Below are 144,179 nucleotides of genomic sequence, written 5' to 3'. Positions count from 1 at the left end.
AAGCCGATGGTCGGTCAACAAAGTTTTGTACAATGCGGATCCGAGCATTAATGACGTAAAGTACTTGGATACATAGAGTCATTACACATAATTTGTGATTTTACTATGGATATTGATCCTTAATTCGGCCACCTGTGCCCGCATTAAGGCTCGGGGGCTACTGGGCTTCGGGCTTATTATTTACAAATATTAAAGGGGCACATCGATCCCCTGATCTGGTGTTGCCACCCGACCAGTGTCTCGGGGGCTACTGCATTGCTTGTCCAATGCAGAAAATTTTATGTGCAATAAGTTTCCGAGGAGATTTTGATCCTCAGGTTGGTCGGCCGCACCCAACCTGAGTCTTGAGGACTGAGCACGCCGCTTTTGTGTCCCGAAGTATTCTGCCGAGCTAGGACTTGATCCTCAGGCCGATTTTGCAAATCAACCTGAGTCTCAGCGGCTACTGGGATCAGCGGTCTTATGTCATCCTTCATGTGCATCTCGGGTTTTAGACCGATACACACCTTGAGGGCTACTGGCTATATATCTCGGCAGAGAATAAATTGCACCAATAAAAAATATTGACAAAAATAGGCCCATAGTCGGGGTGGTGCACCACCTCGGAAGCAGTCCGGCATAAATCTCGAGCGCTAGTGGCTGGCTCCATAGAGGGCATTTCCGGCATTAAGCTCGGCTAAACTCCTTCAACTGTTTTGAACTAAGGTGATATGACACCTCGGGTATAGTCCGGCATTGGAGCCTGGACACAGTCCGGCGTTGGAGCTCGGATATATTTCGGCGTTGGAGCTTGGATATACAGTCCGGCGTTGGAGCTCGGATACATAGTCCGGCGTTGGAGCTCGGATACATTCCGGCGCTAGAGCTAGGAAGCGGTCCGGCGTTGGTGCTCGGCTACAAAAGATACCTCGAATGCAGTCCGACGTTGGAGCTCGGACGCAAGAGGACCCTGCCTCCCGAGAACAACTTCAAACCCGAGGTGTGGCATAAAAATAAACAAGGCATTGATAAAGGCCGGAAACTTAAAGGGGCTCCTCGGATACCCGACGTGTAAACTCGTCGAATGCATTTCGGTGATCCTCAAAATCGAAGATAAAGAAGATTTGTTGAACCAGTTATGAAGACCGGCAACCGAAGATGAAGAACAGTTTGGAATAATCGAGGAGCGTCCCTAACTTGAAGACCGGTTCAGGGGGCTACTAACGGTGTCCTGGACTAGGGGTTACTCACCACGTCGTCTCCCGATCTATTAGATTGGGCCGAGGACCCCCGTGGCCGTATACTCATGGTCCAGTTCGGACGGCTACCGCATACAAGGAAGATTCCACAAGACTTGGCGATCAAGACAAGGACTTCTCCCCACCGGCGTATTCGGCTAGGACTCTTGTTATCCTAGGCCTTCGGTGCATTATATAAACCGAGGCCAGGCTAGTCGATAGATATACAATATATACAATATATACAACAATCATACCATAGGCTAGCTTCTAGGGTTTAGCCTCCTTGATCTCGTGGTAAATCTACTCTTGTAATACCCATATCATCAAGAATAAATCGAGCAGGACGTAGGGTTTTACCTCCATCAAGAGGGCCCGAACCTGGGTAAAACTTCGTGTTCCCTGCCTCCGGTTACCATCGATCCTAGACGCACAGTTCGGGACCCCCTACCCGAGATCCGCCGGTTTTGACATCGACAACGGCAAAAGAATATCGCATATAGGTAGGTATAGTGGACTCATGTGGCAAAACTGGTTTAAAGGATTTAGGATGCACAAGTAGTGACCATACTTAGTGCAAAATGAAGGCTAGCAAAAGATTGGGAAGCGACCAACCAAGAATCAAATAATCTCATAAGTGAGCATTAAGCATAATTAAGAAATACCGAATAATGCACCACAAGTAGGATGTAATTTCATTGCGTAACTATTGACTTTCGTGCTTGCATAGGGAATCACAAACCTTAACCCTAATATTGTTACTAAAGTATAATTACTCATCAATATGACTCACATATCACATCATCATATCTCAAAACTATTACAAGGAATCATGTTTTTTTTGTCCAATGATCTTCATGGAAGTTTTTATTATATCCTTCTTGGATAACTATCACTTTGGGACTAATTTTCATGTGTTGCTTTTGATAAGCTCAAACAAATATAAGTGAAGATCATGAGCATAATATTTATTTCTTTCAAATTAATTTAAGTGAAGCAAGAGAGAATTTCTTCAAAAATACTAAAGCACACCATGCTCAAAAAGATATAAGTGAAGCACTAGAGCAATTCCATGGAAAAGAGCTTCGTTGACGGGATGTGAATGCCGCTTACTTAGCCTCCCTGGCAACTATTTAGGGCTCTATTCTATTAAAAAAACTTTCAGGTCTAAGTATTTTATTAAAAAAGCAAGCAAAATAAAATAAAATGACATTCCAACAATAGCACCACTCATGTGGAGAAGCAAAAACTTAGGCTCAACCGATACTAACAGATAATTGTTGATAAACAAAGGTGGGATGTGAAAGTGCGTTAAGTTGAATAGAGGGGGGTGAATAGGCGATTTTTATGAATTCTTCACTGAGGAATTTCAGTGTGAGGAAATTCCTAAGAGAAGAACTACTTGCAGCGGAATAAGTACTCAGAAGTAAACATAACAGAGCATGAGCATGGTCTTCATGATGAAATGAAAACAAGCATAGAGTACCGAAAGCATAAACACAGGATAAACAGAGTGAAGACAAATAGACTGAAGAAATTGAGCTAAGGAAATAGAGAAAGTCTTCAGTCAAAGTCTTCAAACAGATATGAACAGGCATACAATACAAAAATGAGGAAATGGAAGGGTTGAGGAAATGGTACCAGTTAGCTCGGTGAAGACAATGATTTGGTAGACTAGTACCAACTGTTGTGACAGTTATACGTCTGGTTAGGGCGGCTAGATATTTAAACCTGAGGACACACAGTCCCGGACACCCAGTCTTGAACACGCAGCTCAGGACACTTAGTCCTCACCATATTCCCCTTGAGCTAAGGTCACACAGACCTCGCCCAATCACTCGTGGTAAGTCTTCAGGTGACTTCCAAACCTTCACAAACTCGGTCACTCGGCGATCCACAATTTCCTCTTGGATGCACTAGACCATGATGCCTAACCGTGTGGAAGACGCACATTCTTCAAAGGTAACAAGCGTCGGATCCACGCAGGATCAATCTCTTCAGTGATGCTCAATCACTTTGGGTTTGTAGGTGTTTGGGTTTGGGTTTTCCTCACTTGATGATTTTTTCTCAAAGTCCTCGGAGGATGGGATGCTCTCAAATGACAAGTGTAAGTTTCTCTCGGAGCAGCCAACTAGCTAGTGGTTGTAGGGGCGGCTATTTATAGCCTAGGGAGCAGCCCGACATGATCAGAGATAAATGCCCTTCAATGATATGACCGTTAGGTGGAAGGATATTTTGGGACAACTGGCGCGTAGGACAGCAACGCTCGGAAATTTGACTATCAAATTCCGCACGGCTATCATGTTCCTCACTTGTAGGAAATTCGCACTGGCGAATTCCTAACTCCTCAGTCAGAACAAATTCCTCAAAGACCAGAAGAGCTTCGTCTCTATCACTGAAGAAATTTGACTGAACTGTATGAGATTTCCAATGGCTTCACTCGAAAGGATTGGTAGGTGTAGGATTTTGAGTTGAGCATCACTTGGAAATTTTTTCCTTAGTATTTCCTCGACCCCCTGTAACAGTACGGTGTTTCCTATGACTCAAGAAAGAGAAAATGAAACTACGAAAACAAAGTCTTCACGCTTCATGTTCCTTGAATGAATTCCAAGTCTTCCGGATCATACCAATTTCTTCACTTTCAAAGTCTTCCGCATGTCTTCAGTAATCCAAAATCTTCAGTCGAAAAACTTCATTTTTAGGGGTCGACTTTCTCTATAAATATCAAACTCCTCATAGACTTATAGACTTGTGTACAGTCACAATCGCATCAGTCCCTTAACCAATAAGTCTTCAATACACCAAAATCACTAAGGACACTAGATGCACTTATAATCTCCCCCTTTTTGGTGATTGATGACAATATAGGTTAAGTGTTCAACGGGGATAAACATATAAAGTGTAAATACTAATATTGAGGAATTTGATTGCAAGATATAGAAGAACTCCTCCTGAAGATGTGCATAGTGAGGAATTAGCTTTTGAAGCAATGCACACTTGAAGAGTAGAATCATGGAGATCTCCCCCTATATATATCTTGTAATCCAGACACGCATTTAACAAATAATATGAAGAATTTGAAATGCATGATGAAATATGGTGACTGATGTAATTCAGCATGCGTGCATGAACATATATGAGGAATAAGCATGCAGATGAACACAGCAAAAGTATCAGACCACCATCGGTTTTAAGTTTATAACTCAATCCAGAAAAGTCTTCAAAAGAACGAGAGTTGTAACTTAGAAAAAAATGCCCATATAAGTAGACCCGCTTGAAGACCAACTAAATTTCTCCCTTTTGTCACCAAATGACCAAAAGGGATGAAAAATGAGGACTAACGCCCCTGAAGAATATCATCACTGAGTCGATGAAGGAGCGCCAGCATTGTTGGGGTCGGTTGTTGAAGTAGGGCCTGCCGAAGTGTCGTCCAAGTCTTCATGTTCATATGTCGCGCGTGATGAAGAATATGAGATGGCTACCAACGAAGGAACTTTAGTCTTCTTGAATTTCTTCATCGGTGGCGGCTGAGACCATTCAAAGTCCTGCTTGACACCCATTTTCTTCAGATCATCTTCACCATACAGATGTGACAAAATAGCCCAAGTGTGACCGAAGACTTCATGGAGGTAGTAATGGTTTTTCTTCACTGCATTGTGTGTGGCAGTCATGTTGTGAAGAATAGAACCAAACTGGCGCTTAACCCATTTGTGGTTGCGATCGACCTTCTAGTGAACACCGAGGAGAAGCTCATGACCAGTCATCACCCTTGGAGTTGTGCCTTGAGGATTTTGCTTTGAAGCATTTGCGGCAGAGTCATGAGTGGCAGAGTCATCATTGGTGGAGTAGGATGCAGCTTTTCGGAATAGACCATCCAATGGACGAACGCCTACATCAATAATTGCAGTAGCCTTGCCCTTTTCATCAGATGAGGAAAATGTCCGCTTGAGGACTTCAATGGGGGGCAAGTAACTGACATGATTCTGAAAATAAGCCTTGTAGTTCAGTGAAGACCTTGTTCTGAGGAATCTCATAATCCAAGGAGCATAAGGAACTCAAATGGAGAGAGGGCAACATTTTCCAGAGTCCTCATGAAGAAATCATGGTAGTTGATAGGGATGCCATGTATGATATTGAATAGCAGATTCTTCATGATGCCAACAACGTCTTCATCATTTGAATCGTTGCCTTTGATTGGACTCAATGTCTTCGTCAGAATGCGATAGGAAGTTCTAGGCACAAACAACAATTCCTTCACGAGGAATTTGGTCCTTGGAGCTTGGCCGGGCTTCAGCGGCTTCATCAACACTTGCATGTAGTGAGCAGTGAGTTCAGGTTCACGATAGATGCAACGAGCGCCTTAAAGGGGAGGGCTGACAGGAAGGGCATGAAGTAATTCAGAGGCCGGTGATTTGAAATGTGTGTTCTCTGTCATCCAGTCCAAAACCCAAGTGTTTACATCTTCATCTTCTCCTGTGATGTGCAGCGTTACATAGAACTGAAGAATTAGCTCTTCATTCCAATCAACAATATTCGTGCAAAAGTTGAGCAGTCCAGCATCATGAAGAACACTGAGGACTGGCGCGAAGCAGGGCAGTGATTCCATGTCCACATGAGGAATATGCTCATGGTCGAAGACTTTGTCTTTGTTGAACAGCAGGGAAGAATAGAAGTTTTCTTGGCTAGCAGTCCAGAAGCTCTTCCTTGTAAGGCGAGCAGAGTCATAGGGGTTGTAGTCTGTGAAGAAAACATGCTCGTGAAAGAAGTCATCAGCCTTGAATTTTTTCTTCTTTGATAAAGGATCCTTTGGCTTGGGGTGAGGAGTGTCAGTCAATTGCATCACAACCTCAGGAATCACGATCTCATGTTCCGCAGGCTGAGGAATTTCAGTTTCTTCTTCAGTGGCAGCCTGGGACTTCAATTCTTCAGCAGCAATGTCATCAGTGCTAGTGTCTGGAATCTCTTTACTGATGGACGGAGTGTGGTGTGGTTCTTCAGAACCCATTTGAACTTCAGTAGTCACTAGGGACTGAGGAATTTGTTGCAGAAGAGTGAACAATGGAGAATTGGGGTGCTGACTTTCCCAAAAGTCATCATTCAGAACTGGCGTTGTGCACCCAATGTCCACATCCTCATCTTCTCCACTCATTCCTTCAATGTCGGCCTCTTTAGCAGTAAACTAAGGCATGGGCAATGAAACAACTGGGGTTGAAGGGATTGCATCCACTTCAATTTCTTCATCCAACTGCTCTATGGAAGCACCAGAAGGAATGTCTTCATCGGATCCGCTTGGGATCATGTATTCTTCATCAAAAGGAATGAGTTCCTTTGATGGCATGCTTGAGACTTGAACAGCATCAATAGGATTTTCAAATGAGCTGGTCAATTTCTTCATCTTCTTTGGAGCTGAAGAGTCCGATGAAGTTGATGCTTTCCTTTTCTTCACAGCTGCACGCTCCGCAGCCTTGGTCTTCTTAGCTTCTGTTGCAGAAGGAAGAATTGGACTTGGTGCAGGTGCAGGAGGTGCAGAGGAAATTGGTTCCGTTTCTTCAGGCACAACTGATGCAGTTGCCCTGGTATAAGCAGTTTCTTCAGGCACAGCGGTTGAAGCTTCAGTTGGCCTGGCAAATTCTTCAGCGGCTGGAATGCAGTCATCAGCCCTGGTACTAGCATTTTCTTCAGCAGCCTTAGTATCATCAGCGGTGCTGGCATTTTCTTCAGCAGGCTGAGTAGATGCTTCAGCCTAATGAATTTCTTGTTGCATAGGGGCAGCAACATTGGTAGTAAACATTTCAGATATCTTTACAAATCTGACTTTGGCTCCAAGCTAGTCAGGATAGTAGCGATCAAATTCATCACTCAGTTTCTTGATCTCTGATTGCAGAGCAACAAGTTCTTCAAGTGAAAGCTTCAAGAAGTTTTGCTTCAGAAAGCGCTCTTTCTTGTACTGCGCTTTCTTCACCTTCCTCCGCTGTTCATATTTCCATTTTTATTCGTCAATAAAGTGAGTCAGCACATTACTTTGACCAGGAGTGAGGTTGAGCTCAGGCAGAGGTGTGTTGGGGTCCTTGTGCCACAAGTCAATGAAGTCGAGGATCAATTTTGGGTCCAGAATCAATGGCACATTACTGCCTTTGGCTCTAGCGGCCCTGTGCTGCCTACCTCTGATGATTTCAGTGAGTTCTTCATCATCAGCTTCGTCGTCATCGAACGGTACTTGGAAGGCGACCTGTTTCTTTTGAGGACTTGGTCTAGTGCCTCGTCCTGAAGTGGCCTTGGTCTTTAGTAGAGTGGGGACAGTTGAAGAGTGCAGAGGAACTGATGAACTTGCATAGGCTCCTAAGGAAATAGAGATGCCTGTTGTCCTTTGGAACGAGGCGAGATGCGCAGGTGCTGAGGACTTGGAAGGAGGAGCTGAGGATTTTGAAGGATCTGGTGCGGCTTGAGGAATTGGCCGTGAGGGCTTAGCAGACGTTGGCCGTGAGGGCATTGCAGAAGAGCTTGGCTGTGAGGGCATTGAAGAAGAAGGAGCACTGGGCTTATGTGCGGGCTTCTTAGGCATGGCCTTCTTCGGCTTGCTAGCAGAGGCCTCAGCAGTGGCAGCAGCAGTAGCAGAGTCTTCATTGAATTTTCTCACTTCTTCTTTTGCTACTCTGGCCAACTTAGCTTGACGCTTGGCCCATTCATCAGGATAGTCCTCATAGCACTTGAGGCTAGTGGGATCAGCTTCTTGGCCCGGTGCCAATGGAGGTCTTGGGCAAGGAGGGTGAAGAGCAAATTTCTTCATATATTTTGGAGTGACAAAGCGATATTCCCTCCATTCTCGTGCACATCTCCTCTCTATCCTTTGTATGCGCACCTTGTGCTGATTTTTGTCCTCCTTTCCATGTGTGGCCTCATCAGGAGGCAATAATCCTTGTAAATGTCATTAGGGATCTCAAAAGCTGTGTTGACTTCCAGTTTCTTCCCTCCCTTCTGAGGTTTCTTGCCATCTGCCATTTTCTTCAGCTGAGGGTTTTGAACAATTGAGTTCTCTGAAGAGGTATGCAACTTTTCTTTGAGGAACGCTTCAAATGAGTTAAGTTGATGAGAACCTAGAGATTCAGTAGCTGACATGAGTACCTGTGAACAGAGTATTGGTGCGAAGAATTTTTAGAGGTCATATGCATTCTCAAAAGTTTTTGCAAAAAGAACATGTCCGAGGAATTTGACCGGATGAGTCTTGAGGAATTTCACTAAGCGTTCTTTGACTTAGGTTCCAGAGTTGTACATATTTGAAAATCCACACAATTGAGGAATCTTGAAGAAAAATGTTGCTTAGAGAAACAGATCAAGAGAAGATGATATGTGAGGTGTTTAGTGTGTGAAGAATTAAGGAATAAACACCTTTTGAAGATTTGAGGAAAACAACAGAATCAACAAGGGCAGTAAAAGTAACTTTTAATTACCCTTGATGAAGAACACGACGAACTCTAAAGTGTAGATTTGAAGCTCGTCAATTCAGATCTTCCACGCCCTAACTTGGCTGAGGAAGACAGCTATGGCGGCGGCGGAGTGAAGAAATCCGCGACTGGCATGAGTACGGCGGCGACGAGGTCGAGGCAGTGAAGCTCTTCCTCGCCGGCGATGATGGAAGTAGCGGCGGCGCTAGGGTTTGAAAGCTTGAGCGAGGGAGTAAGGTCGAGCGGAGTAAAAACAAAGTGAGGAAGGGAGAGGGGTATTTATAGCCAAAGTGAAAAACTGCTCGCCCGGGGAAATTGGACGAACGTGCCCCTGACCCTTCTCATTCGTGTGACATGTGTCACCCACGTACTGAGAGGTGACGATCATGTGCGATCATGGGTGAATAGGTTAAGTATTATCGTGGAATGTGTAACAGTTTGAGCGGGAAAAGCCGAAAATTCAGATAAGATAAGTTTAAAGTTTCGTTCACGGTTTCTTCAGCTAACAAGGACATAGTGAAGATTTTGAACAAGTTTCAACTAGAACGCACATGAATAATTTGTGAATAGACTGGGTTGAGTTTAGCATAGAGGGGGAAGGGTCCGATCACATTCACTTAGCAGAACAAGCAACTTGAAGAAAATAGCAATAAGTGAATGTTGTAGAGGACATAAACTCATACATATATATATACATAAACACTATTATGATCACGGGATCAGAATAATATTCTGATCACAACCTGACTTGCCCCGCTAGTAGTACGTTGAACTTCCGTGTGAACTAGGTTGAACTTCCACCTACATTGCCCAAATGGGGCTTGCGATATACCGTTAGAAAGCTATGGACACCAATATCATGACCCAACTTAAATTTTTGGAAAAATATAAGCGGTTTAAGAGCAGTTTTGAAAACTGTTTTTTCTTCGCACAAAAAACGTGAATCATATTTTCAATCGCATTTCTGAACCGTTTATCGGAATGAAGCATATAATATGGCCTTGGAAAGCTGCTGCAAAACCGCTCCTTCTACATGTTGAAAGTTTTCTCTAATTCCCTATGGTTAAAGAGTAATTTGAAAAAACGTAAAATTTCGTAAACTGAATAGCTGAGTTCGTTTTTTCGATGTCATTTCTAAATGGCTAATCCAATGGAGGCATATGATGCGGCATTGGAAAGCTTATGAAAATGCGCTACTTTTTCATCTTGAAAGTTTTTTTCTAATTTTGTATGGTTTAAGAGTAATTTAGAAAATGGTCCAAGTCCTATCGAGTTCGTATTTTTGAGCTAATTTTTTAACCGTGCGTCCGAATGCAGCAAATGATATGGTGTTGGAAAGCTTGAACAAATGCGAAACTTTTTGGTATGTATTGTTTCTCCCAATTCTTTATGGTTTTAAGTCAGTTTCGAAAATGACAAAAAACGTATTTTCGCCGTAATTTCTAAACTTTATCAGAATGGGGCAAATAATATACCGCTGAAAAGCTACGGAAAATGTGAAACATTTTCATGTTGATGGTTTTCTCTGATTCCTAGCCATTTTCAAGTAATTTCGAAAACGGCGGGATCATGCGTTCTGCCTTTATCGTGAAACATATTCTTCGAAAATGCACCGCGTGAAGAACCTGAACTTCTCGGCGCGTGTACCTAAACTTCACTCTGTTTTTCATGTGATTTTTTTGCTCGTAGGTCTCCATCCACTGCTCGTAACTCTCCATCCATTCACCGGAATTGAGCAGGTGATATATCGATGGAAAGCTGATGTAAGCACAGAAGTTTCCTGTGTTGATCATCTTTTCATACTCGCGACAATTTTAAAAGTTCTTCATCTAAACTTCATTCAGCGTAGTAGTTGAACTTCCTGCTGTTTTCACGTTGAACTTCTGTGACGTATTTTTGTTTGTAATTTTCTCATGCATTCGTTAGTGTTACACAAATAATATTCCTTTTGTACAAACGTCTCTCACAATAATTTTTTTGAACTTTTTCCGACCGAGGACTTGAACTTACACAAATGATATTCCTATCGTTTGGAGGTAAATTAAAAAATGGCGAGACCATAATTTATGCGTTCATCACGAACGAAAATGCACTGTGTGAAGTAGTTGAACTTCTGGGGCATGTTTGTTTGAACTTCACTCTATTTTTTGACATGTTGTTTTTTGCACCGCGTGAAGTAGTTGAAATTCTCGGACATGTCTGTTTGAACTTCACTCATTTTCACTTTATTGTATTTTTATTATATGAAATACACACCATGTAGTGCGTGAACTTCTGATCGTTATCACTCTGAAGTTCTCTCTGGTTTGAGAGAATGATTTTAAAACACAAAAAACAACATATTTTTTTTGTATTTTCGACATCTAAATACACGGTGAAGCTCTCACAAGAATTTTTTAAACTTTTCCTCGCCGAGCACTTGAACTTCTAGCAACCATTTTTTTCCGTATATGAGTTGTTTTTAAAAGTGCAAAAAATATCTTGTGTTTTTTATTTTTTTAACAGGTAAACCCTATGTTCTAATAAACTCTGAACTTCTCTGTTATTTCAATTTAAACTTCACCTTTTCATATTTTGAGTAAAGAATTGTATTCAATTTTTATACGGAAAAAATCGAACACGGAAATACAAGGTGAACCTCTCTCGCAAGAATTTTTGAACTTCCCCGGACAGAGCACTTGAACTTTTTCAACAAACCTTTTAAGCTTTTACTTTTCTATACATTTTATTCTCACCTGAAATGCATTCCTTGTAGTAGTTGAACTTCTCGTTGTTTTCACCTTGAACTTCTGTCACATATTTTTGTTCAACTTCTCTCACAATTTTTTGCACCGCGTGAAGTAGTTGAACTTCTGGGACATGTCTGTTTGAATATTCACTCAATTTCCCTTTATTGTATTTTTATTATATGAAATACACACCATGTAGTACGTGAACTTCCGATCGTTATCACTCTGAACTTCTCTCTGGTTTGAGAGAATTATTTTAAAACATAAAAAACAACATATGTTTTTTTGTATTTTCAACATCTAAATACATGGTGAAGCTCTCTCACAAGAATTTTTTAAACTTTTCCTCGCCGAGCACTTGAACTTCTAGCAACCATTTTTTCCGTATATGAGTTGTTTTTAAAAGTGCAAAAAATAGCTTGTGTTTTTTATTTTTTTAACACGTAAATCCTATGTTTTAATAAACTCTGAACGTCTCTGTTATTTCAATTTGAACTTCACCTTTTCATATTTTGAGTAAAGAATTTTATTCGGTTTTTATACGGAAATAATCGAACATGGAAATACAAGGTGAACCTCTCTCGCAAGAATTTTTGAATTTCCCCGGACAGAGCACTTGAACTTTTTCAACAAACCTTTTAAGATTTTACTTTTCTATACATTTTATTCTCACCTGAAATGCATTCCTTGCAGTAATTGAACTTCTTGTTGTTTTCACCTTGAACTTATGTCACGTATTTTTGTTCAACTTCTCTCACAATTTTTTTAACTTTCTCGGGCCGAGCACTTGAACTTCTAGCAAAAAAACTTTAGGCTTTGCATTTTCATTCTTTTTTTAAAACAAAATGCACACCGTATAGTACGTGAACTTCTGGCAGTTATCAACCTCAACTTCTGAGATCATGCGTTCTGCCTTCATCGCAAAAACAAAGTCTCCGAAAATGCACTTCGTGAAGAGGTTGAACTTCTGGAGTAGTTCTTTTGAACTTCAGTCTATTTTTTTCATTGTTGTTTTTTACCCGTAACTCCCCAACCAGTTATCCAGAATAGAGCAAATGATACACCGACGGAAAGCTGCTGAAAACACGCAAATTTCACGTGAAAAACAAAGAAAATATGGTTTTTAAATAGGCATCACACAATTTCTTTAAAGATTGAACTTCATACCATTATTTTTTTCTAAAACCGGAAATAATTTGAGTTTTGTGTATACATTCCATAATTCTAAACTTCTTGATTTTATTTCTCTAATAACAAGCAAAATTTAGGTTTTTTATAAATATCAAACTTCTCTATTTTTGTAATTTGGACTTCTTGGATTATTATTTTTGTAACGGAAAAATGATAGGTTTGTAATAAATATTGAACCTGACCGTTATTTAAATTTGAACTTCCCACGTTTCTTTATTTAGAAATGGTGAAAATCCTTTCTTATGAATTTTTGAATTGCTCTATTTTTAAAATTTTGAAGTTCTTGTTTTTTATTTAGAAATGTTTAAGTATCTGCTTCAAAGTTTTATGTTTTTATGAACTAGTCATTTTTTTGAATTTCTTATGATCTGCCAATCAGGAGATTTGGATTTTCCATGATTTCTCAACACACCATTTCTGAATGTACAAAATTTAAATTTTTCTGTGAATATGGCTTCTATACACTTGTTTTTCGCACCCACATATACTATTGAACTTCAGAAAGCAATAGCAAAGCTAGAACAAAACACGACCTTTTTTAACTAACAAATGTGAGAGATGGTGAATTGAAGGACATATGCACTGAACTTCTGTTTTCTCTGCAAATCGACAGATGGCATCCCGATGCAAAATAGCGATGAGAGATGGCTGGTCGCACGAACTGCTTGCCAGCGAGGCGGCGAACTTCTTGTGCAGAGGGAGAAGGTTACGATGGTGTCCGCCCCAAAGTGTTGCAGGTCGCGGCGGTGTAGTGGACGACGCACTGGCCGCACGGGAGACATTGTACTTCCTAGAAACTTCACCACCGCCTCCCAACTCCGGCATAATAGCGCCGACGACCTTGGATTGCGACGGCCGCATGTATCAAAATCACGTACTAGTGGCATCAGGGAGATTCAGTAGCTAGGCAGCCTCCTGGCCGGAAGGGCGCGTGCAAGATCCATGACCCAGCCACCTCTATCTTCTCTGCCGGATGTGGCCACGCAACTGCAGGTCGTGCCCTCCCCTTGCTGCAGGTCGAGCCCTCCTCTAGCTGCAGGTGTATCGCAGGTAGGCATGGTGGACATCGGGTGGTGGCATCAATAGGGACAGCAAGGCTCGCCGGTTGACAAGCTCGTCGGATTTGGGCTCGGGGATGGAAGAGGGAACAAGGAGGAGGAGGATGCCATCGCCATGGTCGAGGATGAAGGAGCTCGCCGGAGTAGCACAACCCTCGCGTGAGCATCCGCAGAACTAGTGGCCAGTGCTTAGATCCAAGGCCACCGGCGGTGTCCCGATGCAGTATGGGGTGGGGGGCGCTGGGGGAAGGGGGCGGAGGTGGGCGTCGCGTCGCTGCGGCCGGTGGATCCGATAATAGGGCGTGGGGGCTTCGCCGGCTGTGGAGGAGCTCACGAGTTGGGGCGGCGGATCCGGCAGCCGGAAGCGGGTAGGCGTTGGGGTTGGGTGGCTGGCGGCAGGAGGTGGGCGTTGGGGTCGGGTGGCCGGCGGCAGGAGGTGCGTCGGGGTTGGGGGCGGCGGCGGGAGGCGGGTTGGTCCAGGGGCTGCGGCGGGATCCAGGGGCGATGATGGGATGGTGCGGGACCCAGGGGGAATCGACAGAGGTGGTGCAGGAGGTTGGGGGAATCGGGAAAGGTGGTGCGGGAGGTTGGGTATTTTTTGGGGGGAGTTCGGGATCCACTCCGCGTAGTCTATATAGGACACTCCGTGATCCAAATAGTTATTCTAATCCTGGGATTAGAATAGTGCTACTATATATATATATATATATATATATATATATATATATATATATATATATATATATATATATATAGCCAGTGAAGGAAAACGACGGAAAGACTAAAGACAATGCAAGTTGAAGAACAACTGAGGAATTTCAAGGTGAGGAAAAACTCAGATTTAGGATTTTCAACTTTTGGTGGTGGCGTGACCCATCATATAAGAGTGATGATTTCAGACACTACGTACAATTGTCGTAGGGTTCTGAGAATCAAATTCTTCGTTAATTTCTTCACACTTAGATGGTTAGTCTTCATTGATTGAAGAAAAAAGTTACTTTGTGTGTTGCACATCTAAGTCATCAATTTTGCATAAGTGTTAGGATGTGTGTCCTTTTCAAAGGACATTCGAAGATTCTAGGATATTTAGCTCACACCTGAACTTGCCAAATCTCTTCTCATCCAAGGGCTTAGTGAAGATAACGGCTAGCTATTCTTGAGTCTTCACATGCTCAATAGAGATGTTGCCCTTCAACACATGATCACGAAGAAAATGATGATGGGTCTGAATGTGCTTTGTCTTCGAGTGCTGAACTGGGTTATGAGCAATCTTGATGGCACTCTCATTGTCACAGTAGAGAGGTGCATTCTTCATGTTGACGCTGTAGTCCTTGAGGGTTTGTTTCATCCATAGAAATTGAGCATAGCAAGAACCAGCATCAATGTACTTAGCTTCAGCAGTAGACAGTGATACGCAGTTCTGTTTCTTCGAAGACCAACAGACCAAGGATCGTCTGAGGAAATGGCATGTTCCAGATGTTGACTTGCGGTCCACACGATCACCAACATAGTCAGAGTCTGAATATCCAATGAGATCAAAAGACGAGCCCTTGGGATACCATAATCCAAGTGTTGGTGTGTGAGCTAGATATCGAAGAATATGCTTCACAGCCTTATGGTGTGATTCCTTCGGTGTAGCTTGAAATCGGGCACACATGCAAACACTAAGCATAATATATGGCCTAGATGCACATAAATACAATAAAGAGCCAATCATGGAGCGGTATACCTTTTGATCGAAGTCAATACCATTTTCATCAGTGCATAGATGGCCATTTGTGGGCATAGGGATTTTGACTCCTTTGCAATCTTGCATGCCGAATTTCCTCAGTACATCCTTGAGGTATTTCTCCGGAGATATGAATATGCCATTTCGCTGTTGACAAATCTAAAGACTTAAGAAGAATTTCAATTCTCCCATCATAGACATTTGATATTCTTCACTCATCATATAGGCAAATTCATCACTGTAATGTTGGTCAGTACAGCCGAAAATGATATCATCAACATATATTTGGCACACAAACAATTCACCATCATAAGATTTAGTGAAAAGAGTTGGGTCAAGTGAGCCGGATTTGAAGCCTTTCTTCATGAGGAATTCCTTCAAAGTGTCATACCACTCCCGAGGGGCCTCCTTGAGGCCATAGAGGGCCTTATTGAGTCTGAAGACTTTGTCGGGATGCTTTGGATCTTCAAAACCTGGGGGTTGAGCAACATATACTTCTTCCTCAAGCTTACCATTGAGGAATGCACTGTTCACATCAATTTGATATAAGATGATATCATGATGATTAGCATAAGCAAGTAATATGCGAATAGCTTCAAGTCTAGCAATAGGTGCAAAAGTTTCATTGAAGTCAATTCCTTCAACCTGTGTGTAGCCTTGCGCTACAAGTCATGCCTTATTCCTCACCACAAGGCCATTTTCATCTTGCTTGTTGCGGTAGATCCATTTTGTGCCAATGATATTGTGCTTGCGAGGATTTGGACGTTTGACCAGTTCCCAAACATTGTTGAGCTCGAATTGATGTAATTCCTCTTGCATAGCTTGAATCCACTCAGGCTCCAAAAATGCTTCATCTACCTTAGTGGGCTCTGTGATAGAGACGAAGGCAAAGTGCCCACAAAAGTTAGATAAATGTGAAGCTCTTGAGCGTGTGAGAGGACCTGGAATGTTGATGTCACTGATGATTTTCTCAATTTGCAGTTCATTTGCAATGTGAGGATGAGCTGGTTGTCGTTGAGGAATTTGATGAGCATTTTCTGCAGCACCATTTTTCTCAGGTGCATCAGCATGACGTTCTACACGTTCTGGAACGACTTCTTCAGCAGGTTCTTCGGTAGGAATGACATCCTCAGTAGCTTTGAACTTAATAGATTCCTCAGGAGGTATTTCATCTGTCATAGGAGGTAGGTGCTCTCTTTGCGATCCATTAGTTTCATCGAACCGCACATCTACAGTTTCAACAACCTTGTGGTGATGGGTGTTGAGGACTCTGTAGGTGTGCGAGTCCTTACCATAACCAAGCATAAAACCTTCATGTGCTTTCGGTGCAAATTTAGAATTGTGATGAGGATCTCTAATCCAGCATTTAGCATCGAAGACTTTGAAATAACTCACATTGTGTTTCTTGTCAGTGAGGAGTTCATATGCAGTCTTCTCAAGGAATTTGTGAATATATACCCTGTTGATGATGTGGCACGCAATATCAATTGCCTCGGGCCAGAAGCGAGGAGGCGTCTTGTACTCATCAAGCATAGTGCGGGCCATCTCAACAAGAGTCCTGTTCTTGCGCTCCATGAGGCCATTTTGCTGAGAAGTATAAGGAGCAGCTAACTCATGAGTAATACCAAGTTCATCAAGATAGTCATCAAGACTAGTATTCTTGAACTCGGTTCCATTATTACTTCTGATGTGCTTGATCTTCACACCAAAGTTGGTTGAAGCCCTCGAGGAAAATCATTTGAAGACTTCCTGCACTTCAGTTTTGTAAGTGATGATATGCACCTGTGTATATCGAGAATAATCATCAACAATGACAAAGCCATATAAAGATGCAGCATTAGTAAATGTGGCATAGTGAGTAGGGCCAAAGAGATCCATGTGAAGCAATTCAAATGGACGAGTGGTAGTCATGATGGTCTTTGAGGGATGCTTGGCCTTGGTCATCTTTACGGCTTCACAAGATCTACACAAATGGTCCTTGAGGAATTTGACACCCTCGATGCCAATGACATGCTTCTTCTTCGCGAGCATGTGTAAGTTCCTCATCCCAGCATGACCAAGTCGTCGATGCCATAGCCAGCCTTCTGAAGCTTTTGCAAGTAGACATGTAGCAGGTTGTGGTCCTGTAGAGAAATCAACAATATACAAATCTCCTCTCCTAAAGCCTTCGAAGACTTTGGAATTGTCAGCTTCCATGATCACAACACAACAATACTTGCCAAAGACAACAACCATATCAAGATCACAAAGCATTGACACAGACATGAGGTTGAACCCTAAGGACTCGACAAGCATGACTTTGTCCATGTGTCAATCCTTCGAGATTGCAACCTTACCTAGACCCAATACCTTGCTTTTGCCTTTGTCAGCATAGGTGATATGCTTCAGATGTGATGGAGATAAAGTAGAGTCCATCAATAAGCTCCTGTCACCAATCATGTGATTTGTACATCCACTATCGAGGACCCACTCAGTGGCTTTGGGTTGATCATCCTGCAGATGAATTAGTGCAACTTATGAACTCATATACTTCATTAGTGAATAATATGATATCAATTTCATTAGATCAATTTCATTAGGCAATAGAAAAGATAAGGCAGTATGAGGACGTGAGAAATGAAAATTCATTTCTTCATGATTAGCTTGCGTCCTTTCAAGCATATTCAGGTCTCCAGCAAATTCTTCAGACGATTAAGTTCATCTGGAGACCTGACCCTGCATAAGAGATTAGTTCCTTCTCTTTACCACCGACATCTGAAGGGGTGTCAAAGAGTTCATCATTCTGCAAGCTCCATAAGAGAAAGGTGGCATATATGCCAATCCACTTCGCTTCACATAAGAGGGATTAGGGTAAGCATAAGAGTAAGCAGAGAAATTCTTCGAGGATTTATGAACATAATGATTTGAAGAATAATGCACATATCCATAATCCTTAGATATTCCCTGCGAAACAGACGGGTTAGCACGATGATATTCATATGAGGACTTTGATCCTTTGAGGAATTTTATCCTTGTGAGGAGTTTGGTCCGTATGAGGACTTGGATCCATATGAAGAATTTGATCTGGGGTTCCTATTCTTCACAGGTGGGGTCATGATGACATTCACCTGAAGATTTTTAAGGCACCTTTTGGGAACCCAGATTTTCTTCATAGGAGAGTCGTTCCTACAGTTAGTGCCAACATAGCTAGCAAATACTTCACCATTCTGATTTTTGAACAGTTCATAGTTGGTGTCAAATGACTCATCAGAAGAATATGAAGATTCACATGTAAAGCCAGATAAAGTAGATGGACCACTGAAGGTCCCTTTGCAGCAACCCATGAGGTTTTGGGATACTGCTTAGGTTTCCAGGAGGTCCCATCAGCATTAAGTTTCCTCTCAAAGGAAATACCCTATTTCGTAGGGTTCCTGTTGAGGATTTGCTTTTTAAGCACATCACAAAGAGCCTGGTGCCCTTTGAAGCTTTTGTACATGCCTGTCATATACAATTCCTTCAGCCATGCATCATCAGTGATACTAGCAATGTCCTCAGATGAGGAATTAGTAATACAGAGACAGTTGAAGAAATTGCAGCAATGGAAGCATTTGAGCATTCAGGTGAAGAATTAGCAGTTTCACGTTTAATGCACTTCAAACATGGAGGAACAAATTCATCCTGAGTAGCGCTGATTTGTTGAGCAAGTAATGAATCATGCTCCTTCTGAAGATCTTCATAACTCACTCTTAACTGCTCAAGATCTTGCTTTCTTTGAAGAAATTCATAAGAATGCTTTTCATGATCAGATAAGAGATTGTTATGATGACCTTGAAGATTGTCAAACTTGGACTGAAGTCTCTGAAGATTTTCAGTCAAAATTTTAGTGTGATCCATTTCCTCGCCCAACATGTCATCGCTTTTATCTAGCATGTTTTGAACTTTTTCCAGAGCCTTTTGCAGTTTCACAGCAATCTTAGCAAGTTTAGAATAGCTGGTTTTGAGGTTTTCATCAGATTCATCCTCACTAGATTCAGAGGAGGGATATTTGAGTACCTTTGAGCCTTTTGCAATGAAGCAATAGGTGGGAGCGTAGTCCTCATCGCCGTCATCAGTAGTGTTGGGGAGGTCCTTTTCCTCAGAGTTGAAGATGAACTTGCTGACGAACGCGGTAGTGAGGGCTAGGCTCGCCACACCAGAGTCTGACTCCTCAGATTCCTCCTCTTCCTCATTTTCCTCAAATTCAGCCTCAGAGTCCATTTCCTTGCAAATGACTGCCTGAGACTTCTTGGAGCTGCTCTTCTTGTGAGATGAAGACCTTGAAGGTTTTGATGAAGAGGACTTTGAAGATTTCTTCTTCCTCTTTGAATCCTCAGAACTGTAATCCTTGTACTTCTTCTTATTTGATTCCTTTTCCCACTGAGGACAATCTTGAATGTACTGTCCGGGTTTCTTGCATTTGTGACAGAGTCTCTTCTTGTAATCATGGGATGAGGAATCTGATCTCATGTCACCACTTCTTGAGGATCTTCCAAAACGACCATGTCTTGAGAACTTCTGGAATTTCCTCACGAGCATTGCTAGCTCCTGGCTCAGTTCTTCAGGGTCACCAAGGCTGCTACCAAAATCTACACATTCTGATTCATACACCGCCTTGGCCTTCAGAGCTCGTGATCTGCCATAACTTGGTCCATAGAGATATCTCTTCTCAGCAAGCTGGAACTCATGAGTGTTTAGTGTCTCGAGGATATCAGTGGGATCAAGTGACTTATAGTCTCCACGTTCTTGTATCATCAATGCCAAAGTATTAAATGAGGAATCAAGCGATCTCAGCAATTTCTTCACCACCTCATGATCAGTGATATCAGTGGCACCAAGTGCTTGAAGCTCATTTGAGATGTCAGTGAAACGATCAAAGGTTTGCTGAACATTCTCATTGTCGAGTCTTTTGAAGCTGTTGAAGAGATTGCGAAGAACGTCAACTCGAGAGTCACACTGTGTTGAGACTCCTTCATTGCCTTGGACAGCCTGTCCCAGATAAGCTTTGTTGTCTCCAAAGCACTCACTCTGCCATACTGCCCTTTGCTCAGATGGCCACATATGATGTTCTTCGCTTGAGAGTCGAGTTGCTTGAATCTCTTCACATCAGCAGCATTGATGGTAGGAATGACAGAGGGAATGCCATTTTCCAAAACGTACCAGAGATCGTTGTCAATTGCCTCAAGATGCATGTGCATCTTATTCTTCCAGTAGGGGTAGTCCGTCCCATCGATCAAAGGTAGGACACCCAGCAGAAACCTTGATCATATCTGCGATCGACATAACTAAAAACTCCAGGTGGTTAAACCAAAATCACACAGAACAAGGGAGTACCTTGCTCTGATACCAATTGAAAGTGCGTCAAGTTGACTACAGGGGGTGAATAGGAAATTTTTATCAACTCTTCACTGAGGAATTTCAGGGTGAGGAAATTCCTAAGAGAAGAACTACTTGCAGCGGAATAAGTACTCCGAAGTAAACATAACAGAGCATGAGCATGGTCTTCATGATGAAATGAAAACAAGCACAGAGTACCGAAAGCGTAAACACAGGATAAACAGAGTGAAGACAAACAGACTAAACAAATTGAGCTGAGGAAATAGAGAAAGTCTTTAGTCAAAGTCTTCATACAGATATGAACAAGCACACAACACATAAATGAGGAAATGGAAGGGTTGAGGAAATGGAACCAGTTAGCTCGGTGAAGACAATGATTTGGTAGACCAGTTCCAACTGATGTGACGGTTATACATCTGGTTAGGGTGGCTAGGTATTTAAACCTGAGGACACAAAGTCCTGAACACATAGCTCAGGACACTTAGACCTCCCCGTATTCCCCTTGAGCTAAGGTCACACAAACCTCGCCCAATCACTCGTGGTAAGTCTTCAGGTGACTTCCAAACCTTCACAAACTCGGTCACTCGGCGATCCACAATTTCCTCTTGGATGCACTAGACCATAACGCCTAACCGTCTGGAAGATGCATAGTCTTCAAAGGTAACCAGCGTCGGATCCACACAGGATCAATCTCTTCAGTGATGCTCAATCACTTTGGGTTTGTAGGTGTTTGGGTTTGGGTTTTCCTCACTTGATGATTTTCGCTCAAAGTCCTCGGAGGATGGGATGCTCTCAAATGACAAGTGTCAGTTTCTCTCGAAGCAGCCAACTAGCTAGTGGGTGTAGGGGGCGGCTATTTATAGCCTAGGGAGCAGCCCTTCAATGATATGACCGTTAGGTGGAAGGATATTTTGGGACAGTTGGTGCGTTGCACAGCAACAGTCGGAAGACTATCAAATTCCATAGGGCTATCATGTTCCTCCCTTGTAGGCAATTCACACTGGCGAATAACTAACTCCTTAGTCGGAACAAATTCCTTAGAGACCAGAAGAGCTTTGTCTCTGTCACTGAAGAAATTTGGCTGAACTGTATGAGATTTCCAATGGCTTCACTCGAAAGGATTGGTGGTGTAGGATTTTGAGTTGAGCATCACTTGGAAATTTTTCCTTAGTGTTTCCTCGACCCCCTTTAACAGTATGGTGTTTCCTATGACTCAAGAAAGAGAAAATGAAACTACGAAAACAAAGTCTTCACACTTCATGTTCCTCGAATGAATACTAAGTCTTCAGGATCACACAAATTTCTTCACTTTCAAAGTCTTCAGCAAGTCTTCAGTAATCCAAAGTCTTCAGTCAAAGAACTTCATTTTTAGGGGTCGACTTTCTATATAAATATCAAACTCCTCATAGACTTATAGACATGTGTACACTCACAAACGCATCAGTCCCTTAACCTATAAGTCTTCAATACACCAAAATCACTAAGGGGCACTAGATGCACTTACAAGATGCCTATCGGGCCATCCCCTGCTTTGATGCTTGAGACTTCTTGAAATATTATCTTGGGGTGCCTTGGGCATCCCCAAGCTTGAGCTTTTGTGTCTCCTTAATTCTTCTCATATCACGGTTTTCCTAAATCTCAAAAGCTTCATCCACACAAAACTCAACAAGAACTCGTGAGATAAGTTGTTATAAACCAATGCAAAAACCTTACCATTCTCTACTATAGCAAATCACTAAAATTATTATTCAACATTGCATACTAAATGCCTCTGCTTATTTAATACTCATATCCTAAAATAGAATCATTAAACAAGCATACATATGCAAACAATGCAAACATAACAGCAATCTGCCAAACCTGTACAGTCTGAAAAGAATGCAAGAGTATCAATACTTCTTAAACTCCAAAAATTATTTTTAAAATGACAAACTGTATAAGATTTATCAGAGCTTATTTTTCAAAAAAATTCAACATTTTATCATATTCTAGGGAATTTTTTCAACATTGATAAACTTCCTGTTTTAAAACAACAACATGTAGACTTTTATTGCAGCATAATAAAGGCTACCATTGCCATTTTTATTGAAATAAAAGACGCAAAACAATATTCTAAATAACATAAAGAAAATACTAACAAAATACATTGACGCTCCAAGAAAAACTCATATCATGTGACGAATGAAAACATAGCTCCAAGTGAGGTTACCAGTAATGTTGGAGACGAAAGAGGGGATGCCTTCCGGGGCATCTCCAAGCTTAGTTGCTTGGATATTCCTTGAATATTACCTTGTGGTGCCTTGGGCATGCCCAAGCTTAGGGTATTGTCACTCCTTATTCTCCTCATACCGACATCTCACCCAAAACTTGAAAACTTCAATCACACAAAACTTAACGGAACTTCGTGATATAGGTTATTATGATAAAGAGCAAACCATTTTACTTTTGGTACTGTAAAAGACAAGATTCATAATTGTTATCACACAATGCCTACTGTATCATATCATTTTCCCAATGTATATTGAGCAATATAAGCCATGGAAATTAGAAAACAAGCAAACTATGCATTGAAAACAGAATCTGTCAAAAACAAAACAATCTGTAGTAATCTGTACACCAACCAAACTTCCGTTACTCCAATGTTTTTTAAAAAATAGAAAAATCTGGGAAATTTGTCTATTAGTCTTGTGCAAAAAGAATCAGCATTTTATCACGCTTCTGTTAAAAATGAGAATTTTTTTCCTTAGTGCAAAAGTTTCTATTTTTCAGCAAGATCAAATCAACTATCACCGTAAGCCATCCCAAAGGTCTTACTTGGCACTTCATTGAAACAAAAAGCAATAAAACATGATTACTACAGTAGCATAATCATGTTAACACACAAAAATAATAGGTAAAAGTGTTTGGTTGTCTCCCAAAAAGCACTTTTCTTTAATGCCTTTTAGCTAGGCATGATGATTTCAATTATGCTCGCATAAAAGATAAGGATTGAAACATGAAAAGAGCATCATGAAGCATATGACTAGCAAATTTAAGCCTAACCCACTTCCTATGCATAGGGATTTTGTGAGCAAACAACTCATGGAAGCAAGAATCAACTAGCATAGGAAGGCAAAACAAGTGCAACTTCAAAACATTCCCTCAAGTAGACACGTGTTGGGCCTCCAAGTCTACTATGCAACTTTATTCTTGTAGACATGTGTTGGGCCTCCAAGCGCAGAGTTTTGTAGGATAGTAGAAATTTTCCCTCAAGTGGATGACCTAAGGTTTATCAATTCGTGGGAGGCGTAGGATGAAGATGGTCTATCTCAAACAACCCTGCAATCAAATACAAGAAATCTCTTGTGTCCGCAACACACCCAATATGATGGCAATTTGTATAGGTGCACTAGTTCGGCGAAGAGATGGTGATAAAAGTGTAATATGGATGGTAGAAATATATTTTTATAATCTGAAAATAAAAAAACAGCAAGGTAACAAATAGTAAATGGGCACAAAATTGGTATTGCAATGCCTGAAAATGAGGCCTAGGGTCCGTACTTTCGCTAGTGCAATCACTCAACAATGCTAATATAATTGGATCATATAACCATCCCTCAACGTGCGATGAAGAATCACTCCAAAGTTCCTATCTAGCAGAGAAGATAAGAAGAAATTGTTTGTAGGGTACGAAACCACCTCAAAGTTATTCTTTCCGATCAATCTATCCTAGAGTTCGTACTAAAATAACATGAAGCTATTATTTTTGATCGATCTAACCAAGAGTTTGTAATAAAATAACACCAAAGCAAAATTTAGATTCATAATATTCAATCCAACACAAAGAACTTCAAAGAGTGCCCCAAGATTTCTACTGAAGAAACAAAGACAAGGACGTGCATCAACCCCTATGCATAGATTACCCCAATGACACCTTGGGAATCCGCGAGTTTAGTGCCAAAACATATATCAAGTGAATCAATATGATACCCCATTGTCACCACGACTATTCATATGTAAGACATATATCAAGTGCTCTCAAATCCATAAAAGTATTCAGATTCCGATAACAACGAGATCTCAAAGGGAAAAACTCAATTCATCACAGGAAGATAGAGAGGGGAAAACACCATATGATCCAACTATATTAACAAAGCCCGCGATACATCAAGATCGTGACATCTCAAGAACACGAGAGAGAGAGAGAGAGAGAGATTAAACACATAGCTACTGGTACAAACCCTCAACCCCGAGGGTGGACTACTCCCTCCTCATCATGGTGGCCGCCGGGATGATGAAGATGGCCACCGTAGATGATTCCTCCGTTCGGTAGGGTGCCGGAAAGGGTCTAGATTGGTTTTCGGTGGCTACAGAGCCTTGCGGCGGCGGAACTTCTGATCTAGGTTAACCCCGGGGGTTTTCGGAATATTTGGGAATTTATAGGTTAAAGAGGGGGTGCGGAAGGCCACCGAGGGGGCACAACCCACCTGGGCACGCCTGGGCCCCCAGGCACGCCTTGGTTGGTTGTGCCCCCCTCGGAGCACCCCCCCCCCAGGTGCTGCTCCAGCCCATTGGTGGTCTTCTAGTCCATAAAAAATCTACAAAAAGTTTCCTAGTGTTTGGACTCCGTTTGATATTGATTTCCTGCAATGTAAAAACATGCAAAAAAACAGCAACTGACACTTGGCGCTATGTCAATAGGTTAGTCCCAAAAATGGTATAAAATGACTATAAAATGATTATAAAACATCCAAGAATGATAATATAACATCATGGAACAATCTAAAATTATAGATATGTTGGAGAAGTATCAGAAATGTCTCTACATTTCAGTGCGACTGCACAAAGGGAGATTGGTTTTGCTCTATCCTCCTCATCCAACTCCGAGCCTAATATTCTCCAACTATTTGCATAATCTTCTCGAACTAGTTAGTCTTAAGAGAGACTGCAAAGGTGACCGGCTTCTATTTGTGTGTTTATTGTTTCATCAACAGTCCTTTATTATTGTAATCACACTTAATATTTTTGGAACAGGGACGCTCAGCTCTATTTTAGTGGAACTGCACAAAATGATCGGAATGTTGCATGCTCCAGACAGCTACTTTTTTCCCAACATGCCTTGTTGATTTAGACAGAGCTGGGAGGGAAGTTGCTGCCAATGAAAACATGGATAAATTTTAATTTAACACCATGTCACAACTTTGTCTTCAGTTGTGATGTAAATATTAGCTCTAATATGCTAATCATTGAGATGCATTAGCAAGGAAGTTAGCTTTTTATTTTTTTCCAAAAGAGCATGGATGGCAAGACACACGAAACAAAAGCTGAAAGCTCAGAGCATTGTACAATTTCGTGTCACTGGAAAATTATTTGTATAGTACGTCAATTATGTAAACAAATGCTGGAAGCTTGATAGCATTGCCAGAAGCCTCTTCAGCATTCGGGTCCATGTGTCATGCACAAAATTATACTCCCTCTATTCCTAAATATTTGTCTTTTTAGAAATTTCAAATGGATATATTTTAGAGTGTAGATTCACTCATTTTTCTTCGTATGTAGTCGCTCGTTGAAATCTCTACAAAGACACATATTTAAGAACGGGGGGAGTAGTGCACAACCGCATGGGAGACTCAGCCCGGTCGTTGCGCCGCGCTAATAGTGAGTAATGAGCAGTCAAATCATAAGACCCACCTTTCCCACTGTAAGTTTCTCGGAAGAAGCAACCATCCATACGCTCTTCTTTGAACCCGCTCATACAACTCCCTCCGTCACTGTTTCTAGAGCACGCTTCAACAATCTCTAGGACCAAGGCGACTAGCGATCGGCCTGAAAAATAGCATTGGTAGTTACAGCATGGTGTCTATTACCAGAGGAAATAATGCGTGCACACATGCATGTAGTGCTTCCACCCCGGATACACACATGCATGCACTTACTCCACTCCGTGTACACACCTAGTACTCCCTCCGTCTAGGTGTATAAGTCATCTTAAGTTATGCACCGTGACCATGAAGGAGGGGAAAACGAGAGAACTTAATGTTTTTTGCTAATTAATAGCTTTGCATGTAATGAACTAACCACCGCATGTCATGTTTGGTAGTTGCAAGTCATTTAAAGCATGCACGGGTCACATCTCTTATTGGTTGACATGTCATAAAACAAGAAACGAGGTGAGAGGTAATGTACCGTGCCTAAGTGTTTTTGGATTATTTGGTTTTCGTAAGGTGACTTATACACCTAGACAGAGGGAGTACATCGAGAGAAAATTGTGGACTTGATTGCGGTTATCATGCCCGAATTAACTCAGCATTAAACCAAACGCGTCTAAAGTCTCTCTAGTGGTGGAAATGCATGAGAATGAAGCACGCCCTATAAACTGTGACGAAGGGAGGAGTAGTATGAAGGTGCAAAACCAAGTACGCATATGGCCAGTCGGTCAACTTACTTCCTCTTGACATATCACTGACATGTGGGACCGGAGAGTGAGCAAACCGATCTCAATTGACGGCAAAATGGCCAACCCGTCGTTCCTTGAGGGAGACGAGGAGCGAGAACACACAGACGGGCTCGCACAGAGGCCAAGATATATTCGAGCATGGTTGATCGATATCATCATTACATGTTCGATGTTTCTTAATAGTACTATTGGGCTGTCATTTTCCGCACTTCTCCCAAATAAATGTGTACTTTATCAGAGATTAAAATAAAATAAGAGTATAGAAGCTCCACCATGTGGTTCCTAGTTCCTATATACTAGTAGTAGTACTACTACTCGTACTATGAAACCTTGCGCTTGGCACTTCGCCTCTTCGTGAAGTCGAACAATGATGGTACTATAGTGTATGCATCTAGCAGTTTGACACCGAATGAATTGCTCCAGTCCACCGCCTGGGCGAGGGTAGGTTGCATTAGTCAAAAGCTTCTCCTCATCTTGCGAGCCACCAGGCTTGAGGCAGACGAAGAGGGCGTAAGCGAGCTTCACCTTGTCCTACAAGCTTCTCCTCGTTCTACGAGTTGACGGGACATGCCAAAAAGTAGTGCTAGTCCATACTCCCTCCTTTTCGGTTAATATGGCTTAACATTTTTTGTGGGGAAATGAGAGAGCTTTATTCATTCTTAGGACGACCAGCCAAGAGACTGGTCACTATTAAGTGAGGTACCCCGCAAAAAAAAGAAGGAAGCGAGGTGTTTCATCAAGCGAGCTCTTGGTCTCGTTCAATGTGCGGCAAGCACGGTTCCAAAAAGATGCGTCGCAAGGTTTGCTGACCTGTTTACATGCTAAATAACAAAAAAACAGAAAATATTACCATGCGCTCCTATTTGTAACAGGATAGGAGCCAGAATTAAGCGAGAATTGTGGTGAGTGTTCCATGCAATCAACTTCCATTATCACATGCGAGAACCCTCGAAGATAACCAAATGTGTTGAAGATTTCTTTATCACATTTTAAAATAAAATAAGAGTGCAGATGCTCCACCATATGGTTCCTAGTAGTGCATACCTCTATAGTAGTAGAACTAGCAGTAAACTTTGCGCTTGGTTGTTCGCCTCATTGGCAAGTCAAACAATAATGGTACTAGTATAGTGTATGCTTCTAGCAATTTGACGCTGAATTAGCTGTTGCACGTTCACCGCGTGAGTGAGGGAGAGGTTGCATTAGTCAAAAGTTTCTCCTTGTCCTGTGAGCCACCGTGCGCAAGCTTCTCCCATCCTGCAAGCTTCTCCTCGTTCGGCAAGTTGACGGGACACAACAAAGTAATGCTAGTCCATACCGCCTCCTTTCCGGTTGGCTTAATTTGAAATGATATAAATACAATGTTTGTCACTGTATATTTATAGAAATACGGTCAGTGGACTTCATAATACGCTCATTGGGCTCAATATATACATTTCCGGTGTTTATACGGTCACTAGCTCACCCTGGCTGAGTATATGTGTGCATGCACATGTAGGTTGAGCACTTGAGCGTGACCGTGTGTGTACCGTCGTGTGCTCGGACATGCATGCATTAGGGCGTCATGCGCATTTTTGCGTCCATGTGTACGTGTGATTGTTGCATGCATGCATGAGGTTGTAGTCCCTCACATTCACATGTTCATAAGTCAATGCTTTGTCAAAACGTTGCATGCAAGGTTTTATCATTCGTTGTTCACGCATGCATTCCCAATATTAATTTGTTGGTAAAGACAAGTTCTTAAGGAAAATGAGCCCATGAATTGAGTACAAAGGGGACCAATAAGCCAGGACGGAGGGAGTACTAGTAGTGAACCGGAAGGAGGGAGTAGGTACTAGTAGTACTACGTAACAACATGCAGTAACAAAATTCCTCTATGTGCATCCTATCTACGTGTCATGCAAGAAAATAGACATAAGTACAAGTGAGACTCAGGAACGGTCATACACGTAGGGGGAGTGCGTGTAGGGGCCACTGAGGAACAGTCTAATTACACAATAAGTTAGTCGGCAGAAGCAACAATCATTTCACTCTTCAATAACACATACACAATATAAAATGATTGATATGGAGAGAAAAAGAAAACTGCTCCACTATATATACACTAGCAGGAGCCTAAGCTACAAGCCTACTTTCTTGGGTTGGTCTCTTCACAAGCATAGAACGACGGTGGCCACACCGCTAGTCAAAGATCCAGCCTGATCCCGCCACTGGGGGAAGGGGACGATGTTCTACATAAATGTAGTTGACAGCGGCGAGGGAGAAAACCCGATCAGGGTCCCCGCGGTATGGGCTGATGCCGCCTCCCAACCACCCTTCTAGCTACAACCCGACGTCCCAGGTACAACTTCCTTTTGGAGCCATCTTGCTCCACTACCGCAGCTCCCCATGTAGCTCCATCTCCATGTGGATCTTTCTCTACTTCTACCGGCTTGTATTTGTGATGAGTTTATGTCTGATGAACTAGTGCCAGTACTATTTTCTAATCACACTTCTTCAATATCTTTGCCAATAGGGATGTTCAACTCGATTTTAGTGGAACTGCACAAAAGCATCGTATGATCCGAGGGTGCCAGCCTTCTTTCCTTTGACATGTTTTACCTAGCCAGGAAATTAAATCTTGTTTAGGGTTTAGTGTTTACGGCGTAGAGACCCCATGACTAGTTTTTTTGTACACACTCTCACAACTTTTGTCTTTAGTTGTGAAGTAAATATTGGCTATGATCTGTGAATCATTGAGATGCATTAGCATGCGTGTTAGTTTTCCTTTGTATTTGATGGAATGTTGTAATGGGGCAGCCTTGGAGTAGGAATGAAAATGGAGTGGAAAGTTTCTGCTTTTCCGGAGACAAAATGGAAACAGAGAGAAACCAACGTTTTGTTTTGTTGGATCATGCCATCGAGCAAAACCAACGTTTAAATCATGTATGTCGCGTTACGTGTCCCACCCTCCTCCACGGCTCCACCCCACACGGTCACTCGACATTCCACTCACCGCAAACCGAGTATACGATAACTTTCCCGCCTGCTTGTTGATGGATCGCGCCATGGAGTACTAGCACTACTAGAAGAGATTGACGAGGAGGGGAGGACAGCTAGCTGTAGCACGGACTCCCAAGAACTTTTTACATGCATGTTGTGGCCGGCTATTGCGACCTTTGCACGTGGAGCAGTCGCATGCACCGGGAAGAGGAGCATGCTACGCTCTCTTGGCCGGCATGCACTTCAATGCTGGCACCAGTGAGAGGTCGCGTCCGCTCTGGCTGGGCATGAATGCGGCACTGACCATTTCAGGCGGCAAGCACGCATGGGTCATGAAGAGGGTTCGGGTTGGTCAAGAGCGGGCGTGGCAGCAGTCCGGACGCCCGCAAACAAGAGATGATGTATGTAAATATTACTGCATATATAATTAACAACGTAAATAATGTGCAAGTTTGACAAATATGATTGGAGATGGAGATGGAGATGGAGATGGAATTTTACGTAAACACGGATATGCATGTCTATGTCTATGTGTGTGTGTGCGATGACTCTCGCGACTACTCGTACACACCATGGATTTCTTGTTCTCTCTACACACACAAACTTAGTACCACCTCATTTTTCCCTAGGATAGGAATATCATAGGAGTGGGAAACAATATGAAGTGAGATAAATGGAGTAGGACATACAAGAAGAAATGTACATGCACTCACTCTGCCTCCGAGATACCTGTGAGTACACGATGGAGCACATTTGTACACGAAGAGGTAGCTTACGTACATAATAATTTTACCCTTTAATTTGTTCATGTAATAATGGAGGGTCGGGGACCACACGTGAGCGATACAAACTGCGACCTGTAAGCGGGGGTGTGTTTTTATCAACTTCTCTTTCTTGGTATGTTAAAAAAATTGTACGCCCATTTTCATTTATTTTTTTCGGGAACGCGTGTATTCTATTTAAAACCACTACTACAGAGAGAATTTTTTACTCCATTGTATATTTAGCCTCTTGTTTGATAGGGTTTCTGGCATCTCGCTCTCTCACCCTCTCCATATCTAAACAAGATGATAGTGTCCAATCTATCTCTCTCATCACCGGTAGTCACCGATCCAGCCGAATCTCGTCCGCTGCGGGAGGTGAGGAGGTGCAGCATTGACGTTGTCGTCATCGGCGATGGAGGAAGCCGATGCGCACCATCCTATCTGAGCCAGCACTGGCACAGACAAAGGTCCTCCGCGCCCTTGTTCACTGCCGTCGTGTTGGCAGATCCCTCCCGCCTGCCTAAGCGACATCTCAGCCACCTGAGGTATAACTTCTTTTGGATTTCATGCTTCATTGTACTGGTCCAGCTCCCCAGGTTGCTGCATGCAGGTTTTCTTCTATGCTACTACTTCCCAACTCCCCATGTACAGTAGCTAGGGTTCATCGGCTGGTTTAACATCACCTATTTTTTACTATTATAGAGGAAAGGTCACTCGAAAAGTTGTCCTAGTTTATGCCTCGGTGGAGGTATACATGTTATTTCGACAAAAAGTAGGTGGTGGTTCTGCGGTCATTGTCCATATGCCCCTATTGTTGCTGCTAATCTAATACTATCACTGGTTAAATGAAGCAATGCCCATGGTAAAGTGAGATCCCTTCTAAGTACTTTTCATTAATGCTTCTGTCCTGCTTTTTTTCTCGGGTATCCTGGTTTAGTTCCCATCAAGATAATCATGATGCTTCTGTTTGTTGGTGTACTTTTCATTAATTCTTATTGACAATTGAGATGTCACTATTAATCTTGTACCACTGCCAAAACAATGTAATAACACTATATCCCTTTTTTCTATTCTTGCAAACAACAATGTGTATCTCCATACCCGGGCATGTCTTCCTCAATTTTAGTGGAACCACATAAATTTGGATGGCCATTGTTGTTCCGCCTCAGTGTCCTCTGCCACGTGGTTCTTCCTTCCTCGAGCTCGATTACTGAGAAGAAACAGACCACAATGAGGATTTGTTGAACTTCATTGGTGCCTCACCCAAACTTGATGCCAAATAAATGATGCATCACCACGATGACCTATCGATGCTCATGGTTGCATCGGTCGGTGATGCTGATCGATTTTCCATGAAAACAAGCTGTCTTCCATCAGTGCCCTTTGCTTGTTACCAACAAAGATGATATCCTTCATCACTTCACCTTGGTTGTGTTGGAGATGTAGTCGTCTTTCACGTTGGTGCAATTTTATCACACAATTGGCTATGAACCAAATGTTTCCTCGAAGAAGGATCGACGTTGGTACTAAGAGCATAAGTTTTGTATTGATCTCTAAGCCTTCTCACAACTTTGTCTTCAACTCCCATGTAATTTTATTTGTCCAGCTATTAACTAAATATGTGGTCAAACTTTGATTAAAAAATGGTGTGGACTAAAAACCCGGATGGACGTAGTAGCGGTGTGTTTTTATTTACTCTGAAACTTTGTAAAGTTTAACCAAGTTTAGGTTAAACACAACAAACCATAATTATCGAGAAAGGGCAAACTGTACATACTCTCAAACCTTTCCGATAATTGAAATTAAAATTCTTTATTTGTACACACTCTCACACCTTTCCGATAATTTAGCGCATGTGTGGTCGTTCACTTAACAGAGGGTAGTGTACCGCTCGTGAAGGACAGGAAGTGCGACCAGGACGCGTGCATCGTTAGTTGATCGTAAGTAGTTTTCTTCACTGGTACGTTAAATAAAGAGTTTCGTTTCGTACATACACAATTTAAAACGATTGTTATGGATAGAAAAAGAAAACCACTCTACTATATATTAGTAGTATACACGAGTACTATATAAGTACTATATAAGTTGGAGCCTCATCGCTTGTTCGCTAGGGTTTGCACTCTCCACCCTCTCGCCGCACTACATATATGTGTACATGCTGGAGGCTCAGAGTTCCTTTGCTAGGATTTGCTATATTCACAGTCTCTCACCCTCTTCACTAGATCTAAACAAGACTGTGTTGGCCTTTGTCTCTCTCTCCCCCCTCACAGCTGGTGAAGGAGCCGTCCGGATCTCGTCACACCGAGAAGGGGAGGAGGTGCAGCGTTCACTCTGTCGCCTTCAATGAGGGAGGCCATCGACTGCCGGCTGCGTTGTTCTCTTTCACCCAGCGCTTGTGTGTGGGGGGCACCGACCCCTTCTTCCACATCCCGATGACCCTAAGGTAGTGTGGGCAGATCCGGCCTCCCGCCGCACGCCTAGCCACATCTCGATGACCCTAAGGTATAACTTTCTTTGAAACCGTCATTGCTCTAGCTGCATGCAGATCTTTTTTGATTCTGTAGTCGAATCTAGGTATTGGTTCATAGAGGAAAGAAGGGTGGGGTGGGGTCGAGCATGAATCTAGGATGTGGTTCAATGAGGAAAGGAGGGAGGGAAAGTAGTATAGACTGGCTATCCAACCACTTTGTTGGTTGAAAAGGGAAAAGGGGGGTAACCCAGTACACACATTTGTAAGGAACCGATCTCTTTGTTGGAAAAGGAAAGAAACTGGGGGGTCGGGTAGTTTGTGCAGGACTAGATTTGCTGCCCTCACATAGGAAAAATGTTCAAAGAGAACAAATATGGGACCAACGCAGATATGCTGCTTGGCAACATACTCTGCATCACCCATTTATACATGTGGACGCACATGGTGCTGGCATGTCCCATGTCCCATACAACTATTTTTCTATTGCTAATCTAAGAATGCCGCTGGAAAATTGAAGTAATGCCACTGTTAAAACTAAAATACAGTTTTAATGAATGTTGTTTTAAGAGAATGTCTCTGTTATTATGAATCAATGCAACCGTATTAGAAATGCTACTGTCCTACTTTGTTTTCCATCAAGATAAGTTAGATGCTTATTTTTGTCGTTGTATGTTTCATCCTCCTTTATTGGCCAGTAATTGCTTCCTTTTTTGCCTCTGTTAAAACAGGGATATCTATTCAACTTGTTGCTATAGCGAACTTAAATGTCACACCGACGACTTTGCTTGATTTAGTTCAACTGCACAAAACGAGATTGGATTTCATATTCGTGTTGGCAGATTCATAGGTGATCTTGTCTGCGTCATGAAAGGTCAGTACCTGCCTTCATCCACATGATCGTGTAGTGTGCTTTGAGATGCTGTGCTACTTGTATTGGTACTGTTTTAAATAAACATTGAATTGAAGCAATTGAATTGTTGTCTTTTCCCATTAAGTGAATAAAAATTGGACCAACCCAGACATGTTGCTTGTTGCTTTGTTACAATAAACTCGCCGTCACCCCCTTTATAAGTAGATGGAAGCACATGGTGTTGTTGCGCCCACTCTCCCATGGAACTGTTTATGCTTTTTGTTAATCTAATGACGCCGGTAAAATTAAGCAATGCCACTCTCAGAATTGGCTATGGAATCTTATCTCAAAACTACAAAACTTGTTAGGGATCAGCGGGAGTACCATTTCTATTAGGGATCGGCCGGAGTACATGTTTAAGAAATGTATTGTTGAGCTAACGTCTCTTTTATTATATATCAGTTATAGTGTTTTACAAATGGTACTATCCTGCTCTGTAGTTCTTTCTACATGTTTAACCAAGGTATTGTTAAGATAATGTCTGTGTTAATATGAATCAGTTGCATTGTTTTAGGAATGGTAATTTTCTTCTTTGTCGTTATTTATACACATTGAAACAAGGCATTGTTAAGATAATGTCTCAATTAATATGAATGAATCACACTGATTGAGAATTGCTACTCTCCTGCTTTGTTTCCCATTAAGATAAGGTAGATCAGTAGATATTTTTCTTCCAGTAGTATAAGTCATCAACCGTCATTTCTTAGTAATTGTTTCCCTTATACCTATTATTGCATACAGGGATATCAAAACTTCTGCTCGGTTTTATTTCGACTTTGATTTTAGTTGAACCGCACAAAAGGAGCAAATGTCTTTAAGGCAAACTGTTGCATTAGTGGGTCTAGTTGGTCTTACCACTTTGTAGAAAGAAGCAGTCACTGTTTGCACTACATTACAGAAGGAATGATCGAGAAGCTTTAGAGTATTATAGACGCTGGTGACATGACTAGTCTGCAGACCAAGGAAAACTCAAGTCAACAACACGTGGGGTGCAAAATTCACTCAACAAGGAAAGGTATGACCAAGTCAGTCACCGGCGCAGCTGTAACAAACGAGATTAGTAATGGCCTTCATCCACATGATCGTGCTTTGTTATGTTGTGATGATTATATTGTTGTATTATTTTGAATAAATGTTTAATTCAAGCTATTGTATTGTTATGTTTTCCCGTTAAGATAATGAAGATGATTATAGTTGTAAGCGTATGTTTAATCTACTAGTACCACTATTATATTCATCATGCTTTTTCTGTATTTATGCAGACATAGATGCTCAGCTTGATTTCAGTGGAACTGCACAAAATGTTCAGATGGTTCGTGTCCTCCATAATACTTCATCATGCAAAATTCATCGAATGGTTCTCTAATCATTCGTCCTCACCTTGAGCCACCGGACAATCTACTTGAATGGAGCTACCAACATGTTTAATGCTTTGCAACATATAAATACGAAATCCACCATGCTACTCAAGACATTGTTTGATTTCAGTGGAACTGCACAAAAATATACGCTGGTTAATCTGGCTCCATGTGCCATTTCAATGTGCAAACTGATGACAAATCATGCCCGTCTGAATGGAGCTACCAACGTCTTCAAGGCAGAAGAATTTCCACAAATTCAAGGGAAAGGACTCTGTCCAGCAGAATACTACCTTTAATAAGGGTAAGAAGAAAGACAAAAAGAGAGATGGTTGCTTTACTTGTGGTTCATAGGAACACTGGGCAAACAAAGTGCCCGAACAAGTACAAGAAGACAGGACATGACTCCAAGTCTGTCAATGTCACTCTAAGCAACAATGATGTGGCATATGGGTATGGTAATATGTTTACTATACTTTCAGTTTGTCAGTCCATCGATTGGTGGGTTAACACTTGGGCCAATATTCATGTGTGTGCTGATGTGTCTTTCTTTTCTTGCAGCATATAAATACTAAATCCACAGGGATGCTCAGCTTGATTTTAGTGGAACTGCACAAAATCTTCAGATGGTTCGTGTCCTCCATAATAATTCATCATGCACAATACATCGAATGGTTCTCTAATCATTCATCGTCACCCTGAGCCACCGGACTTTCAGATAAAAACCTGATGACAAACCCTACCCGTTCCACAATCATAGGCATTACATATTTTGAATGGGAAAAGCTTGTCAAAGTTTAATCAATGATGTTAGCGAGAAGACATCAGTTTAATATACTGGAATTGGAAAACTTTGTCAAATTTTGCTCATTAACATTAGCCAGAAGACATGCATTTGATATTTTTGAGTGGGACGCCCTTTGCTATGAGCAACGTCAATCGTTTTTTACTATTCATGTCTTCAGTTCAGAAGTAAATATTTACTCTCCTGAGATGCATATTCACATGAATGTTAAATTATGTAAGGTATTTTAAGAGTTTGTTCTGAATGTTGTCTATGTAATGCCAGGCCTTGTGAGTTTGATCGCAAAGTTGAGTTTGGAATGCTATGGCATGCGGCATCACGAGCTGTTCACCCTGCCTCCTGAGAATAATGCTTCATATTGTTTTGCATGTTGATCAAATGCCTCTGATTTGCATGTTAAGAAGATCATCATCTTCTGTTGTTTCTATGCTTAAGAAGTTCATTGTGTTATGTTTCATTCATAGCCTATACGACAACTCAGGTAGGTTAGAGGTGAAACCATATGATCTTCCGACCAACTCATCATCTTAGGCTGTGATTGGATGGTCGTTTTCCAACCAAAACCGCTTGTAAAACAGACGCTTGTAAATAAAAGAAGATAGTCTTGGGTGAAGTGCTTGGTTGGTCGATTTCGACTAGTAAAATATACACTAGTCTCTCAAATTATACGCATAACTCGCCAGTATTTGTTACAGACCTCAGGCCCTCGGTTTCATTACGCCTATATTTTACACGTTGTTTCCGATTACGAGTAAATTACACTTGTATCTTAATACAGGTGTGAAACAATCCAGAGCTCCCAAGCGCGGCCTTACCATTTGATGTCGTCTCAGTCTCTTGAAGGTGCTCATAGGTGTCCGATGATCCTGGCTTCCCGAATGAGCAGCGGGCGCTGTATTAGAGCGTCCGTAGGGCCCGTGAGGCCCTCTCCATCGTCCTTTGAGTTGTTGCACTCGCCGTGGCGCCGAGCATTGTCAACATGGTCAAAGAACATGAGGAATCAGGAGATGACTTTACTTGGAGAGGATGACAGTAGGGACCCACTAGGGCCATAGCCGTACATACGCAAGTTTCTCCTTATTATATACAACTATAATTTTTTTTCTTCCTCCTGGTTTCCTGACATCACGGTCCCACACCATCGTCAACCTATATAGTCAATAAACGAGGGAATTGCACAAGGAGTGGCCGACAGTTGGGACCCAGCAGCTCGAGCAGTATTTTTTTAGGTGTAAGCAGAATTTTTCTTGAGCGATGTTTTTTTGTTGTTCATAGGGGCAGGGTATCAACTGGGCGGGCTATGGCCCGTCTAGCCCAGGCTATTATTTTATGTCGACCAAATATCCAACCTAGATATTATTTTTTCAAGGTGAAGATGGCTAGCCTAGCTATACTTTTTTTTTGCGGAATACCAAACCCAGGTCACGTTGTTATTCTCTGCCCCGCTGGGCTGTAAATCTTTCCTATGACGGATGCATTAGGCCTAACAAGAAAATGGGCTTTAAGAAATAATAAATGGGATGTAATTATAAAAACTGGGCTGTAAATATACAAAAACGCACCAAAGAGGTAATTAGTTTCAAAAATATATTTTTTGAATTTGGAATTTTAATTCATTACTTATTGCGCGTGTAATATTTCTTTAGATTTTTACCTAATACAAATTCATTTTGAAATTATATTAAGTCTAACTCGAAATTTCAGGATAAAAATATTTCAGATCCCATCAAAATGTGGGATTTTTGGTTGAATTCTGCTTTGAGAGGTTGGTTGAAATTATTAATCATTGTCCTATCTAGAAAATGGGCTGTAATTTTAACAGATTGTAAATGGGTTGTAGTATATTCTATTAGAATTCAAAAATGGTATGTACATTATTACAAATAGCAAATGGGCTATATGTTATCTGCCACAGATGTGATGCTCACTTGTGGGCCTACTATTTTTTTGAGAATTATAGTTAGTGACCCGTACGAAAGTCTTGTGGGCCTACTAAGGCATACAGAAGGCTTTGTAAATTGATAGTCAATTCTAGCAGCAGTGCCCGTTGGATGTCCATCCAACAGCTGTAGTGCTTCTTCAATCTCGGATATTCTTGCTTCAGCCGCCCAAACCACCGCCAGCGGTACCACCTGCTACCGCCTCCCGTGGCCGGTTGTGCTGCCGCGCAGGCTTCACCGGCCCACTCCACTCCCAAACAACGTCCAGGCCATTCCTCTACTCACCAACACCTGTTGTTCTTCTCCGGCGATAGCAGCCTCACAGCGTAGCCGAACTAGTGAACCCTCGTACTCCTCTCTGCGTGGGCCACCACTGTTGTGTCTTCGCCGGCTCCGGGTTGCTCCCTTCGTAATACTCGCCATCATTCACTATGTTGGTTTTCTCGGCACGACGTGGTCAAGTTTGTCAACAAACGACAGCCATCGAATGAGGCATGTGCGTGGAGTGGCTGACAGTAGGGACCCACATGGCCCGTGGCCACACGCAGCAAGTGCCCCCGTATTATGCGAAAACAAATAATTTCTCCCCCTGACAGGTTTGACCCACCAGCTACATCTTCGCAGGCAAGGAAGTGCTTCCTTTATTACGCGGAAATAAAAAGTTTCCTCTCCCTGACAGCTGGGACCCACCAGCTTTATTATGATCCTTTTCGTGAAAATATAGATAGTATCGAAGATGCTGAATTGTTTTATTTTTATTATATCTCGAAAAATAAGAAATAAAAAAACCAGAAAATATCTTCGCATGCAAGGAAGTGCCACCTTATTATGTGATTTTTTTTGCTTCCCCCTGCTAGCTGGGACCCACCAGATTTGGAGGCTGACTTGTCGGCCTACTAAGTTAACGCGTACGTAGGGCTTTGTCAACTTAGTCAATAAATGATTCTAGATACATTGACTGTTGGTTGTTAATCCAACGGCCAAGCTGCATCTTCAACCTCTGGTCCTGTTGCTCTAGCCGCCCAAACCTGCGCCCGCCATACCGCCTGCTCCAGCCTCCCGTGGCCAGCTGTGCTGCCACGTAGGCCTCACCGCCCGACCATGCTAATACTGGCCAGGCCTTCCCTCTACTCACCCACACCCCCTGTTATTCTCCGGAGACGACAGCTTCAAACTGTAGCCGAAGCAGTCAACCCTCGTACACCCCTCTACATGGGCATCCACTGCTCTGTATACCCCGGCTCCGGGTCGTTCCCTTCCTAGGTCGCACCGTCGTCCACCACCTTGGTGCTCTCGGGCGGTACGGCATCGTCAACGCGGTCAATGAGCGACAACCCTTAGAAGAGGACTGTAAGTGGAGAGGCTGACTGCTGGGTCCATGGCCGCACGCCAAGAAGTGCCTCCTTATTATGCGCAAAATAATGATTCCTCCACCTGACACCTCGGACCTACCGAAGGGCCTCTGTATTTCACGAAAAAAATGTCCCCCTTGACAGCTGGGACCCACTGGCTTTATCTTCGCATGGAAGGAACTGCCTTCTTACCCCTTGACATCTGGGACCCACCAGGTTGAAGCTAAGGTAGCATTATATGTCCGGCCGCAAACTTGTACGTACGTAGCGATCGATCGGTGTCTCTGTAGCGATGTACCGTGACCGAGTAAAGAGCCGCACGTGTTGAAGTAGAGGCGCCAATGTAGCATGTCACGCGGTCCCATCTATATCATGTACACATACGTACGACCATGCTGCATGATAATAAATACGGCTACATACGTACATACGGGCGGGGTCTCTAATGCGTACATCGACTAATCCTATTCATCGGAAGCCAACTGGCTGGGTCGGAACAGAGAAACTACGTCATGTTCATGGGGAGGCAACAGAATGCGTCATGTTCATCGGGAGGCAACGGAATACGTCGTGTTCATCAGGAGCCAACTGGCTTGGACGGAACAGCTGAAACAAGGTCGGGCGTACCGCAGAACGGAGGAAACGGGCCTTCTATTCGACCGCGTACAGTTGAAACGGGGTCCTATTCATTGGGAAGGGTCTAGCATACCGCAAAACGGAGGAAATGGACTTGTGTTCGATCGACTATGATCGAAACGGGGTCCTATTGATCAGGAGGGGTGTGGCGTACCGCAAAATGGAGGAAACGGACTTGTGTTGGAGCGCCTACGGTCAAAACGGGGTCCTCTTCATCGGGAGGGGTGTGGCGTACCGCAAAATGGGACTCTATGAGCTACTGTTCATCCACCGTCGACTTCCTCCATCCTCCACCAACTACTGTTCATCCACGGGGGTCCTGTTCATCCAACTTCCACCGGCTACTATTCATCCAGCCTCCACGGGGGTCCTGTTCATCCAGCCTCCACCAGCTCCTGTTCAACCAGCCCTCCATGGGGTCCTATTCAACCAGCCCTCCACGGGGTCCCTCCATCGGGTACTGTTCATCCACCCCCACCTCCTCGATCGGGGTCATGTTCATCCAGCGGTAACGTCCTCTACTACCACGGGATCCTGCTCATCCATCCCCCACCGGGAACTGTTCATCCAACCCCCACCGGGAACTGTTCATCCAATCCCCACCGGGACCTGCTCATCCAAACCTCACCGAGAACTGTTCATCAAGAGGCAGCTTCGATCGGCTTCAGTTAGCAGTAGTAGCGAAGGAATCACTCGGGTTCAGTTAACAGCAATGGATCGATCGGTGTTCAGTGACGTAGCTAGTGCAATCGCTCGGGTTTAGTTGGAGCCCAACGCCTCGCTCAGGTTCAGTTAGAGCACAACGCCTCGCACTCGCGCGTACGTGTACGAGGGAAACACGCAAACCTCAGTGCATCGCTCAGCCCTGACCACCCACCATAACCGGGAACTCCCTGATATTTTCCTTACCCTCGCTTCTACCATGAGTTTTTCCGTCATGGATGACCCAAAGAATGTCATGCAGTTATGTCTCCGGCCCGCCCAAGACAAAATCCCATTTTTTGTCATAGAAGTAGGAGCCCACCACATCTATGATGATACAGGGTTTTGTCACAAATATCGTCATAGAAGTGTCATAAGCATGACAAAAAAATTCCGTTTGGCCCAAAATGTCACAGATGTGTCTTCTTTTGTAGTGAGGTGAGCCTGGTCAGGTCGAGGCCTCACTAAGAACAAGTTGCAAGATTTCCCTGGGAGGCTTGTCGGGGCCGCCAAGGGCAAGTCTCCCCGCCAAGACTCCACCGCTCCACCACACGACGACACAAGTCACTTATCAGTGTGCTGTGTCGAGCCCCCAAGTGATTAAGTGGATGTCATTTGGCACATGGCAGCCATTTGGAAGGGAGATTCCCCCTATATGACACCCGTCGAGAGGCGTTTCATGTAGACATGTAGAAGATCGTTAAGCGGCGCAGCAGGCTTACCAGGCTGCATCCTCAGCGTGACACCTAGCAGTGCATTTAATGTACTTTGTCCTAACTGCCTGAGTTAGGTATGATAGCACTGGTGGCTATCTAATCAGTAGATAATGACTAATTTTCCACCATGGTAACCCCTTAGCCTATAAAAGGTGGGCCATGGCAACCTAAAAGAAGATTCAGAACCTTGTATACCTGTACACACGTAGCTGCTCTCCCCGAGGCAACCTTGCCGGGCTTGAGCGTTGTGTGTCCACCATAGTCCTCCCTTCAATCTACCAAAGCAGGAGTACGGTTTAGCACTTCTCAACGGCCCGAACCTGGGTGAAAACTACCAGGGTTACCCCTGTCGTGTTGTTCCATGGCTTCTGCTCTTTGTGCAATGCGATCTCCCCCTACCGAACCACAAGGGGATGATGGCCCCATAGGTGATCGTGCTCCACCACGACATAGAGTATTAGACATAGAGTGCCTATTCTTGATGGGGAGTTTTATGGTTCCAATGCTTAGAAGAGTCTTGGTGGTAACCCTTTCGGTTTGGTCATTGTTGATGATTTTTCCAGATTTATGTTGGCGTTCTTTCTTGATGACAAATCGCAGGTCCAAAAGATCTTCAAGAACTTCGCTAAGAAGGCCCAAAATCAATTTGAAGTTAACGTTAAGAAGGTTTGAAGCGATAATGGAATGGATTTCAAGAATGCCAATGTGGATACCTTTCTTGACAAAGAAGGCATTTCACATGATTTCTCGGCTACGTACGCACCTCAACAAAATGGAGTTGTTGAGAGGAGGAACCGCACTCTTGTTGAGATGGCGAGAATGATGCTTGATGAATACAAAACGCCAAGACAATTTTGGGCGAAAGCGGTTGAGACAGCCTGTCATGCTACAAATCGATTATATCTTCACAAGCTTCTCGGTAAAATGGCATACGAGCTACTCACCGGTAACAAACTCCAAGTTGGATACTTTTGAGTATTTGGCTCAAAGTGCTACATTCTTGATAAGCATCGTCATTCGAAATTTTCTCCTAAATCTTATGAAGGTTTTCTACTCGGTTATGGCTAAAAGTCTCACGCTTACCGTGTGTACAATAATTTCACCCGAAAGGTTGAAGAGATGGTAGATGTGAAGTTTGATGAATCTAACGGCTCACAAGTAGATCAACTGCCAATTGATGTAGGAGACAAAGACCCCTCAGAAGCAATTTAGTATTTGTCTATTGGCATGATCCGTACAACTGAGGTAAAGGAGAGTACTTTATCCATTCAAGTAGAAGCCTCAACTTCACATGAAGGTGAACCACAAGTTGACATGGAGGCATCCACAAATGGAACACGTCAAGACGAAGGGAATGAGGAAGTACAACAAGATGACCCACCTCAACCTCCTACTCCATCTCCACAACTGAACGATGACGCCACCAACAATGGAGAAGAACAAGATTATGATGAGGATGTTCCACCACAATCGAAGCAAAAGCTCTCATGAGTTAGAGAAAGAGTCTCCAAGAACCATCCCATCTAAAAAATCCTCGACGACATTCACACCGGGAGAATCGCTCGCTCTAAAACTCATTTCGCTAATTTTTGTGAACATTACTCATTAATTTCTAGCATTGAACCTATGAAGGTAGAAGAAGCCCTTGAGGACCCAGATTGGATAAATGCTATGCACGAAGAGCTACACAACTTTGAGCGAAACCAAGTGTGGACATTGGTTGAGAAGGCCAGCGATGATCAAAACATCATTGTAACAAAGTGGGTGTTCCGGAATAACCAAGATGAGGATGGAAAATTGGTATGCAACAAGGCCCGTCTCGTTGCTCAAGGCTACACTCAAGTCAAAGGTATGGACTATGGTGAGACATGTGCCCCCGTTGCTAGACTTGAGTCCATTCGCATTTTACTTTCTTATGCCAATCACCATGATATCACCTTACACCAAATGGACATTAAAAGTGCTTTTCTAAATGGTGAAATTGAGGAGGAAGTTTACGTTAAACAACCTCCCATCTTTGTTAATCACAAGAAACCTAATCATGTCTACAAACTTCACAAAGCTCTTTATGGCCTTAAATAGGGTTTGAGATTGGGAAAATTGAGTCTACTCTTTCTACTAAAAGGGTTAATGGAGAACTATTTGTTAGCCAAATCTATGTTGATGATATCATATTTGGTTCTACTAACCCTCATTTTAGTGAAAAGTTTGGAAAGTTAATGTCAGAAAAGTTCGAGATGTCTATGATGAGTGAACTCAAATTTATCCTTGGTTTTCAAATCAAGCAAACAAAGGAAGGGACCTTTCTTTCACAAACAAAGTATACCAAGGATCTTTTCAAGAAGTTCCACATGTAAGAAAGCAAAGGTATGAAAACACCCATGCCTACTAGTACATCTTGACTTGACTAAGGATGGCAACCCGGTTGACGAAAAGGTTTACCGATCTATGATTGGTTCATCATTGTATCTTTGTGCCTCCCGTCCCGATATTATGCTGGGTGTGTGCATGTGTGCACGATATCAAGTTGCTCCTAAAGAATGTCATCTTAAGGTTGTGAAAAGGATAGTTAGATATTTGATTTATACACTAAACTTTGGCATTTGGTATCCTAAGAGGTGATATTTTGATATTGTTGGCTATTCTGACTTGGACCATGCCGGCGACAAGGTTGATAGAAAGTCCACTTCGGGTACATGTCAATTTCTTGGTAGATCCCTTGTCTCTTGGTCCTCCAAGAAACAAAAATTGGTATCTCTATCTACCGCCGAAGCGGAATACATTGCCGCGGGATCATGTTGTTCTCAATTACTTTGGATAACCCAAACTCTTGATTATGGGATACATGTGAGACATGTTCCATTGCTTTTTGACAATGAGAGTGCTATTAAGATTGCACACAATCCCATGCAACATTCTTGAACTAAGCATATTGAAGTTTTTCACCATTTCATTCGTGATCCTATTCCTAAAGGAGATATCAATCTTAAGCATGTTCATACCAACAAGCAACTGGCGGATATCTTCACAAAACCACTTGATGAAAAGATATTTTTGTCGCTTGAGGAGTGAGTTGAACATCATTGATGACTTATATTTGGAATAGAGATTCCATTTGGATGCATGCAAGGCATGAGCCTATATGATTAATCATTGATATTACTCTTATGATGCTCATCATTTGTCTTTGATATATTTGCACCCTTGTATGTTATCTAACCCTTGTAGGTACTCGAATGAGCCTCAATATATGAGATTGCAAGTCACTAACATCTTGAGCAACTTCTACATCACCAAGTATCTATGCTTTTGTTGTTGAGATCAGGGAACAAGTCTACACTTAACATATCCTTTGACAATATCTATATGATGAATTTCACTGTTGTCAAGTTGGATACATAAGAGTCATTCCTTTCAAGACTGACCCATGTAGGAAGATGAGCTTGAAATTCATAGGGATGCTCCCAACTCTTGACGGATCACATCAACATTGAGCATCCACCACAAGATCAACTACATGATCAAGTTCAACAACAAACCCAAGGTATGTATTGTCCATTTTAGAGAAGCTTTACTCCAAGTCATGAGTTAAAGCAAATCAACAAGATAAGAATACATCAAGACACTTAATGGAAAATTGCAACCCTATTTTGAGCTTAACGATGAGTATGACCTATGATTAAGTGATTTCACTTGACTCCTAAGTCAATATACTCTAACATAGGTGACTATGTCTCCTACCACATCTAGATGAAGTTCTCTAGTGTTCCTTTTTTTGTTTGGTTCTTTCGCATTTCTTCTTGATATTGTGTTTCTCTTTTAATAAAAAAACTTTAAGTAAATTGAACTTTTCTGTTTTGTATCTTTAAGTAAATTCATTGCAAACTCTATCAAATTCCTTGAAATTGTGGAATTCCAATTGCAAGCGAGTTGAGTTGAAAAAAAAATTTCCTCTGCATTGAACTTGGTCACACCGATCCAAGCATATCGGCCAAACAGAAGCACAAGTTCTACTTGTACACAGTTCGACAGTTCAACCAAAAGGGACAAACTCGGTCTCACCAATGTGCTCTGTCTGTGGCTGCCCCATCTCGGAGTCACCAATTGATATGAATTGGCGCCACCGATTTCATTGCTGAAAAAACACCTTTGCCATCTTAAAGTGTTTATTCCATTCAGCTCCACTCAATGATTCTTTCCCTCTATCTGCATCTTGAGCTGCATTCTGCTTCGCTATGTCTCTTAAGGACCACACTCACTTGACTAATATCCGTGAATACTACCCTTCATGGAATTGATATCGAAGGGGGGAGAGCATTAAAACTTACCTTTACAAAAGCTCTTCTAAGAAAGAAAGGGAGATGCACTTTCATAAGAGGAGAGAATTTGCATGTCTTTAAGAGGGGAGAGACATGCCAGTTGTTATTCAGTTATTATTTTGCTCTAAAAATCCACTTCACTCTGATGAGATCTTGATAAGCCCTAGCTTCACTACAACTTTCTCTGATTGTTTCTCACCCTACCTTCTCCCATTTTGCAGTACTAGATTCAGGGGGAGAGTGAGCCCATGCTTAGGGGAGAACAATCCTTGGAATTGCTTTCAAATTTTTAGTTTTTGGGGGATGTGTCTATAATTAAATAAAGTACCCACCCTGTGATACTCACCTATTACACGTCATCCTAGGCTTGGTATGCTTGTGGATCTCGAAATCTATTTCTTGTCTGAAGTTCTCTTGTGTTATTTAACCATGTTTTCTTAAATTTGCTTCTTCAAGAGTCAGTTCAAGGAACGCATGGTAAGTACATGCATCTCACTCATGTGCATGATGGTCTCTTGCTTTTGCACATATTGTTTCCACGAGGGAATCAATAACATGAAGGTACATCTCATATCACTTTCTGCTCTAATGCATATGACCAAGATACATCTAACTCATTACCTACTCTATCATGTTGTGCATTCACATGTTATTCAACTCTATCATTACATGAGTGCACACATGTAGGGGGAGTTCATGCAAGTTACATGTTCCTCCAAAGCTTTAGTTATTACCCTTCACATTATTCACATGAAGCTTTGTTGTATGTTGTCATAAATTACCAAAAGGGGGAGATTTAAAGCACAAGTGCTCCCTTGGTGATTTTGGTAATTAATGTCAACATATCTTTTTTTGGTCTAATAGTGTTATCTAGTATATTTCAGCTAAGTTCAATAGTGACATGGCAAGGACAAGAGGATGTGGAACTCCTTAAAATTGCCAAGGACAAGGATTGGCAAAAGCTGAAGACTCTACATCTTTGTCCATATAAAAACCAATCTTTCCCTAATAATAAAGCACATATTGACTTTAGGGCGCTTATACGCGCCGGTCGACCGGTGCATTTCCGGCCGGTCGACTGCCAGCCGCTTGATTTGCCCAATAATAACCATCAGATCTTATCTTCAACCCCCAGCTACCCAACCACCCATACTCTATCTCTTCTTTGCACGGCCATGAAACAGCAAAAAACTTCTCTCGCACCTGTCCAACTGCCACTCGGTGCTCATGCCATTGTAGCAACTACGACGCACGTCCCCTCCCTCCCCCCCCCCCCCGCCGGCTGCTTGCAGCACCGCGGCTCACCGCGCCACTCCAAAGGTCGCCGTTGCAGCAAAACGCATTGTGCCCCTCCAGCTCGTTGCCCCATCGGTGCTTCGCACCGTCGTAGCAACTACAACGCACGTCTCTCTCGCCAGCTGCTTGCAGCACCACCGGTCGCCACCACCGCCGTCGGTGTCCTCGTGAATGGTTGTAGCAATCGTCAAAATGATAGTAGCAAAAAACAACACCAGTTGCATCAGAAGGGCGGTCGTTGCCGCTTGCCGGCGCCGCCGTTGGTGTGCTGGTGAACCGTTGTAGCAATCGTCAGCACCAGTAGTAGCAAAAAACAATGCCAGTTGCAGCAAAGCGTTGTCGCGACGTCGCCACCGTCAGTGTACTCATGAACGGTTGTAGCAATCGTCAACGCCGGTAGTAGCAAAAAACGACACTAGTTGCAGCAAAAAACAGCGGCGGGTCTCGACATCGTCGTGAATGGTTGTAGCAATCGTCAAGGTTGGTCGTAGCAAAAACGCCGACGGTTGTAGCAAAAACATCGTCGCCACTGTCATGTCGCGGCATCATCATGATTGGTTGCAGCAGTCGTCCATTGCTGGTCCCACCATCCTTTAGGCCTGATGCAGCTCCGTATATTGCTAGTTCTAGGCTCTTGCATTCATGGTAGCATGGGGGCATTGTGATGATGGAGCGGGTTTGAAGACAACAGAGAGACTGAAGCTGAGGAGAGAAAACGAGTGGAGGAGGATGCATGCGGAAAGAGATAGGCCGAAGGAAAAACAGATTGCATTGGACCACAAGCCAGTGATACGCGTTGGATGCGATCGGCGGAATTTCGGCCGGTCAACCGTGTACGAATGTTTACCTTGACTATATCGGGTACACCGTTATGGTGTTTTCACAAAAAGGTCCATGTGGTTTTTATGAATTAAACCCACCGTCCCTATGTATGTTGATATGGGAAACATTCTAATTTTGCAAATTCACCCCCGCATTTTGCGCTCCTTTCCACATCTTATCCGCCGGCTGGAAGGCCTCTGTCACGCATGACTACACCCGCCGCGGGGACGCTGCGGCCGACATGGCCGCCTTTGATGTGGCCATCTCCGGCCTGGACACGGCGCCTGACCTCTGCCTCGCCGCGCATCAGTACAACCAGCTCCTCCGCCTGCTCGGCTCCGTGGACCACGTCGTGTTCCCCGTCCACCCCGCCGCCGCCGCGGGCCGCGTGTTCGTGCACATGCTCTAGGCCAGGGCGCCTAGCTTCGAGGCCACCATCACCTCGCTGGCCCGCATCGTCACCGTCGACGTCGAGGGCGCCGACGAGGCCTTCGAGCTCGTAGGAGGGAGAAGTATGGCCTGGCGGCGTGCCTCCGGTCCTACAACCCCATGCTTAGCGCTTTTCGGCGTGCTGGGGAGGCCGGCATGGCCTATGCGATCAAGGTCCACATGGCGGCATTCGCCGTCTTGCCGGAGGAGGCTGAGGAAGTCACGCTCCTGGAGGTGAGTGCCAAGGTGGGGGATGCAGACAATGTGTATGAGTATATGCACAAGCTACAGTGAGCCATGGGCTGCGTGATAGAGGAGACCGCTAAGAGCATCTCTAGCCACGCCCCAACAGGCCCCAAGGCCATTTTTTAGCGCCGACGCCGAAAAATCGGCCTAGTCGCGCCCCCACGAGCCTGTTTTTCGCCGGATTGGGCCGAAATTGGCGCCGGCGCACCCAACCCGAACCCGGCGCGCTGGGGGCGCCCGGGGGCACCGACGCGAACGTTTTGGCACGAAAGAGTGGCGGGATCGGCGCGTCAGCGAGATGAAGGCTGGTCGTCCTCGTCGTCTCGGTTTTCCCGTGGGGAATCAATGCCAAGGCTGCCGCCAGTCGGCCTGCCATTGATTCACGGGCGGCGAAGTGCGGCGACGCCGCCCCGCCTTCCGCCACGCGTTCGCACGTGGCCGCCCCCGAGCCGCTATAAAAGGCGAACCTGGTCGCGCCGGTGAGGCACCCATCTCCCCCTCCTAGCCGCCGCACTTCCTCCCCTCTCTCTCTCCGCCATTCGAGCCCCTCTCTCTCCCCCGGCAACCATGAGCGGGAGGTACCCCGGCGATGCGGCGGCAGCCAACGGTTTCGGCCGCCGCTTGCTGCATGAGTGGGAGGCCTACCTCCTCCACGAGGCCAACTACCCCGCGTCGCCCGACGTACGTGCTCCGTCGCGGTGGAGGCTCAGCGCCGGCGGGGTCCCTGTCCCCCCTCTGCCCGTCCCCGAGACGCCTGCCTATTTCCACGCCGAGATCGAGCGTGCACGGGCGCCCCTGACGGCCGAGGAGCGGGTGCTCCCGGAGTACGCCACCGGCAACCACGCGGCGTGGGCCGCGTACTTCAGACGCCGACAGGAGGAGCGGCTCGCCTCCACCAACAACGCACCGATGCCGCGTGGCCGCAACAACAGTGAGGGCCGCCGCCTGTGGTGGGGCATCCTGGGCCGCACGCTCAGCGGCGTCCTCGCGCACCTCGAGGGCGGCAACGACCCGCCGTTCGAGTACCCGACCGCTCGGGGTGGCGGCGCGTGGCTGCCGAGGAGGATGATGGGATGGTCATCTCCTCTTCCTTCTCCCCCTCCCGATCCTCCTCTCACTCCTCCGGCGCGCCGGCGTTGGTCAGCTTCAAGCCAGAGTCGTCCGAGACGCCGCTCGGTAGGCGCACCCACGGCGCCGGCCTCGTCATCAGCGACGGCGGCCGTGGCTCCTCCTCCTCGGCCCCTCCTCGCGTGGTCAAGCCGAAGAGGGAGCCAAGGCTGGCGACGGTGAAGCCGGAACCGGGGCTCGCCGCCGTGAAGCCGGAGCCTGCTCTTGCCGAGGAGGCCGACGAAGAAGAGACCGCCTTGAAGTGGGCGCGCGAGGACTACGCGCGCATGGAGCTGGACCGCCAGCACTGTGCCCTGGAGGAGATCGCCGAACGCCGCCGCCGTGAAGCAGCGCGCTGGGGCGAGGGGTCGAGCAGCGGCGCCGGCCGTGTCAAGGAGGAGAAGCAGGAGGACGACGCCGGCGACGACTACGCCCTGCTCAGCGCCTACTTCGGCCCGTAGTTTAGGGTTTTTTCTGTCCATTTTATTCGTGTAAAAAACGTCTAAATTTCGCCGAAATATGTCATGTTTGTTGAAATGTGGCCGTGTTTGCTGAAATTTGGCCGAACTGTGGGGACGTCTGGGGCCCGACCTGGAGGCGACGGTTGGGGATGTGCTCGCCCCCACGCCGAAAAAACGCCATCTCGCCCTCAAGCAGCGATTTTCGGCGCGTCTTGGGGGCGCAACGGCTGGAGATGCTCTAAGGTGTTGGAGGGCTGGTTCCAGAGTGAGGAGGCGATGACGGCTGGTAAGGCTGGTGGCCCTCGACCGCAGCACGACGCTGGACCTATCCCATGGCGGCACTGGCTGCTGAGGACAAGGTCATGGTTGATGGTTTACCACCTAAAGCTGTTGACCTGGAACAAGAGGGCAAGGTGGATGTGAGGGGATTTTTTATTTTGCCACTACTTACTTCGCACTTTGACGATTAGCCACTCGTTACTTTGTATTTGCTTACTTGCCACTACTTAGTTTGAAATTGAGTGTTTTTCCCCTATCATTTGGGACCCACGTGGAAATCACCGGAGTGCCCCTGCCCGTTCGATTCACCGAGGAGACGAGCTCATCTCCTCCCTCGTTCCCCATCTGGCTCTCGTCTGTCGCTATTGGTGCTCGACAGAAGACAGCGGCGGTTCGTCCCGGCAATTCCTGGTGGTCCTCGACAGCGGCGACTAGGTCTCTCTCTCTCTCTCTCTCTCTCTCTCTCTCTCTCTCAGCCCGCCGCCTGTTATGACGCAGGTGGTGCTGTTTGCCGCCGCTGGTCCCGCGTGCACGTGCGTCGCCGTCGCTCTGTTTTGCCGCTGCTGCTTCTTGTCGGCCTATACTGGTGCTGATGTTCATGGCCGGCCCATACTGCTGCTGTTTGTTTGTGGCCCTGTGTGTTCTTGCTGCTTACTCGTGGTCAGCGGCAGACGTGGTGGAAGCGCTCGCTGCTGCTCGGCTCCACTTGGGCTCCGTCGTTCAGCCTTGGCGTGGGCCTGGGCGCCGCTGTCTTTACTGCTGCTCCCCGCTGTTACCCATCAGCTAGCTGGTGCCGACCTTGTCCGCTGCTCATAGAGGAGCGCCACCGTCTACTGTCGTGCAAACAAGGGATGAGATTGAGTTCTTCGCGTGCGTTTGAGTTCGTGGCAAATAGGCACACAAGGGTATACTTGTCCAGTGCATTGTGCATGTAATATGTTTGTCATTTGAAATTATTTTTTGTGTAGAAAATGGCAAAAAATCAAATGGCAAACAAAAGAGTGGCAAAAGATCAATTACAATCTAAGCAGTGGCAAATTGTCAAAGTCCAAAGTAAGTAGTGGCTGAAAATCAAATTGCCCGGATGTGAGGGTGGAGGCGCATGCCGTGGTGCAGGATGTTGTGGTGTCTGAAGCACCTGAGGTGTCGGAGCCAGAGGTGAAGAGCGAGGAGGTGGTGGTCCGGGACACAACCAAGATGCATTCTGCGCATCAACCAGAGACCAAGGCAGAGGAGGTGCTGGTCCGGGATACGGACACAAATGTTGTGGTGTCAGAACTACAAGCAAAGAGTGAGGTGTCATGGTCTCGTGAGGCAGGTGGTGCGCATACTACAGAGGCACAATGTTTCTGCTTGTTTACCATCCATCCCCAACATTTTGAAGCTGCGATGTCTCATTACGCGTGGTGTACAGAGGTAAATAGCACTGAAAGAGATCATCAATCAATCACTGGTTTCTCATCTTAGATTCCACCAAGCAACTCCTAACCGTTGCTATCCGTTCTCAGATGTATTCAGCAGATCAACAAGGCGAACAGAGGCAAACTTACCCCGGAGGAACTGAAAGAGAGACAGGGCAAAGCTATGCAGGACCCTGAAATCCAGAACATCCTGACGGACCCTGTGATGCAGCAGGTAAGTTCATCATCAGATGTCTATTTCTCCTCTTTCTTGGGCCAGATCTTGCTTTGGCGAACGGTGCGATTCCGTTGAGGTGTCTGTTGTCTGTAGGTGTTGATTGATTTCCAGGAGAATCCAAGGGCTGCCTAGGATGGCTCGGGAGCACGAACGCAACGGCGGACGCGATTGGGCATCGTTGGGTTCAGTGATTGGAGACGTGGCCATTCATCCCCGACGGATCTGTGCCGCCACAGCCTGAGAAAGCCTAGAGAAGGGAGGGTACGGACGAGCACCTATAGGACAACCCGCCATCACGACCAGCGATTGTCCACTCCGACAATATCCCTGTGGTCATAGTCGAATCCTCCTGTCCTCTCGCGCCGTGTATAGTCAGACTTATTTGCATGCGCCATAGGTTTTATGAACATGGAGGTGTAGTCACCCGAGGTGCAGAAGCTCCATCACCTAGCTCTACCTCCTCCACTACGCTGACAAGTAAGCTAATCCCTTCTCATCTACATTGCTTCCTCCCTGCCTGTGATTTATTACTTCGAGCCTGCTGTTGTTTTATCATATATACAGACTTATCTATGTTTAAGTGTGACCATTAGCTTATGGAACAGGAGAAACAAAGTGTTCTTTAGCAGATGCAAACCTTTCCATGCTAGAATTGGACCAAGAATTACTTGTGTTGCCTGTTTGGTATGTATAAACATAATTTTCTTGGATGTCATAGAAAAATCATGCTATAGCATAATTTTTAATATTTGTAACTTGGAATAAGATCATGAAAGTAATAGAGCGCTTCTTGAATGCATGGAAACAAAAAAAGGATATCTCAGAGTCCATATGTCATATATTCTGAAACTAGTGCACATGGATATGTATATTCTTGGTTAGTTTTTGTTCTGTTTCTATTGTATATGCTCTAAGAGTCTAAAAGAAGACGGGGTAGCGCTACTTGATTTCCTGTAAAATTTCAGTAACAGTCAAGCAATAGTGACCATTGAGTCAAAGCTCATGTCGATGGTCGATTATTGACTGTTGCACTTATATAGAGTGCACCCATATAATATCTGCTGGTTTATCTGACTTATTTGATCTATATGTTGTTTTTACGAGCAACATGAAGATAAAAACAATCTCAATTAAGTTCACACAATTATATAATTTTGGTTTGCTGAAAGGTAATGCCATGTCATTTCAATACTACTTATCTGGTTTGCGTCTGTTATTTACTGGTCTATCTTAAATAAGGAACTAAACTTTTGTGTTGATTTACTTTTTGAGGACATTTAGTTAATGATTTTCCTTATGATCCTTCTCCTTACCATAAATTCAACTAATTTAAGTTTCATCTTCCAAAGTTGTATATACCCCAAAAAGTACCTAGCGAAAAGAAAATCAGAGAGATAGACATTTGAAAATCAAACCTTTCTGGAAAAAATTCCATGTCGACAGTAGGCTTCATATAAATGCAATAAATCCATTAGCTGATGCGTCCTATCATTAGCTCTTATCAATAATTCTATTAAATTTTGAAGCTGACCTGTCCGCCCGTTGGCTTTGGTTGCCACAACAACGGATTGCTTGGGATACTAATAGGATGGCTTGGGATTTGGGAGTACGATTCCCAAACGTGTTACTATCATATTTGGCTTGCAGTGGTTGTGCAGGAGGAAGATGTTGCTTGATTGGAGTCCCTCGGAGCCTAGCAGTGCTGCTCAGCCCTATGCATTCCATTGGTCGCCTCGGTAGGTAATTGGGATCCTCACGCTACCAATTTGGTCATCCCTAGGAAACATCAAGGAGATGATGAGACTGCATCTTGAGAAGAAGCATTATTTACAACTCAGTATTATGTCATGCATGGAAGAAGCACTCAATCTTATTACTAACTACTTCCTCTGTACACAAATATAGGACGTTTTAGACTGAACATAGAAGTCTCTAAAACCTCTTATATTAGTGTACAGACAGAGTAATAACATGTAAACAGTGTGTTGCGTTCCTATTTGATCGTGGATTTCAAGCATACTGCTAACAAAATGTTGGAGAGCTTGGCAGGTTTCAACTAATTCAAAACATGCCAATACTAAATTTCTAGCCTTCATATTGCCATGTATATCCCATATAAATTTCTAATGTTTATGATTAGTATAACTACATTTAGCAGTTGTTGCGAGCGAAACACAATTCGGTAGAGCAAATTAGTTGTTGTTGGACTCAAAACAGTAGGCGCCAATTTGCTTTTGTGCAGTGGGTGGGGAGAAATTATATATGGTAGAAGCCAACCTGGTCGTTTATGTTATTTGTTGGACGACATTATTTATCTGTTTGGTTACTTGTGCAGAACTTTATTTGATTGCTGAAATTGAGCTTGCATTAGTAGTTTTTCTTTTTGAATGTAGTCCCGGTAATTCTTTCAGTTGGGAGATTAAACCCTAAATGAGTTATTATATTCATCAGTGATTGTTGCTTGACTTTCGCTAGAGATTTTTTTCATAAGAAATGGGTGTTGTAAATGAAGGATTCCATTCCCCACTTTAATAATATTTGAGGGACTATATATATTCATGGTATATATTAATATCATAGAACATGTTATATATTTTTTGTATATATGGAGATACTATTTTCTATACACATAGTGGTACTACTGGAGAAAAAGAGTGGTGAATGCTACATATGTAGAGAAATTGTAATTTTACCTGAGAATTGCTTTTCTATTTAAACATGAAATCTGATTATTGACAAAAAATTCTACAAACCCCTTAATTTATGGTACACTAATTTTCCTGCCTGTTATTTGGTAGGGATGAGGTGTTCAAGTGTCAATACTAGATGTAAGTAGTACAAACTACCAAGATAGCACATTTTCTGAATAAAAAGTACATGTTATAATACATGAATAAAAGTGTCGTCATTTCAAACCTAACTGGAAAAAATTTGCGCATATATTCTCTAAGAGAGAATAACCTAATGAGATCAAGAGTTTCCATTCCCACCATTTGAACCTTGATTTCTAGCCTTCTAGCCTTCCCCAAGTTGCTTTCCACTCAAATCCTTCTTCCACCATAACCAAATCTGTGTGAGAGAGTTGAGTGTTGGGGAGACTATCGTTTGAAGCACAAGAGCAAGGAGTTCATCATCAACAACCAATCTATTACCATTTGGAGAGTGTTGTCTTCTAGATTGGTTAGGTGCCGCTTGGGAGCCTCCGACATGATGTGGAGTTGAACCAAGAAGTTTGTAAGGTCAAGGAGATCGCCTACTTCGTGAAGATCTACCCGAGTGAGGCAAGTCGTTCGTGGGTGATGGCCATGGTGGGATAGACATGGTTTCTTCTTTGTGGACCCTTCATGGATGGAACCCTCCATGGATATCAGAATCGGGGCTCCGCGGACTCAAGAAGGTTCAAACTTTGGGATACGCTTGCTACCTTCGCTAAGCCCCGCCTCGCGACCCACAAGATCACGACGATGCTTCGGCGTACTCGAGCGAGAGGAAAGGTGAACAATGGACAAAGCAGTTTACCCAGGTTCAGGCCACCTTGTGGTGTAATACCCTACTCCTCTATGGTTGGATTGCCTTGAGAGGTAGGATGAACACGAGTGTACAAGGGGGGAAGGTTGTCTTCGGGGGATATTGATCGATATTCCTTTATGGCGACACCCCAGCCTTACTTATACTGGCCTTGGTCCTCTTCCCCCGAAAACATATGGCGGGAAGGGTTGGCACAACGGCCAGTTTGAAGGGGGCCAGGGGTGCAGCTTATCCCGACTAAAGGTGGTCTTCTCCTCCAAAATCCACCTACCAAGATGCGCTGGTGGGATTGGTGATGACCTCTGTCCTGGTGAGCCCGTCGTCCTCGTCTTCTTGCATTGAACGGGTAACCTTTGGGAACCGCTTTGGGAACCGGTGCACCATCCTTGCTTCCTTAATTAGCATGAAGGAGGAAAGCCTCCTTATCCTCACCTGTTGGCGCCCCTCTAGCTCCGCCTGTCGCCACGCACGTCACCCACATGAGGGCACCGGGCTGCGTGAGTCCTCTAAATCAGCTCTTGACTTGCTCGCCTGCGCGAGGAGCCTTGGGAGGCCGCCCCGCGAGAGGGCCTCACGAGGATCATGGTGACACCTGATGACACACGCCCTGCAAGGCAAAGCCCTCGCGAGGTTCTTGCTTCTGAGGTTCCGGCGGTGGGTTTGCGCCGGGCCTTCTGGTGGCGCCACGCACTAGGCCACAGGTAGACGTGCCTGGGTACCCCAAGTCCGATGGGCCAGACAGTAGCCCCCGGGACCGCAGCATGCATGACTCCGCCTATGAAGGGAGGGGGTGAAACGACACGGGCCCCAATCGACTGCGGGCCTAGCTCGATGCTACCTCTTGAGCACTGCGTTGGTTTTCCCTTGAAGAGGAAAGGGTGATGCAGTAAAGCAGCGTAAGTATTTCCCTCAGTTTTTGAGAACCAAGGTATCAATCCAGTAGGAGATCATGCTCAGGTCCCACACACCTACACAAACAAATAAGAACCTCGCAACCAACGCGATAAAGGGGTTATCAAACCCTTCTCGGTCACTTACGAGAGTGAGATCTGATAGATATCATAAGATAATATTTTTGGTATTTTTATGATAAAGAGAAATAAAGATGCAAAGTAAAATAAATGACAAAGGAAATAACTAAGTATTGGAAGATTAATATGATGGAAGATAGACCCGGGGGCCATAGGTTTCACTAGTGGCTTCTCTCAAGAGCATAAGTATTACGGTGGGTAAACGAATTGATAGAATTGAGCATAGTTATGAGAATATCTAGGTATGATCATGCATATAGGCATCATGTCCGAGACAACTAGACCGACTCCTGCCTGCATCTACTACTATTACTCCACACATCGACCGCTATCCAACATGCATCTAGAGTATTAAGTTCAAGAGAACAGAGTAATGCTTTAAGGTAGATGACATGATGTAGAGGGATAAACTCATACAATATGATATAAAACCCATCTTTTTATCCTCGATGGCAACAATACAATACGTATCGGTTCCCTTTCTGTTATTGGGATCGAACACCGCAATATTGAACCCAAAGCTAAGCACTTCTCCCATTGCAAGAAAGATCAATCTAGTAGGCCAAACCAAACTGATAATTCGAAGAGACTTGCAAAGATAAACCAATCATACAAAAAAGAATTCATAGGAGAATCAAATATTGTTCATAGATAATCTGGATCATAAACCCACAATTCATCGGATCTCGACAAACACACCGCAAAAGAAGATTACATCGAATAGATCCCCAAGAAAATTGGGGAGAACTTTGTATTGAGATGCAAAGAGAGAGAAGAAGCCATCTAGCTAATAATATGGACCCGTAGGTCTGAAGTAAACTACTCACACATCACCGGAGAGGCCATGGAGTTGATGTAGAGGCCCTCCGTGATCAATGCCCCCTCCGGCGGAGCTCCGGAAAAGGCCCCAAGATGGGATCTCTCGGGTACAGAAGGTTGCGGCGGTGGAATTAGGTTTTCGTGGTGCTCCTGGATGTTTGGGGGGTACGCGGATATATATAGGAGGAAGAAGTACGTCGGTGGAGCAACGGAGGGCCCACGAGGGTGGAGGGCGCGCCTAGGGGGGTAGGCGTGCCCCCCTACCTCGTGCCTTCCTCCCTTGTTTCTTGATGGCACTCCAAGTCTCCTGGATCATGTTTGTTGAGAAAATCACGTTCCCGAAGGTTTAATTCCATTTGGACTCCGTTTGATATTCCTTTTCTTAGAAATCCTAAAATAGGCAAAAAAACAACAATTTGGGATGGGCCTCCAGTTAGTAGGTTAGTCCCAAAAATGATATAAAAGTGTAAAATAAAGCCCATTGACATCCAAAATAGATAATATAATAGCATGGAGCAATCAAAAATTATAGATACGCTAGAGACGTATCAAGCATCCCCAAGCTTAATTCCCGCTCGTCCTCGAGTAGGTAATGATAAAAGAAGAATTTTTTATGTGGAATGCTTTCTAACATATTTCTCAATGTATTTTTTCTTTATTATGGCATGAATGTTCAGATCCATAAGATTCAAGATAAAAGTTTAATATTGACATAAAAATAAGGGCCAATTCCAGTTCTGCCCCTAACTCGAACCCACTACTCAGTTTTGCCCCTAATTTTTAGGTATGCTCAGTTTTGCCCCTCCGCCGTTAGTGTCACTTATATAAATGCCCTTTTGCGCCGTTACCGTCCGGTCAAAGGACTTTGACCACCCAGAAAAAAATAGCAAAAAAAATCAAAAAAAAATCTGAAATTTTGTGGGATCGAAGATAATCATGTCTGCAAGGCGCGTGCAAATTTGTGTGCCGTTCAGACACCCTGAGAGCTCGTGGCAAAGGAAATCATAAATTTTGTACGCATGTGAACAGTAAATTCGAAAAAATAGAAAAAAAATCAAAAAAATATGAAATTTTGGGGAACTGAAGATACTTAGGTGCACAAGATGTGTGCACATTTTTGTTGTGTTTGGACATCGTCTGAGCCCGTACGAGCTCGTAGGAGCTAAACTTTATTTTTTTCTCCGCGAGCTCCTACGATGTCCAAACACAACAAAAATGTGCACACATCTTGTGCACTTAAGTATCTTCAGTTCCCCAAAATTTCATATTTTTTTGATTTTTTTTCTATTTTTTCAAATTTATTGTTCACATGCGTACAAAATTTATGATTTCCTTTGCCACGAGCTCTCAGGGTGTCCGAACGGCACACAAATTTGCACGCGCCTTGCGGACATGACTATCTTCGATCCCACAAAATTTTAGATTTTTTTGATTTTTTTTGCTATTTTTTCTGGGTGGTCAAAGTTCTTTGACCAGACGGTAACGTCGCAAAAGGGCATTTCTATAAGTGACACTAACGGCGGAGGGGCAAAACTGAGCATACCTAAAAATTAGGGGCAAAACTGAGTAGTGGGTTCGAGTTAAGGGCATAGATGTAAATGTCCCTAAAAATAATAATACTTCAAGCATATTAACTAAGCAATTATGTCTTCTCAAAATAACATGGCCAAAGAAAGTTATCCCTACAAAATCATATAGTCAGGCTATGCTCTATCTTCACCAAACAAAATATTTAAATCATGCACAACCCCGATGACAAGCCAAGCAATTGTTTCATACTTTTGATGTTCTCAAACTTTTTTAATTTTCAGGCAATATATGAGCGTGTGCCATGGATATAGCACTATGGTGGAATAGAATGGTGGTTGTGGAGAAGACAAAAAAGGGGAAGATAGTCTCACATCAACTAGGCGTATCAACGAGCTATGGAGATGCCCATCAATAGATATCAATGTGAGTGAGTAGGGATTGCCATGCAACGGATGCACTAGAGCTATAAGTATATGAAAACTCAACAAAGAAACTAAATGGGTGTGCATCCAACTTGCTTGCTCACGAAGACCTAGGGCATTTTGAGGAAGCCCATCATTGGAATATACAAGCCAAGTTCTATAATGAAAAATTCCCACTAGTATATGAAAGTGATATCATAGGAGACTCTCTATATGAAGAACATGGTGCTACTTTGAAGCACAAGTGTGGAAAAAGGATAGTAACATTGTCCCTTCTCTCTTTTTCTCTCATTTTTTTATTTGGGCCATTTTTTTATTTTGGCCTCTTTTTTCTCTTTTTTTTCTTCGTCCAGAGTCTCATCCCGACTTGTGGGGAATCATAGTCTCCATCATCCTTTCCTCACTGGGACAATGCTCTAATAATGATGATCATCACACTTTATTTACTTACAACTCAAGAATTACAACTCAATACTTAGAACAAAATATGACTCTATGTGAATGCCTCCGGCGGTGTACCGGGATGTGCAATGATGCATGAGTGACATGTATGAAAGAATTATGAACGGTGGCTTTGCCACAAATACGATGTCAACTACATGATCATGCAAGCAATATGACAATGATGAAGCATGTCATAATAACGGAACAATGGAAAGTTGCATGGCAATATATCTCGGAATGGCTATGGAAATGCCATAATAGGTAGGTATGGTGGTTATTTTGAGGAAGGTATATGGTGGGTTTATGGTACCGGCGAAAGTCGCGCGATACTAGAGGCTAGCAATGGTGGAAGGTGAGAGTGCGTATAATCCATGGACTCAACATTAGTCATAAAGAACTCACATACTTATTGCAAAAACCTACAAGTTATCAAAGCAAAGTATTACGTGCATGCTCCTAGGGGGATAGATTGGTAGGAAAAGACCATCGCTCGTCCGCGACCACCACTCACAAGGAAGATAGTCAATAAATAAATCATGCTCCGACTTCATCACATAACGGGTCACCATACATGCATGCTACGGGAATCACAAACTTCAACACAAGTATTTCTCAAATTCACAACTACTTAACTAGCATGACTCTAATATCACCATCTCCATATCTCAAAACAATTATCAAGTATCAAACTTCTCATAGTATTCAATGCACTTATATGAAAGTTTTTATTATTGCCATGTTGTTCTAAAGGACTCTCAAAATAATATAAGTGAAGCATGAGAGAACAATAGTTTCTATAAAACAAATCCACCACCGTGCTCTAAAGGATATAAGTGAAGCACTAGAGCAAAAACTATATAGCTCAAAAGATATAAGTGAAGCACATAGAGTATTCTAATAAATTTTAAATCATTGTGAGTCTCTCTCAAAAGGTGTGTACAACAAGGATGATTGTGGTAAACTAAAAAGCAAAGACTCTTCAAGCAATTTTGTCCTTTCCTCCTCCGTCATACGACGGTCTTCACAACCTTCCACCGGATCCAGGGCAACCCCAAGCTTAGGCTTTTTTGGTGTCCTTGAATTTTACCTTTGGGTGCCATGGGAATCCCCAAGCTTAGGCTCTTGCCACTCTTTGTTCCATAATCCATCAAATCTTTACCCAAAACATGAAAACTTCACAATACAAAACTCAAAATAGAAAATCTCATGAGCTCCGTTAGTGAAAGAAAACAAAACACCACTTCAAGGTACTGTAATAAACTCATTAATTATTTATATTGGTGTTAAATATACTGTATTCCAACTTCTCTATGGTTTATAAACTCTTTTACAAGCCATAGATTCATCAAAATAAGCAAACAACACAAGAAAACCAGAATCTGTCAAAAACAGAACAGTCTGTAGTAATCTATAGCTAACGCAAGTTCTGGAACCCCCAAAATTCTAAAATAAATTGCTCGGCGTGAGGAATTTATCTATTAATCATCTGCAAAAATAATTAACTAAATATCACCTTCCAAATAAAAATGGCATCAATTCTCGTGAGCACCAACGTTTCTGTTTTTTACAGTAACATCAAAAAGACTTTCCCCAAGTCTTCCCAACGGTTCTACTTGGCACAAACACTAGTTAAACACAAAAAACACAACAAGAAAAGAGGCTAGATAAATTATTTATTACTAAATAGGATCAAAAGGCAATGGATAAAAATAAAATTGGCTTGCCTCCCAACAAGCGCTATCGTTTAACGCCCCTAGCTAGGCATAAAAGCGAAGATAGATCTAGGTTTTGCCATCTTTGGTAGGCAATCCATAAGTGGCTCTCATAATAGATTCATAAGGTAATTTAATTTTCTTTCTAGGTAAGTTTTCCATGCCTTTCCTTAACGGAAATTCGAATCTAATATTCCCTTCCTTCATATCAATAATTGCACCAATCGTTCTAAGGAAACATCTACCAAGAATAATAGGACATGAAGGATTGCAATCTAAATCAAGAACAATGAAATTTACGGGCACATAGTTCCTATTTGCAACAATAAGAACATCATTAATTCTTCCCATAGGTTTCTTAATAGTGGAATCCGCAAGGTGCAAGTTTAAAGAACAATCGTCAAAATCACGGAAACCTAGCAAATCACATAAAGTTTTTGGAATCGTGGAAACACTAGCACCCAAATCACACAAAGCATAACACTCTTGATCTTTATTTTTAATTTTTATTGTAGGTTCCCACTCATCATAATGTTTTCTAGGGATAGAAACTTCCAACTCAAGTTTTTCTTCATAAGATTGCATCAAAGCATCAACGATATGTTTAGTAAAAGCTTTATTTTGACTATAAGAATGAGGAGAATTTAGCGCCGATTGCAACAAGGAAATACAATCTATCAAAGAGAAATTATCATAATTAAATTCCTTTAAATACAAAATAGTGGGTTCATTGATATTTAAAGTTTTAACCTCTTCAATCCCACTTTTAACAGTTTTAGCATCAAGATCTAAAGACTCCGAATTTTTGGAACGTCTTCTAGGTAAAGGTGGCTCATCTTCAACCCCATCATTATCAATATTCATATTGCAAAACAAAGATTTAATATGAGACACATCAATAACTTTTAGATCTTCATACTTATTATCATGAAAATTTTCTAGCTTAGCGCCCATCTAATTAACTAAGGTGGCCTGCTTATCCGAGACTTCAGCAATTAATTTTTTGAGATGAGCAATCTGAGATTTCAAAGCATGAAATTCTTTAGACATATCATCGAGCTCTTTATGCATATAACCCATAAAGCTTTTCTTCTTTAAGCTCGTGCCCAAAGAAATTATTGTGCTCAGATTGTAAAACCATAAAACTCCTGATATTCCTTTTGATCTCTTCTATCCTTTTAAGGTGAAGATCACCAAATCTAGGTAGAGTCATCGTGACAAGCAAGCAATCCAACACACAAGAAAACAAGAAATGGGCAAAAAGGGAAAATAGGGAAAGACAAGGGGATGGAGAGAGAGAGAGGGCGAATAAAACGACATGGGTGAAGTGGGGGAGAGGAAAACGAGAGGCAAATGACAAATAATGTAATGCGAGGGATAAGAGTTTGTGATAGGCACTTGGTATATTTTGACTTGGTAATGGCGCCAGAAATGACTCATTGTGGGAGTCAAATCTTGACTTGACTTGGCGCGAATCTCCCCGGCAACGGCGCCAGAAATCCTTCTTGCTACCTCTTGAGCACTGCGTTGGTTTTCCCCTGAAGAGGAAAGGGTGATGCAGTAAAGCAGCGTAAGTATTTCCCTTAGTTTTTGAGAACCAAGGTATCAATCCAGTAGGAGATCATGCTCAAGTCCCATGCACCTACATAAACAAATAAGAACCTCGCAACCAACGCGATAAAGGGGTTGTCAAGCCCTTCTCGGTCACTTACGAGAGTGAGATTTGATAGATATTATAAGATAATATTTTTGGTATTTTTATGATAAAGAGGAATAAAGATGCAAAGCAAAATAAACGACAAAGGAATAACTAAGTATTGGAAGATTAATATGATGGAAGATAGACCCCAGGGCCATAGGTTTCACTAGTGACTTCTCTCAAGAGCATAAGTATTATGGTGGGTAAATGAATTACTGTCGAGCAATTGATAGAATTGAGCATAGTTATGAGAATATCTAGGTATGATGATGTATATAGGCATCACGTCCGAGACAAGTAGACCGACTCCTGCCTGCATCTACTACTATTACTCCACACATCGACCGCTATCCAGCATGCATCTAGAGTATTAAGTTCAAGAGAACCGAATAGTGCTTTAAGGAACATGACATGATGTAGAGGGATAAACTCATGCAATATGATATAAACCCCAACTTTTTATCCTCGATGGCAACAATACAACACATATCAGTTCCCTTTTTGTCACTGGGATCGAACACCGCAAGATTGAACCCAAAGCTAAGCACTTCTCCCATTGCAAGAAAGATCAATCTAGTAGGCCAAACCAAACTGATAATTCGAAGAGACTTGCAAAGATAAATCAATCATACATAAAAGAATTCATAGGAGAATCAAATATTGTTCATAGATAATCTGGATCATAAACCCACAATTCATCGGATCTCGACAAACACACCGCAAAAGAAGATTACATCGAATAGATCTCCAAGAAAATTGAGGAGAACTTTGTATTGAGATCCAAAGAGAGAGAAGAAGCCATCTAGCTAATAACTATGGACCCGTAGGTCTAAAGTAAACTACTCACACATCACCGGAGAGGCCATGGAGTTGATGTAGAGGCCCTCCATGATCAATGCCCCCTCCGACGGAGCTCCGGAAAAGGCCCCAAGATGGGATCTCTCGGGTACATAAGGTTGCGGCGGTGGAATTAGGTTTTCATGGTCCTCCTGGATGTTTGGGGGGTACGTGGATATATATAGGAGGAAGAAGTACGTCGGTGGAGCAACGGAGGGCCCACGAGGGTGGAGGGTGCGCCCAGGGGTGGTAGGCGCGCCCCCTACCTCATGCCTTCCTACCTTGTTTCTTGATGGCCACTCCATGTCTCCTGGATCAGGTTTGTTGAGAAAATCACGTTCCCGAATGTTTCATTCCGTTTGGACTCCGTTTGATATTCCTTTTCTTTGAAACCCTAAAATAGGCAAAAAAACAGCAATTTGGGCTGGGCCTCCGGTTAGTAGGTTAGTCCCAAAAATGATATAAAAGTGTAAAATAAAGCCCATTAACATCCAAAATAGATAACATAATAGCATGGAGAAATCAAAAATTATAGATACGTTGGTGACGTATCACTCGACGCGTGGCGCACGAGGTGGCGCAGGACATCTCCACTTCCCCATGATAGCTTGGCAACCGCCCGGGCCAACATAAAGCCCGTCGGGCGCGGTGCGGGGCCATCGTTGCTCTTCCTCTGTTCTGCATCCATCTTCCTGCTCCTTCTTGCCGCCCTTGACTCCTCGGAATCCAATCTCAAGTGCATCTCCTTCCCCGTCTCGCTTGCACTCACGACGCTCAGATGGCACCCACCTGCAAGAAGGCGAAATACGCGGCTCCTAGCACGAGCCTACCCGTCGTCGTGCCGACGCTCCGGCCTTCCTCTATCTCCGAACATGACTTGGGCCATGTACTACCTCTGGTTGCCGGTGACAAGAACGAAGGACGGTTAACCAAGATCTGGCCGGGCTCGCGAGCATGGAGCAGCCTGGGGGAGTCCGCCTATGCCTTCTTCCTCCACAGCATCTACGCCGGGTTGGTCCTACCGTTCTTTGATTTTTTTTGTATGACATCCTCTCCCATTACTGAACCCACGCCCTCCATCTCCAGCGAAACTCGATTATCTTTCTGGCTATATTCACCTTCTACTATAAGGCTTTCGTGGGCGTGAGGCCCTCGGTGGTGCTCTTTCGCCACTTTTCAGCATGCAGTTTACTACACAGGACCAACACTTTGTGTGCGTCTCCTTCATCGATGTCACGAGCGAGATCATCCGCCTTAAGGTGGGGAAGAAGGTGGAAGGCTACTGGCAGTGCTGGGTCTTCATGGATGCGTGCTGACTGGTGCTAGAGTGTTGCTTGCCGCACCCACCGAAGAACACCTGAAGTACATGGTTCAAATGCATTTCCCATGGGAGGAAGCTACCAACATCAGGTCAGAGTATGAAGGACTGCTCATTGGCCTCAGGATTGAAGTGGAGTTGGGAATCAGAAAGTTGATCGTTCGAGGAGACTCACAACTTGTAGTGAAGCAAATGAACAAGGATTACCAGATCCCATTGATGAAAGCATATGTGGATGAAGTGAGGAAATTGGAAACATAGCACATCCCCCGTGCGGAAAACATCATTGCTAATCAACTATCAAAGTGTGCTACCCAAAATCTTCCTGTGGAACCAGGAACTTTTGTGCTCCATTTGAATCAACCAACAGTCATCAACCAACAGTCACCCCGTCAACAAGAGCCAAAAAGAGAAGAAAGCTAAGCGCTGACAAATATTTCCTAGCAGAGCTCCCTGAAGCCACCAACGAACATGTTGCTGGGAAGGATGGTGTGCTTGCCAGTGAGCACCGGACTCAAGCAGAATCTCAGATTCGGTTAGCGCTCCCATGGCCGAAGATATTCCTTTAGTCCTTGTCGTTGAGCCACAGACCCCGGCATGGGCCCAACAGATAGTTCAATTTCTCCAAACAGGAGAACATCCCGAGGAACAAGAGAAAGCTGAAAAAGTAGACCATTAGTCAAGTATGTACCAGTTTGTGGACAACATCCTATGCGGAAAGAGACCAAATAGAGTGAAACTGAAGTGCATTTTCTGGGAAGATGCACTGAAGTTGTTGGCGGAGATACATGAAGGCATATGAGGTTGCCACATATGATCAAGAGCCCTTGTCTGGAAGACTTTCCGGCAAGGTTTTTATTGGCCCACTACCTCGAAGATGCAACTGAGCTAGTAACAGGATGTGAAGAATGTAAGTTCCATTCAAAGAATATACATCAGCCGACACAAGCCCTCCAAACAATACATCTCTCTTGGCCTTTTTTGGACTTGGACTTGATATCTTGGGCCCCTTTCCCCGTGCTACCGTGGGCTTTGAGTTCTTGTACGTTGTCATCGACGAGTTCACAAAGTGGCCGGAAGTAGAACCGGTGAGAAAAGTGACTCCACAGTCAGCTGTCAAGTATTTCAAGGGACTAGTTTGCCGTTTTGGGGTTCCAAACAGAATCGTCACTAACAACGGCACACCGTTTATGATCCGCACCTTCATGCTACTGTTGGGAACATAGCATGCAATTTCAAAAAAATTCCTACGATCACACAAGATCTATCTAGGAGATTCATAGCAGTGAGAGGGGAGAGTGTGTCCTCATAACCTCGTAGACCAAAAGCGGAAGCGTTAGATTAACGCGGTTGATGTAGTCGAATGTCTTTGCGATCCAACCGATCAAGTATCGAACGTACGGCACCTTTGAGTTCAGCCCACGTTCAGCTCGTTAACGTCCCTTGGACTCTTGATCCAACAGAGGGTCGAGGGAGAGTTTCATTAGCACGATGGCGTAGTGACGGTGGTGGTGATGTGATCCGCGTAGGGCATCGCCTAAGCACTACGTGAATATAACCGGAGGAGTAAACCGTGGAGAGAGACGCCGCACAGGTCTTGGAACAATTGGTGTGTCTCCAAGGGGTGCCTGCCCACGTATATAAAGGAGGGAGAGGAGGAGGTCAGCCACCAGGGGGCGCTCCAAGAGGGGGGAGTCCTACTAGGACTCCATTCCTAGTAGGATTCGCCCCCCTTTTTCCCTCTCATGTAGGGGGAAAAGGGAAGGAGAGGGAGAGGGGGAAAGGAAAGGGGGGCCGCGCCCCATTCCCCTTGTCCAATTCAGACAGCCCATGAGGGGAGGCACACGCCACCCGTTGTGGGCTCCCCTCTCTCTGCCGTATGGCCCATGATGGCCCATTACTTTCTTGGGGGGTTCTGGTAACCCCTCGGTACTCCGATAAATATCTGAAACGTCCCGAAATCATTCCGGTGTCCAAATACCATCATACAATATATCAATCTTTACCTCTCGACCACTTCGAGACTCCTCGTCGTGTCCGTGATCTCATTCGGGACTCCAAACAATCTTCGGTTACCAAAACACATAACTCGTAATACAAATCATCATCCAACGTTAAGTGTGCGGACCCTACGGGTTCGAGAACTATGTAGACATGACCAAGATACATCTTCAGTCAATAACCAATAGCTGAACATGGATGCTCATATTGGTTTCTACATATTCTATGAAGATCTTTATTGGTCAAACCGCAATGACAACATACGTTGTTCCCTTTGTCATCGGTATGTTACTTGCCTGAGATTCGATCATCGGTATCCCCATACCTAGTTCAATCTCCTTACCGACAACTCTCTTTACTCGTTCCGTAATGCATCATCCCATAACTAACTCATTAGTCACATTGCTTGCAAGGCTTATAGTGATGTGCATTACCGAGAGGGCCCAGAGATACCTCTCCGATACACGGAGTGACAAATCCTAATATTGATATATGCCAACCCAAAAAACACCTTCGGAGACATCTATTGAGCATCTTTATCATCACCCAGTTACGATGTGACGTTTGAGAGCACACAAGATTTTCTTCCGATATTCGGGAGTTGCACAATCTCATAGTCAGAGGAATATGTATAAGTCATGAAGAAAACAATAGAGATAAAACTTAACGATCATTATGCTAAGCTAACGGATGGGTCTTGTCCATCACATCATTGTCCTAATTATGTGATCCCATTCATCAAATGACAACACATGTCTATGGTCAGGAAACTTAACCACCTTTGATTAACGAGCTAGTCTAGTAGAGGCATACTAGGGACACTTTGTTCTGTCCATGTATTCACACATGTATCTAGTTTCCGGTTAATACAATTCTAGCATGAATAATAAACATTTATCATGATATAAGGAAATATAAATAACAACTTTATTATTTCCTCTAGGGCATATTTCCTTCAAGTGTGTCCAGAGGCTTGGAAGCAAGGTTTTCTTTGCTTCCGTTTCTCACCCAAGGAGTAACGCACAAGCAGAAATGACGAATGCTGAAGTGCTGCGCGGGCTCAAGAGAAGAACTTTTGACAAGCTGCACAAGTGCGGGACACGATGAATTGATGAGTTGCCGGTGGTTCTTTGGTCACTCAGAACGACACCAAATCGAGCTATTGGCCAAACACCCACTACTGCAGGATGCTGCTAACATGACACTACAATCAGAGACCCTTTGACAATATTGTGTGCTATGCATTAATCGCAAACGGTGATGTAAAAAAACCATCAAAAAAGAAGCAAAACATTTGCGAGGAATGATACATCAAGCATGGTTCAGATTTTAGTTGCGTGTGGAATGTGGGGCGTACGGTTGACCACTCGAACTATTTACGATGAGATAGAACAACAGAAACACGCAGCCAGATCAAGGTGTGTGCGATACACGACATATAGTTCACTCCGATGAACCATTTACGATGACCGAGGTGAACACAAACGATTCAGTGTAACAAGATGTGTGTGATACCCAGCAAATAGGTCGGTAATCAGAATTGTGTGCAATCATTATATACAACCCATACAGTCTTTTTTGTGAATTGTGTGCTTGTCAGGGCACACAGTTCAACAAACCAACCCGTGGGTGATAATGTAGAAGATCTCTGCCCAATATGTATTACTAACTGTCTGCAATGAGATTGACAGGATAAACAGAGATAACAAATTAATATGAGCCAACGAAAACAGAGATATATACAGTCTGCTTAATTTAGTCCTTCTTCTTCTTGTTGTTGTTGGATGGCCCCGTGACATCGTCTTGGCGAGGACGCTTCTTGCCGCTGACCGTTAGCTTTTCATCGGCGCCGCCATCATCATCATCGTGGCTGTCGTCGTCGTCCTCCACCTTGTTCGACCAGTCCTCCTCCTCATCATCGCCGTCCTCTTCTTCGTCCTTCGACGGCTCCTCGTCCATCTGGTTGTCGTCTGATGACTCCGGAGGCGGCGTCCCTTCCATGATCCGGATATAATCAAGGTCTAGGCTCGATGCTAGACTCATGGAAGATGAGCGGGATGGTTCAGATGTTGACCTATCATCGGGCGCCAGACTGCTGGCTGAACTGTTGTCCTCGCTATCGCTTGACATGGTTGTGGTTGTATAAAAACCGCGAGAAAGCGAGATTGCAAAGATGTGTGCAAGTGTGTAGCGCGGCCTGCCGTGGACGAAGAAGATGGTGGACACTTAATTGGGGTATGCAGAGAAGAGGAAATGCTAATTGAAGCTGGGGGTGAGGTATTATCTAACTACTGATATAATCAACAGCAATTATTTGTACCCAGTCGCTCCAAATTCCCGGTATTGCGCAGGACTCCTATTGGCTGATTTCTTTTTTCACGACAAAAACAAGGAACGAGTTTTGGGATTATGCACCGGTACCGGTACGAACGGAGTAGGAAAGTTGGCAAGCAATACATTGAGCTCTTCTTATTGATGAAGCCAGTAATAATCAAACTACAAAGCAAAAGAAAAAAAGGCAAAGGAAAATATCTGCACGAATCTTCACGTAAAATCAATGGCATAGGACCTAGATATACATTACTTAGAGCACATCTAGATGTGCTTTAGCAATACTGTCAAACAAAACACCTAATCATCATTGCAAACATTCCATAGAACATGGCTAACACGACAACCACAACTACACATGCTAGTTCCTTCTTGTCTCTTGCTTTCATCTATTGCTTGTGATTGATTCTTTCTTGCTTCATCGCACTGATTGTACATTCCAGATCAGGGAGTTTCTTCTTCAGCTTTACGTTATCTTCTGCGAGCTTGGTGATAACACTCCAAGCCCTACAATTCCATTCTTCATCTAGCCAGTTAACAAAGGCACAAGCCGCATGCCAATGTTAAATACTATTCAGGATGAGCAGTGGCATTAACTCAAGTAAAATGATGAACTTAGCACTAACCTCTAAGGGGCAAATGTGAAAACGCCATCCATACACGTCGAGCAGGAGTGTGCCTGTGCACACAAATCAGCTTTTGATACTTCTCGGTGGCGTAAACTCGGAGTCGAACTCGTGTTGCGGGAGTCCGGAGTCATGCTCCGGATCTGGCGGCAGATCGCTTTTCTGGTAGTGGGGGCTTCATTCAGGAAGAATTCAGCAAGGATATACTTTGGACATGCTAAAAAAGGTCAGGATAGATGGAACCTGACAGGACGATTCGGACCCGTAGTTAACCTGCCTTCTCATGACCTCAGGCAAGTGCTCGCCGGCAACCGCTGTCGATGCGGCGATATGAGCAGGAGCAGTCGCACCGTAACCATAAGCACCACTCGTCTGCATTCCCCCAATCTCAGCGCCATGCGAGGGAATTTGGAGGCTATCTAGGGATTTGGGGAAATGGCCAACTGTGGGATAAGCTAAGGGTCGGGAACTACTTATGGCACTATATGTTATATACGGCACACGGTTTATACATGTTGTTTGTGTTAGGTATTACAATTTCACACACGATTTCCGCACCAAACCATGTGAGAATACAATGTAGGTGAGACACGGTTCCCGATAAATAACTGTATGTGATGTACTACCATGTACATGTAATTGAGTTACAATGATACCGTGTAAATAACTGCTCTGTGGATATTTGTCAAAAAATAAAATAGCTGCTCTGCATATAGAGATGGCGGCGGCGGCCTAGGCAGCAGCTATCGGAGAAGATGTCAATCCTCGGTCGGTGGGTGGTGGCGGCGTCATAGGAGGTCAATCCTCAGTCTGCGGCAGGAGATAGGGGGAGCTCGGTCGACAACAGCGTGATTCGAGCACATCCATCGTGGTCGACCGCGGGATAGTGGAGGTCGAATTTCAGGTGACAGCCGCACTAAGCTTTGCTCCTCGACCCTGCTGTCTTAGCGTGCCGCCGCATCGCGCTTCTCTGTCTGCTGGGTGGAGGTCACCGCATGGCTAATTAATTAAGGTGTTATTTTTGTGAGTGTCTTAATTAAGGTATTCAATTCCTAAGGGTAGTGATGTACTAGTACTTTGCGTGTAAATTGACTAGCCATTAATTTTTGCATTGCACGTCTGGATAACAATATGGAGCGCCCTCGGTAATTATGAAAATAAAACCTTGTGATTTATGCACGCATCTTTGGGCAGCAATTAATCCGTGTATTAATGTTGTTGTTTTGTTTTTAGTTACCATTCATGTGGTGCAGATGGAACGATCTAAATGTATGAAGAATCAGAGAACCGTAGATTTTGTTAGTGGCATGGCAGAGTTCATGAATTTGGCTGAAAGTACAAAGAGGAGAATTGGTGATGCGGATTACATCATGTGTCCATGTACTGATTGTGCCAATATAGAGTCACGTGAAGTTGCAAATGTCTAGTGGTACTTAGTCTCTCAGGGATTCATGTATGTATATACACGTTGGACCAGACACGGTGAAGAGCAGGTCATGTATGAATATACCCACGGCTGCGAGATGCCAAACCCTGATCAGTGTCACATGGATGTTGAATCTAACATCAGGGCAGAGGCGTCAAGTTACCAATGGAACACGGGAAAGCCGAAATGCCCACTGGAAAACCAAGACATCGACTCAGATGAAGACGATCTTGATATGCCAGATTTTGCTGGTATGATTGCAGATTTCAAGGGCCCAAAAAAGGATATGATTGGGTACAAGGATCTGCCAGCCATTGATGTGGACTCCAAGAAAGAATTGTATCTAGGTTGCAAAAAGAAATATTCCAAGTTGAGTACCGCCCTGGCGCTTCTCAGATTTAAAGAAGCAAACGGTTTATCAGACAAGGGCTTCACAGGGATGTTAAGTATTTTCAAAGAAATTCTTCTGGAACATAATGTGCTCCCCAGAAGCATGACTGAAGCGAAGAAAATTGTTTGCCCATTGGAACTTAAAGTACAGAAGATACACGCTTGTGTGAATGATTGTATATTGTACCATGGTGAGTACAAAGATTTACCTGCATGTCCCACATGCAAGCATGCACGATACAAGCGCAGGAGAGCAAAGGACAAGTACAAATTGGATGACGAGATCAAGACAGGAATCCTGTTCAAGGTTGTTTGGTACTTTCCTTTAATTCCAAGGTTGAGGCGTTTGTTTGCAAACCCTAGAGAGGCAAAGAGGTTGCGGTGGCATCATGATGAGCGAAATGTCGATAAGTATATGAGGCACCCGAATGATGGGGCTCAGTAGGAATTAATCGACAACAAGTTTGAAGATTTTGCCAAGGATCCTAGAAGTATAATGCTCGGGGAGTGTACTAACGGGATTAATCCTTTTGGCGATATGAGCACCAATCACAGCACATGGACAGTGCTTCTGTGCATATATAACCTAGCTCGTTGGTTGTGTATGAAGAAAAAATACATTATGATGTCAATGACTATCCAAGGCCTGAAGCAACTTGGAAATAACATCGACATTTACTTTTAGCTATTGGTAGAAATCACCATTCAAGATATGCCAGCATTAGGCAACACATCGGGGCAGAAAACAAAGGGAGATGTAGTGTGTGTCACATGCATGGATAGGACAGCTAGAAAATTTCTTCCCAACTCGTGCAAAACCGTGTATTTGCATCATCGTAGGTTCTTACGGAGAAATCACCCATACCAAAAGATGAAAGCTGAATTTGATGGTACGACAGAGGTAGATGTGGGCCCAAGACCGTATGATGGGAGGTGGTCCACAACATGGCTAAACAAATTAATGTTGCGCTTGGCAAGAAGCACGCTTTGACGGTGAAACAAACACCCAAGGGTCAAGTGTTTAAGAAGAAATCAGTGTTGTGTAAATTACCTTACTGGGACATTCTATGTGTATGTCACTGCATCGATGTCATGCACATAGAGAAGAATGTATGTGAAAGCATCCTTGGTACTCTTCTCAAGATTAAAGGTAAAAGAAAGGATGGTGATGGTTCACGGCTCGATATTCTTGGTGATCAATCAAAACGCAAGAGTGAAGCAGAAGATGACGACAAATTCATCAAAGCTCACTAGAGTTACAATTTCAGTACAAAAGAAGCAACACAGTTCTTCACCTATTTGTTGTCAGTTAAGACACCCTCTTCCTACTCCGCAAAGATCAGAAGTCTCGTGCATGTGAGCTTAGGAAAAATGAAGTTGGGACACATGAAGCCACATGATTGCCACATAATGTTGACACAAATATTCCCGGTGGCCATTAGGAATCTGATGGATAAATATATAACAAACACACCCATTGAGCTCTGTGATTTCTTCAACCAACTATGGCAGAAAGTTGTAGATCCTGAAGAGTTGGATCATATGCAAGATGATATTGCAAGAATATTGTAAAACCAAGAGATGTTTTTTCCCACCGTCATTCTTTGATGTCATGGTCCATCTCACTGTGCACCGTATCGACGAGCTAAAGTATTGTGGTCATGTGTTTCTTTGCAACATGTATCCCTTCGAGCATGTAACACCCATAATGCGGCTATATCTCCCACGTGTCAGGGCACGACTTAGAGGCATAGCCGCATGGTAGTTTTGTCGCAAGAGGGGTAATCTTCACACAATCTCATGTACTGAATAAGAAAGGGATAAAGAGTTGGCTTACAATTGCCACTTCACACAATACATAAATAATCCATTCATCATCCAAAGTACAATCAAAGGTCCGACTACGGAACCAAAATAAAGGAAGACAACCCCAAATGCTATATCCCCGATCGTCCCAACTGGGCTCCACTACTGATCATCAGGAAAAGAAGCATAGTAACGGCCTGAATCCTCGTCGAACTCCCACTTGAGTTCGGTAGCATCACTTGCACTGGTATCCTCGGCACCTGCAACTGTTTGGAAGTATCCGTGAGTCACGTGGACTCAACAATCTCACATCCACGAGATCAAGACTTTTTAAGCTTATGGTAGGAGAAGGTAGTGAGGTGGAGCTGCAGCAAGCACTAAGCATATATGGTGGCTAACATACGCAAATAAGAGCGAGAAGAGAAGCACACAACGGTCAAGAAGCTAGAAGTGATCCTGAAAACAACTTACGTTCAGGCATAACACAAGACCGTGTCCACTTCCCGGACTCCGCCGAAAAGAGACCATCATGGCTACACACGTGGTTGATTCTTTGTAATTAAGTCAAGTGTCAAGTTCTCTACAACTGCATATTAACAAATTCCCATCTGCCACATAACCACGGGCACTACTCTCGAAAGTTTATACCCTGCAGGGGTGTCCCAACTTAGCCCATCACAAGCTCTCAAGGTCAACGAAGGATATTCCTTCTTCCGGGAAGACCCGATCAGTCTCGGAATCCCGGTTACAAGACATTTCGATAATGGTAAAACAAGACCAGCAAAGCCGCCCGACTGTGCCAACAAATCCCGATAGGAGTTGCACATATCTAGTTCTCAGGGGACACAGGATTGTCCAAACTTCCGGTAGGCCAGCCCAGAGTTTCCCCTAGTGGCCACCGTCGGTTGATAGGTTGGACCAACACTCAGAGGAGCACTGGCCCGGGGGTTTAAAATAAAGATGACCCTTGAGTCCGCAGAACCCAAGGGAAAAAGGCTTAGGTGGCAAATGTTAAAACCAAGGTTGGGCCTTGCTGGAGGAGTTTTATTGAAAGCGAATTGTCAAGGGGTTCCCATAACACCCAACTGCGTAAGGAACACAAAATCAAGGAACATAACACCGGTATAACGGAAACTAAGGCGGCAAGAGTGGAACAAAACACCAGGCAAAAGGCTGAGCCTTCCACCCTTTACCAAGTATATAGATGCATTAATTAAAATAAGAGATATTATGATATCCCAACATAACCATGTTCCAACATGGAACAAACTTCAACTTCACCTGCAACTAGCAATCCTATAAGAGGGGCTGAGCAAAAGCGGTAACATAGCCAAACAATGATTTTCTAGGAAGGTGGGTTAGAGGCTTGACATGGCAATATGGGAGGCATGATATAGCAAGTGGTAGGTAGCGCGACATAGCGAAAGAACGAACAACTAGAAAGCAAAGATAGAAGTGATTTCGAGGGTATGGTCATCTTGCCTGCAAAGTTCTCGGAGTTGTAGAAAGCTTGATCCTCGTTAGCGTACTCAACAGGTTCCTCGGTCACGTACTCATCTCCCGGATCTACCCAAAGCAATAACACAAGCAATGGAACAACAATCAATCATGGTGCAATGCACAAGCAACATGATGCAATACATGTCATGATATGCAAGATGTGATATGCAATGCATATGCGTGCTCCGAAAGGGAAAGAAAGATCAAGGCATCAACTTGTCAAACCAAGTATGCCGCTAGAAAGATGAGATTATTTCGGTCGAAAATGATATAAAGATCACCGGAAACGAATGCACGGTTTGCAAATGGCAAGGAAAACAACAATGACACAATTCTGCGATTAACAACACGATGCCAGCTAGAGTGCAACAAGATACTAAGCTACTGCACTCCAACATAGCAACAAAGCATATGGCCGTGATGTACAAGAGATGCTTGACAAAACATGAACACCAAGATACGGCTAAATCACACTATAACAGGTTCAAACAAGCATGGCAAAAGTGCAAAAGATATCAGGTTCACAGACTTAGTGAAATTACTAACATGTCAAAAACAACATCAGCAAGCATTGTTTAGAGCAAGCAAACAACATGCTACAGGAACATATCATAGCAAAAAAAGGCATGGTATGATTCTACTAAAAGCATAGAATAATAGTCGCTTACTGATCATGAGCCAAAAAGGTACAAAAGATATGATGGCACCCGTTTAAACATGGCAAGTTTTATTAACAGTCTCAGACTTAGCAGAAAACAGAGCATGTCATAAACAGATTCACGACAGCAACTTTGCGAGCTCATACCACACACCACAAAGCATTAAATGACAATATAAGCATACCAATAGTAAGATGACATGTTCATGACGCTAACTATGGTAATAGCAGGTTCATAGGATGCATGTATCACTAGCAACAACCATGGCAAGTTTGATTAACATGTTAACATTCTACCAGGAACATTTTATAGGAAAAGTAGAGCAATAACAAGACTTGCTAGGTCACTCCATAATTTCAAACAGGGGCATGAATGGATAGCGCATAACCACATGTTCAACACATGCTCAGTGAAGTATCTCAAAATAAGCATGGATCTCAAAGTAGCATCAAGTTTACATGGCATCAAAATAACACCAGGAAAAAGACTTGGCAAAAACCTAAGTCCCTGAAAACAGCAACATTATGAATCCTAGTTTGCATGCTTGTTCTAGTACCCACATAGATCACAAAAATACAAGACTTGCACCCCTGTAAATATGGCATGTTGTAGTTCAAAACACATGTAGACCTCATGCTCATATGATGCACACATCAAATGCAACAAGAATGATAAATCATCATGATCTGATAAGTACCAGCAGCTAACATTTTATAGCACTGTTGCATCAAGGCAAATGGAACCATAATGAACTGTAACATGCATGGAAATGCTCCTAGCATGAAGAGCTCAACGACGCGAACAATTTGACATATCATATGCAAGATTTGGAGCACCGAGCACCGAGATATGACATGATGAAGTAGGCATGAAAATGTCACAGAGAAAAAGACAGACGAAATTGACCTCCCGAAAATGGATCTAGGGTTTCGGGGCACGCGGGTCGAAGTTCGTTGGAGCTTCGCCGGACTTGACGGGGGAAGAAGGGGACGGCGGCTGGCGGCGTGGGGGCTCGCGGGAGCTTGTGGTCGCCGGATCCGGTCGCCCCTCGACCGGATCTGGCCAGAGGCGTCGATGGCGGAGCGTGGAGCCGGCGGGCGGCGGCGCAGTGGTCGGCATGTGGGGTTGGCGCCGAAGCGGAGGACGACGGCGAGGCAGGCGGCGCCACGGGGAGGCGGGCGCGACCAGGCGGCGGCGGGCGTGGCGCGGGCCAGGAGGGCCCCGCGCGGGCCTGGCGGGACGACGGCGGCGGGCAGTGGCGGAGGCCACGTCGCGGCCTCGGATTTGCCCGGCGGCGGCGGCGGACGTGTCCGGCCATCGCGGACGCGTCCGGTGGCGGCAGGGGAGGCTAGACTAGGGTTTTGGACCCAAAGTTTTGAAGGGGATCACATATTTATAGGTAGAGGGAGTTTGGCGTGTCCAAATGAGGTGCGGTTTTCGCCCACACGATCGTGATCCAATGATGGAGGACATGGAGATGGTTTAGATGGGTTATTGGGCTGTTTTGGAGGGGTGTTGGGCTGCAACACACAAGAGGTTTTGGCGGTTACCTGGTTAACCGTTTGGGCACCAAACGGCCTCCAAATGGAACGAAATTTGACAGGCGGTCTACCGGTGGTGTACCAAGGCCACTTGACCAATATCGACCCATTCCGAGAATGGTTAACTCCCACTCACGAAAAGAGACAAGAGGGGTGCGCCGGTGCATGTGGGAGTGTCGGATTGCGAAACGGACAATGGGGAAAATGCCCGGATGCATGAGATGAACACGAATGAAAATGCGATGCACATGATGACATGCTATGAAATGCATGACATGAACAAAATGCAAAACAAAGACAAAAACCCAACCACGAAGGGAATCACATAACTTAAAGCCAAAAATTGCATGAGTCGGAGTTACAAATATGGCAAGTTACATCCGGGTTGTTACAACACTACACCACTACAAAAGGATCTCGTCCTGAGATCTAGACTGAAAGAACTCTGGATATTCGGAACGGAGGTGCTCCTCGCGCTCCCAGGTGGCTTCTCGGTAATAATGGTGTGACCACTTCACTTTCAGGAATTTGATAGACTTGTTGCGAGTCTTGCGCTCGGTTTCTTCAAGAATAGCAACGGGATGCTCATGATAATACTGATCTTCTTGGAGATCAATCTCTTCGAAGTTGATGGTGCGCTCAGGAGTTTTGAAGCACTTGCGAAGCTGTGACACGTGAAACACATCGTGCATATTTGCGAAGTTGGACGGAAGCTCAAGTTGAGATTGCCTCTTTTGCCAATGATCTTGAAAGGACCCACGTATCTAGGGGCAAGCTTCCCTTTGATACCAAAGCGACGAGCGCCTTTCATTGGAGAGACGTGGAGGTAGACAAGGGCTCCGATCTTGAAAGCCAAGTCATAGTGCTTACTATCATAGTAATTCTTCTGGCGTGATTTCACGACTTTCAGATTTTCATGGATGACTTTACACATTTCTTCAGCTTCTGTGATCAGTCGTTGCCAAGAAGTTGGCATTCACCAGTCTCTGACCAATTGAGAGGAGTACGACACTTTCTGCCATAGAGAATTTCGAATGGGGCCTTGCATGAACTTTCTTGGAAGCTATTGTAGTAGGAGAACTCGGCATATGGAAGACAATCTTCCCACTTCATACCGAAGGAAATGACACAAGCCCTGAGCATATCTTCAAGTACTTGATTGACTCGCTCGACTTGGCCACTAGTTTGAGGATGGAAAGCTGTGCTGAAGCGAATGTTGGTGCCCATGGCCTTCTAGAAGGAGTCCCATAACTTGGAGGTGAAAATGCTTCCACGATCGGAAGATATCAATTGCGGAATGCCGTGCAAAGAGAAAATCCTGGAGGTGTATAGCTCTGCCAACTGAGCTGTTGTGATAGATTTTTTGATTGGAAGGAAATGAGCCACTTTAGTAAGCTTGTCGATGACAACGAAGATAACATCATTTCCATGCTTGGACTTAGGAAATCCAGTGATGAAGTCCATTTCAATATGGTCAAACTTCCATTCTAGAATAGCAAGATGTTGGAGGAGACTAGCTGGCCGTTGGTGTTCTGCTTTCGCCCTTCGGCAGACATCACATTTATTCACGAATTGAGCAATCTCTCGCTTCATTTGAGTCCACCAATACGACTGCTTGATGTCATGGTACATCTTCATACTTCCAAGATGAATGGAAAGAAGGGAATTGTGCGCCTCATTCATAATGACTTTCCTTAGATCACCTTTAGGAACCACAATTCGGTCCTCGAAGAATAGAGTGTCTTTGACATCAATGCGATAGCACTTGTATTTGGGTTGGCTCTTGGCAATCCCATGTTTCATCTTCTTCACCAGGGAATCCAGGAGTTGTGCCTCACGAATTTGATGTTCCAAAGTAGGAGAGACTTGGAGATTGGCAAGAAAGCCTTGAGGAACAACTTGGAGGTTCAGTTTGTGGAAAGCTTCACAAAGGTCCGGTTGGAAGGGCTTGAGAATTAAGCTGTTGTAGTAAGCCTTCCTGCTCAAAGCATCTGTAGTGACATTGGCCTTTCCTGGAGTATATTCAATACTCGGATTGTATTCTTGAATCATTTCAACCCATCGAGTCTGCCTGAGGTTGAGGTTCGGTTGAGTGAAGATGTACTTGAGGCTCTTATGATCTGTGAAGATGTCCACTTTCCTTCCCAACAATAATGCATGGACAACTGCCGCCAACTCAAGATCATGAGTGGGGTAGTTCCTTTCATTGGGCTTCAACTGGCGAGAGGTATAGGCCACAACTTTCTTCTCTTGCATTAACACAGCACCGAGACCTTGCAAGGAAGCATCACAGAAAACTTCGAATGGCTTGGATTTGTCAGGAGGAGACAAGACAGGAGCTGTGACCAGCTTCTCTTTCAGGGTGTTGAAGGCAACGTCACACTCAGGCGTCCAGACATACTTGACATGCTTCTGGAGGATGTTGGAAAGAGGCTTTGCAATCTTAGAGAAATTCTCAATGAATCTTCGACAATAACTTGCAATCCCAAGAAAACTACTGAGCTGTTTGACATTCTGAGGAGGTTCCCAATTCACAATTGCAGACACCTTCTCGGGATTAACAGCGATGCCTTTGGCGGAGATGATATGACCAAGGTAAAGAACCTCATCAAGCCAGAACTCACACTTGGAAAAGTTCGCATAGAATTGATGCTCTCTGAGTTTGTCGAGCACCAATCTCAAATGCTTGGCATGATCCTCCTTATTCTTGGAGAAGACCAAAATATCATCGAGATACACCAGAACGAAATCATTTGTGTAAGGGTTGAAGATGAAGTTCATCATGCGAGAGAACATTGGAGGAGCATTGACAAGGCCAAATGACATGATAGTATATTCATAAGAACCATAGCTTGTTCTGAATGCTGTCTTGGGGATATCTTGTTCAAGAATGCGAATCTGATGATAACCCATACGGAGGTCGGGCTTGGAGAATACTTTGGCACCTTTAAGTTGCTCGAATAGCTCATTGATGTTGGGAAGTGGATACTTCTTCTTTATTGTCTTCTTGTTCAATGGATGGTAGTCGACGCAGAGTCGTTCCGTTCCATCCTTCTTATTGACAAAAAGAACACCACAACCCCATGGAGATGAACTCGGTCTAATCACACCCATACGCTCTTGTTCATCGAGTTGTTTCTTCAATTCCATCAACTCCTCTGGTCCAAGCTTGTAAGGACGCTTGCAAACAGGTTCCGTACCAGGCTCAAGATCGATAACGAATTCAACTGGCCAGTGAGGAGGCATTCCCTGAAGCTCTTCTGGAAAGATGTCTTGATGTTCACAAACGACTAGAATCTGAGAGATGGCATTCAACTCACCCTTCTCATTGAGAGAAAACCGTCGAATGGTATCATCACGAGCGGCATAGATGATCACATCCTCAGAAGAGTGTGTCAATTAAATCTGCCTGGCAGCACAATCAAGCTGAGCCTTGTGCTTAGAAAGCTAGTCCGTGCCGAGAAATAGATCAATATCCGAGTGACCAAGAACAATTGGAGAAGACAGAAATTTATAGTTTCCCATCTTGATAGAAACATCCGGAACCATGGAGCTTGCGTTCATGCATTTACCCAGAGAGACAACTGATAACGGTCGAGGCAAAACTTGGAAAGCCAACTCATGCTTAGATACAAATGGTCTTGAGATGAAACTAAGTGATGCACCGGTGTCAAAAAGAAGTTTTGAAGGAAAGTCATTAACAGGAAGATTACTCATGATCACTTCTGAAGAATCCTCTGCCTGAGCTGCGTTCATCATGTTCACCTTTGCAAACTTGGAATTATGCTTGACCACTGCATTGTTGGAAGATCTCACTGGAGGAGGAGGAGGCGGAAGGCGCCTTTGGTTGAAGCACTTGTTTGCATAGTGCCCTTTCTACTGACACTTGTTGCAAGTAACCTCTGAGAGCGAACGATGATATGGAGCACTTGACCTTGGAGTTTGAGACTGAGCTTTGTTCTGATAGCCTGGGTTGGGTGGGTGGGAAGATCCATTGCCACCTTTGCTCTTCTGCTGGTAGGGCTGACAAAACGGAGGAGGAGGCAACCAGAACTTCTGTTGCTTAGCTACCACTTGTGATGAAGAAGAAGATTGAAGTGCATCCCTGACTCTCTTCTTAGAAGCCTCACACTTGAGCTGAGCAGCTTCTTTCTTTAGTGCCATGTTGTAGAATTGATTGAACTTAGTCGGCTCAAGAAGCACGAGAGCTAACTACAGATCTTCTCTGAGGCCACCTCTGAATTGATAGATCATACTCTTTTCGTCAGGAACGTCTTGTTTAGCGAAGCGAGCAAGTTTCTGAAACTGGATATTGTATTAATACATGGACATGCTGCCTTGCTTGAGATTGCGGAACTCCTCACGCTTGCTCTCAGCAACACTTGGTGGGATGTGATGAGCTTTGAAATCTCGGCGGAAATCATCCTAGGTAATCACACGACCTCCTCTGGAATCTCTGTATTGTTGAAACCACTCAGCAGCTTGGTCCTTGAGTTGAAACGAAGAAAACTTGACAAAGTCCTCAGGTCTGACATTGCTACAATCAAAATGCTTGCAGATGTCCACGAGCCAGTCGGCGGCGTTTGTGGCCTCGATACAGTTGATGAAGGACTTCGGCTGGTTGGCGAGGAACTGGTTGAGGGTAGCAAGCTGAGGCTGATTGTTGCCTTGGCCTTTATTTCCTTGGTTGCCTTGACCTTGGTTGCGCTCTTGCAAGAGTTGCAAAAGCATTAGAGTGTTGGCATTGGTGGCTGCCATGATAGCTTGCCATGCCTCCGGAGGTGGAGGTGGTGGCGGAGGGTTTGACTGATCCCCATCATTGCGGTCCGGATTCTGACGCGTTGGAGGAGCCATCTTGAAGAGGGTGACATCCGTTAGAAACTTGAAAGACAGATAGACAAGTTGAATCAATGGATCAAAATTGCAACATATAGTCTTAACATTCAAACAAGGATGAATGAATGAATTCCAAAGTAAAACATCACACATCCATTAAGTTGAGAAGCCACTTAGATAAAGGTAGATGAATAAAGCAACAAGGTACATATACGAACAAATTAGTGGTATGGATTACCCAATCACATACCAAATATCCGCGGGAAGAAATACTAGAGCTACTAGAATTCCCACCTATGAAACTCCCGGAACTTTCTGGTTATGCAATCAAGTGTTGGGCATATAGGGGAAGCATAGTATCTCACCCAAACTAACAATTCCTACATCCAGCTGTATCCATCCTTCAACACATAACCAAGAAACCTTCGGAAATCATGTACCTCAACCTTCAAAAAGCATCCGCTATATGAGTTATTGCAATACTCCCAAACTCCCGCCCTAGTACTAGGTGGCGTCGAGGTTATCTCACCAACAACAGCATAGAAGAGATGTTCGATGTCGGCGAACTCAGGTATTCCAGAACTACCACGATAAAATTGTGACGACAACACCTTGGAGCTCAACTCCCCGGGACACTGCCACAACCCCTAAATGACAGGAGGCACCAACAACAATGTTCCCGTCACAAGACTATCGGAACGATTCCAAGATACCCGCGTGATCCTAATTTTTTTTGTGAAATTTGAGGAGAGGGAAGTCAAAACTTCTTCGTCAGGAGGCCTCACCAGAGCGATGAAGGGATTGAGGAGTAAAAAGAATCCTACTCTCCGATATATATATAATCCTAAGACTCAAAACATTTTGTTCTAGACTCAACAACGTCAGCGATTCGATCTTGGAGGGGGCTCCTAAGTCAGACCTGGCTCTGATTACCAACTTGTAACACCCACAATGCGGCTATATCTCCCACGTGTCGGGGCACGACTTAGAGGCATAGCCGCATGGTAGTTTTGTCGCAAGAGGGGTAATCTTCACACAATCCCATGTACTGAATAAGAAAGGGATAAAGAGTTGGATTACAATCGCCACTTCGCACAATACATAAAAAATCCATACATCATCCAAAGTACAATAAAAGGTCCGACTACGGAACCAAAATAAAGGAAGACAACCCCAAATGCCAGATCCCCGATCGTCCCAACTGGGTCCACTACTGATCATCGGGAAAAGAAACATAGTAACGTCCTGAATCCTCGTCGAACTCCCAATTGAGTTCGGTAGCATCACTTGCACGGGTATCCTTGGCATCTGCAACTTTTTGGAAGTATCCGTGCGTCACGAGGACTCAGCAATCTCACACCTACGAGATCAAGACTATTTAAGCTTATGGGTAGGAGAAGGTAGTGAGGAGGAGCTGCATCAAGCACTAAGCATATATGGTGGATAACATACGCAAATAAGAGCGAGAAGAGAAGCAACGCAACGGTCGAGAAGTTAGAAGTGATCAAGAAGTGATCCTGAAAACTACTTACGTTCCGGCATAACACAAAACCGTGTTCACTTCCCGGACTCCGCCGAAAAGAGACCATCACGGCTACACACGTGGTTGATTCTTTTTAATTAAGTCAAGTGTCAAGTTCTCCACAACTAGATATTAACAAATTCCCATCTGCAAAATAACCGCGGGCATGTCTCTCGAAATTTTATACCCTGCAGGGGTGTCCCAACTTAGCCCATCACAAGCTCTCAAGGTTAACAAAGGATATTTCTTCTCCCGAGAAGATCCGATCAGTCTCGGAATCCCGGTTACAAGACATTTCGACAATGGTAAAACCAGACCAGCAAAGCCGCCCGACAGTGTCGACAAATCCTGATAGGAGCTGCACATATCTTGTTGTCAAGGCACACCGGATTGTCCAAACTTCCGGTAGGCCAGCCCAGAGTTGCCCCTAGTGGCCACCGGCGGTTGACAGGTTGGACCAACACTCAGAGGAGCACTAGCCTGGGGGTTTAAAATAAAGATGACCCTTGAGTCTGTGTAACCCAAGGGAAAACGCTTAGGTGACAAATGTTAAAACCAAGGTTGGGCCTTGCTGGAGGAGTTTTATTAAAAGCGAACTGTCAAGGGGTTCCCATAACACCCAACCGCGTAAGGAACGCAAAATCAAGGAACATAACACCGGTATGACGGAAACTAAGGCGGCAAGAGTCGAACAAAACACCAGGCAAAAGGCCGAGCCTTCCACCCTTTACCAATTATATAGATGCATTAATTAAAATAAGAGATATTATGATATCCCAACATAACCATGTTCCAACATGGAACAAACTTCAACTTCACCTGCAACTAGCAACGCTATAAGAGGGGCTGAGCAAAAGCGGTAACATAGCCAAACAACTTTTTGCTAGGAAGGTGGGTTAGAGGCTTGACATGGCAATATGGGAGGCATGATATAGCAAGTGGTAGGTAGCACGACATAGCGATAGAACGAACAACTAGCAAGCAAAGATAGAAGTGATTTCGAGGGTATGGTTATCTTGCCTGCAAAGTTCTCACAGTTGTCGAAAGCTTGATGTCGTTAGCATACTCAATAGGTTCGTCGGTCACTTACTCGTCTCCGGGCTCTACCCAAAGCAAGAACACAAGCAATGCAACAACAATCAATCACAGTGCAATGCACAAGCAACATGATGCAATACATGGCATGATATGCAACATGTGATATGCAATGCATATGCGTGCTCCGGAAGGTAAAGAAAGATCAAGGCATCAACTTGGAAAACTAAGTATGCCACTATAAAGATGAGAAGATTTTAGTCGAAAATGATATAAAGATCACCGGAAACGGATGCACGGTTTACAAATGGTAAGCAAAGCAAGAATGACACAATTCTGCGATTAACAGCACGATGCCATCTAGAATGCAACAAGGAACTAAGGTACTGCACTCCAACATACCAACAAAGCATATGGCAGTGATGTGCTAGAGATGCTTGACAAAACATGAACACTGAGCTATGGCTAAATCACACTAGAACAGGTTCAAACAACCATGGCAAAAGTGCAAAAGATATCAGGTTCGCAGACTTGGTGAAAATACTAACATGTCAAAAACAACATCAGCAAGCACTGTTTAGAGTAAGCAAACAACATGCTACAGGAACATATCATAGCAAACAAAGGCATGGCATGATTCTACTAAAAGCATAGAACAAAAGTCCCTTACTGATCATGAGCAAAAAAGGCACAGAAGATATGATTGCACCCATGTAAACATAGCAAGTTTTATTAATAGTCTCAGACTTAGCAGAAAACAGAGCATGACATAAATAGATTCACAATAGAAACTTTGCAAGCTCATACCACTCACCACAAAGCATTAAATGACAATATAAGCAAACTGGCAAGATGACATGTTCATGAAGCTAACCATGGCAAGAGCAAGTTCATAGGACGCATGGGTCACTAGAAACAACCATGGCAATTTTGATTAACATGTTAACATTCTGGCAGGAACATTTTATAGGAAACGTAGAGTAAGAAAAATACATACTAGGGCACTCCATAATTGCAAACAGGGGCATGCATAGATAGAGAATAACCACATGTTCAAAACATGCCCACTGAAGTATCTCAAAATAAGCATGGATCTCAAAGTAGCATCAAGTTTACATACCATCAAAATAACAACAGGAGAAGGACTATGCAAAAACCAAAGTCCCTGAAAACAACAACATTATGAAGCCTAGTTTGCATGATTGTTCTAGTCCCCACATAGCTCACAAAAATACAATACTTGAACCCCTGCAAAGATGGCATGTTGTGCTTCAAAACACATGTATACCTCATGCTCATATGATGCACACATCAAATTGTAGCGACTAGACCTCAACCAGTCTGATCTCTGTGCATCAGTGTCATCCCTGGATCGGTAATGCTGACACGCACAATACTTGAAGGATTTATAACAGAGTAGCAATCACACACTTATTACATCGAATGTCTCAAAAGAGAACTTATTATAATAAATATGGCTTAAGGCCATCTAATAACGATAACAGTGGAAGGCTTGGAAGATAAGTGAGTCCATCAACTCCAATGGCATCACTGAGTATAGAACCACGACCTAAAGGCACCTTACTCGTCGTTTGAAAAGTATGCAACATGAAAGTTGCAGCCCGAAACAGGCCAGCACATGGAATATGCTGGCAAAGTAACACATAGAGAGTAATGAAAGAATAAGGCTATACTACATGCATATTTGGCTGGTGGAAAGCTCTATGGTTACAGTTTTGCGTAAAGCCAATTTTTCCCTACTGCAAAGGAATAAATTTTATTTAACTATCATGGTAGTTGTTAAACATTGAGAGTGTAGACACCCTCTCAATCCCAATTAAGCATCATCATTAAAAACCCAACAAAACTAATTAGAGTAACATGATGAGATTCACATGATAATCCAAGTACTAGATACTCAAGTTGTCCATAACTGGGGACACAACTAACCATGATTAGTTTATACACTCTGTAGAGGTTTGCGCACTTTTCCCCACAAGACTCGATCTCCTCCGTTGGGATTCTCGCACTACATGGTGTTTGAGAAACGGATGACCGAGACATAGTCTTTCAGAAGTGCTAGCACCTTACGAATGGGTAGACCGTTACACCTACTTTCCCCTACATATACTAGTCTACCACTATAAGAGTTCGCATGACTTAATCAACTATGCTAGAGCCCATAGTAGCTTGTGGCTGCACACGGAAGTTTCTAGTATGAATAATCTCATGATCCCTTTGAGCCTGGGTGGCGGTCCATAAAGAAAAACAGGCTGGAATACCCAGGTGCCTCAATCCACCCAAATGTGTGTTTAAGTTGCCACCTTAAATAAACCATTAATTTAACAATCTCAGATCTGTCATGGATACACTCACCCAATCCACGTCTACTAGCATAGCATGGCAATATAAGCAAACGTAGAAGTAAATCCCAAGGGTTTGATAATAAAACAGGTAATAGGTACTACCTCATCTACTTCCCAAAACCAACAATTTAATTAGATCCTATTCATGCAATGTTTGATGATTGATCTAATGCAATAAAACTGGGTAGTAGGAGGTATGATCAAAGTGTTACTTGCCTTGCTGATGATCCGCGAAACCTAGCGATTCAAAGTAGCAAGAGGCGCACTCCGGGTATTCTATCGCAAACATACAAGCATACAATAAGTACTCATCTAATGCATGGGTAAAACTCAAATAATAGAACTAACCAGAAAGTTCAACTTAAGAACTCCGGTTGCAAAAGAATCAAATCGAACGAAGCAACGAATGTCAAACGGCAAAAGAAACAAGCTTCGTTTACTAATCTGGATCTAGGTCAAATTTTACAGAAGCAAAAAACTTGTTTGAGTTGGTTAAAAGGAAAGAGGGTTTCGAGATGAAACTCCAGGCGCTTGAATCGCCTGATTCCGATAAACGAGTGAAAAGTTATACTAGAACGAAAATCGGATCAGAAATCGCGATGAGAAATAATCGCGGAAAATCCAAAAAAAAGAAAAAACGACGAACAGATTCACGAACGAACATTCGTTTTCTGTAACTAAACGGTGAACGCGTTCGTTAAAACGAGCGAACGAGCGAACGCTCGCTAAATAAACTAAACCGGAAATAAACCAATCTAAATAAAAAAACGGATTTAAAAAGACCGAATGGAAAATCGAAAGGTTTTCCGGGGAAAACCGGCGGCGGCGGCGGGGTCCGGCGGCATCGGGCGGCGACAGGGCGGCTCCGGGCGGCGGTGGCGTCGGCGGCGGCGGCACGGGGTGGCGGGGTCCGGCGGCTGCGGCGACGCGCGGCTGGCTAGGGTTAGGGTTAGGCGGCGGAGGCGGCTAGGGCTTAACGGGCTCGAGGCGGCGCTATATAAAGGCCGGCCCCAAGAGTCCGGGCCGAAACCGGCTCTAAGTCGGTTGCGCATTTTTTTAAATAATTACGTGCAGAAAAACAAATAAAAGAAATACTAAACGGACTCTAAAAATCCCAAAATAAATTTTCCCTGACTTCTAAAATCAAGCCGAACAGGATGAACATTTATTTGGTGCCTAAATGCAATTTTGAAAAACGCGTGTTTTTCCTAAATTCAAATAAAATAGCAAATAACTCCAAATAAAATCTTATTTGATTTTATTATTAAATCCTCAATATTTCTTTATTTTGGGAAAGTCATTTTATTCCCTCTCTCATATTTTTATAACAGAAATAATTGAAGATAAAATAAATAAAATCAAATGATCCTATTTTCAAAATTTGAGAAAACTCAAATATGAAAATAACGAAATCCCCCAACTCTCTCCGAGGGTCCTTGAGTTGCATAAAATTTCTAGGATCAAACCGAAAACAAATAAAATATGATATGCAGTGATGATCTAATGTATAACATTCCAAACTGAAAATTTGGGATGTTACAAACCTACCCCCCTTAATATGAATCTCGCCCTCGAGATTCGAGTTGGCTAGAAAATAGGTGAGGGTGGTCCTTTAGCAGTTCTTCCTCTCGCTCCCAGGTGGCCTCATCCTTCGTGTGGTGGCTCCACTGAACTTTGCAAAACTTGATAACCTTGCTGCGGGTGACTCGGCTGGCATACTCAAGAATCTTGACTGGTTTCTCCTCATATGTCAAATCACTGTCCAACTGAATCGCTTCCAGCGGCACTGTATCTCTCAGCGGTATATCAGCCATCTCTGCGTGGCACTTCTTTAACTGGGAAACGTGGAATACATCGTGAACTCCTGACAATTCTTCGGGCAATTCCAACTTGTAGGCTACTTCTACCATACGCTCTAAAACCTTGTATGGTCCTACAAAACGTGGCGCTAACTTTCCCTTAACTCCAAAATGCTTAACTCCTCGAAGTGGAGGTACTCGAAGATAAACTCGGTCTCCGACTTCGTAAACTGTCTCCTTGCGTTTAGAATCTGCGTAGCTCTTCTACCTAGATTGGGCTACCTTGAGCCTATCATGAATCAATTTCACCTTCTGTTCAGGCTCCTTAATCAAACCCGGTCCAAACAACTGGCGGTCTCCAACTTCATCCCACGACAATGGGGTCCTGCACCTCCTTCCATACAAGGCTTCGAAAGGGGCCATCTTCAAACTGGATTGATAACTGTTGTTGTAAGAGAACTCTGCATACGGCAAAGTGTCGTCCCAACTAGATCCATAATCTAGCGCACAAGCTCTCAGCATATCCTCTAGAATCTGGTTGACTCTCTCGGTCTGTCCATCTGTCTGCGGATGAAAAGCTGTACTGAACTCTAGCCTGGTATCCAAAGTTTCGTGCAACTGATTCCAGAACTTTGAGGTAAACTGGGTTCCTCTATCTGATACAATGCTCCTCGGAACTCAATGCAGACATACTATCCTGGTCATGTATATCTTTGCCAACTTTGCACTGGTGTAGGTAGTCTTCACTGGGATGAAATGAGCTACCTTTGTCAAACGATCGACTACAACCCAAATCGAGTCATAGCCTGAACGAGTTTTGGGCAATCCCGTAATAAATTCCATGCCTAGCTTATCCCACTTCCACTCGGGTATCGGCAATGGCTGTAGCAATCCTGCTGGCTTCTGATGCTCTGCCTTTACTCTCTGATAGACATCACAAACTGCTACATACTCCGCACTATCCTTCTTCATTCCGGTCCACCAGAAAATATCCTTCAAATCCAAATACATCTTGGTATTTCCTGGGTGAATCGAATATGGTGAATCATGGGCTTCCTGCAGAATTAACTTCCTGATCTCCAGGTCATTGGGCACATAAACATGGTCTTCAAACCATAGGGTATCATGTTCATCCTCACGAAATCCTTGAACTTTTCCTTTGCTCATCTTCTCATTTATAGAGGCAATCTCCTTGTCAGTCTTCTGAGCTTCTCTGATCTTATCCATCAAAGTAGACTAAATCTCCAATGCTGCTACATAGCCTCTCGGAACTATCTCCAAACATAGCTCACGAAGGTCCTCGGCTAACTCCTTCGGTAAATCTCCCATCATTAGTGTGTTGACATGGCTTTTACAGCTCAGCGCATCGGCTACTACGTTAGCCTTTTCGGGATGATAATGCAATCTCATGTCATAATCCTTGATGAGCTCTAACCATCTTCTTTGCCTGAGATTTAGCTCCTTCTGTGTGAAAATGTACTTCAAACTCTTGTGATCCATGTACATTTCACAATGGTTTCCAATGAGAAAATGTCTCCAAGTCTTTAATGCATGCACTACGGCTGCTAACTCCAAATCATGCGTGGCATAATTCAACTCATGAGGCTTAAGCTGTCGTGAGGCATATGAAACAACTCTTCCCTCCTACATAAGCACTGCTCCTAGTCCTCGACATGAAGCGTCGCAATATACCTCATAATCTTTGGTCTGATCCGGCAAAATGAACACTGGTGATGTAACCAAACGTTTCTTCAACTCCTAGAAACTGGTCTCACATTCCTCAGTCCATTTGAACTTGGTATTCTTCTTCAAACAACTCCGTCATAGGTTTTGCAATCTTCAAAGAAATTTTCAATGAATCTCCAGTAGTATCCTGCAAGTCCAAGAAAACTCCGGATTTCTCCAACTGTTGTTGGGGCTTCCCAATTTTTCACAGTGTCAACCTTGGTGGGATCTACTGCTATACCTTCTCTGGATATAATGTGTCCGAGGAATCCAACTTCCTTCAACCAAAACTCACATTTGCTAAACTTGGCATATAACTGATGTTCTCTGAGCTTCCCAAGTACCAAATGCAAATGCTCCTTATGCTCCTCTTCATTCTTCGAGTAAACCAGAATATCATCAATGAACACAACGGCGAACTTATCCAAAAACTCCATAAACACTTTGTTCATCATGTTCACCAAATGACATAACGATATACTTGTACAGCCCATACCTGGTGGTAAAAGTCGTCTTAGGTATATCCTGTTCTTGAATCTTCAACTGATGGTATCCTGATCGCAGACCGATCTTGGAAAATACCTTAGCTCCTTGCAATCGATTAAACAGATCATTGTTCATCGGTAGTGGGTACTTGTTCTTGATTGTTACTTCACTCAATCCTCGATAATCAACAACCATCCTTAATGATCCATCCTTCTTTTCCACTAGAAGTACTGGTGATCCCCAGGGCGAAGAACTTGGGCGAATATAACCTTTATCCAATAACTCCTTAATCTACTGCTTAATCTCCTCCAAATCCTTTGCGGGCATCCTGTATGGTCTCTTAGATATTGGCCCTGTGCCTGGCAAAAGCTCAATCAAAAACTCAATGTCTCTATCCGGTGGCATGCCTGGCAACTCCTCTGGAAATACATCAGGAAAATCCTTACCACCGGTACTTCCTCCTGTACAACTCCTGTTAGGGAATTTACTTGAGTCCTCTTAGGCACATGTCGTGATACATACTTGATCCTTCTTCCTTCTAGGGTGGTAAGCAAAATCTACTTACTGGGGAAATCAATGTTTCGTCCATACATCGACAGCCAATCCATACCCAGAATTACATCCAAACCTTGTAATTCCAAAATGATCAAATCCGAGGGAAACACATGCCTACCTATACTCAATAGCACTTGAAAACACCCTTGGCTGGCCATATACTCCGCTCCTGTTGAGCTTACTAGCATAGGTGTTCTAAGAACCTTAGTGGGCAGGTTATACTTATCCACAAATCCCCATGAGATGTATGAATGCGATGCACCAGTATCAAAAAGAACGATTCCAGTAAAAGACTTAACCAAAAACTTACCGATTACTGCATCCGACTGCTCTTCAACCTCCTCCATGTTAACGTGGTTCACCTGTCCCCTATTGAAAGGGTTCGACTTCTTCCCAGAGCTTCCATTGCCATTTCCATTCTGGGATTCAGGACATTCATTGGCATAATGTCCGCTATTATGGCACTTAAAGCAAGTGACTTGGCTCAGGTCTCTCTTGGCTGGGGTTGATGGGTTGGTACGGTTCTGGCTATTGCTTCCTCCAGTCCCATTACCATTCTTGGGGCCATTATGATTATGCAAACTTCCACCTCCATGAGTATGCTGAAAAGGTCCTCCTGGTTTAGGGGTAAAACGCGGCTTCTACAGCGCTCCAGAATTGTACTTCCATTGTCCATACTTCCTCTTGCGGTTCTCAATCTGCTGCTGTTTCCCTTCAATCATAAGAGCGCGATCTACCAACTCCTGGTAGTTGTTGAATATTGTTACCATCAACTGCATGCTCAACTCATCATTCAGTCCTTCCAGAAACTTCTTCTGCTTAGCTACGTCCGTAGCAACATCATCTGGGGCATAACGTGCTAGCTTACTAAAGTCATCCACATACTGGCCAACTGTCCGTCCTCCTTGGCGCAAGTTGCGAAACTCACGCTTCTTCATGGCCATAGCTCCTGCTGAAACATGGGCAGTACGGAAAGCCTGCTGAAACTGGTCCCATGTGACAGTGCCGATAGAGTAAGTGGCTGTGAAATTCTCCCACCATGATGATGCGGGTCCATCCAACTGATGTGCAGCAAATTTCACCTTTTCCGCATCTGTGCACCCTGCCGTGGTCAACTCCCTTGCTTTCTTGCGGAGCCAGTCATCTGCTACTATAGGCTCGGTGCTACTGGAGAACACCGGCGGATTCAGCCTAAGAAAACGGGTTAAGTGATCAACAGATGGTGGTGGTGGTGGTGGGTTATTGTGGTTGTTCCCCTGATTTTGATTCTGGACTAGCAACTGCGTCAACGTATTCTACTGTTGGATCAACTGAGTGAGCTCCGGTGGGAAGGTAAATCCGGGGTCACGTCTCAGAGGCATCTGATGGGTTTAGAAAAGATGAGATTTAAGAATAGAGAGAGGTCTAGAGAGAAAACACTACCCATATGCACATGAGGCACATGCAAACAATTCACTTCATTCAATCAAACAAGGGCATACAATCGGTCTAACTATCGCAAAAGTGCTCGGACTACTCTATTTACATGGGGGAATACTACTACTGATGGGGTGGTCTACTAGAAATATTCTTCAGTTGCAGACTCCATGATATCTACTCCAGCTTCATCAACATAGTTATCATCACTATCGTCTGGGTCCGAGTCTCAGAGACTTATATGAGCATGATACAACTTTTGCCATTCCTTATGCCAAGTGTTTGTCGAATACATCTTGGGAATGCTATTACATCAAAGATGGCTACCTTATGAGAGCTAACAAACTTTGCATTCCCGATTCCTCGCTTCGTTTGTTGCTTTTGCAGAAATCTCATGGAGGAGGCTTAATGGGACACTTCGGATGCGACAAAACGTTCGCCACGCTCTCGAAGAGCTACTTTTGGCCAAAGATGTTTCGGGACGTCAATCGCTTCACCAACCGGTGTTCTACATGTTGCAAAGCTAAGTCCAAAGCTCAATCTCATGGTTTCTATATGCCTTTACCGATTCCATACCAACCTTGGGAAGACATTAGCATGGACTTTGTACATGGTTTGCCTAGGACTCGCAATGGGAAAGATTCCATATTTGTCGTTGTGGACCGTTTCTCAAAAATGGCACACTTTATTCCTTGTAACAAGATAGACGATGCTTCACATGTGGCTAATCTCTTTTGTAGGGAAATATTGCGTCTACATGGTGTGCCAAAGACTATCGTCTCGGACCGCGACGTCAAGTTCCTTAGCTACTTTTGGAAGACCCTATGCGCCAAGCTCGGAATCAAGCTACTCTTCTCCACGGCATACCATCCTCAAACCGATGGCCAAACAGAGGTGACAAACCGCACACTCTCCGCTCTACTTCGAGTACTCATCAAGAAGAACATCAAGGAGCGGGAGGAGTGTCTACCCATCGCCGAGTTTGCCTACAACCGAGCAAGACACTCAACAACCGGCAAGTCCCCTTTCGAGGTCGTCTACGGATTCAACCCTTTGTCACCATTGGATATTCTACCTCTACCACTCCAAGAGCGAATCAATTTGGACGCAAGTGCACGAGCGACCCATATCAAGAAGGTGCATGAAGATACAAGAAACACCATCGAGCGCCAAGTACAAGATGGCAAGTGGAATTGGATGTGATGCTAGTGGAATTGGATTAGGAGGTGTGTTATTAGAAGATGGCAAACCTGTTGCATACTTTTCTGAAAAATTGAGTGGGCCTAGTCTGAACTATTCTACTTATGATAAAGAATTATATGCTCTTGTTCGGACCTTAGAAACATGGCAACATTATTTATGGCCCAAGGAGTTTGTTATACATTCTGATCATGAATCTTTGAAACACATTAAAAGTCAAGCAAAACTGAACCGTAGACATGCTAAATGGGTTGAATTCATTGAGATTTTCCCTTATGTCATTAAACACAAGGAGGGTAAAGAAAATGTTATTGTTGATGCATTGTCTCGTCGTTATACTATGCTTTCACAACTTGACTTTAAAATATTTGGTTTGGAGACCATCAAAGATCAATATGTTCATGATGCTGAATTTAAAGATGTATTGCAGAATTGTAAGGAAGGGAGAACTTGGAACAAGTTCGTTCTAAACGATGGATTTGTGTTTCATGCTAACAAGCTATGCATTCCAGCTAGCTCCGTTCATCTTTTGTTGTTGCAGAAGGCGCATGGAGGAGGATTAATGGGACACTTTGGCATCAAGAAGACGGAGGATATACTTGCTACACATTTCTTTTGGCCAAAGATGAGACGGGATGTTGAGCGTTTTGTTGCTCGCTGCACTACATGTGAAAAAGCTAAGTCACAACTCAATCCTCATGGTTTATATATGCCTTTGCCTGTACCTAGTGTTCCTTGGGAGGATATATCTATGGACTTTGTTTTAGGTTTACCTCGAACAAAGAAGGGGAGGGATAGCATATTTGTTGTCGTGGATAGGTTCTCGAAAATGGCACACTTTATACCATGTCATAAAAGCGATGATGCTGTTAATGTTGCTGATTTGTTCTTTCGTGAAATTATTTGCTTGCATGGTGTGCCAAATACTATTGTTTCAGATTGTGATACTAAATTTCTTAGCCACTTTTGGAGATGTTTATGGGCTAAGTTGGGGACTAAACTGCTTTTTAGTACTACTTGTCACCCCCAAACTGATGGACAAACTGAAGTAGTCAATAAAACATTGTCTACTATGCTTAGGGATGTTTTGAAGAATAACAAGAAAATGTGGGAAGAATGCTTGCCTCATATTGAATTTACTTTTAATAGTTCATTGCATTCTACTACTAAGATGTGCCCTTTTGAAATTGTGTATGGTTTCCTACCTCGTGCATCTATTGATTTGTTGCCTCTTCCATCTTCGGAGAAGGTTAATTTTGATGCTGAAGAACGTGCTAAATTGATTTTAAAAATGCATGATTTAACTAAGGAAAACATTGAGCGTATGAATGCTAAATATAACTTGCTGGAGATAAGCGTAGAAAACATGTTGTGTTTGCACCTGGAGATCTTGTTTGGTTACATTTGCGTAAGGATAGATTTCCTAATTTGCGCAAATCAAAGCTAATACCACGTGCTGATGGTCCTTTTAAGGTGTTAGAGAAAATAAATGATAATGCATATAAACTTGAGCTGCCTGCAGATTTTGAGGTTAGTCCCACTTTTAGCATTGCAGATTTGAAGCCTTATTTGGGTGAGGACGATGAACTTTCGTCGAGGACAACTCCATTTCAAGAACGGGAGGATGATGAGGACATCGATACCATTGTTACACCCACATCCCCTGCTGCTATGCATACTGGACCAATTACTTGAGCTCGCGCATGCCAATTGAATTATCAGGTACTTTCGTTTCTTGGTAACGATTCTAATGTTCATGAGAATATGATGCTGCCTAAATTGGATACATTTGTTTTGCTTACAAATGAAGGGCCTAGCTTGGACAAGAAAGATGAACCTTGGAGCAAGTTCAAGCATGGAGATGATGGCATGCGCAAGGAGAACAAGAACGGAGTTACAAGTGATGATTCCAGGACTTTCAAGCCACCATAATGAGTGCATGAAGCATGAGACGAAATATACAAGACGCCACTTCATAAATTTTGTCCAGAGGCTATTTTAGGTGCTGCGTCACCTTATTATTGGGCCTGGCCCATGTATTTTCGAAGTACTTAAGTATAGGTTGTTTTTAGAGTCCGTATGTGTGGGGAAACAAAGAGTTAGGGTTGGTTTCGGACCCCTCCACCAAGGGCCACGAAATTCCCCCTATCTCCTCCATATATACAGCCCTTAGGGCATCGTTTAGCCTTTGGGTTTTGTTTAGATTAAAAGTTCGCCATAGCTGCAACTTCGCGTACTTCGTTTGTGTTCAACGACTAGACCAAGGCGTCACAGAACCCCACCTTGATCAATAAAGCTTCCATCTTATATTCGCAATATCCGGATTGCAATCTCAGTTTCTTGCTTGATCTTTGTTTGCTTGCAGGAAACAGACCCTCGTGGTCAGGTTGATCGTGCTCCGGCGTGGTCAATAACCCTCGGAAGTTGGTTTAGCGATTGCTAAGGCGCGACGTCTCACACGTTCGTAGTAGGATCGTCAAGGTCGACTCCCACAGAAAACGATAGCCACCATCTCATCGAAACATAGGTACACCTTTGCCTCTATCAGAATGACGCAAGGATGGACGAGATTCGCGCTTTGTTGCTCAACTGCTCTTCTTCCACTTCAAGAAGGAGCCGTTCAAGTCGCCATTCCGACTCATGTACACCGACATCGAACACTCTTCGTCGAGCCGCGCACACCGACCGTCAAGAAAACCTCAATCCGCTTCAGGATACCGACTCTCAAGAGCGCCGATGACGTCAAGCTGAAGAAGCCTTTGCGCTAGCTCGAGAACGGCAACAACAACGCCAACATGAAGAGGAAGAATGCATGCGTCTACACCAAAATGCACAAGATGCCGAGGCTCAACGTCAAGAACAACAACTCCATCATGCTCAAGCACTTGAGGCGCAACAAGCTCTACGCGATGCGAGTCGAGCCATTGCTGACCGAGGCCGACAAGCCCGTGAAGAAGAGGAAGCACTTCGCGAAGAAATTCACGAGTGATGATTTCAAGCTCGCATGCATCGTCTAGTTCCCCCTCGAGCTCGACGCGTTCCTCCACAAGCTCGCCAAGATCATCAAGTTCATCAAGAGCATGAAAACAATGGGAATCCTCTGCGACAAGAGCAACACGAGGTTGACAACCCTCCGCGTCAAGAGCACCACGAGTTGGACAATCATCTTCAACATGGGCGTCATCATCCCCGACCCCAATACAATGAAGAGCAACGCTACGGCAAGCTCAAGTTCACCATGCCCAAGTTCAACGGAAGCAACGATCCCGAAGAATACCATTCATGGCCATTGAAAGTTAACAAGATCTTCCGTTTGATCAATTATGAAGAAGAGTAGAAGATCGCGATGGCATCCCTTGATTTCCAAGACTACGTCCTCATTTTGTGGGAACAAGTCATTGAGCGCCGCGAGGCAAGAGGTGATCCACCCATCACTACTTGAGCACAAATGAAGGATGTCATGAGAGCACGCTTCGTGCCTACCTACTACAACCGCGACCTCTTCAAGAAACTCCAACAACTCAAGCAAGGAACCAAGAGCGTTGAAGAATACTACAAGGAGATGGAGATTGCAATGATAAGAGCCAATGTGACGGAAGATGATGAGCAAACTATGGCACGTTTCTTGAATGGACTCAATCATCCTATCAAGAAGATCGCCGACTTCCAACCATACTCAAATCTCATTGAGCTCGTGCACCAAGCTACCAAAGCGGAATGCCAAGTGCAAGATGATTTCAAGTACGCCAAGTTCTCATCCAAGTCCTACGGCTTCTCCAATAACCAAGCTTCAACGACTCCAACACCGACTACAAGACCGTCTACTTCCAACATCGACAAGTCGACTTCCAAGAAAGCTTCACCTACTACAAGCAACTTCCAGCTGAGAGCTTCATCATCATCAACCCCTACCGATGAGACCGTCAAGACGAGCTCCCTCAAGTGTTTCACTTGCGGAGGCCGAGGCCACAAGTACTATGATTGCACCAACAAGTGCAACATGATCTTCAACAATGATGGCACTTATGATTCGATGAGCGAAGGATAAATGGAAGCCCTTGAGCAAGTCGCCATGTACCGCCAAGTGAACAATGAAGAAGAACAAGTCTTTTGTGATGAAGACTCAAGCCCCGCATTTGTTGTCTCCAAAATCTTGACTCTCCAACATCACCAAGATGAAGACCAAAGATGCACCATATTCCACACCAAGGCCGACATCAATGGACGATCCGTCAAGGTCATCATCGATGGAGGGAGTTGTCACAATCTCGCAAGTGAAGAACATTGCTCCAAGCTCCAATTGCTCAAGACGAAGCATCCACATCCATACAAAGTGCAATGGCTTAGTGACTCCGGAACTATCCAAGTCGAGCACCGAATACAAGTCTCCTTCAAAATCGGCGCCTACGAAGACACCTTGGAGTGCGACGTCATCCCAATGACCGTTTGCCATCTTCTCCTTGGATGGCCATGGCAATTCGATAGAGGAGTCGTCCACAATGGGCGTACAAACCACTATAGCTTCAAGATGCAAGGAAAGGAGTTTGTGTTACGACCTATGTCTCCAAGCCAAGTGATCGCCGATAAGCTAGCCAACCATCATGGAGAGAATGGTGAGAGAGTGAGCCACCAAAAAGAGAGTGAGCACCACAAGCCCAAATTGAGTGCCTCCACGATGAGCGAAAACAAGAACCTAGTTCTATTTGCCACAAAACGTGAGATGAGAGAAGTGTGTGAGAACCCATCTAGTGTCCTACACTACGTCCTCATGTGCAAGGACAATGCACCACAAACTAACACTTCTCACACTCTTCCTCTAGTGTTGTCTTCTCTTTTGCAGGAATTTCAAGATGTTTTCCCCGATGAGCTACCTCCGGGACTACCTCCACTACGAGGCATTGAGCACCGCATCGACCTCATCCCCGGAGCACCGCTTCCGAACAAAGCTCCCTACCGCGTCAACCCCGAAGAAACCAAAGAAATCCAAAGGCAAGTAAAGCAACTCATAGACCATGGACATGTGCGTGAAAGTTTGAGCCCTTGTGCCGTACCAGTCATTCTTGTGCCAAAACATGACAGTAGCTTTCGCATGTGCTCCGTTTGTAGACCTATCAATGCTATCACCGTTCGCTATAGGTACCCCATTCCACGCCTAGATGATATGCTACATGAGCTTAGTGGTGCCACTATATTTTCCAAAATTGATCTTAAGAGTGGTTACTATCAAATCCACATACAAGAGGGTGATGAATGGAAAATTGCATTCAAAACCAAGTTTAGTTTGTATGAGTGGTTAGTCATGCCTATGGGTCTCTCGGAAGCACCGGGCACTTTTATGCGCCTTATGAATCATGTCTTTCGCCCTTACATTGGTATATTTGTTGTGGTTTACTTCGATGACATTCTTGTGTTTAGCAAATCTATCCAAGATCATGTCACCCATGTCCGCACCATTTTGCAAACTCTTAGGAAAGAGCGTCTCTATGCTAATATGGAGAAATGCCTTTTTGGTGTTGACAAGCTCGTTTTCTTGGGTTTTGTGGTCTCTTCTAAGGGTGTTCATGTAGATGAGTCCAAGATCCATGCTATTAAGACTTGGCCGCAACCAACCAACTTGCATCAAGTGCGTAGTTTTCTTGGTCTTGCGGGTTTCTATCGTCGCTTTGTGAAGGATTTTAGCACCATTGCTTTGCCTTTGCATGCTTTGAGCAAGACAAATGCGCTGTTTATTTGGGGACCATCCCAAGATACCGCATTCAATGAGCTTAAGAATTTGCTTACTCATGCTCCCGTGCTTGCTTTACCCAACTTCGACAAGCCTTCTGAGATTCATTGCGATGCTAGCGGTAATGGCATAGGAGGTGTGTTAACGCAAGAGAAGCGCCCCATAGCTTAATTTAGTGAGAAACTTTCCGAAGCGCAACTCAACTATCCCATCTATGACAAAGAGCTATCTGCTTTAGTCCGCGTTTTACATGAATGGGAACATTACCTTTGTCCCCATGAGTTTATCATTCATACCGATCATGAGACCCTCAAGTATCTCAAGGGTCAAACTAAGTTGAACAAGCGTCATGCTAAATGGAGTGAATTCATTGAGTCTTTTCCCTATGTCATCAAGTACATCAAGGGTAAACAAAACATCGTCGCAGATGCTCTTTCCCGCATATGCATGCTAGTCATGCAACTTGAGTTTGATGTCATTGGCTTCGAGCATATCAAAGAATTGTATGCGCATGATGAAAGTTTTGCAACTCCTTATGCCAAATGTTTGTCGCATACATCGTGGGAACTCTATTACATCAAAGACGACTATCTTATGAGAGCTAACAAACTTTGCATCCCCAAGTCGTCCCTTTATTTATTGCTTTTGCAGGAATCACGTGGAGGAGGATTAATGGGACACTTTGGACGTGATAAGACGTTCGCCACGCTCTCCAAGAGCTACTTTTGGCCAAAGATGTTTCGGGACGTCAATCGCTTCACCAACCGGTGTTCTACATGTTGCAAAGCTAAGTCCAAAGCTCAATCTCATGGTCTCTATATGCATTTACCGATTCCATACCAACCTTGGGAAGACATTAGCATGGACTTTGTACTTGGTTTGCCTAGAACTCGAAATGGGAAAGATTCCATATTTGTCGTTGTGGACCGTTTCTCAAAAATGGCACATTTTATTCCTTGCCACAAGATTAACGATGCTTCACATGTTGCTTATCTCTTTTGTAGGGAAATTTTGCGTCTCCATGGTGTGCCAAAAACCATCGTCTCGGACCGTGACGTCAAGTTCCTTAGCTACTTTTGGAAGACCCTATGCGCTAAGCTCGGAATCAAGCTACTCTTCTCCATGGCGTACCATCCTCAAACCGACGGCCAAACGGAGGTGACAAACCGCACACTCTCCACTCTACTTCAAGTACTCATCAAGAAGAACATCAAGGAGTGGGAGGAGTGTCTCCCAATCGCCGAGTTTGCCTACAACCAAGCAAGACACTCAACAACCGGCAAGTCCCCTTTCGAGGTCGTCTACGGATTCAACGCTTTGTCACCATTGGACATTCTTCCTCTACCACTACAAGAGCGCATCAATTTAGACGCAAGTGCCCGAGCGACACATATCAAGAAGGTGCACGAAGATACAAGAAACACCATCGAGCGCCAAGTACAAGGCAACCAAGCTCAACGTCAACAAGCAACCTATGATCTTCAACATTGGTGATCTCGTGTGGCTACACCTTCGCAAGGAGCACTTTCCACAAGAACGCAAGTCCAAGCTTCAACCTCGAGCAGATGGACCCTTCAAGGTGCTCGCACGATACAACGCCAACGCTTACAAGATCGACCTCCCGCGCGACAAATACAACGTGAGCGACATCTTCAACATCAAAGATCTCTCTCCCTTCCACGGTGATGAAGAACTCGATCCGAGGACAGATCTTTCCCAAGGGAGGGGAGATGATGCGGAGCATCCCACGACCATCCCCATGGACGCCACCTCAACTATCAAAGCTCCAAGTGGACCAATGACAAGGGCTAGGGCACGTGCTATTCAATCTGAGGTGACATCACTCCTACTTGAGTTTTCTCCCTCTTCAAGTGAGACATGGCTACTGCCTAAGTCCGAGATACTATGTGTCATCAGGTACAACGCTCAAGACTCGGAGCCGAGGAATGTAGATGAAGAGACAGGCGTCAACACTCTGGATAGCACGGAACATCCGGCCCCCGGACCTTCCGGCCGACCCGGAGCTTCCGGCTGCTGATGACTTCGACCAGCCCAGGCGTGCCAACTCTCGGGTTAGCCCGGACCCTGTCCCGGACCTTCCGGCGCCCGGAACCTCCGGCCTGCCCGGACCTTCCGGCCCTCGGATGCCAGCACATCTCCACCGTGCCAACTCTCTGGTTAGGCCGGACCCTTACCGGAACCTCCGGCACCCGAAACTTCCGGCCTAGCCCGGAACTTCCGGCTCTGCCTGCGCGCAGCCACTTGGGCCGAGGCCCGTGTACCCTTTCGTCACCTAGACTATATATACTCTATCCCGTACGACTTTCTAGGGTTAGCGTTGGTTTAGCTCATACTCAGGGATAGAGCTTCGCTCATCCATCCGGATCTACTCCACGAAAGAGACCGCGTCCCCTCTTCGGAGAAGATCCACTTTGTTTCAAGACCTCCTCGCGGAGAAGATCCCCCCGTGGATTCAAGACCTCCTCACGGAGAAGAATCGGCTACCCTTTGTATCGTCCTTAGTTGTTTGTGGATTCGTGTATCGTTCTATGTACCCGAGGATCTAGCACATTTGTGACTTGTTCTTGTTAGTTTGAGTGTTCCTCTTGTGTTTCCCCTTGTGTTTTCCCTCGTTTCCCTCCTCGTGTTCTTCGCGTTCTTCGTGGGATCCGCTCCTTTTGTGAATGATCGGGCGATTAGGGTTCTACCCTACATCAGTTAGTTTGTGGTGCATTGTCCTTGCACACAAGGACATAGTGTAGGACACTAGATGGGTTCTAACACACTCCTCTTATCTCACTTTCGGTGGCAAATAGGACTACGTTCTTCTTTTCGCTCATCGTGGAGGTGTTCGATTTGGGTTTGTGGCGCTCACTCTCTTTTTGGTGGCTCTCTTTCTCACTATGATATCCACGATGGGTGGCTTGCTTGTCGGCGATCACTTGACTTGGCGACATTGGACGGAGGACATACTCCTTGCCCTTCATCTTGAAGATGTAGTGGTTCGTTCGGCCGTTGTGGATGACTCCTCTATCAAATTGCCATGGGCGTCCAAGGAGAAGATGGCAATTGGTTATTGAACAACGTCGCACTCCAAGGTGTCTTCGTAGGCGCCAATTTTGAAGGAGACTTGTACTCGGTGCTCGACTTGGATGGTGCCAGAGTCGCTAAGACATTGCACTTTGTATGGATGTGGATGCTTCGTCTTGGGAAATTGTAGCTTGGAGCAAAGTTCTTCACTTGCGAGATTATGACAACTCCGTCCATTGATGATGACCTTGACGGATCGTCCATTGATGCCGGCCTTGGTGTGGAATATGTGGCATTGTTGGTCCCCTTCTTGGTGATGTTCGAGAGTCAAGACCTTGGGGACAACAAGGGCGGGACTTGAATCTTCATCGCAAAAGACTTGTTCCTCTTCATCGTTCACTTGCCGGTGCATGGCGACTTGCTCTATAGCGTCCATTTCTTCTTCACTCATTGAGTCATAAGTGCCGTCGTCGTTGAGGATCATGGTCCGCTTGTTGGTGCACTCATAGGACTTGTGGCCTCAGCCTCCATATGTGAAGCATTTGAAGGAACTTGTCTTGACGGTCTCATCGGTTGGAGTGGATGATGATGAAGCTCTCGACTTGAAGTTGCTCATAGTAGGAGGATGACTTGGAGTTGATGAAGCTTTCTTGGAATTCGACTTGTCGATGTTGCTAGTAGAAGGCTTGGTAGTCAGTGTTGGAGTCGGTGAAGCTTGGTTGTTGGAGAAACCGTATGTCTTGGAAGAGAACTTGGCATATTTGAAATCATCTTGCACTTGGCGTTCCGCTTTGGTGGCTTGATGAACTAGCTTGATGAGGTTCGAGTATGGTTGGAAGTCGGCGATTTTCTTGATAGGGTGGTTGAGTCCATTCAAGAAACGTGCCATTTTTTGCTCATCATCTTCTGTAACATTGGCTCTTATCATGGCAATCTCCATCTCCTTGTCGTACTCTTCAACGCTCTTGGTTCCTTGCTTGAGTAGTTGGAGTTTCTTGAAGAGGTCGCGATTGTAGTAGGTAGGCACGAAGCGTGCTCTCATGACATCCTTCATTTGCACCCAAGTAGTGATGGGTCGTTCACCTCTTGCCTCTCGGCGCTCTATGAATTATTCCCACCAAATGAGGACATAGTCTTGGAACTCAAGGGATGCCTTTGCGATCTTCTTCTTTTCTTCATAGTTGTGCAAACGGAAGATCTTGTCAACTTTCAATGCCCATGAAAGGTACTCTTCGGGATCGTTGCTTCCATTGAACTTGGGCATGGTGAACTTGAGCTTGCCATAGCGTTGCTCTTCATTGTGTTGGGGTCGGGGATGATGACGCCCGTGTTGTAGATGATTGTCAAGCTCATGTTGCTCTTGGTGAGCGGGGTTGTCAACCTCATGTTGCTCTTGTCGTGGAGGATTTCCATTGTCTTCATGCCCTTGATGAACTTGATGTTCTTGGCGAGCTTGTGGAGGGGCTTGTCGAGCTCGAGGAGGAGCTTGAGGAACTTGACGATGCACGTGAGCTTGAAATCTCCGTTCTTGAATTTCTTCACAGAATGCTTCTTCTTGTTCGCGGGCTTGTTGGCCTCGGTTGGCTACGGCTCTACTTGAATCTTGGACGGCTTGTTGCGCCGCAAGTGCTTGAGCTTCACGGAGTTGTTCTTCTTGGTGTTGTGCCTCGGCGTCTTGTGCAACTTGGTGTAGACGCACTCGCTCTTCCTCTTCATGTTGGCGTTGTCGTTGTCGTTCTCGTGCTGGCGCAAAGGCCTCTTGAGTTTGACGTTGTCGGCGCTCTTGAGAGTCGGTGTCGCGTAGGGGATTGAGGCTTGCTTGACGATCGTTGCGCGCGGCACAGTGAAGAGTGTTAGATGTCGGTGTACTTGAGCCGGAGAGGGTGAAGTCAGAGTGGCGACTTGAATGACTCCTTCTTGAAGTGGAAGAAGAGCGGTTGAGCAACAAAGCACGAATCTCGTCCATTCTTGCGTCATTCTCTTGCTTGTGATCGTCGAGCTTGTGGTCGAAGTAGTCCCTTGTACATTGCTCGGAGAGTCGCAAGTCGGGGGCGAGGTTGTCGATGCGTTCACTGATAGCTTGTTGCTCTTGATGCAAAGCACATTGTGCACGAAAGAGTTGACTCTTGGTGACGAAGGAATTCATGTCGTCGTCTTGCTCCATGAAGAGTGGGTTGGTAGAAGTACTTGGCCTATCCATCATTCCAATACAAATGTGAGTGGTAGAAAGAGAAGAACGAATACCAAATGTACCTTGACCAAAGTTGAAAGTGGATCGATGATCGCTCCAATGTAGGACAAGGAAATAGCACAATTGGTGATGTAGGGTAGAACCCTAATCGCCTGATCTTTGACGAAAGGAGCGGATCTCGGGGAAATCACGAAGAACACGGGGAAGAACGGAGAGAAAACACAACAAGAAACACGAGAGGAATCACTAAACCGACATGAACAAGTCACACATGGTGATAGAGGCGAGGGTGTCCCGATATTTCAATGAGATGATAACTATCGATTTGGTGGACACGACTTTGACAGTCCGACTACAAACGTGCACGGCGTTGCGCCTTAGCAATCGCTAAACCAATCTCCTGAGGTTACTGACGATGCCGGAAGCACGGTCAACCTGACCACGAAGGTCTATTCCTGCAAGCAATCGAAGAACGAGCAAAAATATGATAAAGCAATCTGAATATTGCGAATATATATGAAGTATTGATAACACTGGGGATTCGTAAGCGGTCTTGGTCTGGTCGTTGGACACAAACAAAGTACACGAAGTTGCAATGGCTAACTTTTAACTAAACAAATCCCAAGGAAAAAGCTACTAGATGGATCTACTTATATAGGAGCAAGGGGTGGCGACCAAGGAGGTGGGAGGACGTCCCAAGGCATCCTAAAACTATCCCTAGGTCGTACAAGGCGCATGGGCCCAAGTGGAGGTGGTGCAACACCTTTGGACTTGTTGTTTGACTCGGATTCTGCTGCAGCGTCAGATTGTTTCGTCGATATCTCAATGCTCCGGATGAATTTTGATGAGGACATCAATACCAATGTTACACCCACAGCCCCTGCTGCTATACATATTGGACCAATTACTAGAGCTCGCGCACGCCAATTGAATTATCAGGTACTTTTGTTTCTTGGTAACGATTCTAATGTTCATGAGAATATGATGCTGCCTAAATTAGATACATTTGTTTTGCTTACAAATGAAGGGCCTAGCTTGGACAAGAAAGATGAACCTTGGAGCAAGTTCAAGCATGGAGATGATGGCATGCGCAAGGGGAACAAGAATAGAGTTACAAGTGATGATTCCAGGACTCTGAAGCCACCATAATGAGTGCATGAAGTATGGGACGAAATATACAAGATGCCACTTCATAAATTTCGTCCAGAGGCTATTTTAGGGGCTGCGTCACCTTATTATTGGGCCACGCCCATGTATTTTTGAAGTACTTAAGTATAGGCTATTTGTAGAGTCCGTATGTGTGGGGAAACCAGAGTTAGGGTTGGTTTCGGACCCCTCCACCAAGGGCCACGAAATTCCCCCTCCCTCCTCCATATATACAACCCTTAGGGCATCGTTTAGACTTTAGGTTTTGTTTAGATTAAAAGTTCGCCATAGCTGCAACTTCGCGTACTTCGTTTGTGTCCAACGACCAGACTAAGACGTCACAGAACCCCACCTTGATCAATAAAGCTTTCATCTTATATTCGCAATATCCAGATTGCAATCTCAGTTTCTTGCTTGTTCTTCGTTTGCTCGCAGGAAACAGGCCCTCGTGGTCAGGTTGGTCGTGCTCCGGCGTGGTCAATAACCCCTCGGAGTTGGTTTAGCGATTGCTAAGGGCGACGTCCTCGCACGTTCGTAGTCAGATCGTCAAAGTCGACTTCCTCTAAAATGATAGCCAGTATCTCATCGAAAGACGGGACACCTTTGCCTCTATCATGTGGTATCAGATTTCCAGGTTGCTCGGTGAGATTTTACAGTTTTTCGTAGTTTATCGAGTCTATTCTTCGTACCTATAGTCCACGAAGAAGCCAAAAAAATATTAGGGTTAGTTCATCCTATCCGTACCAATCTGAGCCTTTGCATAATCTTTTCTATTTTTGCTTTGTTGAATTTGCGGTTGCATCGTCGTGTCAAGTTGCTGGTCTTAGCGTCTAGTCCTTTAGAGTTTCGAGTTCTGTTCACAGGTTGTCACATCACCGCTGCCATATATCACCACCGCATCATCATCATCGCTGCTGCCATATACCACCACCACACCAACTTCATCGTCGCTGCCATATTCACCACCACATATTCACCATCAATCTGAGTCCATATACGCCACCACATATCCGCCGCCATCACGCCAATCCGAGTCCACCTGCAACATATATCTGCCACCAGTCAGATTTCCACCAGATTCATCTCCGCCACCAGTCCTAGTCCGAGTCCAGTAATTGTTGCATTGTTTTTGATTTCCAGATCACGCGATACTTCGAGTAGTGACAGAATAGGACTCCTGAGATTCCGAGCTACCCGTAGAAGAAAAATAGTTCCAAACTCAAAAAAAACTAAGTCTGGAAAATTCTGGCTAGGTAGTTTTTAGACCATTTGTAGACTTTTTTGAAAAAAATTTGTTCCGGAGCAAAAAAAAGAGGAAAAAAGTGCAAAAAAAGTGAAAAAAGGGAAAAAATTTAGAGAGTGCTCCTCCCTTTTTTACGTGCAGCGTCATGATTTTGTTAGTGTTCTAGGCTCGCGTCTCTAGCACGGTCTAGCCTAGGACCAGCACAGTATCGTCGTTGAGCGTTTATTCAACATTGCATCTCTGAATTGATTATTGCTGACCCTTTTTGCTATCATATTATAAGCCTTCCCAGCTCCACATACATCTACGTCGTGCGTTTGACTCTCCCTGGTAATCGCTCTATCCAAGCTTTGAGAGTTTTGACTACGCCGGTTGCTGATCACTGCCTGCTGCTGGGTAAGAACTGGTAAGAATCTGAGATTTGCTTGAAGGATTTGTGACATCCACCACCACCTCTTGTTAGTAGTCTGTAGGATCATATTCTTGTGTGTTTCTATTGCCGCTAACCATGGCAGGATCACAAGACGACGAGACTGGCTGGGAGAACCTGACGAATAAGGAGTTGCATGATAAATTTCAGCACATGATGAGTGGACAGGTGCAAGATGTGCTAAACAGATTAATGCGGAGCATCCCAAGGTCATCCCCATGGACCTACCATTGTCTCATCAAGTGCCTACCGGACCCATGACTCGATCACATGCAAGAGCCCTTGAAACCGAGGTGACATCTCTCCTCTCACAATTCCACTTCGATGCACATGAAGCATGGCTACTACCTCATATGCATACTTTGTGCATACTCAGGTACAATGGAGAAGCTAAGGAGCAAGGACAAGAAGAAGAGGAAGATGGACGAGAAGACGGAGAAGAAGAAGGGCTGCGAGAAAAGTCGCAGCCACCGGACGACCGGCCAGGACCGGACGTCCGGCGCCTGAAGCATCTACCGAGTCCCAGCCAGCGGACGTCCGGTCTAGACCGGACGACCGGTGCCCCGACACCCGAAGCAAACGAGCGGACGTCCGGTCCAGACCGAACGACCGGCGCCCCTGCACCCGAGGCTAATGAGCGGACGTCTGGCCCTGACCGGACGACCGGCGCGACCGCACCCGAGCCGAAGTCAGCGGAAGTCCGGAGCCTCCGGGCGTCCGGCACCCCCATCACAGGGCGAAACCAGCGGACCACCAAAGAACACCAAACGTCCGGCAGCTCCTGAGACACCGGACGACCGGTCCCCAATGGACGTCCGGTACCTGTCTGCGCACAGTGTTCGGGCCCGAGGCCCATGTACCCCTTCACTTCGCCCCCCATTTGCACTTAGACTATAAATAGACCCCCCATTCATCCTAGCTAGGGTTAGCATTGGTTTAGCTCATTTGAGAGATAGAGCATTGCTCATCCATATCGGATCTACTCCTCGAGAGAGACCGTGGCCCCTCTTCGGAGAAGATCCACCTTGGATTCAAGACGTCCTTGCGGAGAAGATCCCCTTGTGGATTTAAGACCTCCTCACGGAGAAGAACCGGTTACCGTGTATCGTCCCAAGTTGTCCGTGGATTCGTGTATCGCTCTATGTACTCGAGGATCTAGCCCATGTGTGACTTATTCGTGTCGGTTTAGTGATTTCCTCTTGTGTTCTCCTCCCGCTCATCCTCGTTTTCTTCATGTTTTCCCCGGGATCCGCTCCTTTCATGAAAGATCGGGCTCTAGGGTCTCTACCCTACATCATCTTGGTATCAGAGCAAGGTTGATCACGATTTCAGAGCCCCCCTCTTTGTTTTTCTAGCTTGATTTTGTTGTTTTTCGTCCTAATCTGAAAATCCCCACAAAAATAGCCCCAAAAATTTTTTGTGTTTTGTGAATTTTGATATGTTTTGTTGTTTTATCCGTGAATTGTTGCGTCGCAAGTAGATCTAGCCTTCCCCACCAGCTCCACCTCGAAATCCCTCCCAAATTCCCCATTTTCCGTTCCAAAACCGCCTCTCGGATTTGAAATCTCGCGTGTGACCCCGACCATCGACGACCGTCAAATTCAAACGGCGTCCGACGAGCCAAGAGCACCGGACGTCGAACCGATCGGACGACCGACGACCAGACATCCGTCCACTACCGGATGACCGCTACTTCCACCACTTCATCTGCTACACCACCACCGACTTTCCACATTCTTTGCCAATGTCCCAACCCACACCACCAGCTACCATACCTATCCGGACGATTTTGTCGCCTTTGTTCGAGATTTGAGTTGCGGTACCGTATCCTTTCTGTGTTCGGCTATCTAGGTACGTTCGACTCGACATCACCGCCGCTCATTTTCGCCACGGATGGCGTCATCAACAACGACCACTCGACTATGACTTGGTATTCGTGCATCCATTTTGACACCATAACGGAAGCAAGACCGGTAACCTCATCTTGGTATTGGACATATCTATCTTGCCATTACATTGATAGCCATCATCGCCTTACTCCTTTGCGTTGCTTACCCATCGAGACTAGCCATTGAGTATTGCAATCAACGAGACTTGTGCACTTTAGTGATCATACTTCCCATAGCATACATACATACATCATTGTTGCCTATATTGGTATCATCTCTTGTGTCACAAAGTTGTCATCGCATACTCACTTGCTATCTTGGTTCGTCAAGCATTGCATGAGAAAAGAGCTCAAACATCAAAGAGCCAACCAAGCTTTTAAGCAAAGAGGAAAGATAAGCACAGAGCTTTTAAGCAAGAACCATAGCATCATACAACATTAAGATTGTCATACTCGATCATCTTGGATCATATCATAGCAACACCTTGCATAAAACATATTTGGGATAGAAGTCGTTGCATTTTTGCTAAGTAGGTTGTGCACAAGTTCTTGTATCCGCCTATCGTGCAATCGTGCTAGCGTCTCTCTAGTGTTGTGCAACAAGAGCATTTTTGTGGATTCCACATTTTGGCTCACCCTTGGTTGCACAACCCCACTTATCTTTTTGCGTGTGTGTTTCCGTGTACCGTATATGCTTGGTCTACTTGTTACATTGCATCTTGTGAATCTTCTCCAGCATTATTGAATCTTGCTTACATTCACATTATAAATTGTGCCACCATCCTAACCAAGCTCCACCATAAGCTTTTACTTGTGTAGGTGTGAGAAACCGACGAGAATTCGTACCAATTGGGCTATTTCCTTGTCCTACATTGGAGTGATCATCGATTCACTTTCAACTTCGGTCAAGGTACATTTGGTATTCGTTCTTCTCTTTCTACCACTCACACTTGTCTTGGAATGATGGATAGGCCAAGTACTTCTACCAACCCACTCTTCATGGAGCAAGACGACGACATGAACTCCTTCGTCACCAAGAGTCATCTCTTTGGCGCACAACGTGCTTTGCATCAAGAGCAACAAGCTATGAGTGAACGCATCGACAACCTTGCCGCCGACTTGTGACTTTCCGAGCAACGTACAAGGGACTACTTCGACCACAAGGTCGATGATCACAAGCAAGAGAATGACGCAAGGATGGGCGAGATTCGCGCTTTGTTGCTCAACCGCTCTTCTTCCACTTCAAGAAATAGCCGTTCAAGTCGCCATTCCGACTCAAGTACACTGACATCGAACACCCTTCGTCAAGCCGCGCGCACTGACCGTCAAGCAAACCTCAATCTGCTTTGGGACACCGACTCTTAAGAGCGCCGTCAACGTCAAGCCGAAGAAGCCTTTCCGCTAGCTCGAGAACGACAACAACAACGCCAACATGAAGAGGAAGAACGCGTGCGTCTACAACAACATGCACAAGATGCCGGGGCTCAACGTCAAGAACAACAACTCCGTGACGCTCAAGCACTTGAGGCGCAACAAGCTCTACGTGATGCGAGTCAAGTCGTTGCCGACCGAGGCCGACAAGCCCGTGAAGAAGAGGAAGCACTTCGCGAAGAACTTCATGAACGACGATTTCAAGCTCGCATGCATTGTCTAGTTCCCCCTCGAGCTCGACGCGTTCCTCCACAAGCTCGCCAAGACCATCAAGTTCATCAAGAGCATGAATACAATGGGAATCCTCCGCGACAAGAGAAACACGAGGTTGACAACCCTCCGTGTCAAGAGCACCACGAGTTGGACAATCATCTACAACATGGGCGTCATCATCCACGACCCCAACACAATTAAGAGCAACGCTATGGCAAGCTCAAGTTCACCATGCCCAAGTTCAACGGAAGCAACGATCCCGAAGAATACCTTTCATGGGCATTGGAAGTTGACAAGATCTTCCGTTTGCACAATTATGAAGAAGAGAAGAAGATCGCGATGGCATCCCTTGAGTTCCAAGACTATGTCCTCATTTGGTGGGAACAAGTCATTGAGCGCCGCGAGGCAAGAGGTGATCCACCCATCACTACTTGGGCACAAATGAAGGATGTCATGAGAGCACGCTTCGTGCCTACCTACTACAACCGCGACCTCTTCAAGAAACTCCAACAACTCAAGCATGGAACAAAGAGCGTTGAAGAATACTACAAGGAGATGGAGATTGCAATTATAAGAGCCAATGTGACGGAAGATGATGAGCAAACTATGGCACGTTTCTTGAATGGACTCAATCATCCTATCAAGAAGATCGTCGACTTCCAACCATACTCAAATCTCATCGAGCTCGTGCACCAAGCTACCAAAGCGGAACGCCAAGTGCAAGATGATTTCAAGTATGCCAAGTTCTCATCCAAGTCGTACGGTTTCTCCAATAACCAAGCTTCAACGACTCCAACACCGACTACAAGAACGTCTACTTCCAACATCGACAAGCCGACTTCCAAGAAAGCTTCGTCAACTACAAGTCATCCTCCTACGAGTAACTTCAAGCCGAGAGCTTCATCATCATCTACCCCAATCGATGAGATCGTCAAGACGAGTTCCCTCAAGTGTTTCACTTGCGGAGGACGAGGCCACAAGTCCTATGAGTGCACCAACAAGTGCACAATGATCTTCAATGACGATGGCACTTATGATTCCATGAGCGAAGGGGAAATGGAAGCCCTTGAGCAAGTGGCCATGCACCACCATGTGAACTATGAAGAAGAACAAGTCTTTTGTGATGAATTTCAAGTCCCGCACTTGTTGTCTCCAAAGTCTTGACTCTCCAACATCACCAAGAAGAAGAACAAAGATGCACCATATTCCACACAAAGGCCGGCATCCATGGACGGTCCGTCAAGGTCATCATCGATGGAGGGAGTTGTCACAATCTCGCAAGTGAAGAACTTTGCTCCAAGCTCCAATTGCCCAAGATGAAGCATCCCCATCCATACAAAGTGCAATGGCTTAGTGACTCCGTCACTATCCAAGTCGAGCACCGAGTACAAGTATCCTTCAAAATCGGCGCTTATGAAGACACCTTGGAGTGCGACGTCATCCCAATGACCGCTTGCCATCTTCTCCTTGGACGACCATGGCAATTCGATAGAGGAGTCGTCAACAATGGGCGTACCAACCACTATAGCTTCAAGATGCAAGGAAAGGAGTTTATGTTACGACCTATGTCTCCAAGCCAAGTGATCGCCGATAAGCAAGCCACTCATCGTGGAGAGAATGGTGAGAGAGTGAGCCACCAAAAAGAAAGTGAGCGCCACAAGCCCAAATTGAGTGCCTCCACGATGAGCGAAAACAAGAACTTCGTTCTATTTGCCACCAAATGTGAGATGAGAGAAGTGTGTGAGAACCCATCTAGTGTCCTACACTACGTCCTCGTGTGCAAGGACAACACACCACAAACTAACACTTCTCACACTTTTCCTCTAGTGTTGTCTTCTCTTTTGCAGGAATTTCAAGATGTTTTCCCCGATGAGCTACCTTCGGGACTACCTCCATTACGAGGCATTGAGCACCGCATCAACCTCATCCCCGGAGCACCGCTTCCGAACAAAGCTCCCTACCGTGTCAATCCCAAAGAAACCAAAGAAATCCAAAGGAAAGAAAAGCATCTCATAGACCATGGTCATGTGCGTGAAAGTTTGAGCCCTTGTGCCGTACCGGTCATTCTTGTGCCAAAACGTGACGGTAGCTTTCGCATGTGCTATGATTGTAGACCTATCAAGGCTATCACCGTTCGTTATAGGTATCCCATTCCACGCCTAGATGATATGCTAGATGAGCTTAGTGGTGCCACTATATTTTACAAAATTGATCTTAAGAGTGGTTGCTATCAAATCTGCATACAAGAGGGTGATGAATGGAAACCCGCATTCAAAACCAAGTTTGGTTTGTATGAGTGGTTAGTCATGCCTATGGGTCTCTCGGAAGCACCGGGCACTTTTATGCGCCTTATGAATCATGTCTTTCACCCTTACATTGGTATATTTGTTGTGGTTCACTTCGATGACATTCTTGTGTTTAGCAAATCTATCCAAGAGCATGTCACCCATGTCCGCACCGTTTTGCAAACTCTTAGAAAAGAGCGTCTCTATGCTAATATGGAGAAATGCCTTTTTGGTGTTGATAAGCTTGTTTTCTTGTGTTTTGTGGTCTCTTCTAAGGGTGTTCATGTAGATGAGTCCAAGATCAATGCTATTAAGACTTGGCTGCAACCAACCAACTTGCATCAAGTGCGTAGTTTTCTTGGTCTTGCGGGTTTCTGTCGTCGCTTTGGGATGGATTTTAGCACCATTGCTTCGCCTTTGCATGCTTTGAGCAAGGAGAATGCGCCATTTATTTGGGGACCATCCCAAGATACCGCATTCAATGAGCTTAAGAATTTGCTTACTCATGCTCCCGTGCTTGCTTTACCCAACTTCGACAAGCCTTTTGAGATTCATTGTGATGCTAGCGGTAATGGCATAGGAGGTGTGTTAATGCAAGAGAAGCGCCCCATAGCTTACTTTAGTGAGAAACTTTCCGGAGCGCAACTCAACAACTATCCCATCTATGACAAAGAGCTATATGCTTTAGTCTGCATTTTACATGAATGGGAACATTACCTTCGTCCCCATGAGTTTATCATTCATACCGATCATGAGACCCTCAAGTATCTCAAGGGTCAAACTAAGTTGAACAAGCATCATGCTAAATGGAGTGAATTCATTGAGTATTTTCCCTATGTCATTAAGTACATCAAGGGTAAACAAAACATCGTAGCGGATGCTCTTTCCCGCATATGCATGCTAGTCACGCAACTTGAGTTAGATGTCATTGGCTTCGAGCATATCAAATAATTGTATGCGCATGATGAGACTTTTGCCACTCCTTATGCCAATTGTTTGTCGCATACATCGTGGGAATGCTATTACATCAAAGACGGCTATCTTATGAGAGCTAACAAACTTTGCATGCCCAAATCGTCCCTTCGTTTATTGCTTTTGCAGGAATCGCATGGAGGAGGATTAATGGGACATTTAGGACGCGATAAGACGTTCGCCACGCTCTCGAAGAGCTACTTTTGGCCAAAGATGTTTTGGGACGTCAATCGCTTCACCAACCGATGTTCGACATGCCGCAAAGCTAAGTCCAAAGCTCAATCTCATGGTCTTTATATGCCTTTACCAATTCCATACCAACCTTGGGAGGACATAAGCATGGAATTTGTACTTGGTTTGCCAAAAACTCGCAATGGGAAAGATTCCATATTTGTCGTTGTGGACCGTTTCTCCAAAATGGCACATTTTATTCCTTGTCACAAGATAGATGATGCTTCACATGTTGCTTATCTCTTTTGTAGGGAAATATTGCGTCTCCATGGTGTGCCAAAGACAATTGTCTTGGACCGCGACGTCAAGTTCCTTAGCTACTTTTGGAAGACCCTATGCGCCAAGCTCGGAATCAAGCTACTCTTCTCCATGACGTACCATCCTCAAACCGACGGCCAAACAGAGGTGACAAACCACACACTCTCCGCTCTACCTCGAGTACTCATCAAGAACAACATCAAGGAGTGGAAGGAGTGCCTACCTATCGCCGAGTTCGCCTACAACCGAGCAAGACACTCAACAACCGGCAAGTCGCCTTTCGAGGTCATTTACGGATTCAACCCATTATCACCATTGGACATTCTTCCTCTACCACTCCAAGAGCGCATCAATTTGGACGCAAGTGCGCATGTGACACATCTCAAGTAGATGCATGAAGATACAAGAAACACCATCGAGCGCCAAGTTCAACGTCGTGCGACCAAGCTCAACTTCAACAAGCAACCTATGGTCTTCAACATTGGTGATCAAGTGTAGCTACACCTTCGCAAGGACTGCTTCCCACAAGAACGCATATCCAAGGTTCGACCACGAGCAGATGGGCCCTTCAAGGTGCTTGCATGCTACAACAACAACGCTTACAAGATCGACCTCCCGCGCGACAAGTACAACGTGAGCGCCATCTTCAACGTCAAAGATCTCTCTCCCTTCCATGGTGATGAAGATTTTGATCTGAGGACGGATCTTCCCCAAGGGAGGGGAGATGATGTGGAGCATCCCAAGGTCATCCCCATGGACCTACTATCATCTCATCAGGTGCCTACCGGACCCATGACTCGATCACGTGCAAGCGCCCTTGAAACCGAGGTGATATCTCTCCTCTCATAATTCCACTTTGATGCACATGAAGCATGGCTACTACCTCATATGCATACTTTGTGCATACTCAGGTACAATGGAGAAGCTAAAGAGCAAGGACAAGAAGAAGAGGAAGATGGACGAGAAGACGGAGAAGAAGAAGGGCTGCGGGAAAAGTCCCAGCCACCGGACGACCGGCCGGAACCAGACGTCCGGCGCCTGAAGCATCTATCAAGTCCTAGCGAGCGGACGTCCAGTCCAGACCGGACGACCGGTGCCCTGACACCCGAAGCAAACGAGCGGACGTCCGGTCCAGACCGGACGACCGGCACCCCTGCACCCGAGGCCAATGAGCGGACGTCCGGCCCCGACCGGACAACCGGCGCGACCGCACCCGAGCCGAAGTCAGCGGAAGTCCGGAGCCTCCGGACGTCCGGCACCCCCATCACAGGGCGAAACCAGCGGACGACCGGAGAACACCGGACGTCCGGCAGCTCCTGAGACACCGGACGACCGGTCCCCAGCGGACGTCCGGTACCTTTCTGCGCACAGTGTTCGGGCCCGAGGCCCATGTACCCCTTCACTTCGCCCCCCATTTGCACTTAGACTATAAATAGACCCCCCATTCATCCTAGCTAGGGTTAGCATTGGTTTAGCTCATTTGAGAGATAGAGCATTGCTCACCCATATTGGATCTACTCCTTGAGAGACCACGGCCCCTCTTCGGAGAAGATCCACCTTGGATTCAAGACCTCCTTGCGGAGAAGATCCCCTTGTGGATTCAAGACCTCCTCACGGAGAAGAACTGGTTACCGTGTATCGTCCCTAGTTGTCCGTGGATTTGTGTATTGCTCTATGTACTCGAGTATCTAGCCCATGTGTGACTTATTCATGTTGGTTTAGTGATTTCCTCTTGTGTTTTCCTCCCGTTCATCCTCGTGTTCTTCGTGTTTTTCCCCAGGATCCGCTCCTTTCGTGAAAGATCGGGCTCTAGGGTATCTACCCTACACCACAGATTTGACTTGGCCATGGAGAAGATAGATGGCATGGAGAAGACGTTCAAAACAAAGCTCGATAACAAGCTTAATGAATTGCTCGCGCGTCTTCCACCACCACCACCGGCTGCCCCTAACGCACCTCTCCAACAACAACAACAACAACAACATCAACGCCACTTTCCAAATCAAGTGGGACGAGCACAGCGTGTTCCCATTGACCCTGGGCAAACTTATGGTGCCGCTCCTGCTGCTACTGCAGAGGTGGAGGACCATTACGAGGATGAGGTTGACCAAAATCAGAACTACGTGCAACCACCAGCACCACCACCACCAGGTAGGGCTGCACCACCACCTGAGATACATGACCATCTTCCTAAACTAAAATTGAATATTTCACCATTTGAGGGTAGATATGTTCCTGATATATATCTTACTTGGGAGTTAGAAACTGAACAATGATTTACATGTTTACAATATCATGAGGAGAGACGTGTTCCTGCTGCTGTTTGTGCTTTCACTAGCTTTGCATGTGTTTAGTGGTCTGAACATGGTAGATTATATCCTATTCCAGCTACTTGGGCTGCTTTTAAAACTGCTATGCGTACTCGTTGGGTTCCACCATATTATCAATTTGAATTACTTCAAAAACTACAACGTTTAAGACAAGGAAAAAATTCTGTAGAAGATTATTATCAGGAATTACAAACTGGCATGATTAGATGTGGTATTGTTGAGGAGAATGAAGCTATGCTTGCACGTTTTATGGGTGGATTAAATAGAGAGATTCAGACCATTCTAGAGTATAAGGAGTATACTAATATCACTCGTTTATTCCATCTTGCTTGTAAAGCTGAACGTGAAGTGCATGATCGACATGCATTGGCGCGAACTAACTTTTCTGCAGGTCGATCTTCATCATGGACACCACGTGCATCCTCTACTTTCACTCCACCAGCACCTCCATCAGGTGCCACCTCCATCCGTGATACAAGAAAGCAGGCACAACCACCACTATCTGCCAAGAGCACACCTGTTGGACCTGCGCAGAGCTCTTCTTCTTCCATGGCATCAACAGGGCACACAAGTGATATTATTTGTCGTCATTGTAAGGGAAGAGGACATTTTGCGAGAGAATGCCAATCTCAGCGTGTGATGATTGCTACTGAGGATGGTGGGCATGAGTCCGCTAGTGACTATGATGAGGAGACTTTGGCTCTTATTACACGTGAAGAACACGGTGGAGATGATTCTGATCAAGAGACGCAATACATGGCTCCTGACGATGCTAACAGGTATGAATGTTTAGTTGCTCAACGTGTTTTGAGTGTGCAGGTCACACAAGCTGAGAAAAATTAGAGGCATAATTTGTTCCATACAAAGGGAGTTGTGAAGGAACGTTCTGTTCACGTCATCATAGATGGAGGGAGCTGCAACAACTTGGCTAGCATGGAGATGGTGGTGAAGCTATCTCTGACCACAAGACCACATCCACATCCTTACTACATTCAATGGTTCAACAACAACGGCAAGGTTAAGGTAACACATACTGTTCGTGTGCATTTTAGTATCGCTACATATGCTGATTATGTTGATTGTGATGTGGTACCTATGCAAGCATGTTCCTTATTACTTGGTAGACCATGGCGATTTGATAAAAATTCTGTACAACATGGTAGAAACAATCAGTATACTCTTGTTCATAAGGATAAAAATATTACTTTGCTTCCTATGACTCCTGATTCTATTTTGAAAGATGATATTAATAGAGCTAATAAAGCAAAACAGGAGAACAATAAGAGTGAAACTCAGATTGTGGCAAAAGAATTTGAGCAACAAATGAAGCCTAATATTAAACCATCTAGTGTTGCTTCTGAAATTAAATTGAAAAGTGCATGTTTACTTGCCACCAAATCTGATATTGATGATCTAGATTTTAGCAAATCTGTTTGCTATGCTTTTTGTGTGCAAAGAGGCATTATTTTCATTCGAGGACGTGCCTTCCTCTTTGCCTCCTGCTGTCACTAACATTTTGCAGGAGTTCGCTGACGTCTTTCCACAAGACGTGCCACCGGGATTACCACCTATTCGAGGGATTGAGCATCAAATTGACTTAATTCCCGGTGCATCATTACCCAACCGTGCGCCATACCGTACCAATCCAGAGGAGACGAAGGAGATTATGCGTCAAGTACAGGAGCCGCTTGACAAAGGTTATATACGTGAATCCCTTAGTCCTTGTGCTGTTCCTATCATTTTAGTGTCAAAAAAGGATGGTACGTCGCGTATGTGTGTTGATTGTAGAGGCATTAATAATATTATTATTCGTTATCATCATCCTATTCCTAGGCTAGACGACATGCTTGATGAATTGAGTGGCTCTACAATATTCTCCAAAGTTGATTTGCATAGTGGATATGATGCAGAGCATCCCACGACCATCCACATGGATGCCACCTCAACTATCCAAGCTCCAAGTGGACCAATGACAAGGTCTAGGGCACGTGCTATTCAATCCGAGGTGACATCACTCCTACTTGAGTTTTCCCCCTCTTCAAGTGAGACATGGCTACTGCCTAAGTCCGAGATACTATGTGTCACCAGGTACAACGCTCAAGACTCGGAGCTGAGGATTGTAGAAGAAGAAACAGGCGTCAACACTCTAGACAGCTCGGAACTTCCGGCCCCCGGACCTTCCGGCCGACCCGGAGCTTCCGGCCGACCCGGAGCTTCCGGCCGCCAATGACTTCGACCAGCCCAGGCGTGCCAACTCTCGGGTTAGCTCGGACCTCATCCCGGACCTTCCGGCGCCCGAAACCTCCGGCCTGCCCGGACCTTCCGGCCCCCGGATGCCAGCACATCTCCACCGCGCCAACTCTCTAGTTAGGCCGGACCCTCCCCGGAACCTCCGGCGCCCAGAACTTCCGGCCTAGCCCGGAACTTCTGGCCCTGCCTGCGTGCAGCCACTTGGGCCGAGGCCCGTGTACCCTTTCGTCACCTAGACTATATATACTCTATCCCATACAACTTTCTAGGGTTAGCATTGGTTTAGCTCATTGAGAGATAGAGCATTGCTCATCCGTATCAGATCTACTCCACGAGAGAGACCGCGGCCCTTCTACGGAGAAGATCCACCTTGGATTCAAGACCCCTTTATGGGAAGATCCCCTTATGGATTCAAGACCTCCTCACGGAGAAGAACCGGCTACCCTTTTGTATCTTCCTTAGTTGTCCGTTGATTCGTGTATCGTTCTATGTACCCGAGGATCTAGCACATGTGTGACTTGTTCTTGTTAGTTTGAGTGTTCCTCTTGTGTTTCCCCTTGTGTTTTCCCCCGTTTTTACTCGTTCCCCTCTTCGCGTTCATCGTGTTCTTCGCGGGATCCGCTCCTTTCGTGAAAGATTGGGCCACTAGGCTTCTACCCTACATCATCTTGGTATCTAGAGCCAGGTTGATCACGATTTCGGAGCCTCCCTGTTGTGTTTCTAGCCTAGTTTTGTTGTTTTTCGTCCTAATCCGAAAATCCCCACCAAAAATAGCCCCAATTGTTTTTGTGATTTGTTCGTGTGTTGAGATTTTGTTGGTTTTGATCCATGAAGTTTGTGTGTGGCTCGTAGATCTAGCCACCCCACCTTCTTTTCCTCCAATTTCTTCTTTTTCCCCTTCGGATTTGTGCTTTTCCCCATGTTTTTTCGCCCAAATCCACGATCCCCAAGTCTCTGTTCTTGGCAGAATCCCGACCACCGGAACTTCCGGTCCAGCCCGGACATTCCGGCCCCCGGACCTTCCGGCCTTCCCCGGAACCTCCGGACCCCGGACCCTCCGTCTTGCCTGGAACTTCCAACTTCGACAGAAAGTTTGCACTACTTCCACATCTCCACCCAAATTCCACCAAATTTTGTTCCGGTGCTCACCATATACCATATATACTTCCGCATACCTCCACCATTTCCGCATAACCCAACTATTTTTGGACGCTCTCCGACACAATTGCTACTTTGAGGTTTGAGAATTTGAGTTGCGGTACCGTATCCTTTTGTGTTTCGGCTATCTAGGTATGGTTCGACATCGACATCACCGCTGCTCATTTTTGCCACGGACGCGTCATCAACAACGACCACCTCGACTATGACTTGGTATTCGTGCCACCATTTTGACACCATACCGGAAGCAAGACCGGTAACCTCATCTTGGTATTGGACATATCACTCTTGCCATTACATTGATAGCCATCATAGCCTTACTCCTTTGCGTTGCTTACCCATCGAGACTAGCCATTGAGTATTGCCGGCAACAAGACTTGTGCACATTAGTGATCATACTTCCCATAGCATACATACATCATTGTTGCCTATATTGGTATCATCTCTTGTGTCACAAAGTTGTCATCGCATACTCACTTGCTATCTTGGTTCATCAAGCATTGCATGAGAAAATAGCTCAAACATCAAAGAGCCAAACAAGCTTTTAAGCAAAGAGGAAGGATAAGCAAAGAGCTTTTAAGCAAGAACCATAGCATCATACAACATTAAGATTGTCATACTCGATCATCTTGGATCATATCATAACAACACCTTGCATACAAAGTATTTGGGATAGAAGTCGTTACATTTTTGCTAAGTAGGTTGTGCACAAGTTCTTGTATCCGCCTATCGTGCAATCGTGCTAGCGTCTCTCTAGTGTTGTGCAACAAGAGCATTTTCGTGGATTCCACATTTTGGCTCACCCTTGGTTGCACAACCCCACTTATCTTTTTGCGTGTGTGTTTCCGTGTACCTTATATGCTTGGTCTACTTGTTACATTGCATCTTGCGAACCTTTTCCAACATTATTGAAGCTCACTTACAATTACATCAAATTTTGTGCCACCATCCTAACCAAGCTCCACCAAAAGCTTTTACTTGTGTAGGTGTGAGAAACCGACAAGAACTCATACCAATTGTGCTATTTCCTTATCCTACATTGGAGTGATCCTTGATCCACTTTCAACTTCGGTCAAGGTACATTTGGTACTTGTTCTTCTCTTTCTACCACTCACATTTGTCTTGGAATGATGGATAGGCCAACTACTTCGACCAACCCAGTCTTCATGGAGCAAGACGACGACATGGACTCCTTCATCACCAAGAGTCACCTTTTTGGTGCACAACGTGCTTTGCATCAAGACCAACAAGCTATGAGTGAACGCATCAACAACCTTGCCGCCGACTTACGACTTTCCGAGCAATGTACAAGGGACTACTTTGACCACAAGCTCGACGATCACAAGAAAGAGAATGACGCAAGGATGGACGAGATTCGCGCTTTGTTGCTCAACCGCTCTTCTTCCACTTCAAGAAGGAGCCGTTCAAGTCGCCATTCTGACTTTACCCTCTCCGGCTCAAGTACACCGACATCGAACACTCTTCGTCGAGCCGTGCGCACCAACCGTCAAGCAAACCTCAATCTACGTCGGGACACCGACTCTCAAGAGCACCGATGACGTCAAGACGAAGAAGCCTTTGCGCTAGCTCGAGAACGACAACAACAACAACAACACCAACATGAAGAGGAAGAACGCGCGCGTCTACACCAAAATGCACAAGATGCCGAGGCTCAACGTAAAGAATAACAACTCCATGACGCTCAAGCACTTGAGGCGCAACAAGCTCTACGCGATGCGAGTCGAGCCGTTGCCAACCGAGGCCGTCAAGCCCGTGAAGAAGAGGAAGCACTTCGCAAAGAAATTCACGAACGACGACTTCAAGCTCGCTTGCATCGTCTAATTCCTCCTCGAGCTCGACGCGCTCCTCCACAAGCTCGCCAAGACCATCAAGTTCACCAAGAGCATGAAAATAATGGGAATCCTCCGCGACAAGAGCAACACGAGGTTGACAACCCTCCGCGACAAGAGCACCACGAGTTGAACAATCATCTACAACATGGGCGTCATCATCCCCGACCCCAACACAATGAAGAGAAACGCTACAGCAAGCTCAAGTTCACCATGCCCAAGTTCAACGGAAGCAACGATCCCGAAGAATACCTTTCATGGGCATTGAAAGTTGACAAGATCTTCCGTTTGCACAATTATGAAGAAGAGAAGAAGATCGCGATGGCATCCCTTGAGTTCTAAGACTATGTCCTCATTTGATGGGAACAAATCATAGAGCATCGTGACGCAAGAGGTGAACCACCCATCACTACTTGGGCACAAATGAAGGATGTCATGAGAGCACGCTTCGTGCCTACCTACTACAACCGCGACCTCTTCAAGAAACTCCAACAACTCAAGCAAGGAACCAAGATCGTTGAAGAGTACTACAAGGAGATAGAGATTGCCATGATACAAGCCAATGTCACGAAAGATGATGAGCAAACAATGGCACGTTTCTTGAATGGACTCAATCATCCTATCAAGAAGATCCCGACTTCCAACCATACTCAAATCTCATCGAGCTAGTGCACCAAGCTACCAAAGCGGAACACCAAGTGCAAGATGATTTCAAGTACGCAAGGTTCTCATCCAAGTCCTACGGCTTCTCCAATAACCAAGCTTCAAGGACTCCAACACCGACTACAAGACCTTCTACTTCCAACATCAACAAGTTGACTTCCAAGAAAGCTTCTCCAACTACAAGCAACCCTACTATGGGCAACTTCAAGCCGAGAGCTTCATCATCACCAAACCCAACCGATGAGACCGTCAAGACGAGTTCCTTCAAGTGTTTCACTTGCGGAGGCCGAGGCCACAAGTCCTACGAGTGCACCAACAAGCGGACCATGGTCTTCAATGACGATGGCACTTATGACTCCATGAGTGAAGGTGAAATGGAAGCACTTGAGCAAGTCGCTATGCACCGCCAAGTGAACAATGAAGAAGAACAAGTCTTTTGTGATGAAGACTCAAGTCCCACACTTGTTGTCTCAAAAGTCTTGACTGTCCAACATCACCAAGAAGAAGACCAACGATGCCACATATTCCACACCAAGGCCGACATCAATGGACAATCCGTTAAGGTCATCATCGATGGAGGGAGTTGTCACAATCTCACAAGTGAAGAACTTTGCTCCAAGCTCCAATTGCCCAAGACGAAGCATCCACATCCATACAAAGTGCAATGGCTTAGTGACTCCGGCACCATCCAAGTCGAGCACCGAGTACAAGTCTCCTTCAAGATCGGCGCCTACGAAGACACCTTGGAGTGCGACGTCGTTCCAATGACCATTTTTCATCTTCTCCTTGGACGGCCATGGCAATTCGATAGAGGAGTCTTCCACAACGGTCGAATGAACCACTACATCTTCAAGATGAAGGGCAAGGAGTACGTCCTCCGTCCAATGTCGCCAAGTCAAGTGATCGCCGACAAGCATACCACCCATCATGGAGATAATGGTGAGAGAGTGAGCCACCAAAAAGAGAGTGAGTGCCATAAGCGCAAATTGAGTGCCTCCACGATGAGCGAAAACAAGAACCTAGTTCTATTTGCCACCAAACGTGAGATGAGAGAAGTGTGTGAGAACCCATCTAGTGTCCTACACTACGTCATCGTGTGCAAGGACAATGCACCACAAACTAACACCTCTCACACTCTTTTTCTAGTGTTGTCTTCTCTTTTGTAGGAATTTGAAGATGTTTTTCCCGATGAGCTACCTCCGGGACGACCTCCTCTACGAGGCATTGAGCACCGAATCAACCTCATCCCTGGAGCACCACTTCCAAACAAAGCTCCCTACTGTGTCAACCCCGAAGAAACCAAAGAAATTCAAAGGCAAGTAAAACATCTCATCGACCATGGACATGTGCGTGAAAGTTTGAGCCCTTGTGCCGTTCCAGTCATTCTTGTGCCAAAACGTGACGGTAGTTTTCGCATGTGCTCTGATTGTAGACCTATCAATGCTATCACCATTCGTTATAGGTATCCCATTCCACGCCTAGATGATATGCTTGATGAGCTTAGCGGTGCCACTATACTTTCCAAAATTGATCTTAAGAGTGGTTAATATCAAATCCGCATACAAGAGGGTGATGAATGGAAAACCGCCTTCAAAACCAAGTTTGGTTTGTATGAGTGGTTAGTCATGCCTATGGGTCTTTCGGAAGCACCAGGCACTTTTATGTGCCTCATGAATCATGTCTTTCGCCCTTACATTGGTATATTTGTTGTGGTCTACTTTAATTATATTCTTGTGTTTAGCAAATCTATCCAAGAGCATGTCACCCATGTCCGCACCATTTTGCAAACTCTTAGGAAAGAGCGTCTCTATGCTAATATGGAGAAATGCCTTTTTGGTGTTGACAAGCTCGTTTTCTTAAGATTTGTTGTCTCTTCTAAGGGTGTTCATGTAGATGAGTCCAAGATCAATGCTATTAAGACTTGGCTGCAACCAACCAACTTGCATCAAGTGCGTAGTTTCCTTGGCCTTGCATGTTTCTATCATCGCTTTGTAAAGGATTTTAGCACCACTGCTTCGCCTTTGCATGCTTTGAGAAAGAAGAATGCACCTTTTGTTTGGGGACCATCCCAAGATACCGCATTCAATGAGCTTAAGAATTTGCTACTCATGCTCCCGTGCTTGCTTTACCCAACTTCGACAAACCTTTTGAAATTCATTGTGATGCTATTGGTAATGGCGTAGGAGGTGTGTTAACGCAAGAGAAGCGCCCCATAGCTTACTTTAGTGAGAAACTTTCCGGAGCGCAACTCAACTACCCCATCTATGACAAAGAGCTATATGCTTTAGTCCGTGTCTTGCATGGATGGGAACACTACCTTCGTCCCCATGAGTTTATCATTCATACCGATCATGAGACTCTCAAGTATCTCAAGGGACAAACTAAGTTGAACAAGCGTCATGCTAAATGGAATGAATTTATTGAGTCTTTTCCATATGTCAGCAAGTACATCAAAGGTAAAGAAAACATAGTAGCGGATGCTCTTTCCCGCATTTGCATGCTTGTCATGCAACTTGAGTTAGATGTCATTTGCTTCGAGCATATCAAAGACTTATATGAGCATGATACAACTTTTTCCATTCCTTATGCCAAGTGTTTGTCGAATACATCTTGGGAATGCTATTACATCAAAGATGGCTACCTTATGAGAGCTAACAAACTTTGCATTCCCGAGTCCTCGCTTCGTTTGTTGCTTTTGCAGGAATCTCATGGAGGAGGCTTAATGGGACACTTCGGACGCGACAAGACGTTCGCCACGCTCTCGAAGAGCTACTTTTGGCCAAAGATGTTTCGGGACGTCAATCGCTTCACCAACCGGTGTTCTACATGTCACAAAGCTAAGTCCAAAGCTCAATCTCATGGTCTCTATATGCATTTACCGATTCTATACCAACCTTGGGAAGACATTAGCATGGACTTTGTACTTGGTTTGCCTATGACTCGCAATGGGAAAGAATCCATATTTGTCGTTGTGGACCGTTTCTCAAAAATGCCACACTTTATTCCTTGTAACAAGATAGACGATGCTTCACATATGGCTAATCTATTTTGTAGGGAAATATTGCGTCTACATGGTGTGCCAAAGACTATTGTCTCGGACCGCGACGTCAAGTTCCTTAGCTACTTTTGGAATACCCTATGCGCCAAGATCGGAATCAAGCTACTCTTCTCTAGGGCGTACCAACCTCAAATCGACGGCCAAACGGAGGTGACAAACCGCACACTCTCCGCTCTACTTCAAGTACTCATCAAGAAGAACATCAAGGAGTGGGAGGAGTGTCTACCCATCGCCGAGTTCGCCTACAACCAAGCAAGACACTCAACAACTGGCAAGTCCCCTTTCGAGGTCGTCTACGGATTCAACCCTTTGTCACCATTGGATATTCTACCTCTACCACTCCAAGAGCGAATCAATTTGGACGCAAGTGCACGAGCGACCCATATCAAGAAGGTGCATGAAGATACAAGAAACATCATTGAGCGCCAAGTACAGCGCCTTGCGACCAAGCTCAACGTCAACAAGCAACCTATGGTCTTCAACATTGGTGATCTCGTGTGGCTACACCTTCGCAAGGAGCACTTTCCACAAGAACGCAAGTGTAAGGTTCGACCTCGAGCCGATGGACCCTTCAAGGTGCTCGCACGCTACAACGACAACGCTTACAAGATCGACCTCCCACGAGACAAATACAATGTGAGCGACATCTTCAACATCAAAGATCTCTCTCCCTTCCATGGTCATGAAGAACTCGATCCGAGGACGGATCTTCCCCAAGGGAGGGGAGATGATGCGGAGCATCCCACGACCATCCACATGGATGCCACCTCAACTATCCAAGCTCCAAGTGGACCAATGACAAGGGCTAGGGCACGTGCTACTCAATCCGAGGTGACATCACTCCTACTTGAGTTTTCCCCCTCTTCAAGTGAGACATGGCTACTGCCTAAGTCCGAGATACTATGTGTCACCAGGTACAACGCTCAAGACTCGGAGCTGAGGACTGTAGAAGAAGAGACAGACGTCAACACTCTGGACAGCCCGAAACTTCCGGCCAGAGCCGGGAACTTCCGGTCCCTGGAGCTTCCGGCCGGCCCGGACCTTCCGGCCGCTGATGACTTTGACCAACCCAGGCGTGCCAACTCTCGGGTTAGCCCGGACCCCGTCCCGGACCTTCCGGCGCCCGGAACCTCCGGCCTGCCCGGACCTTCCGGCCCCTAGATGCCAGCACATCTCCACCACGCCAACTCTCTAGTTAGGCCGGACCCTCCCCGGAACCTCCGGTGCCCGGAACTTCCGGCCTAGCCCAGAACTTCCGGCCCTGCCTGTGCGCAGCCACTTGGGCCGAGGCCCATGTACCCTTTCATCACCTAGACTATATATACTCTATCCCGTACAACTTTCTAGGGTTAGCATTGGTTTAGGTCATTGAGAGATAGAGCATTGCTCATCCATATCGGATCTACTCCACAAGAGAGACCGCGGCCCCTCTACGGAGAAGATCCACCTTGGATTCAAAAACCCTCTACAGGAAGTTCCCCTTGTGGATTCAAGACCTCCTCATGGAGAATAACCGGCTACCCTTTTGTATCGTCCTTAGTGTTGGGGAACGTAGTAATTTCAAAAAATTTCCTACGCACATGCAAGATCATGGTGATGATATAGCAACGAGGGGAGAGTGTTGTCTACGTACCCTCGTAGACCGAAGCGGAAGCGTTGACGCAACATAGAGGAAGTAGTCGTACGTCCTCCGGTTCAACCGATCCAAGTACCGTTACTCCGGCACCTCCGAGTTCTTGACACGCGTACAGCTCGATGACGCACCCTCGATCTCCGATCCAGCAAAGGCGCCGAGGGGGAGTTCCGTCAGCACGACGGCGTGGTGACGATCTTGATGTTCTCCTGTTGCAGGGCTTCGCCTAAGCACCGCTACAATATGACCGAGGTGTAATATCGTGGAGGGGGGCACCGCACACGGCTAAGGAACGATCAATGATCAACTTGTGTGTTCTAGGGTGCCCCCCTACCCCCGTATATAAAGGAGGGAGGGAGGAGGTGGCCGGCCCTAGGGGGGGCGCGCCATGAGGAGGGGGAAACCTACTCCAAGTAGGTTTCCCTCTCTTTTCCTTATCTTATTTGGAGGGGAAGGAAAGAGTACTAGTATTAGGAAGTAGTACTAGTAGTAGTAATAGGAAGAGGGGGAAGGAGAAAGGAAAGGGGGGGCCGGCCCCCCTCCCCAATTCGGATTGGGCTTGGGGGGGCGCGCCCCCTTCCCTTGCTCCTTCTCTCTTCTTCCTACATGGGCCCAATAAGGCCCATATACCTCCCGGGGGGTTCCGGTAACCTCCCGGGGCTCCAAACTTCTCCGGAACCTTTCCGGTGTCCAAATATATCCGTCCAATATATCAATCTTTATGTCTCGACCATTTCGAGACTCCTCGTCATGTCCGCAATCATATCCGGGACTCCGAACAACCTTCGGTACATCAAAATACATAAACTCATAATATAACTGTCATCGAAACCTTAAGCGTGCGGACCCTACGGTTCGAGAACGATGTAGACATGACTGAGACACATCTCTGGTCAATAACCAATAGCAGGACCTGGATGCCCATATTGGTTCCTACATATTCTACGAAGATCTTTATCGGTCAAACCGCATAACAACATACGTTGTTCCCTTTGTCATCGGTATGTTACTTGTCCGAGATTCGATCGTCGGTATCCAATACCTAGTTCAATCTCGTTATCGACAAGTCTCTTTACTCGTTCTGTAATACTTCATCTTATAACTAACTCATTAGTTACATGCTTGCAAGGCTTAGGTGATGAGCATTGCCGAGAGGGCCCAGAGATACCTCTCCGACAATCGGAGTGACAAAACCTAATCTCGAATTATGCTAACTCAACATGTACCTTCAGAGACACCTGTAGTACTCCTTTATAATCACCCAGTTACGTTGTGACATTTGGTAGTACCCAAAGTGTTCCTTCGGTAAACGGGAGTTACACAATTCTCATAGTTACAGGAACATGTATAAGTCATGAAGGAAGCAATAGCAGAATACTAAACGATCAAGTGCTAAGCTAACGGGATGGGTCATGTCAATCACCTCATTCTCCTAATGATGTGATCCCATTAATCAAATGACAACACATGTCAATGGTTAGGAAACATAACCTTCTTTGATTAATGAGCTAGTCAAGTAGAGGCATACTAGTGACTATATGTTTGTCTATGTATTCACACATGTATCATGTTTCCGGTTAATACAATTCTAGCATGAATAATAAACATTTATCATGAAATGAGGAAATAAATAATAACTTTATTATTGCCTCTAGGGCATATTTCCTTCAGTCTCCCACTTGCACTAGAGTCAATAATCTAGATTACATAGTAATGATTCTAACACCCATGGAGTCTTGGTGCTGATCATGTTTTGCTCGTGAGAGAGGCTTAGTCAACGGGTCTGCAACATTCAGATCCGTATGTATCTTGCAAATCTCTATGTCTCCCACTTGGACTTGATCCCGAATGGAATTGAAGCGTCTCTTGATGTGCTTGGTCCTCTTGTGAAATCTGGATTCCTTTGCCAAAGCAATTGCACCAGTATTGTCACAGAAGATCTTCATTGGTCCCGATGCACTAGGTATGACACCTAGATCGGAAATGAACTCCTTCAACCAGACTCCTTCATTTGCTGCTTCAGAAGCAGCTATGTACTCCGCTTCACATGTAGATCCCGCCACGACGCTTTGTGTAGAACTGCACCAACTTACAGCTCCACCGTTTAATAAAAACACGTATCCGGTCTGCGATTTAGAATCGTCCGGATCAGTGTCAAAGCTTGCATCGACGTAACCATTTACGACTAGCTCTTTGTCACCTCCATATACGAGAAACATATCCTTAGTCCTTTTCAGGTATTTTAGGATGTTCTTGACCGCTGTCCAGTGATCCACTCCTGGATTACTTTGGTACCTACCTGCCAAGCTTATTGCTAAGCATACGTCAGGTCTGGTACACAGCATTGCATACATGATAGAGCCTATGGCTGAAGCATAGGGAACATCTTTCATTTTCTCTCTATCTTCTGCTGTGGTCGGGCATTGAGTTTGACTCAACTTTACACCTTGTAGCACAGGCAAGAATCCTTTCTTTGCCTGATCCATTTTGAACTTTTTCAAAATTTTGTCAAGGTATGTACTTTGTGAAAGTCCTATTAAGCGTCTTGATCTATCTCTATAGATCTTGATGCCCAATATGTAAGCAGCTTCACCGAGGTCTTTCATAGAAAAACTTTTATTCAAGTATCCCTTTATGCTATCCAGAAATTCTATATCATTTCCAATTAATAATATGTCATCAACATATAAAACTAGAAATGCTACAGAGCTCCCACTCACTTTCTTGTAAATACAGGCTTCTCCAAAAGTCTGTATAAAACCATATGCTTTGATCACACTATCAAAACGTTTATTCCAACTCCGAGATGCTTGCACTAGTCCATAAATGGAACGTTGGAGCTTGCACACTTTGTCAGCACTTTTTGGATCAACAAAACCTTCAGGTTGCATCATATACAACTCTTCTTCTAGAAATCCATTCAAGAATGCAGTCTTGACATCCATTTGCCAAATTTCATAATCATGAAATGCAGCAATAGCCAACATGATTCAGACAGACTTAAGCATCACTACGGGTGAGAAAGTCTCATCATAGTCAACCCCTTGAACTTGTCGAAAACCTTTTGCAACAAGTCGAGCTTTGTAGACAGTAACATTACCATCAACGTTAGTCTTCTTCTTAAAGATCCATTTATTCTCAATGGCTTGCCGATCATCAGGCAAGTCAACCAAAGTCCATACTTTGTTTTCATACATGGATCCTATCTCAGATTTCATGGCCTCTAGCCATTTTGCGGAATCTGGGCTCATCATCGCTTCCTCATAGTTCATAGGTTCATCATGGTCTAGTAACATGACTTCCAGAATAGGATTTCCGTACCACTCTAGTGCGGATCTTACTCTGGTAGACCTACGAGGTTCAGTAGAAACTTGATCTGAAGTTTCATGATCAATATCATTAGCTTCCTCACTAATTGGTGTACTTGTCACAGGAACCGGTTCTTGTGATGAACTACTTTCCAATAAGGGAGTAGATACAGTTACCTCATCAAGTTCTACTTTCCTCCCACTCACTTCTTTCGAGAGAAACTCCTTCTCTAGAAAGGATCCGATTTTAGCAACGAAAATCTTGCCTTTAGATCTGTGATAGAAGGTGTACCCAATTGTCTCCTTTGGGTATCCTATGAAGACACATTTCTCCGATTTGGGTTCGAGCTTATCTGGTTGAAGTTTCTTCACATAAGCATCGCAGCCCCAAACTTTGAGAAATGACAACTTTGGTTTCTTGCCAAACCACAGTTCATAAGGCGTCGTCTCAATGGATTTTGATGGTGCCCTATTTAACGTGAATGCGGCCGTCTCTAAAGCATAACCCCAAAACGATAGCGGTAAATCGGTAAGAGACATCATAGATCGCACCATATCAAGTAAAGTACGATTACGACGTTCGGACACACCATTTCGCTGTGGTGTTCCAGGTGGCGTGAGTTGCGAAACTATTCCACATTGTTTCAAATGTAAACCAAACTCGTAACTCAAATATTCTCCTCCACGATCAGATCGTAGAAACTTTATTTTCTTGTTACGATGATTTTCTACTTCACTCTGAAATTCTTTGAACTTTTCAAATGTTTCAGACTTGTGCTTCATCAAGTACATATACCCATATCTGCTCAAATCATCTGTGAAGGTGAGGAAATAACGATATCCGCCACGAGCCTCAACATTCATCGGACCACATACATCTGTATGTATGATTTCCAACAAATCTGTTGCTCTCTCCATAGATCCGGAGAACGGTGTTTTGGTCATCTTGCCCATGAGGCACGGTTCGCAAGTACCAAGTGATTCATAATCAAGTGATTCCAGAAGTCCATCAGTATGGAGTTTCTTCATGCGTTTTACACCGATATGACCTAAACGGCAGTGCCACAAATATGTTGCACTATCATTATCAACTCTGCATCTTTTGGCTTCAACATTATGAATATGTGTATCACTACTATCGAGATTTAATAAAAATAGACCACTCTTCAAGGGTGCATGACCATAAAAGATATTACTCATATAAATAGAACAACCATTATTCTCTGATTTAAATGAATAACCGTCTCGCATCAAACAAGATCCAGATATAATGTTCATGCTCAACGCAGGCACCAAATAACAATTATTCAGGTCTAAAACTAATCCCGATGGTAGATGTAGAGGTAGCGTGCCGACCGCGATCACATCGACTTTGGAACCATTTCCCACGCGCATCGTCACCTCGTTCTTAGCTAATCTTCGCTTAATCCGTAGTCCCTGTTTCGAGTTGCAAATGTTAGCAACAGAACCAGTATCAAATACCCAGGTGCTACTGCGAGCATTAGTAAGGTACACATCAATAACATGTATATCACATATACCTTTGTTCACTTTGCCATCCTTCTTATCCGCCAAATACTTGGGGCAGTTCCGCTTCCAGTGTCCAGTCTGCTTGCAGTAGAAGCACTCAGTTTCAGGCTTAGGTCCAGACTTGGGTTTCTTCACCTGAGCAACAACTTGTTTGCCGTTCCTTTTGAAGTTCCCCTTCTTCTTCCCTTTGCCCCTTTTCTTGAAACCAGTGGTCTTGTTGACCATCAACACTTGATGCTCCTTTTTGATTTCTACCTCCGCGGCTTTCAGCATCGCGAAGAGCTCGGGAATAGTCTTGTTCATCCCTTGCATATTATAGTTCATCACAAATCTCTTGTAGCTTGGTGGCAGTGATTGGAGAATTCTGTCAATGATGCTATCATCCGGAAGATTAACTCCCAGTTGAATCAAGTGATTATTATACCCAGACATTTTGAGTATACGCTCACTGACAGAACTATTCTCCTCCATCTTGCAGCTGTAGAACTTATTGGAGACTTCATATCTCTCAATCCGGGCATTTGCTTGAAATATTAACTTCAACTCCTGGAACATCTCATATGCCCCATGACGTTCAAAACGTCGTTGAAGACCCGGTTCTAAGCCGTAAAGCATGGCACACTGAACTATAGAGTAGTCATCAGCTTTGCTCTGCCAGACGTTCTTAACGTCGTCAGTTGCATCAGCAGCAGGCCTGGCACCCAGCGGTGCTTCCAGGACGTAACTCTTCTGTGCAGCAATGCGGATAATCCTCAGGTTACGGACCCAGTCCGTGTAATTGCTACCATCATCTTTCAACTTTGCTTTCTCAAGGAACGCATTAAAATTCAACGGAACAATAGCACGAGCCATCTATCTACATACAAACATAGACAAGCAAAATACTATCAGGTACTAAGTTCATGATAAATTTAAGTTCAATTAATCATATTACTAAAGAACTCCCACTTAGACAGACATCTCTCTAGTCATCTAAGTGATTACGTGATCCAAATCAACTAAACCATGTCCGATCATCACGTGAGATGGAGTAGTTTCAATGGTGAACATCTCTATGTTGATCATATCTACTATATGATTCACGCTCGACCTTTCGGTCCCCGTGTTCCGAGGCCATATCTGTATATGCTAGGCTCGTCAAGTATAACCTGAGTATTCCGCGTGTGCAACTGTTTTGCACCCGTTGTATTTGAACATAGAGCCTATCACACCCGATCATCACGTGGTGTCTCAGCACGAAGAACTTTTGCAACGGTGCATACTCAGGGAGAACACTTCTTGATAATTAGTGAGAGATCATCTTAAAAATGCTACCGTCAAACAAAGCAAGATAAGATGCAAAAGGATAAACATCACATGCAATCAATATAAGTGATATGATATGGCCATCATCATCTTGTGCTTGTGATCTCCATCTTCGAAGCACCGTCGTGATCACCATTGTCACCGGCGCGACACCTTGATCTCCATCGTAGCATCGTTGTCATTACGCCATCTATTGCTTCTACGACTATCGCTACCGCTTAGAGATAAAGTAAAGCAATTATAGGGCGTTTGCATTTCATACAATAAAGCGACAACCATATGGTTCCTGCCAGTTGCCGATAACTTCGGTTACAAAACATGATCATCTCATACAATAAAATATAGCATCATGTCTTGGCCATATCACATCACAACATGCCCTGCAAAAACAAGTTAGACGTCCTCTACTTTGTTGTTGCAAATTTTACGTGGCTGCTACGGGCTTAAGCAAGAACCAATCTCACCTACGCATCAAAACCACAACGATAGTTTGTCAAATAGACTCCGTTTTAACCTTCACAAGGACCGGGCGTAGCCACACTCGGTTCAACTAAAGTTAGAGAGACAGACACCCGCCAGCCACCTTTAAGCACGAGTGCTCGTAATGGTGAAACCAGTCTCGCGTAAGCGTACGCGTAATGTCGGTCCGGGCCGCCTCATCTCACAATACCGCTGAACCAAAGTATGACATGCTGGTAGGCAGTATGACTTATATCGTCCACAACTCACTTGTGTTCTACTCGTGCATATAACATCAACGCATAAAACCTAGGCTCTGATACCACTGTTGGGGAACGTAGTAATTTCAAAAAAATTCCTACGCACATGCAAGATCATGGTGATGATATAGCAACGAGGGGAGAGTGTTGTCTACGTACCCTCGTAGACCGAAGCGGAAGCGTTGACGCAACATAGAGGAAGTAGTCGTACGTCCTTCGGTTCAACCGATCCAAGTACCGTTACTCCGGCACCTCCGAGTTCTTGACACGCGTACAGCTCGATGACGCACCCTCGATCTCCGATCCAGCAGAGGCGCCGAGGGGGAGTTCCGTCAGCACGACGGCGTGGTGACGATCTTGATGTTCTCCTGTTGTAGGGCTTCGCCTAAGCACCGCTACAATATGACCGAGGTGTAATATCATGGAGGGGGGCACCGCACACGGCTAAGGAACGATCAATGATCAACTTGTGTGTTCTAGGGTGCCCCCCTACCCCCGTATATAAAGGAGGGAGGGAGGAGGTGGCCGGCCCTACGGGGGGCGCGCCATGAGGAGGGGGAAACCTACTCCAAGTAGGTTTCCCTCTCTTTTCCTTATCTTATTTGGAGGGGGAAGGAAAGAGTACTAGTATTAGGAAGTAGTACTAGTAGTAAGTAATAGGAAGAGGGGGAAGGAGAAAGGAAAGGGGGGCCGGCCCCCCTCCCAATTCGGATTGGGCTTGGGGGGCGCGCCCCCTTCCCTTGCTCCTTCTCTCTTCTTCCTACATGGGCCCAATAAGGCCCATATACCTCCCGGGGGGTTCCGGTAACCTCCCGGGGCTCCAAACTTCTCCGGAACCTTTCCGGTGTCCAAATATATCCGTCCAATATATCAATCTTTATGTCTCGACCATTTCGAGACTCCTCGTCATGTCCGCAATCATATCCGGGACTCCGAACAACCTTCGGTACATCAAAATACATAAACTCATAATATAACTGTCATCGAAACCTTAAGCGTGCGGACCCTACGGTTCGAGAACGATGTAGACATGACTGAGACACATCTCTGGTCAATAACCAATAGCGGGACCTGGATGCCCATATTGGTTCCTACATATTCTACGAAGATCTTTATCGGTCAAACCGCATAACAACATACATTGTTCCCTTTGTCATCGGTATGTTACTTGTCCGAGATTCGATCGTCGGTATCCAATACCTAGTTCAATCTCGTTATTGACAAGTCTCTTTACTCATTCTGTAATACTTCATCTTATAACTAACTCATTAGTTACATGCTTGCAAGGCTTAGGTGATGAGCATTGCCGAGAGGGCCCAGAGATACCTCTCCGACAATCGAAGTGACAAAACCTAATATCGAATTATGCTAACTCAACATGTACCTTCGGAGACACCTTTAGTACTCCTTTATAATCACCCAGTTACGTTGTGACGTTTGGTAGTACCCAAAGTGTTCCTCCGGTAAACGGGAGTTACACAATTCTCATAGTTACAGGAACATGTATAAGTCATGAAGGAAGCAATAGCAGAATACTAAACGATCAAGTGCTAAGCTAACGGGATGGGTCATGTCAATCACCTCATTCTCCTAATGATGTGATCCCATTAATCAAATGACAACACATGTCAATGGTTAGGAAACATAACCATCTTTGATTAATGAGCTAGTCAAGTAGAGGCATACTAGTGACTATATGTTTGTCTATGTATTCACACATGTATCATGTTTCCGGTTAATACAATTCTAGCATGAATAATAAACATTTATCATGAAATGAGGAAATAAATAATAACTTTATTATTGCCTCTAGGGCATATTTCCTTCACTTAGTTGTCTGTGGATTCGTGTATCGTTCTATGTACCCGAGGATCTAGCACATGTGTGACTTGTTCTTGTTAGTTTGAGTGTTCCTCTTGTGTTTCCCCTTGTGTTTTCCCCCATTTTTCCTCGTTCCCCTCTTCGCGTTCATCGTGTTCTTCGCGGGATCCGCTCCTTTCGTGAAAGATCGGGCCACTAGGGTTCTACCCTACATCAGGATACCATCAAATTCGTATGAAATTGGGAGATGAATGGAAAACGGCATTTAAAACTAAGTTTGGTTTATATGAGTGGTTAGTCATGCCTTTTGGGTTAACTAATGCACCTAATACTTTCATGAGACTAATGAACGAAGTTTTACGTGCTTTAATTGGACGTTTTGTGGTACTCTATTTTGATGATATACTGATTTATAGCAAATCTTTGGAGGAATATTTGGAACATTTACGTGCTGTTTTTATTGCTCTACGTGATGCACGTTTTTTGGTAACCTTGGAAAGTGCACCTTTTGCACCGATCGAGTATCTTTTCTTGGCTATGTTGTTACTCCAAAGGGAATTGAAGTCAATAAAGCCAAGATTGAAGCTATTGAGAGTTGGCCGCAGCCCAAAACGGTCACACAAGTGAGGAGTTTCCTTGGCCTCGCTGGTTTTTATAGGCGTTTTGTGAGAGATTTCAGCACCATTGTTGCACCTCTCAACGAGGTTACAAAGAAGGATGTGCCTTTTGTTTGGGGTACCGCACAGGAAGAAGCCTTCACGGTATTGAAAGATAAGTTGACACATGCTCCTTTACTCCAACTTCCTAATTTCAATAAGACTTTTGAGCTTGAATGTGATGCTAGTGGAATTGGATTAGGAGGTGTGTTATTACAAGATGGCAAACCTGTTGCATACTTTTCTGAAAAATTGAGTGGGCCTAGTCTGAACTATTCTACTTATGATAAAGAATTATACGCTCTTGTTCGAACCTTAGAAACATGGCAACATTATTTATGGCCCAAGGAATTTGTTATACATTCTGATGATGAATCATTGAAACACATTAAAAGTCAAGCGAAATTGAACCGTAGACATGCTAAATGGGTTGAATTCATTGAGATTTTTCCTTATGTCATTAAACACAAGAAGGGTAAAGAAAATGTTATTGCTGATGCATTGTCTCGTCATTATACTATGCTTTCACAACTTGACTTTAAAATATTTGGTTTGGAGACCAGCAAAGATCAATATGTTCATGATGCTGAATTTAAAGATGTATTGCAGAATTGTAAGGAAGGGAGAACTTGGAACAAGTTCATTCTTAACGATGGATTTATGTTTCGTGCTAACAAGCTATGCATTCCAGCTAGCTCCGTTCGTCTTTTGTTGTTGCAGGAGGCACATGGAGGAGGACTAATGGGACACTTTGGCGTGAAGAAGACGGAGGACGTACTTGCTACACATTTCTTTTGGCCAAAGATGAGACGGGATGTTGAGCGTTTTGTTGTTCACTGCACTACATGTCCAAAAGCTAAGTCATGACTCAGTCCTCATGGTTTATATATGCCTTTGCCTGTACCTAGTGTTCCTTGGGAGGATATATCTATGGACTTTGTTTTAGGTTTACCTCGAACAAAGAAGGGGAGGGATAGCATATTTGTTGTCGTGGATAGGTTCTCGAAAATGGCACAGTTTATACCATGTCATAAAAGCGATGATGCTGTTAATGTTGCTGATTTGTTCTTTCGTGAAATTATTCGCTTGCATGGTGTGCCAAATACTATTGTTTCAGATCGTGATACTCAATTTCTTAGCCACTTTTGGAGATGTTTATGGGCTAAGTTGGGGACTAAATTGCTTTTTAGTACTACTTGTCACCCCCAAACTGATGGAAAAACTGAAGTAGTCAATAGAACATTGTCTACTATGCTTATGGCTGTTTTGAAGAATAACAAGAAAATGTGGGAAGAATGCTTGCCTCATATTGAATTTGCTTATAATCGTTCATTGCATTCTACTACTAAGATGTGCCCTTTTGAAATTGTGTATGGTTTCCTACCTCGTGCACCTATTAATTTGTTGCCTCTTCCATCTTCGGAGAATGTTAATTTTGATGCTAAAGAACGTGCTGAATTGATTTTAAAAATGCATGAGTTAACTAAGGGAAACATTGAGCGTATGAATGCTAAATATAAACTTGTTGGAGATAAGGGTAGAAAACACGTTGTATTTGCACTTGGAGATCTTGTTTGGTTACATTTGCGTAAGGATAGATTTCCTAATTTGCACAAATCAAAGCTAATGCCACGTGCTAATGGTCCTTTTAAGGTGTTAGAGAAAATAAATGATAATGCATATAAACTTGAGCTGCCTGCAGATTTTGGGGTTAGTCCCACTTTTCACATTGCAGATTTGAAGCCTTATTTGGGTGAGGACGATGAACTTTCATCGAGGACGACTTCATTTCAAGAAGGGGAGGATGATGAGGATACCAATATCATTGTTACACTCACATCCCCTGCTGCTATACATACTGGACCAATTACTAGAGCTCGCGCACGCCAATTGAATTATCAGGTACTTTCATTTCTTGGTAACGATTCTAATGTTCATGAGAATATGATGCTTCCTAAATTGGATACATTTGTTTTGCTTAGAAATGAAGGGCCTAGCTTGGACAAGAAAGATAAACCTTGGAGCAAGTTCAAGCATGGAGATGATGGCATGCGCAAGGGGAACAAGAACGGAGTTACAAGTGATGATTCGAGGACTCTGAAGCCACCATAATGAGTGCATGAAGCCAGGCCCATGTATTTTCGAAGTACTTAAGTATAGGCTGTTTTTAGAGTCCGTATGTGTGGGAAAACAAGAGTTAGGGTTGGTTTCGGACCCTTCCATCAAGAGCCACGAAATTCCCCCTCTCTCCTCCATATATACAGCCCTTAGGGCATCGCTTAGACTTTGGGTTTTGTTTAGATTAAAAGTTCGCCATAGCTGCAACTTCTCGTACTTTGTTTGTGTCCAACGACCAGACCAATACGTCAGAGAACCCCACCTTGATCAATAAAGCTTTCATATTATATTCGCAATATCCAGATTGCAATCTCAGTTTCTTGCTTGTTCTTCGTTTGCTTGCAGGAAACAGACCCTCGTGGTCAGGTTGATCGTGCTCCGACGTGGTCAATAAACCCTCGGAAGTTGGTTTAGCGATTGCTAAGGCGCGACGTCTCGCACGTTTTTAGTCGGGTCGTCAAGGCCGACTCCCATAGAAACGATAGCCACCATCTCATCGAAACATCGGGACACCTTTGCCTCTATCACAATACCATTCTTGAAAAAAAGTAATCAGAAAATTGGCTCAAACTTTTCCAGAGGAAAGTTGGAGAGAGAGAGAGTTGTTGTATATCCTGCTTGGCAGTTGTTTTTCATCATTATCTTTACTGCCGTTGTGATCTTCACTTATATCTTGCTGTCTAGAGCTATTTAGTATCCTTCATTGATGCTAGTTGTGCTACGTCATGACCTCATTAGTGTTCTAGGCTCGCATCTCTAGTCCGGTCTAGTCTAGGACCAACACAGTGCCGTCGTTGAACGTTTATTCAACATTGCATCTTTGAATTGATTATTGCTAATCTTTTGCTACCATATATAGCCAATCTAGCTCCACATATTTCTACACCGTGTATACGTACGTTCCCCTGGCAATCGCTTTACACAATCTTGAGAGTTATTTGACACCGCTGGTTGCCTGTCACCACCTGCTGCTTGGTAAGAACTTGTAAGATATTGATATTCGCTTTACTGTGAGCGCTTTACCACCACACCCTAGTAGTTCATAGGAACATTATTCTTGAATTTTGTTTCTTGTTTCTACTAATCATGACATGTTCCGAAGATAGAAGTTCTTGGGCGACGAACACATCTTCACCATCATGAGAGTTGGGACAACACACACAAGCACATAGTCAGGTTATCTTTTTACCGTCATTTGAGGGTAGATTTAATCCTACTACTTATCTAGCTTGGGAGCTTGAAGTAGAACAAGTTTTTAGTCACCATGACTTTTCTGAACTTGAGCGAGTGCAAGCAGTCACTAGAGCATTTACTGGTTTTGCTTCTGTTTGGTGGAGTGTACATTGTAAGAAAAACATTGATAACCAACCCACAACTTGGAAAGTTTTGAAAGCTGTAATGAGACAACAATTTTTTCCTTCTTACTATCGTCGTGAATTGCTTTGCAAATTCGAACAATTTAAACAAGGCAACAACACTGTTCATGCTTACTACCAAGAGTTCAAATCTTATATGCATCATTGTGACATGCTCAATTGCATAACACGACATTCTGTGACATGCCCACTTCCATGGTAATTCAAACTCCGGGTTCCAAATGGCAAACTTCTAGAGTAAGCCATGGGAATGAAATTCTTGTCGATAGACTTGTCTTCCTTGCATCCTTAATAGCTCTCAAGTCCTCGGACATAAACATCATCTTGGGTATGGACTGGATGTCAGCTCATTATGCTGAAATTGATTGTGCCACTAGAACCGTTCAACTTACTCACCCATCGGGCAGGACAGTCAATGTCTTAACTCGAGTGGCCAAGCGCTAGCTATACTCCCTAAATGCCAACCCCCTTCTAGACCTTGAAGATATTCCGGTAGTCCGAGACTTTCCGGATGTCTTTCCAGAAGAACTACCAAGTGTTCCACCTGACAGGGATGTCGAGTTTGTGATAGACCTTGCTCCAGGAACCGTTCCAATTTCTAGAAGACCCTATAAGATGGCACCCTTAGAACTAGCCGAGCTTAAGAACCAACTCGATGAGTCCTTGAAAAAGGGTTTCATCCGTCCTAGTTCCTCCCCTTGGGCTTGCCCCGTCCTCTTCGTCAAGAAGAAGGATGGAACGGATCGGATGGTTGTAGATTACCGACCTGTCAACTTGATCACTATCAAGAACTAGTATCCGCTTCCTAGGATCAACGATCTGTATGATCAGCTCACTGGATCCTCAATCTTTTCCAGGATGGATTTGAGGTTGGGCTACCATCAAATCAAAATCATAAATGGGGACATTCCCAAAACGGCCTTTGTTACCCGCTATGGCCAATACGAGTACACCGTCATGTCCATCGGTTTAACAAATGCCCTAGCCACCTTCTCTCGGTTAATGAACTCGGTCTTCATGGAGTATTTGGATAAATTAGTCGTAGTATACCTCGATGATATACTCATCTACTCCAAGAATGAGGAGGAACATGCCGAACATCTAAGGCTGGTATTGATGAAACTTCGAGAGCATCGCCTTTATGCCAAATTCTCCAAGTGTGAATTTTGGTTGCCAGAAGTGACCTATCTAGGCCATGTAATCTCTGGTAAGGGTATTGCTGTCAATCCCGAGCGAGTTCAAGCCGTCCTTGATTGGACTCCACCTAAGACGGTCAAGCAAGTTCGGAGCTTCCTTGGCCTAGCGAGTTATTGTCGTTGCTTCATCGAGAATTTCTCCAAGGTTGCTAAACCCCTAACTGAACTCCTCAAGAAAGATAAAAAGTTCGAGTGGACCCCACAGTGCGAGTTCAGCTTTCAGGAACTGAAAAGACGCCTGACATATGCTCCCGTACTGGTACCACCAGATTTCTCCAAGGACTTTATTATCTATTGCGACGCCTCGCGACCAGGACTAGGTTGCATACTCATGCAAGATCGTCAGGTAATTGCCTATGCTTCACGGCAATTACACCCACATGAGGAAAAGTATCCCACACATGATCTAGAGCTTGCAGCTGTAGTCCATGCACTTAAAACATGGCGACATTACCTTCTCGGTAATCGTTGTGAGATCCTCACCGATCACCAAAGTCTGAAATATATCTTCACCCAACCGGATTTGAATCTCAGGCAAAGACGTTGGGTCGAGTTGATCTCGGATTACGACATAGGAATAACTTACACCCCAGGCAAAGCCAATGTCATGGCTGATGCGCTAAGCCGTAAATCTTATTGTAACAACCTGATGTTACAACAAAGTCAACCACTTCTCCATGAGGAATTTCGTAAGCTTAACCTTCACATTGTTCCTCAAGGATTCCTATCCACCCTGGTGGCGAAACCGACCCTTATGGATCAGATCATAATCGCCCAGCGGTATGACAAGGGGATATCTCGGATCAAGGAAAACATCACTAGCGGAGTTGCTAAATGTTTTTCCATGGATGAGAGAGGTGTTGTCTTGTTCGAGAACCGCTTGGTGGTTCCAAAGAAAAAACATCTACGCCAGTTGATTCTTAAGGAAGCTCATGAATCCCCTCTCACCATCCATCCCGGTAGTACTAAAATGTATCAAGACCTACGCCAGAGGTTTTGGTGGACTAGGATGAAGAGAGAAATTGCTCAATACGTTGCTAGTTGCGACGTCTGTCGTCGTGTTAAAGCAGAGCATCAACGGCCTGCTAGCACCCTTCAACCTTTGGCTATTCCTGAGTGGAAATGGGATAAAATCAGTATGGATTTCATTACTGGGTTTCCCAGGACCAAGAGAGGGAATAATGCCATCTTCGTCATGATCGATCGTCTTTCCAAGGTGGCC

General features: G+C 44.5%; 1 long non-coding RNA gene across 2 annotated transcripts; it reads left to right on the top strand.

Annotated features, from left to right (window-relative positions):
- Positions 1-51,054: 51,054 nt before the first annotated feature.
- LOC123188671 (uncharacterized) lies at positions 51,055-54,490 on the top strand. 2 transcript variants are annotated; one of them, XR_006495051.1, is made up of 4 exons: positions 51,055-51,180; positions 51,714-52,161; positions 52,254-52,380; positions 52,477-54,490. It is a non-coding gene; the product is annotated as an uncharacterized lncRNA (long non-coding RNA). The 2 variants fall into 2 exon arrangements; XR_006495050.1 differs by having other exon boundaries at positions 51,066-51,180; positions 51,244-52,161.
- Positions 54,491-144,179: the final 89,689 nt, after the last annotated feature.

This window comes from Triticum aestivum, chromosome 2A, assembly GCF_018294505.1.
Source record: "Triticum aestivum cultivar Chinese Spring chromosome 2A, IWGSC CS RefSeq v2.1, whole genome shotgun sequence".
In the NCBI taxonomy this organism is placed as follows: domain Eukaryota; kingdom Viridiplantae; phylum Streptophyta; class Magnoliopsida; order Poales; family Poaceae; genus Triticum; species Triticum aestivum.
The sequence above is the reverse complement of the archived record's forward strand: the minus strand, read 5'-3'. Positions and strand labels throughout refer to the sequence as shown.